The sequence below is a fragment of the Neolamprologus brichardi genome, chromosome 9 (genome assembly GCF_056152115.1).
Source record: "Neolamprologus brichardi isolate AB-2024 chromosome 9, ASM5615211v1, whole genome shotgun sequence".
NCBI lineage: Eukaryota > Metazoa > Chordata > Actinopteri > Cichliformes > Cichlidae > Neolamprologus > Neolamprologus brichardi.
This window is the reverse complement of record NC_142112.1, coordinates 39,764,179-39,866,718: the sequence shown is the minus strand read 5'-3', so window position 1 is coordinate 39,866,718 and position 102,540 is coordinate 39,764,179. Positions and strand designations below refer to the sequence as shown.

The 102,540-nt window shown below is 46.4% G+C and overlaps 4 protein-coding genes across 4 annotated transcripts in view; 2 read left to right on the top strand and 2 right to left on the bottom strand.

Moving 5' to 3' along the window:
- Positions 1–4,917: 4,917 nt before the first annotated feature.
- dnah5l (dynein, axonemal, heavy chain 5 like) lies at positions 4,918–55,029 on the top strand. Its single transcript, XM_087845538.1, has 90 exons — positions 4,918–5,118; positions 5,186–5,260; positions 5,429–5,461; positions 6,815–6,886; positions 7,012–7,113; positions 7,812–7,998; positions 8,214–8,379; positions 8,984–9,077; positions 9,162–9,260; positions 9,877–10,058; positions 10,193–10,312; positions 10,392–10,497; positions 10,751–10,846; positions 12,337–12,432; positions 12,513–12,686; positions 12,865–12,954; positions 13,042–13,197; positions 13,447–13,586; positions 13,875–14,026; positions 14,132–14,339; positions 18,872–19,088; positions 19,278–19,370; positions 19,465–19,568; positions 19,928–20,024; positions 20,126–20,206; positions 21,523–21,777; positions 22,223–22,372; positions 22,450–22,568; positions 22,690–22,826; positions 22,898–23,060; positions 23,184–23,295; positions 24,038–24,166; positions 24,612–24,811; positions 24,983–25,136; positions 25,217–25,327; positions 25,420–25,575; positions 28,065–28,193; positions 28,293–28,508; positions 29,197–29,343; positions 29,431–29,603; positions 29,676–29,746; positions 29,976–30,083; positions 30,497–30,684; positions 30,910–31,104; positions 31,258–31,392; positions 31,539–31,596; positions 31,696–31,827; positions 32,423–32,640; positions 32,725–32,859; positions 33,004–33,180; positions 33,822–33,932; positions 34,031–34,165; positions 34,790–34,891; positions 34,983–35,150; positions 35,231–35,437; positions 35,620–35,712; positions 35,996–36,232; positions 36,967–37,032; positions 37,182–37,322; positions 38,129–38,260; positions 39,364–39,462; positions 39,567–39,721; positions 40,541–40,662; positions 40,942–41,171; positions 41,300–41,458; positions 41,539–41,695; positions 41,795–41,952; positions 42,307–42,429; positions 43,310–43,411; positions 43,481–43,594; positions 45,006–45,173; positions 45,277–45,381; positions 45,864–45,977; positions 46,052–46,228; positions 46,947–47,129; positions 47,429–47,599; positions 48,938–49,189; positions 49,281–49,407; positions 49,487–49,758; positions 49,829–49,993; positions 50,294–50,511; positions 50,651–50,706; positions 50,804–50,925; positions 51,043–51,193; positions 52,635–52,834; positions 52,917–53,105; positions 53,699–53,831; positions 53,907–54,115; positions 54,191–54,412; positions 54,694–55,029. The coding sequence occupies exons 1-90, from the start codon at positions 4,918–4,920 to the stop codon at positions 54,925–54,927; spliced, it is 13,188 nt and encodes a 4,395-aa protein (XP_087701664.1). The 3' UTR covers positions 54,928–55,029.
- Positions 55,030–56,754: 1,725 nt separating this feature from the next.
- On the bottom strand, positions 56,755–61,998 carry cavin4b (caveolae associated protein 4b). The gene is made up of 2 exons (XM_006809274.3): positions 61,320–61,998; positions 56,755–57,848 (listed from the first exon to the last, which is right to left on the bottom strand). Exons 1-2 carry the CDS (start codon positions 61,680–61,682, stop codon positions 57,273–57,275), a joined length of 939 nt encoding a protein of 312 aa, XP_006809337.1. The 5' UTR covers positions 61,683–61,998; the 3' UTR covers positions 56,755–57,272.
- A 4,322-nt stretch (positions 61,999–66,320) lies between these two features.
- LOC102792651 (tomoregulin-1-like) lies at positions 66,321–82,275 on the bottom strand. Its single transcript, XM_006809275.2, has 10 exons — positions 81,588–82,275; positions 77,292–77,401; positions 75,373–75,502; positions 73,501–73,527; positions 73,321–73,411; positions 73,092–73,240; positions 70,905–70,952; positions 70,683–70,803; positions 70,168–70,329; positions 66,321–68,868 (listed from the first exon to the last, which is right to left on the bottom strand). The coding sequence occupies exons 1-10, from the start codon at positions 81,712–81,714 to the stop codon at positions 68,784–68,786; spliced, it is 1,050 nt and encodes a 349-aa protein (XP_006809338.2). The 5' UTR covers positions 81,715–82,275; the 3' UTR covers positions 66,321–68,783.
- Positions 82,276–95,048: 12,773 nt separating this feature from the next.
- LOC102792948 (melanoma receptor tyrosine-protein kinase-like) overlaps positions 95,049–102,540 on the top strand; it is a 37,146-nt gene continuing 29,654 nt past the window's right edge. The window contains exon 1 of the mRNA XM_006809276.3: positions 95,049–95,255. Within this exon, the coding sequence (XP_006809339.1) occupies positions 95,174–95,255 (82 nt within the window). The 5' untranslated portion in view covers positions 95,049–95,173. The remainder of the gene's footprint in view (positions 95,256–102,540) is intronic.

Here is a 102,540-nt window from a genome sequence, read left to right as displayed (position 1 = left end):
ACAAATCCAGAGATTGTGACTCTGATGGTCAAAGACCAAGAGGGGACAGAAACCTGGAAATCATCTGTTTACCTGCAGGTAAGGTTGCTGCCAGAAGCCAGAGCAGAAATGACCCTGCAAACATCTGGTTCTTTCATAAAAGTTCAACTGAAATCATACTTAAGTATCTGTTCATCTGCAGGTCAGCGTCCTGTTACATGTCTGTTATCTATCTTTGTTCCTTCAGCACCAAGAACAGAAACCTTAATGAGGAGTGTCCCAGCTGAGGCCCGAGTCCCAGCAGCTGAGAGGCTGCTCACAGTTCGCTCACAGTTTATTGAAAGAGTGTCTGAACCTGTTTTAAACCAACATCTGGATAAACTCCTGCAGCAGCGTGTTATCAATGATCAGGAGATGAATCAGTCAGATCACAGCAGAGCAGATAAAGCACGAGACGTGATGGACACGAGGAAGTGAAGCCAGCTCACTGCTGATCGCTGCTCTCTGTGAGGAGGATCGATGCCTTTCCACAGAGCTGAACCTGAATGAAGACAGACTTGGAAAGAGTCTGTGGAGCTGTGACCATGAATGTCAAAGACCACTGACGGTGTCATTGTGATCTTCATGTGACGTGTTTTTAAACTGCACTTTAGTTCTGAAAGTGCCTCTCGTTAAAACTGGACTCTGATTAGATGCTGAGCAGGACATTGGATGGACTGAAGCAGGGTCTGGGACCTCAGTAATTATTAGTGCACAAACCAGCAAATACGTGAAGCTCCATTAATGCTGAACCACATCTACAGGTTGAAGAGCAACACCTCAGGTTATCTGGGACCAGCGTCAGTTTCCACCAATATAACTGAAGCTGTTTTTACCTGTAATGCTGGAATAACCTATTGAATCACATGATCAGTGTTTACAATCTGTTTACTGAGGTTTAAACTCTCCTCTGTGCTTCTGCTTTGAGCAGCACGTTGTGCTTCTGCCTGTTTAAATAAAGTTTTGCTGCCTGCTTTCTTATGCTGGAGTTTGAATTCAGAGATCAGGAACTTAGAAAACTGATAACTGATGGACAGCAGGGCAATAAGGGGAAGTGGAGACAGCTGGGAGAACAAGACACAGGTGAACTAAATCACAGCAAACAAGACGAGGGAAACAAAAGCAAAGCACGAGGACGACAACTCGTCAAAATAAAACAGGAAATGTGAAAACTGAAACAGACACATGAACAAAGTCAATACAAGAGACTTGACCCGAGAGGGAGAAACACTGAGAGAGGAATAAACTCTAAAGTAGCAGCGAACCAGGAACAAACCAAATATACATGAAACCGTCTAAAACCTGGATTCAAAGAGATTCTTTAAATAAACACGAGAAAGTCAGGACACATCGAGGCAGCTGAGTTTTATATTGTTTTGTCTTATTGTGGCCCCTTTTCCTTATACATATATACACATACATTCATATATATATATACTGTGTATTTTTATGCCTTTTTGAATCTTCGACATCATTGGAAATGATTTCAGTGGCTGAAATAAATGAATTAACACCCACAGTGGAGGCAGCTTTGTTGTGTGTTTGGTTACAGAGTCACTAAGAAACACACACAATCCCCCGGCCTGGGTTACCATGGAGACAGTCAAACTTTGATTCACTTCCTGTTTCCACTGTTAGTCTGACTTCACTGGTTGGTCCCAGAGTATCAGAGACTCGTCCTCAGACAGACGCACACAGGTGAGTCAGCACAGGTATTATAACCCTGCTGGTTTCTGATCTGATGAAACATCGTCTCATTATTATCACTGAGTCTTGTTTTTATTTGGGAGCTTTATTAACACCACATTTATCTGCATTTTATCTGTGGTCTTATGATAGATGATGGCAGCACAGTTTCACAGAAAGATGATACCATCAGTCAAATGTAAGAAAAAAGGAAATTATTGAAATGTTTATATTAAACATTAAAAAAGAGAAAAAGCTTTGTGTAAAATCTCTTCTTATTTAAAAACTAGCAGTTTTCACTGGTAGCAGGTGAGAAACACGTGGCTGTGTGAATAAAGGAGTTCAGCACATGTGCATCAGAGCACACAGCAGGGGTAACCTGGACATCTGTGAAGGTTATTAATGCACAACTATAGCTGCAGGTTTAAGAGCAGCGCATGCTGCAGTCAGAACTGTTACCCAATGAAAAGATCTGCAGCTTCATGAAGCAGCTGGAAGATCAAACAGTCCAACATTTACAAAGTGCTGTTAGAGGTCCAGCTGAAGCAGTACAGATGTGCTCCTGTCCCACATTCAGTCCAAATGAATGAGCTTTCAAAATGAGATTACTGAGAATATTTGAATTGTGACTCAGATGGCAGATCCAGGCTCTCAGCCTCCAGCTGAAACTTCCAGTCCTCCCCCAGCCAGAAGCTCTGATGCTGGGCTGACCGACTTTGATCCTTCCCTGGATCCAGAAGTCCAGGAGGGAGAAGGAGAACAGGACCTCCTTCCTGATCTGGAGAGGCCTGAGGGAAAGAAAGATGGAGCAGACAGAGCTTTGAACAAACCTCCTGAGCTTCACCTCCACAAAGGTGCAGACACTGATGCACAGATTCACATGTGACACCTGCAGCGTCCAGCTTGTGCCGCTGACATTATCTCCACTGTGATACAAGCCTCATTCACTCGCTCACACACGTTCATACAATCACCTTTTCCTCACAGTCACACACATGAATGTAATGAGGGGAACTCGGGTTCACTGTCATTCCTCAGGATCCTTTGATATGCAGACTGGAGGCTCTGTGGATGAAACACCGACTGTCTGAAGCACTCTGAAGTGTTCATGATGGACTTCATCCTGATTAACACTACAATACTTGTTACAGGCCTTTTATATGGAATAATATTCTTTTCCATTAAAGCTCTGAACATTCTCACTCTTTCTGGACCAGGTGTGACAGGTGAAGGACACCGGCCAATAGGAGGACAGAACCTGAGAGCCATTAGTCACATGACTTCAGCTGCTGCTGCCTCACCAACCACTGGCCCCTCGGTGAGTCTAGAGTTCCAGCAGTGACCACAGGAAGTGCACACGTGTGATCTAAAGCTACATGTGGGCCTGTGACGATCAGTCACTGTGGTAGACGGGTTTGTGCATCCCTGTGATGCTGGGAGTGTCCAGGACAGTCGCTCCTGATCGGGTCTCTCATGGAAAGCTGGTCCCAGGAATTCCTGGAAAATTCCTCCACAAAAGAGAACTGGGAACATAAGTGCAGAGTGACAGAGGTGCTCAGCAACCCTGCTGTTATATGGGAATATAACCAGAATAGTCGGCAACCACTTGAGTTAAGTTAGCCAAAGAGACTCAGACTGACTTCATCATGTTTCAACGTGTCTGCATTGATAAATTCCAGTTATTCACCAATCAGAGAATAATTCCAGTCATTCAGAGACAGATTGTGATTGTTTGGAGGATGTAATCGTTTCCTTCAGGGAGCGTGTTGGACGCTCAGTGTCCGGGTGATTAGCTGGCTGATTCAACTACTTAGAATCAGTTTGTGAATATGAAGAAAATCAGTGCAGTCACTGGACAAACTCTGATTCTTCCTAGTTTCACTCTTGTTTCAGTCCAGTGTGACTGAGGTGGTAAAAAATGATCTGACTTTTAGCCACACAGCTGTCTGCTAGAGAAAAAGCCTTTGTGCACAACTTTCTTAAAGGCAAACGGCACCATGTTCACTGCAGCTGCAGCAAACACAGCAAAGAGTGAAAGTTGGACTGAGAATGTTGTGACTGTTTCATGAGAAAGAGCAGGAAAACAACCATCACACACCCAGACACAGTGCTGGGATTAGAATTAGACTTTAGAGCAAATGTAGGACAAAAGCTTTAATATGAAAGAGGAAAACCCAACAACAGCCAGAGCATGAAGCTCAAAACTGTACCAACCACCAAGAAAGCTGACAGGCCTGTGACACGTCAGAGACGCCGTTCAAATCATAAAGAAGTTGGTTTATTGACAACATGTAAAAAACCAAAAGAGTCAACGTTCAGTTTAGAGCGAGTCGACCAATCAGGCACAGCAGCAGCTCTAGAATAAGCAACAGTTTTATGTATTACAAACAACCTTTCATATACACACATACATATGGCTCATATGCTGTTTAAAAAGGGCTCAAAGACCCAACAGATTACACAAAGTACAAAAATACTTTCATTCAGACAACAGTCAGCTGTGCACGAGACAGAGACTACAGTTAGTAACATGGACTCACTTGTTTCAGACACGACACAAAGTAACACAAAGCCACAAAGAGCAGAAACATCAAAAAGGAGGCAGAGCAGCAGCAACTCTCCATGAGCTGTGAGGCTAACAGCCACCCACACTTCCTGTGATGCACAATGAAAACAACATTAACCTGAAGGATGATAACAACAGAAAGAAGTCTAAGCTAATGTTACACAGCGCTCACACAGCGCTGACTGTACAGGCCTCACACAGCTACGACCTGCATCCACAACACCTGATTCTACTGAACACAAACAAGTTAATGATATCTGAGCAATCCAGGGAAGGCTTCCAGGAACGTGAGGATCCACAGACAGCTCTACAACAGCATCAGGCAGCAACAATGTTACTGATCACTGACTCTTTCATCCTTTTATACTCAATCAAAAAGTGCTGTGTTCACATTTGTTTCTGCTGAAATCCAGCGACTGAAAATGTTTTAAAGTTTGAATAAACTGACTGAACTTCTCACGAGTCCAACCGTGAGGAACACTTCCCCCCATGACGCATCACAGGAGAACGTCTCAGTGGAGGGGGGGCAGTAGCTCAGTTTAGGCAGTCGCACTCAGAATCGATGCCTCCAGTCAGGGTCAAACGTGGTCCTCAGAAACCTGCAGATGTTTGGCTCTCGCTGGTCTCTGCGTCTGTAGACTGAGCTGATGTTTCTCCAGGTGTCTGGTAAAAGGACGACGCTGCTGTCCAATGAGGCGAGGAGAGAAGTAGCCAAACAGGCGAGAGCCGTGAAGGAGGAACGGCGGGCAGCTCTGGATGCCCGACATAAATACCTGATGAGCAGGCTGGCAGACGCCGGCAGCCTGGAGGAGGCGGCGGTGGAAGACGCCATGGTCTCTGATGACAGAGTAAGTTCAGAGACGTGATCCTTCCTCAGAGTTGAACCTTTGAGTCATTAATGTCTGATTCTTCCAGTTCAGTCTGATCCATGAATTCTTTGCTGCAAATGGATCCAAGAAGCTGATTTTCTTCTATCAGGATGTCAAACAGGTAACTTTGATCACATTTCAATGACGGACACATGAAGGTCTAACCGCTCTTCATAATCTGCTGTTTGTTGCACTTTGTATTCATATCTTTTAATATCTGCCTTTCTCCCAGAGTCTGTCCTCCCGTCAGTCTTCCTTTGTGGACGCATCAAACTCAGCTGTGGCTCAGAGGAAACTCTTCCTCACTACGGGGAACTCTGAGGTTGGCTTCAGCTTTTTATGCTTAGTTCATGTGAGAATCACAGAAAAATGCTGATATGAGTGGAAGGTTCTGCTGGGAAATTGGCAAAGAGCAGATTATTGAACAGCGAGGCAGACAGTTCGTTTCAGTGATGCCAGTTTATTAGAAACGAGGACTGTGGGGCTGCTGGAAGTCAGGACGGCCGTTCTCTGGATAAACCTGACAGCTGAGGTGGAGAGCAGGATTTATCCACAGACGGCTTCTTCCAAGCAAATGTCCTGAACACACCTGAGCTGAGTGTTACACAGAAACGTGTCTTAAAGCACGAGCCTGGATCAGACTCGAGGACTCAGAGCTGTGTGACGTCACATTGATCCACCTCTCGGGGTTTTTGTGTTCTGATGTATCTGATTTCTCTTTAAGCTCCAAACAATCCCGAGCCTACGATTCATCATTGTCCTGTTCAGAGACGATGAGCCTGAGCGTGTTTGTGTTTCCATGGATCAAACTGTGCTGCTTTGTTTGGTTAACGAGGTGATTAAAGTCTTTGAGCAAACACTGGATGACTGACAGCTGCAGGCTGAACATCAGGAGGTCGAGAGGCCGAAGTCTGAGGAGCTCAAAGCTCCACAAACACTTATTCACAGAAAAAAGGACTACAAACATGGAGGAGCAGCAACATGAGCTAAAGGCTACATGCTAATAACATTTCCCCTGGATGTGGTTTGAACAGGATCATGAATGATGAAGGATTTAAAGTCAGTTCCAGCCTGAGTCGGTGCCGTGTTGGCAGCTCTGATATGCAGAAACGTTCAAACATGGGACAGGAATAAAAACACTCCTGTGACGTCAGAGTTTATGAATGATGACAAACTGTTGCTTGTTTTTAGAAACTTTGTTGATGCTTCAAATGATCAGGAAATAAAAGCTGAATAGATCCACTTCAAAGCCCCCTGAGCTCCAGCTGTTGTGCCAAAAAGTGATGGTCTGTCTGCGGGAGCACAGCTGCTTAAAGCTGCAGCGCCCAGATTACTTACAGCTACTTCCTGCAGCTGATATAAGCTGCTGGAAGCTGAACACAGCTTCAACCGTCTGTTTTTTGAAACATAGTAACGCACCACATTTTCTTGTTAGTAACTGTAACAGCGTTGTAACGATAGGAGTAGTAATTAGATTACTCGTTACTGAAAAAAGTAGCGGCGTTACTCCCATCACTGGTAACGAGCAGCCTGCAGAGCTCTCCAACCACCCCGTCTTTAAAGCCCATGAAAGGTTTTCCTTTGCATGGTGAACTTTGGTGACAGAGTGCAGAGGAAGTGCTCTGTCTGCGTCACGTTAAAGGAACCTGAACTCCATCACGTTCTGTGTTTCCAGCCTTTACTGGGGAAATGTCTGTTCTTCCTGAGAACCACTGAGAAGGCCATAACCACCGCTAACGTGCAGCAGGTCAGTAACTGGTCTGGGTCACCTCCTCACCTGCAACTTTAACAAACTGCACAGACCTCATTGGTTGACTGTGACGTGGATGCAGCCAATCATTCTGATCTTCTGGTGCAACCTGATGTTTCCAGGAAGTGAACTTTGGCGTGTTGGACTGCAGCGGCGGCGGCGTCCTGAACGGTCTGGAAACTCTGCTGACTCACATCATGTTACCTGCTCTCAGGTCGCAGCAGGTAAAACACCTCCATCCATTCAGGCTTTCACTGAGCACAAGAAGGGAGATGTTTTAAGCTTCCAGTGATCACATGACGCCATATATGAAGACTTTGTTGATGGTGGGAAGGATGAACTCTCTTTAAACAGGAAGAGACTGAAAGCAAAGAAAGGGGCAGGGAGGGGCAGCCATGAGGGGTCAATCCTGTGAAGAGAAGCCAGTGTAGGAGAAATCTGCTGTTTCTAGTCCCTGTCAGGACTCTTGCTGCAGCATTTTGGATTAACTGAAGGCTTTTTAGGGAGTTTTTAGGACTTCCTGATAATAATGAATTACAGTCGTCCAGCCTGGAAGTAATAAATGCATGAACTAGTTTTTCAGCGTCACTCTGAGACAGGATATTTCTAACTTTAGAGATGTTGCACAAATGGAAGAAAGCAGTCTTACATATGTGTTTAATATGTGCGTTGAAGGACATGTCCTGGTCAAACATGACTCCAAGGTTCCTCACAGTGTTACTGGAGGCCACACCTTGGGCTTATCTGTACCTGCTGGTTTCTCTTTGTGGGGCTTGACTGTAGCTGTTACATAATGATCCATGAAAAGTCTGATTTGTGTGCAGTGCTCCTCCTGATGCTGTTGGCTGTGAATAAGGTAAAAAGTGAAACAGGAAACACATTAACCTTTGTTGTTATTGCTGACCTTTGACCCTGTGCCCAGTCGTGGGGCTCTGTGCAGGACGGCGCCTCGTGTCCACACGTCCGGTCCTTCCTGTCCTCGGTGGATCAGTTCGTCAGTAATCTGAGCTCAGCCCGACTGAACATGGAGAGAAAGTTCCAGCTGCAGCACGTGGAGCTTCCTGACGCCATCAGCCAGCTGAGCAGCCCTGCAGACTACAGAGCAGCAGGTATGAAGCTCAAGCTGTTCACATCTCACACAAACAATAAGACTGTTGGAAATACAGGAAACATCGTTTAAAGCTTTAAAAATCGACTCTCAGCTAAATCAAACCAGTTTATCTGTGGAAGCTGAAGGAAGCATCTGACCTGAGACGATGGCTTCTTTGAAACAATGAGTCCGTGTTCACGTGTGTTTAGAGGAACTCGTGTGTTTCGCTCTCAGCCAATAACAGTGAGCTGGTGGAGCGCCTGGAGGAGGCGTTGACCCTGTGGACCAATCAAATCAAGCAGGTGCTGACGGAGAGCGAGCAGATGAGGAAAGAGGCCGACGACGTCGGGCCATCGGCCGAGCTGGAGCACTGGAAGAGCCGCACGGTGACCTTCAACAGGTAGACGCGTCCTCTCAGCTGGATCTCCTGTAGCGTCAGCATTTACAGGTTTCACTTTAAACTCAGTTTATCAAACATGATCTGACGTCTGTGGACAGAAGCTCCTCAGACCTGCAACAGTTTAGTCTCCACTCTGAGACTTCAGGACAAAACCACTTTTACACAATATAACTTTCTGTTCTTTCTCTTTCTGCTCTTTGAAGTTGAAATGTTCCAAAATATTCACGTGTTTGTTTGTTTGTTTAATAGTTTTTAACCCTTTCATGCATGAATTATGACGACATCAATCAGGATTCTTTCTTTAGTGTTTTTATTCATCTTTAGGGATGAAAAAAGATTTTTGAACTTCATTTTTTCAAACATGTATTTTTCCATCTTGGTTTGAAGAAATATTTTGTGCACTTACACTGGCTGACCAGTAGGTGGCAGGTATGGAGCGACACATCAGAGTCCAATGTAGAGTTTATGTGCAAGTACGACATCAACACTGACACGAATACAAGCAAACAGCCTTTGAACAGCTGTAACTGTGTGTGTTTGTGTGTGTGTGTGTGTGTGTGTGTGTGTGTGTTTGTGTGTGTGTGTGTGTGTGTGTGTGTGTCAGTCTGCTGGAGGAAGTGAAGGGCTCTCAGGTGAAGAGGACTGTGGGGGTCCTGCAGGTGGCTCAGTCTCGGTGCCTGCGTGCCTGGAGAGATCTGGTCAGCAGTTTATTTCCTGTTCAGTTCACAGCTGTTGTCTCGACGACGCTGACGTCATCACTGATCGATTTATTGATTTATCAGGACAGAGACATCACTGTGGTGGCCAACGAGGCAAAGGACAACGTCAAGTATCTTTACACCCTCAACAAGTTCTTTGGATCTGTGGAAAAATCCACTCCTGTGAGAAAAACACTCTTCATGTCTTTCTGTATAAAAGCGTCTGTTTGAGTCCGTCATGATTGTGAGGAACAGAAAACAGTGAAGACATCGTCACACATCACAGAGAGGCTGTAGTCACACATCACAGCTGAGACAAAGGCCTGTCTGTAACTTAAGAAGAAGAAAGAATTAAAAACTAAAGACTTCTTTTCTTTTCTCAGTTTCAGACTTTTAAAAAAGTTTAAAAAGATCAAAGAGACAAACAGGTTTGATCAGGACAGAGATCACAGCTCAGTCTGAGATGTTCCAGCTCTGATTTATCAGTATTTCTCTCATTGATCTTTTGGTGCTGATGAGTCGGGTGTTTCACCTCCACCAGCTTCTTTTTTAATGGTTTTTATTATTTCTTCTTTTGCATCGGGTCTGATGACAAACCGTTTTCTTGTTACTGGATCAGATTTGGTGGATACAGGATTCTCCAGCTCAGCCTGAATGTGCATTTATTTGATGTCTACATGTCAGTAATGAGGCTGCTGTCTGCTCCTGCTGTGTCAGCAGCTTTGTTTCTCACACTGAAGCTCGTATCAGTCACCGGACAAACCGTCTCTCATCCTCCGTCTTCTTCCCGGCCCCACAGACCAGGATGCTGGAGCACATTCCCAGTCTGATGAACGGCATCAAGATGATCCACGTGGTGTCCCAGTACTACAACACCTCAGAGAGGATGAGCTCACTGCTGCTCAAGGTCACCAACCAGATGATCAGCACCTGCAGGAGCTACCTGCTGCAGGGCGTGAGGCGTGTCTGGGAGCACAGCAGGTACCGCAGCACACCTGAAACTGACATTAGACTGAAACTTCAGATCGTCACAGAGTTTAGACTCAGACTAACAAATGGACTGTGTGTGTGTGTGTGTGTGTGTGTGTGTGTGTGTGTGTGTGTGTGTGTGTCAGGCCGGTGCTGCTGCAGAGAATCTCTGACTGCTGTAATCTGAATGCGGCGTATCAGCGAAGCTTCCACAGCGTCAGAGACAAACTGAGAGAAAACCCTGAGAACAGACAGTTTGACTTCAGGTGATCAGGAACTGACTCTGAGTCAGAGCGTGTCAGCAGCGTCACGCTAACCTTTACACACGTGTGTGCGTGTTTTCAGTGAGAACTACATCTTCGGGAAGTTTGACTCTTTCTGCCACCGTCTGGAGAAGATGGCCGACATGGCGTCCACGCTGGAGAGCCTGGCTGCTCTGCAGAGCATGAAGGTGGATGATTGTCAGATTAGAAACAAGTGACTCCATCAGATATTCATCAATGCACAATAATAATTATAATGAGACATTTATAATATAAAAATGGTTGAATTAAAGTCAGTGCAAAGCTACAGCGATGAATGGACATTTGTAATGATTTTGTATAAATGTATTTCCTCCTTTTATTATTTATTAATGGTGTCAAAAGTCTATTTTGCAGTTCTTCCATTTCAGTGTGACAGAAATGAGCTCAGGTGTGTTTCAGGTGGAGGGCGTGGAGAAGATCTGTGTTCGCTACCAGACCATCGTCTCCACAACTGAGTCCAAGACCTGTGACGTCCTGGATCAGCGCAAACTGGAGGTGATTTCAAATCTATATTCTTGAAACACATTAATCACTTTTATTATATACGGGACAAAATCACAGAAACGGAGAAAAATGGAAGAAAAGGACGAGGAACTGTGACGCTGCGGTGCAGACTGTGGAGTTGTAGGAATGAGAGGAGCCAAAATGACTTCATGAGTGACAGTGGATTCATTTAAAGTCAGTGGAGAAAACACAGTTACATCCCAGCACTGTGACTTCTGTGGCAATTCCTCCTGAAGCCCACACGATGTCTGTGATCAGGTGAAAACACAACCCCAACAAACTCCTGCTCCCAACCGTGGCTCCGTGAAAAACACTCTGCTGAACCCTGGTGACACAAAAACACAGTTCAGAGGTCATCCCAGCGAGCGAGGTATCATCACAATAATTATTATTAGGATGAGTTAGACTGAAGGATCCCACTGGAACTCAGCCACACTCTTAAACACGGCTCTCCCGACGAGCGTACTCTGCTGCAGATGGCGAGCGTCAGGTGTGGATGCCTCCGGCGCAGGAACGCTTCTGAGGCCGCTCAGGTAAAACATCCCGGAGCACACACACAGATAAACACGAACAGACGGGTGGAAAACAGCGAAAACCACAAAAACACCTGAGTCCTGCTTCCCCAGACCCAGGCCCTGACAGGAACAGGACTTCATTGGTTTTACAGGGACAACTTTTATCAGATATGATTGTGAAGCTTCTCTCACAGTGAGGCTGAATGAGCCAATAACAGCTAATAACACAGTAACAGGTACGTTTCATGTCTTTATTGGACTCTGAGTAATCACACTCTGACCTCACAGAGCAGCTGGATGAACAAAGAGAACTTTTACTAACTGCCTTTGAACACAACAGCCTCCATCAGAGGTCAGAACAGTCGTTTCCCTCCTGGTCTCCTAACACGAGCACCGTTCTTATCAGCTATTTATCAGACTGTAGTCACGCAGTCACACATGTTATCCAGCATGTCTTCACTGTAGTGTCTCTGTGCACCAGTATGCACGCTCACAAACATCTGGCACACACCCTTACACACTCACATGTGGACATTATAACACTGCTCATAGAGACATAGCTGAACCAAAGCTCACACAGAGAGGAAACCAGTGTACAGGTTTAACCATGAAGGTTATTGATGGATGTCACCGACTCAAAGCTGAACTGAACAGTCCTGAAAGTCAGAAGTTCCTCCGTTTGTGGACAGATGCTCTTACTGTGGAGCGATGAACAAGTCTTTGAAATGCTTTCAGGGCTTTCTACCAGTCTGATCTTCCTGAAACGCTCGACTTCATTTGCTTTAAGAGAAGTCGGTGTGTTCAGAAACACAACAACAGTGTGTGTTTAGTTCAGACAGCGTGTGTTTCTGTCTAATGATGTCGTGAATGATAATCAGAAATAACTCGGTGGTTGCTTCAGCTTACCTCGCTCTTCCAGCTGTTACGAGTTGTGGTTCAGTCCTGAGGAAGCTCTGTGTGTCTCAGTTTGACAGAGACTATGCAGACTTCCAGCTCCAGGTTCAGAGTGTGTTCCAGTGTCTTCGGTCTCTGCTGGACGACTGGTTCAGCCGGCCTGTCTCTGTGAGTTCACACAATCAGAACTGAAAGCGACTTCTTATCGTATCAAACACACAGAACTGAAACAATGTGTCTGGATTCAGACGCAGAGATTGCTGGAGCTGTTGGCCATGTTTGAGTCGGGTCCGCTGGCTCGCTTGGACCTGAGGCAGTACTACCTGCTGCTGCTGCAGCGCTACAGCCGAGATCTGGAGCTGCTGAGGAAGACCTACCAGAAACACAAGGACCGGCCGCCCATCGGACGCAACCTGCCGCCGGTACTTACACCTGCTCACCCCGTGCTCACAAACACCAGCAGGAAATTCACTACTTTAAATCCGAGTGTCAAACTCCAGTCCTCGAGGATGCTTCTATTGTGCTTCTATTGTGCTTCTATTGAGAAAAACAGATGATTTATTTACCGATAAAGCTTTTGTCATGCTCTCTCTCTCTCAGGTGTCAGGCAGGGTCCTTTGGAGCCGGCAGCTCTTCAGGAAGGTTGAAGCTCCGATGTTGATCCTGAAGAAGAAGCTTGACTTCCTGAAGGTGCACACTCTGACTTTACCCCATCAGTCACATGATCTCTGTGATGAGCGCGTCCTCGGTGACGCCGCCTGTCTGTGTCTGTCTCAGGGACCAGAGATGACAAAAGTCATCCGGAGCTACAACCAGCTGGCTATGGTGTTTCTGCAGTACGAGGTGCTGCACCTGCAGGGGTGGAGTCAGGCTGCAGAGAGCGCGCCACGCTGCCTGAGCGCCACCCTGCTGGTCCGACATGAAGACAGCAAGGTTTGTGACGACTGAATGAAAGCAGCTTTTAAAGGTTGTGTGTGGGTTTAACTTTTTAATCATCTTTTTCAGATTTGAACAAATCGTTTTTACACATTTCAGTCATGTGACCGACAGTCCAGAGCCGACTGCTTTTGTTTCTGCAGACAGTGAACTAACACACTCCACTTTCCTTTGGATCCTGGATCCTTAAATTTGTTGTTAGATTTGAGATTTTATTGAACATTTGAAAGAGCCTCTTTGTTTCAGGAGGTCTCGGTGAACTTGGACCCTGTGGTGCTGGAGGTGCTGCAGGAAGCTCGGTGGATGACCAAACTGGGCGTGAACATGCCAAAGGTCATCCAGAAGATGACCTCCAGGGAATCAGAGCTCAGAGATTTGTACAGCCGGTGAGAGCAGCTGTTCACTCCAGCTGTAGGCGCGTCAGCAGCTCATTCTGTGATGTTCTCACTCAAATCCATCACATGAATGTCTTTTCTTTGGTTTGTAGTTTTTGTTGTTACTTCACTCTGTGCTGGATAGAAAAGCTCACAGAAACAAGGCACTTGTTCTTGATTAAACAACATCATGATTTATTTTCTCTGCGACGTTACTCTTCTCGTCTCAGACTCTTGTCTTCATCTCTTCTTCACTTTGGTAAACTTGTGTTTTCTTTGATGGTGCTGACTCTGGTCCAGACTGCTGGAGATGCTCCAGGACTACAGCTCTGTGGTGGGCAGGGTCCCGCCTCTCCTACTCCCCCTCATGCAGCCCTTCATTGGCCGTGTGGAGGAAGCTCTCTCCCCTGGGCTCACCTCACTGTCCTGGACTTCTCTCAACACTGAGCGGTGTAAGGACGGACAGCTTCCTGTCTCATTGTTGTTGTGCTAATATACAAAGAAAGGACATCAGATTTATAAGCATTCGATAATGATTCCCTTCCACTCTGTGTCAGTCCTGCAGAATGTGTATGTGGCTCTCAAAGACCTGGACCTGGTGGCCAAAATGGCAACAGACCTGTTGGACTGTCGCATCGGCCGGCTGCTTGGGGCCATGTCGTCCTGCCGTCTGCTGGCCCTTCCTGAAGACTCGTCTGTGTCAGCGCAGGACCTCCTGCTACAGACAGGAAGCTTGGTCCAAGCTGCTGCTGTCACCCTGAGCTGGTAACACTAACAGTAACACTGACAGCAACACTAACAGTAACACTGACAGTAACACTGACAGCAACACTAACAGTAACAGTAACAGTAACACTGACAGCAACACTGACAGTAACACTGACAGTAACACTGACAGCAACACTAACAGTAACACTGAAAGCAACACTAACAGTAACAGTAACACTGAAAGCAACACTAACAGTAACAGTAACACTGAAAGCAACACTAACAGTAACACTCACAGCAACACTAACAGTAACACTGACAGCAACACTAACAGTAACACTAACAGTAACACTGACAGTAACACTGACAGCAACACTAACAGTAACAGTAACAGTAACACTGACAGCAACACTGACAGTAACACTGACAGCAACACTAACAGTAACAGTAACTAACAGTAACAATCACAGCAACACTAACAGTAACACTGACAGCAACACTAACAGTAACACTGACATTAACACTGACAGTAACACTGACATTAACACTGACAGTAACACTGACAGTAACACTGACAGCAACACTAACAGTAACAGTAACACTGACATTAACACTGACAGTAACACTAACAGCAACACTAACAGTAACACTAACAGTAACAGTAACAGTAACACTGAAAGCAACACTAACAGTAACAGTAACACTGAAAGCAACACTAACAGCAACACTGACAGTAACACTGACAGTAACACTGACAGCAACACTAACAGTAACACTGACATTAACACTGACAGTAACACTGACATTAACACTGACAGTAACACTGACAGTAACACTGAAAGCAACACTAACAGTAACAGTAACACTGAAAGCAACACTAACAGTAACACTAACAGCAACACTAACAGTATCACTAACAGTAACACTGAAAGCAACACTAACAGTAACAGTAACACTGAAAGCAACACTAACAGCAACACTAACAGTAACACTAACACTAACAGTAACACTGACAGCAACACTAACAGTAACACTGACAGCAACACTAACAGTAACACTGACAGCAACACTGACAGTAACACTGATATTAACACTGACAGTAACACTGACAGCAACACTGACAGTAACACTGACAGCAACACTAACAGCAACACTAACAGTAACACTAACAGCAACACTAACAGTAACACTAACACTAACAGTAACACTCACAGCAACACTAACAGTAACACTGACAGCAACACTGACAGTAACACTGACATTAACACTGACAGTAACACTGACAGCAACACTGACAGCAACAGTAACAGTAACAGTAACACTGACAGCAACACTGACAGCAACACTGACAGTAACACTAACAGTAACACTGACAGTAACACTGACAGCAACACTAACAGTAACACTAACAGTAACACTGACAGTAACACTGACAGCAACACTAACAGTAACAGTAACAGTAACACTGACAGCAACACTGACAGTAACACTGACAGTAACACTGACAGCAACACTGACAGTAACACTAACAGTAACACTGACAGTAACACTGACAGCAACACTAACAGTAACACTGACAGTAACACTGACAGTAACACTGACAGCAACACTAACAGTAACACTAACAGTAACACTGACAGTAACACTGACAGCAACACTAACAGTAACAGTAACAGTAACACTCACAGCAACACTAACAGTAACACTGACAGCAACACTAACAGTAACACTGACAGCAACACTGACAGTAACACTGACATTAACACTGACAGTAACACTGACAGTAACACTGACAGCAACACTAACAGTAACACTGACATTAACACTGACAGCAACACTAACAGTAACAGTAACACTGAAAGCAACACTAACAGTAACACTAACAGCAACACTAACAGTAACACTAACAGTAACAGTAACAGTAACACTGAAAGCAACACTAACAGTAACAGTAACACTGAAAGCAACACTAACAGCAACACTAACAGCAACACTAACAGTAACACTAACAGTAACACTAACAGCAACACTAACAGTAACACTGACATTAACACTGACAGTAACACTGACATTAACACTGACAGTAACACTGACATTAACACTGACAGTAACACTGACAGCAACACTAACAGTAACAGTAACTAACAGTAACAATCACAGCAACACTAACAGTAACACTGACAGCAACACTAACAGTAACACTGACATTAACACTGACAGTAACACTGACATTAACACTGACAGTAACACTGACAGTAACACTGACAGCAACACTAACAGTAACAGTAACACTGACATTAACACTGACAGTAACACTAACAGCAACACTAACAGTAACACTAACAGTAACAGTAACAGTAACACTGAAAGCAACACTAACAGTAACAGTAACACTGAAAGCAACACTAACAGCAACACTGACAGTAACACTGACAGTAACACTGACAGCAACACTAACAGTAACACTGACATTAACACTGACAGTAACACTGACATTAACACTGACAGTAACACTGACAGTAACACTGAAAGCAACACTAACAGTAACAGTAACACTGAAAGCAACACTAACAGTAACACTAACAGCAACACTAACAGTATCACTAACAGTAACACTGAAAGCAACACTAACAGTAACAGTAACACTGAAAGCAACACTAACAGCAACACTAACAGTAACACTAACACTAACAGTAACACTGACAGCAACACTAACAGTAACACTGACAGCAACACTAACAGTAACACTGACAGCAACACTGACAGTAACACTGATATTAACACTGACAGTAACACTGACAGCAACACTGACAGTAACACTGACAGTAACACTGACAGCAACACTAACAGCAACACTAACAGTAACACTAACAGCAACACTAACAGTAACACTAACACTAACAGTAACACTCACAGCAACACTAACAGTAACACTGACAGCAACACTGACAGTAACACTGACATTAACACTGACAGTAACACTGACAGCAACACTGACAGCAACAGTAACAGTAACAGTAACACTGACAGCAACACTGACAGCAACACTGACAGTAACACTAACAGTAACACTGACAGTAACACTGACAGCAACACTGACAGCAACACTGACAGTAACAGTGACAGTAACACTGACAGCAACACTGACAGTAACACTGACAGCAACACTGATAGTCACACTGACAGTAACACTGACAGCAACACTAACAGTAACACTGACAGCAACACTGACAGCAACACTGACAGTAACACTAACAGTAACACTGACAGCAACACTGACAGTAGCACTGACAGCAACACTAACAGTAACACTGACAGTAACACTGACACGTGAAAGGCTGCATTTATATAACATGAGTCACAGTTCTACAGCTGTGTCGAGCCGCTCACCCACTGCTGTAAATATCCAGCTGTTAGACTGTGACACAGAAAAATAAAGAACTTGGTGACGATAAAGTCAGAGGAAAGACTCACACAAACAAATGAAAGCAACAAGCAGAAGTTCAGCTGTAGAAAAACCCATATTTACATATATTAATCATCAGGTTCAGCAGCAGATGTGAGATCACAAGAAAAGTGAATATGACAATATTCAGACACAAAACTGTGACTTCTGTGATGTTTGTGATGGTTTCTCTTTACTGACATGAGGTTAGTGCATCACACAGATACCTGCATATTACTGCTCAGTAGCCAATATTGGAGCTCAGCCTTGATGGACGGTGTGTTGCCACAGCAACCTGACAGCAGTCTTATTGTTGGTCAGATGTCACTAAAAATGCTCCAAAAGGCTCCAACAGTACAGACATGGTCCAGAGGTCCAGTTCAGGGACTCCAAAGAGGCCACGCCCCTTATGATGTCAACTTTAAACCTTAAGGATCTTTAGACGCCAAACAGTTTGTATCAGGCTGTAAACATGTTTAACATGGGAGTCTATGGGGACTGAGTCAGTGCTGCCTCTGCTGGACGTTAGAGGAACTGCAGATTTGGTCCTGCTGGTCTGTGTGTGTCCATCACACTGTGTCTGTGTGTGTCCATCACACTGTGTCTGTGTGTGTCCATCACACTGTGTCTGTGTGCAGGCAGAGTCAGCAGGTGGAGAGATACGTGTACGAACTGATCGAGGAGCTGAAGAGGAAGATGAAGACTGTGGAGACTGTTAATCTCCAGGTCACACACGCACACGCACACACACACACGCACACACACACACACACACACACACGCACGCACACACACACACACACACACACACACACACACGCACACACACACACACACACACACACACTCATTCATCTCTGCTCGTCGTCCTCAGGGGTCTTTTAAGTGTCTCCATCCAGACTCCAAACATCAGACTCGCTGTCTGTCATGTCTCCCTTGTCGTTTCTACAACCTGATTGGTCAGCTCTGTTACCGCAGCACTGAAGCTCTGGTCAAAGGTCAGCCTCCCTTTCTACCACGTCTCCTTGTGTCCTGTTTCTTCCTTCCTGCCATCGTACTCTTCTTCTTCTGTCCTCCTTCTGTTCAGTCTGAACTTCCAGAGAAACACATTTGCTCTGTTTTAACCAACAAATCCTCTTACAAGCCGCCTGAGCTTGGACTGTTTCCTCTCAGCCACCAGATCCTGCCTGGAGGCCCTGAGGAGGAGACTTCATGTCTCCAAACAACAGCCACACTTTTCCTCCTCCTTGGTGTCTTCCTCCAGCGGTGCCCAGCCAGCTCCTCCTCCACCTCTCCTCACAACCTCCATCCAGCTTGCAATCCCCAACATGGTCCTCAGACCCAGTCTGGATGACATTCAGGTATTTGTGTCCAGAGGAGCAGATTTGACCCTCAGTAACATTTTGGAAGTTCTCATGTGTCGGCAGGTCCACCGTCTGGTTTCACAGCAGGACGTCACACAGGACTGGCCTTGTAGTTAATGTCATGTTCATGCACCTGCCAGTCACTGCTGTCAGTTACCCAGCCTGTGTGTCCTTCTCACGTCTCAGTCTGTGGTGAATAAGCTGGTGGGCGTCGTGCTGTCTGTGACCAAAGACGTCCCTCTGTGGACTTACTCTCACCTGCAGTACCAACAGCAGCAGGTACGCTCATCTGACTCATCCTGTTTTAAAATCACCTGATAGCAGGCGGCCAATCGCACTCCAGCGTCATCCCACCCCTCTTTCTGTTTCTCAGGCGGAGCAGGCGGCGAGTCGTAGTGGAGGAGAGGACGTGGCAGTGAAGCCAGTGGTGCTGCGAGCGCTGGACAGACAGCTGGCTGAACACAAAGACATCAGCAGGTCAGTAAAACAGCAGAGACACGACAGGATGTTTGTGTGGCTGAGACGCTGTGGACACGCAGAGATGCACAATCACAGCTGCAGCTGACGTCCTTTGACTGAAACACACAGAGTGGGTCCTGTGGAGAAAAGTTCTGCGGTCCCTGCACAAAATCTCAAAGTGACAAATTGAGATGGTGCACAGAGGCTGAGCGGTTAGTGCTGCTGCACCACTGTAGGAGGGTCCTGGGCTTGAACCTGGACAGTGTTAGAGTGTCTGTGTCCTCAGTGCTGTCTGATCAGTTTCACATGTTCATCACGTGATCACATGACAGTCAGCCCATCAGTGCATGTTCTGATGATGATGATGTTTGGAGCAGGTTGGTGATGCAGCTCAGCTCCATCGTGTCACACCTGAAAGCTCAGGCTGCTGAAACCCTGAATGAACTCGGCCACTTCTCCACCCTGTGGAACCAGGTGTGTGTGTGTGTGTGTGTGTGTGTGTGTGTTTGTGTGTGTGTGTTTGTTCAGGTTGGTCTTAGTGTTGTTGAGCTGCACTAACAGCTGGCTGTGTTTAGGACCCAGAGGAGCAGGTGCAGGCCTTCCTGCAGTCCGACCCCTCCCTGACGGAGTTCAGCGCTCAGATCTGCTTCTACTCTGTGAGTCTACTTCCTGTTACAGACACACCACTGAACATTGCCGTGCATTTACAGCTTATGATGTTTTTACCTGAGTTATTAGTAAACAAAAAAAATCAAACAAGGAAACAAAAGAAAAGTGTTTGCAGTGCAGCAGTAGTACTTTTATAATAACAAATGTAAATGTATCACTGGTTCAGCCGTCTGGGGTCATTAAAGGGCAGCTGGAGGAAAAAACATTCAGAAATTAAAGTCATAAATGTTCAAAATAAAATCGTTTTCACTTTTTAAAATGTTTCTATTACCAAGAAAAATGTAATTTATCGTGTAATGCATTGTTTCCTCAATAAACATTGGACAGTCCTGCAGTTGCAGTTCAGTGGTAGTGCAGCAGGGGGCGCTGGTTAGTTTAGTTTCCAAAGAGCCATCATTGCTAATTAGGGCTGGGTATCGTCAGTGATTTCTAGAATCGATTCGATTCAATTCGATTTGAATCGGGGAAATTTAGCCTCAGACAGTCAGAAATGTTATAAGTCAGATCATGCATCAGTACATTTCCATATTTTTATATCTATAAAAAGGAAGCTGACACTTGCGAGACTTTATCAAAGTGTGAACATCGCAGCAGAGGCCTTTGTGTCAAAGTAACTGAGAATAAAACCTAGAAAAACATGAAGGAGATTTTCCTGATCTGGGATTTTATAAAAATATTCTGCAGTCGATCAAAAATGAAAGAAACCATGAATCAACACATGAACGTTACCTGATGCTGCTGAAGTGAAGCAGAGCAGAGTTACAGAGGTTTGATTACAGACACAGCTGAGCGTTTGCAATTTTGCATCATTTTAAAAAGTTTAAATTTGTTAAGTATTGAGGGCGTGAACACAAAGCTCGACCCGCCGAAACACAAGAATCAGCGAGCTGTCGGCTTTCAGCCCCGACCGCGTCCGTGCCGTCGGTGAGAAAGTCACATCTCACTGATTCTGATGCGTCGGCGGGTCGAGCTTTGTGTTTACGTCTCTGTGCAGAATCCGTGTTCCTGCTCTTAGTTACTGTTTTAGCTGTTTGGTGGTTGTTGAAATTTTGTGAGGTTTAACCTGAGATTCTGGCGTTTCGGGCAAAATAAATGTAAATGAAAAAATCGATTCAGGATTTTAATGAATCGAAATCACGTTATCCAAGCCAGAATCGATTTTAATCGATAAATCGATTATCAAAACCAACCACTATTGCTAACGTGTCAGAGCTGAAAGAAAATGACCCTCACGTCCTTTAGAGCAGCTGATTTTGACCATACGTGTAGTGGATTTACCCATGATGCCTTGCTGTGCCTGCAGAGGCTGGAGGAGCAGATTTCGGAGCTCCCTGCGTTTTACACAGCGGGTTCGATCCTGTTGGACACCGACCAGCTGAAGCGTTCGCTCACTCACGAGTGTCGCTCCTGGAAACGAGCTTTCGGCGCCGCTCTGAACCGCAAAGCGTCCGCCGACATGAACGACATCCTGTCGTTCGTGGACGCGCTCACGAAGCGTCTGCAGCGTCCAATCTCAGACCTGGATGATGTCAGAGCAGCCATGGCTGCACTCAGAGAGGTGAGCCAGCATCTGATTGGCTGTGCGTTACGTCTGCACTTCCTCTTTTTCTTTCAATTCTTCTTTCAGCCCAATAATCGAAAAATGATCCAGTTTTTCTTTTAGATTCTGATTAATTTATTTGTTCATAAACGTACAGCTGCTCATGTCTGGCACTGCCAAAACAAATATATAAAAATGAAATTCGCCAATTGAATAAATATATTTTTCTTTAATTGCACTAAAATACTATAAAATCTATTTTATGCATCAATTATTTCATAAAATTAAAATTTCAGTCTTTCTTTAATTTTGGCACTTTCGGGCCTCCGTACTTTCTTCACATTCAGTCATGTTTTCTTTCTTCAGCTGTTTTTTCTCTCAGTCCTTCATGTAACGACCCACAGAGTAGAATTCATTCATGAGCCCCTCCCCTCACTCATTCCTCTCCTGCTCACTGTTGGAGGTTCGGGAGGCGGAGTTTAGCATCGACGCCACCATCGGGCCGCTGGAGGAATCCTTCGCCCTGCTCAACAGACACGAGCTGCTCTACGGTGACGGGAACGGTGAACGCGTGGACGGCCTGATGTACGCCTGGAAAAACCTCACTGACCTGGTGAGTCAGAGGGAGGGGCGTCACGTGACAGGTGCAGGGATGCAGGTGTGTGTTATGTGTGTGTGTTGTGGCTTCAGGTGGTGCAGACCCAGAACACGCTGGTGCAGATTCAGGCGAGCATGAAGACAGACCTGCTGTCTGCAGTGCAGAGCCTCCAGAGCCAGGCTCAGAGCTTCTGCACCGACTACAACCAAAGGTACGCACACCTCAGAGAGGCACCTGCTCCAGGTGGGCGGGGCCATCCAAATATCCATACTATCAGCCCGCCCTGAACCTGGGCGACATACTGATAATATCATTGATTATGATAAATGCAGGGGCCCGGGGGTGGAGGGCGTGGCCCCGGCTGAAGCCAGCGAGCGGCTGCAGAGTTTTCAGGCCGAGTTCGATCAGCTGTGGAGGAAGTACACCACCTGCTCAGGTGGAGAGGAGCTGTTCGGGCTGCCTGTGAACGGTACTGAGCGACTCGCCCGCCCACTTCCTGTTTGTCTGCCTCCTTCCTCACCGGCCATCTCCTCCCCGCAGAGTATCCGGAGCTGCAGAGGATCCGGAGGGAGCTCTCCCTGCTGTCCAAACTCTACAGTCTGTACGGCTCGGTCACCGACAGCGTCGCCGGCTACTACGACATCCTGTGGGCCGACCTCAACATCGAGAAGATCAGCGCGGAGCTGCAGGACTTCCAGAACAGGTGCAGCTCATTAAGGCTTCAAAAAAATCTGAGATTAGGAAACAAATGAATCTTGTTTATTGGCATTGATTGTTGAATATGTCGTTCACACACAGAGATGAAGTTTTGAAGTCTTTGTTTCAGGATCAGGAAGCTCCCAAAGGCCCTGAAGGAGTGGCAGGCCTTCAGAGATCTGAAGAAAACCATCGAGGACTTCACAGAGACGTGTCCTCTGCTCTACATGATGGCCAACAAGGTGCCAGAAACATTTCACTGTGAAGCACAAATACCAGCAACGTCCATCTGCAGGCATTTACACAGCAGCACACAGGCGTGAGAGGAGCTGGGGTGGAGTCCAGTTTCAGGGTGGTGCGCTGATAAGAGGAGCAGCTGTGGGCAGGATGGATGTGTGAAAGGAAATCAGCTGTGCTGGGAGCTTGATTGAAGTTACTTATGCACTAAATTCACTCACATTACAATGATTTGATGTTGATGCAGCCGACTGCAGAGCAGCTACACAGAAATGTTAGAACGTGGCGTGGAATTACACAAACGTTTGAGTAATAAAATACTTTTTAAAGGAAGGAAAAACAGGAAATGAAGAAACTGCACCAACGTTTGTGCAACAGCTTCATTGGTGGACTGATGGATTTTGGCTGTGGCCTTCAGCGGGGGTGTGGTGTCACGTCCTGCAGCTACCACAGTGGAAAGACAACAGACGCCGTGACATCGGCCACGGGCAGCAGTGAGGCTACATGTGCACATAAGGCTAGTTAGAGAGACGGAGGACAGACGGGTGGCACAGGTGTAGACGGGCAGGAGAAAAGGAAGCAGAAGGACAGAAGACTATCAAAATAAAACAGGAAGTGACAGGGCCAGAGACAACTAACACAGAGACCGAGATTTCACAATAAGATACAGGGTACACAACAAATGTGAAATATTTACATGTATGTTGAAAGTACATAATAATAATGTGTAATAACTGTGTGGCTCAGGCGATGCTGCACAGACACTGGACTCGTCTCAGCGATGTGACCGCTCACAGCTTCCAGGTGGACTCTGACAGTTTCTGCCTGAGAAACATTATAGAGGCTCCACTGCTGAAACACAGAGAGGACATCGAGGTCTGAAAACACTGCACATGGAAACTGACCACTAAACACACACACACAAACGCAAACACACACACACACACACACACACACACACACACACACACACACACACACACACAGACACACACACACACGCACACACACACACACACACGCACACACAGAAATCTGAAATGTGCAAAGTTAGAAATTAACCTGGAAATGCAGCACGTGGGAAAGGTGCAGGGATGCAGGTGTAAGCCATTCTTACCTGAGTCCATAAAACCCTAAAATACTGAATCAGTCCTAAAACTACAGATTACGATTACAGGTGAAAAATATTTCTGAAACTTTCATCTGAGCTGATTTTTTAAGAAAATGTATAAAATGCAAAGAAGAAAGAAAAACTGTTTTAATCCTGAGAGTTTATTAAAGCTGCTTTAATGTGAGAACGTGTTTTATCCGTGTGAACCAGGACGTTTGCATCAGCGCGGTGAAGGAGCGCGACATCGAGGCCAAGCTGAAGGACGTGGTGGCCGAGTGGAGCAGCCACACGCTCAGCTTCGCCACCTTCAGGAGCAGAGGAGAACTGCTGCTGAAAGGAGCCGAGACCGCAGAGAAAATCTCCATGATGGAGGACAGCCTGATGGTGCTGACGTCCCTGCTGAGCAACAGGTGAGGAGACGAGGGCAGAGGAGGTGAGGAGAGGAGGAAGGAAGGAAAGCAAAGACGTCTCAGAGTCAGAAAGCAAGAAAAACAGGAAACAGGAAAGACAACAGGCAGGAAAGAAAAGTAGGAATGCTGTTTGTGCATGCAGGGTTACACCTGTGGCTCTTTGCTCCGCAGGTACAACGCTCCGTTCAAGCCCTCCATCCAGCTGTGGGTTCAGAAACTCTCCAACACCTCAGAGATCATCGAGAAGTGGCTGTCGGTTCAAAACCTCTGGATCTACCTTGAAGCAGTGTTTGTGGGTGGAGACATCGCCAAGCAGCTGCCTCAGGTAGGAGCAAACACTAAGACTTTAATTTGATCTTTTTTCTTTCATATTGAAGTCTGAAGTCTGAGTTTTAATCCCTGCAGGAGGCCAAACGTTTCCAGAACATCGACAAGTCGTGGCTGAGGATCATGCAGCGAGCGCACGAGGTTCCCAACGTGGTGCAGTGCTGCGTGGGAGACGAGATGCTCAGCCAGGTGCGGCCCGAGTGCTTCTGAGCAACACTCTGCCATGAGGGTAAAATACGAATGCTTGATTCACATCAGCTCCATCTGTCCTCCTCCTGCAGCTGCTCCCTCACCTGCTGGAGCAGTTGGAGCTCTGTCAGAAGTCTCTGTCCGGTTACCTGGAGAAGAAACGGTTGGTGTTCCCTCGTTTTTTCTTCGTGTCTGACCCCGCCCTGCTGGAGATTCTGGGCCAAGCCTCTGACTCACACACTATACAGGTGACACACTTTACAGGTGACACACTTTACAGGTGACACACTATACAGGTGACACACTTTACAGGTGACACACTTTACAGGTGACACACTTTACAGGTGACACACTATAATTCAATTCAATTCAATTCAATTTTATTTATATAGCGCCAAATCACAACAAAAGTCGCCTCAAGGCGCTTCATAGATACAGAGAAAAGCCCAACAATCATATGACCCCCTATGAGCAAGCACTTTCGCGACAGTGGGAAGGAAAAACTCCCTTTTAACAGGAAGAAACCTCCGGCAGACCCAGGCTCAGGGAGGGGCGGCCATCTGCTGTGATTGGTTGGGGTGAGAGAAGGAAGACAGGATAAAGACATGCTGTGGAAGAGAGACAGAGATTAATAACAGATATGATTCAATACAGAGAGGTCTATTAACACATAGTGAGTGAGAAAGGTGACTGGAAAGGAAAAACTCAATGCATCATGGGAATCCCCCAGCAGCCTACATCTATTGCAGCATAACTAAGGGAGGATTCAGGGTCACCTGGTCCAGCCCTAACTATATGCTTTAGCAAAAAGGAAAGTTTTAAGCCTAATCTTAAAAGTAGAGATAGTGTCTGTCTCCCGAATCCAAACTGGAAGCTGGTTCCACAGAAGAGGGGCCTGAAAACTGAAGGCTCTGCCTCCCATTCTACTTTTAAATACTCTAGGAACAACAAGTAGGCCTGCAGAGTGGGAGCGAAGTGCTCTAATAGGGTGATATGGTGCTACAAGGTCATTAAGATAAGATGGGGCCTGATTATTTAAGACCTTGTATGTGAGGAGCAGGATTTTGAATTCAATTCTGGATTTAACAGGAAGCCAATGAAGGGAAGCCAAAACAGGAGAAATATGCTCTCTCTTTCTAGTCCCTGTCAGGACTCTTGCTGCAGCATTTTGGATTAACTGAAGGCTTTTCAGTGAGTTTTTTGGACATCCTGATAATAATGAATTACAGTCGTCCAGCCTGGAAGTAATAAATGCATGAACTAGTTTTTCAGCGTCACTCTGAGACAGGATATTTCTAATTTTAGAGATGTTGTGCAAATGGAAGAACGCAGTCTTACATATTTGTTTAATATGTGCGTTGAAGGACATATCCTGGTCAAAAATGAGATGAGATGAGAGATGAGATAGCCTTTATTTGTCAGTTGCAGGTCTTTTGCCCACAACCGAGATGACAGACCTTGCCGACCGTACATACAATACACAAACATCACATTGGGGAGACAGGTCAGGCTAGGTAGCGAGGAAAAAAACATCGAAATGTGTAACACAGAAGGATAATACAGGAATGCACAGATATCAACACACCATAGCACAATAAACACAGACAAGCAACATGGGAAAGAGTTCCAGTGTGTACATCTGTCACACTCCAAGGTTCCTCACAGTGTTACTGGAGGCCAAGGTAATGCCATCCAGAGTAAGAATCTGGTTAGATACCATATTTCTAAGCTTTTCAGCGCCGAGTACAATGACCTCAGTTTTATCTGAGTTAAGAAGCAGAAAGTTAGTGGCCATCCAAGTCTTTATGTCTTTAAGACATTCCTGCAGTTTAACTAATTGGTGTGTGTTATCTGGCTTCATGGACAGATAGAGCTGGGTGTCATCTGCATAGCAGTGAAAATGTATGCTATGTCTTCTAATGATGCTGCCTACGGGAAGCATGTATAATGTAAACAGAATTGGTCCTAGCACTGAACCCTGTGGAACTCCATAATTAACCTCAGTGTGTGAAGAGGACTCTCCATTTACATGCACAAATTGGAGTCTATTAGATAGATATGATACAAACCACTGCAGTGCAATACCTGTAATACCTACAGCATGTTCTAATCGCTCTAATAGGATATTATGGTCAACAGTATCAAATGCTGCACTAAGGTCAAGAAGGACAAGCACAGAGATGAGTCCACTGTCAGAGGCCATAAGAAGATCATTTGTAACCTTCACTAAAGCTGTTTCTGTGCTGTGATGAACTCTGAAACCTGACTGAAACTCTTCAAATAAACCATTCCTCTGCAGATGATCTGTTAGCTGTTTGACAACTACTCTTTCAAGGATTTTTGATATGAAAGGAAGGTTGGAGATTGGCCTATAATTAGCTAAGACTGCTGGGTCTAGAGATGGCTTTTTGAGTAAAGGTTTAACTGCAGCCACCTTGAAGGCCTGTGGTACATAGCCGATTATTAGAGATAGGTTGATCATATATAAGATCGAAGAATTAATCAATGGCAGGACTTCTTTGAGCAGTTTTGTAGTATATGTACTATACAGGTGACACACTTTACAGGTGACACACTTTACAGGTGACACACTTTACAGGTGACACAGCAGCTCACAGGTTTCAGACCTGATGGGTTTGTATTTGCTGTCTGATGCTTCAGCTTCGCTCCTGCTGCTGAGTTTCTGCTTTCCTCTGATCATGACATTGAATCTGCTTCCTCGCTCTGTGTCTGTCAGGCTCATCTGCTCAGTCTGTTCGATAACGTTAACAGAGTTGTTTTCAATGAGAAAATCTACGACCAGATGATCAGTTTCCAGTCCCAAGAAGGAGAAACTGTGGAGCTGAGGCAGCCAGTGCTGGCACAGGTAATCTCACCTCCACATGGAGACCTCCCAGTAAGTTCCCCGTTACTTTTCCCTTAAACTGAATCCTTTTATCAATCAGCATCTCACTTCCACTTGCAGGGGAATGTGGAGGTGTGGTTAGGAGAGCTGCTAGCTGGGGTGAGGGGAACCCTTCATGCTATCATCCGTCAGGCTTACCTGGCCATCAGTGACTCCGCCTTTAAGCTGCTGGAGTTCCAGTCGGCGTTCCCGGCTCAGATTGGCCTGCTGGGAATCCAGATGATCTGGACGAGAGACGCAGAAGAAGCACTCGTACTCAGCAAGTCTGACAAGAAGGTGCTTTTATGCCTCAATTTGAGCCAAACGTGACCATATTTATGTAAGAGGGTGGAGATCTAAAGTTATCCAGTAATGCTGCATCACTTTGACTGTGTCTGCTACGTCGTAATCTACAGTAACGTCCAACACAAACCACAGAATCACCCTCACTGAAGCTATTGTTGGACAGTCAATTAACATCACAGCAGCCACATTATCGGTCAGATAATTGCTCTGAATATGCTTCCTACAGACTCTCAGTTAAAACTCAACTTTACAGCAGAAAGAAACAGTCAGTAATTACGGTTTGAATTTATGCAGAATTAAGAGATCGGCTCTTTTAGTAACAAGTCGATGCCGTTTCTTTGTGTTCATCGTCTTCTCTCTTCCACTTTTCAGGTAAGTGCGTTTTGTTTTTTTGTGTTTCAGTCAGAATCCAGTTAACATAACCAAACCCCGTAGCTGGGTAACCAAACCAACCCTCCAAGTTGGTTGGTACAAAAAGAAAAGAGAAACTGTGGTTTGGGTCAAAAGGCTAAACTCAAGCCCGTGTGGGACACAAGAGTCTTGAGGCAACTTTTGTTGTGATTTGGAGCTCTCTAAATAAAATAAGATAGAATTAAGGCTATGGTGATTATTTACAGGGTGTTATCATGTTATTCTTCTCTCCTGACCCCCCCCCCCCCCCCCCCTTATTGGTTGTCAGATCATGCAAACGACCAATCAGAAGTTCCTGAACCTCCTCAATGAGCTCATCGACATGACGACTCGAGAGCTGAGCAGGAACGAGAGGACCAAATATGAGACGCTGATCACCATCCACGTCCACCAGAGAGACATTTTCGATGATCTGGTGAACAAAAGAGCAAACATATGAACAAACATCTAAATACTGTTTGATAGTCTGTCAGAGTGGGTCATGTGACTTTGTGTTTGTCAGGTGAGGATGAACGTGCGGTCGGCTTCAGACTTCGAATGGCAGAAACAGTCGAGGTTTTACTTCCTGGAGGAGACGGACAGATGTGTCATCCAGATCACAGATGTGGAGTTCAGCTACTGTAATGAATACCTGGGCTGCACAGACAGGCTGGTCATCACCCCGCTGACAGACAGGTACACACACTCCAGCCTCACTGACTGACGCCTGTGGACTGACTGATTCACAAACACTGAACATCTGTCCAGGTGTTACATCACTCTGTCCCAGGCTCTGGGGATGAGTATGGGCGGAGCTCCGGCCGGACCAGCAGGAACCGGTAATGTGTGTGTGTGTGTGTGTGTGTGTGTGTGTGTGTGTGTGTGTGTGTGAAATGAAGCTGAACTCTTGCATGCTGCTGTGATTGTGTGTGTGTGTGTGTGTGTGTGTCTGTGTGCGTGTGTGTGTGTGTGTGTGTGTGTGTGTGTGTGTGTGTGTGTGCGTGTGTGAAATGAAGCTGAACTCTTGCATGCTGCTGTGGTTGTGTGTGTGTGTGTGTTTGTTTGCAGGTAAAACAGAGACCACTAAAGACATGGGTCGCTGTCTGGGGAAGTATGTGGTGGTCTTTAACTGTTCGGACCAGATGGACTACAGAGGACTGGGACGCATCTACAAAGGTGTGTGAGTGTGTGGATGGTGGACACTGGAAATATTGTCCTGCTGTTGTCTTATCAACCCACTGAGTAGAAGAGAGGTTAGTCAACCACGAGGCCCGGCCTGCTCTGACAGGACAGGGCTCTGCAGAGGTTCACTACCTAACATGGACCCACAGCTGTTGTTTGTGGAAACCTGGAACAAATGTTCATTAGCTGTTCTTGAATACAGAGCCATGCCAGAGCTGCAGATCCTCATGAAGACATGTTTCTCCTGAGTCAGAGACAAAAGTGTGGAAGTCAGTGGAGGCCAGTCGGCCACTCTTCTATGATACATAACTCTGTATGATACATAAGTCACAGCATCTTCTTAACATGTAGTAAACGTGATCGTTCTATCAAAATGCTGATCTGAAAGTGCAGTGCTGTGTCTGCAGGTCTGGCTCAGTCTGGAGCCTGGGGCTGCTTCGATGAGTTTAACCGCATCGAGCTGCCGGTGCTTTCTGTCGCCGCCCAGCAGATCTACATCGTGCTGCAGTGTAAGAAGAACAAGAAGAAGCAGTTCGTCTTCACCGACGGAGATGTGGTCGACATGGATCCCGAGTTCGGCATCTTCCTCACCATGGTACCTCTGATCTTATGAACACTCTGGTGTTAGTATAAGTCAACGATAGATCATCAGAGTCACTCTGCATATGAATCAATGCACTGTTCACTATTCAGTGATCTTTAGGTGAGCAGTTGTGGATACATGAAGGCAGCTCAGTAACTACAGTGAGCCACAGTTCCAGCACTGAGCGTGCTGATGTTCCTCCGCTCAGAAACTTCTAGTAACTTCTCTGTTTTCCAGAATCCCGGTTACGCCGGCCGTCAGGAGCTGCCTGAAAACCTGAAGATTCAGTTCCGCACAGTAGCCATGATGGTCCCGGACCGAGCCATCATCATGAGGGTTAAATTGGCCAGTGCTGGTTTCCGTGACAACCAGGTCCTAAGCAGGAAGTTCTACACCCTCTACAAACTGTGTGAGGAGCAGCTGTCCAAACAGGTGGGTGATCCTGCAGCTGTAACCACCACACATCCTGTCCTTCTTGGTGTTAGATGATGGATTTTCTCATTTCTCCGTTGCCTTTCTTTGTAAAGTGTTATTCATGCATTTAGTTATATTATTATTTATGGCTTCTCTGGTCTTTCTTACCAGGTCCATTATGATTTCGGTCTGAGGAACATTTTGTCGGTTTTGAGGACGTTGGGAGCTGTGAAGCGATCGAACCCGTCAGAACCAGAGAAGACCGTGGTGATGAGGGTCCTGAGGGACATGAACCTCTCCAAACTGGTGTGTGTTAGTAATAAATGCAGAAATTAGACTTTATGTTTAAAGTTTTCATTTCATTATTATCAGACTGTTAGAGTTGCCCACTAGGGGGAGCCCTTGTCATTGCCACAGTCAGCCATCCTGATTGCTTGTGTGACTTTCTGCAGGTGGACGAGGACGAGCCTCTGTTTATGAGTCTGATCAATGACCTGTTTCCTGGCATTGGTACGTTTCTTTCACATCACACTGAAACACACTAGCAGAGGCTCCATGAGTACACGACGGCTCTCATACTGTGTGCTTTTCTTTCATCCCCCTCTGCAGTTCTGGATAAAGCCGGTTATCCAGACTTGGAGTCGGCCATCTTTAATCAGGCTCAGCAGGCCGGTCTGATCCCTCACCCGCCCTGGATCCTCAAACTGGTCCAGCTCTATGAGACGCAGAGAGTCCGACATGGTGACGATCCCGACAGACAGACACAATTATCTGGACGCAGTGACACATTAATTAGTCTTTCTCGTCTCGCCACTCAGCTTCATTTACAGTTCCAGTGTAAATTAGTGGAAAGCAGGCTCAACATGAGTTTCTATGGTCATTAAACACATAAACTGCACGTTTAGGCTCATCAGTCTCATGTGATTACAAAGTGCTGCAAAGGTTTGCTAACTTTCTCCTCAACATGAGGTTTAAACAGTTTTCAGTGCAGGTTATTCTTCTACATGTACACAGAGTTTCACAACATTATGGCTTCATTAACGCTGTTAAACACAACACCAACACAATCTGTCTTTGGCTGCTGTCACAACAACATAACCCACACTTACTGTGGATATAGTAACAGGATATTACACACTTAGAAACCAACAGATTATTAAAAACATAAATGTCATATAATATAATTTGGTATATAAAGTTTAAAAAGCTTCTGGTGCACAAATCTTTATTTTATATACAGCCAGTGTTCAATAATGCTGAGGTCACAGACACACTGATGGCAATGCTAAAGAGTCTTCAGCACAGATGGGAGTCGAGCTGTCCTGTGCTCGTGCAGGTATGATGACGCTGGGTCCGAGCGGTGCTGGGAAGACGGCGTGCGTCCACACGCTGATGAAGGCCATGTCTGAGTGCGGCTCGCCCCACCGAGAGATGAGGATGAACCCCAAAGCCATCACAGCCTCGCAGATGTTCGGCACGCTGGACGTGACCACCAACGACTGGACGGACGGCATTTTCTCCACACTGTGGAGGAAAACTCTGAAAGGCAAAAAGGTTGATGGAAGCTCAACATGTTCCCTACATTCATGATGCTCCAGTGCAGATGTATATGTACGTGTGTGTGTGTGTGCGTGTCAGGGGGAATACATCTGGATTGTGCTGGATGGTCCGGTGGATGCCATCTGGATCGAGAACCTGAACTCCGTTTTAGACGACAACAAAACTCTGACGCTGGCGAATGGCGATCGAATCCCCATGGCTCCCTGCTGCAAGGTCAAAGCAAAACAAACAAAGCTCACCTCACTTCAGCCAGACAGTCACTGTGGTGCAGTTTGACATAATCCACAAACATCATGATCAGAAAGCGGAGATGCATCGAGGTCAAGTCAGGCCATATATTTTATATTCTTCCCTCAGATTGTCTTTGAGCCCCACAACATCGACAACGCCTCCCCAGCCACCGTGTCCAGGAACGGGATGGTGTTCATGAGCTCGTCAGTGCTCAGCTGGAGGCCCGTCCTGCAGGCCTGGTTACAGAAACTAGCAGAGCAGCAGGCCAGCGCTCTGAAACACTGCTTCGACTGCTGCTACCAGGTGAGAGCCGCCGGGACACAATTAGACTTATTTATCATTTTAATATTGATAAGATGTTACCACCTGGTCAAACATACACAACAAAGGAGCAGCAGAGCAGTGAACCATAAAATAACCTCATCTGAACCCAGCAAACAAGGATCAAAGCTTCTTAATTCAATTCTCTTTAGTTTTATTTATGTAGCACCAATTCACAACAACTATCACCTCCAAGCACTTTGTGTTGTCGGCCACAGACTCTCCAATATTACACAAAAGAAGGAGAAACGAGGAGAAGCAAGTGCACTGTGACTCAAACTGGTCCCAGCACAGCACCCTGATGAACTCCATAATTAATCATAGTGAACGTAGTGAGACATGAACACTGCTATAGACACCAAACATGTTTTCTTACCCGCTGTGAACACGTTTATTTCTGCTGTAACGTTGGACATGTTACCCCATCCACCTCTGGTGGATGTTAGAGGAACTGCAGTTTTTAGCACTTGACCATTAAAGTCTGTTCAGTTTGGTGTTTATCGCTTGTTTCCAGCACCCATGTAGCCAAACATCAGTTACCGATGACGTTGTAAGCAGAGATTAGAAATGCATCAACCTTAAAGGTAAAGAAATCATCAGACAGCAGGAAAGCTAAAGGGTAGTTTTGTATTCTTCTGTTTCAGGACTTGTTGGACTTTGTCTTCACTGCTGTGTCCCCTAAGATGCAGGTGCTGGAGTGTATGTACATCAAACAGACTATTGACCTGCTGCAGGTAGGACACAGCAGTAAAACACCAGAAAAACTAGAATCTGAGTCTTCAAAGTTCTTGTTGCCCTTTTGTTTGGTTATTTTCCATATTTTTGTTTTCAGGGTTTGCTCCCAGCAGCGCAGGACAAACAGGGTGGCCATGATCATGTGGGACGCATGTTTGTCTTTGCGGTCATGTGGTCTCTGGGTGCACTGCTGGAGCTGGATGACAGAGCCAAGATGGAGGCCTTCCTGAAGGTGTGTGAAAGTTTTCTTTGACTCCATACCAAACCTCGTTTTCAAATCAAATGAACCCGTAGAGTGAATATTTACAGTCTACAGAGGCGGGATTACTCACCTTTACCCGCCCCCACCCTTAAGAAGAGGGCTAGGATTAAGGCTGTGACCTACCCACGGTCCTGGTCAGATTCTCGTACCACTTTTCCAACACACTGACGTCTGCTCCTAATCTAGAACACTTTCACCATTTTATGCTAAAAGAAAAAAAGTTTGCAGTACTTTGTGTACAACCTTGGACCCAGTGACACCAGTGCCATTTGAAGAGCCTGTCACATTAGAAAGAAAATGATCCCCAGTTCACAGACTGATGATCAGCACCCACTTTATTAAGTTTAGACACCAAATCAATCAAACTTTGACTGGTTCCAAGCAAAAAGGTAAAAGACGTCTAACAAAGGGTCCCTCATCTGGAAATGAGTCAGTCCAGCTCTGTTATCACAATCCTGAACACCACGGCCTCCACGGCTGGAGCAAACGAGTCACATGGGACTTTAAAAAAAGGTTTTTAAAGGATATATCTGGTTGGAAATGGATGTAAATATTCCATTTGAGTTGAAAGATGTTTTTGTTTTTGTCTCAAAGGCCCACAGCTCATCTCTGGACCTGCCACCCACTCAGGACAACCAAACCATCTTTGAGTTCACCGTCAGCGAGCAGGGACACTGGGAACACTGGTCCAACAAGGTGAGAGGACTCTATGTTTCTCTTGAGTGTTAACCACAGAGAATGAAGTCAGCATGCTGCATGCATGTCCTGTGTTTATGGTTCTGATCAGGTCCCAGAGTATGTCTACCCCAAAGACCACGTCCCTGACTACTCGTCCATCCTGGTTCCCAACGTAGACAACGTGAGGACGGACTTCCTGATGCAGACCATCATGAAGCAGAGGAAGGCCGTGCTGCTGATCGGAGAGCAAGGAACAGCCAAGACCGTCATGATTAAAGTAAGAGTGCGCTCAGTCGTTCACCAGCACAGGCTAGCACAGGCTACAGCATGCAGCTTGCTCTCTGGCTCCCCCTGTAGGGCTACACTGGAAAGCTCGACCCAGAGCTCCACCTCAGTAAGACGGTGAACTTCTCTTCGGCCACGCTGCCCGGCATGTTCCAGAGGACGCTCGAGAGCTACATCGACAAACGCATGGGCACCACCTACGGGCCGCCGGCCGGACGCAGGATGACCGTCTTCATAGACGACATCAACATGCCCGTAATCAACGAATGGGGTGACCAGGTGGGCTTCAGGCTCTCTGTGATTGGTCAAACTTTTGCTAGCTTACCTCTTTGTTTCTCACAGAATAACCTCCACATCACAAATAACCAATCAGCTCAGTTTTCCCCCCACCCTGTTCTCTTTAATATGCATGTAACCAATCAGATTATTGTATCTCTGACCCGCCCCCACATCTCACTCAGATAACCAATGAGATTGTGCGTCAGCTGATGGAGCAGGGAGGTTTCTACAGCCTGGATCGTCCAGGAGAGTTCATCACTGTGGTGGATGTTCAGGTGAAGTTTGGCTGTGGTTGGAGCGCTGTGGCACATTCTGGATGTTTCCATGATGACAGACTGATGAAGGTTACTGTGAGCAAAGGCAGGAGGAGGCTACAGATATACTGGAGTATTACAGCTGTACCTAATGAAGTGGAGGGAAAGATATGAAGTGAACACAAACCTGTTGGTTTGAGGGATTCCTTCAAAAGTTTTAAATCACAAACAGAGAGATCATGATGATGATGATGTTAGATCATCTGCTCTGTGACTGACTGATGTGTGTAATGATGTTTACCAGCTGGTGGCAGCCATGATTCACCCCGGCGGCGGTCGGAACGACATCCCTCAGCGTCTGAAGCGCCAGTTCTCCATCTTTAACTGCACGCTGCCCTCCAACTCCTCCATCGATAAGATCTTTGGCACTGTGGCTCAGGGCTACTTCTGCCCAGAGAGAGGCTTCCCCGGCCCGGTGTGCCAGCTCGCCGCAGCCCTCGTCCCCACCACCAGGCGGGTGTGGCAGGCCGTGAAGGCGAAGGTTTGTTTTTTAAATAAGATCAAATCAGACCTTCAGAATAAAAGAAGGCTAAAATGTATTTAATTCTTTATAAACAGTCATTAAAAAATAATATTTAAAGCAGCTGATGATCACTGAAAGATCCCCTCTGAGCTTTTTTCAGCACCAGAAACTCCGTAGGGAACAAGAGCAGGTCCAGGGGGTCTGTACACTGGAAACAAAAGCGTTAACACAAGAAGCTGAGAGCGGGAACTAGACTGTAGTGTCCAAGCCGGGATTTCACTGACACAGGTCAAGCAACGATCCAGCGAAGAGCAGTCTGGCTGCTTCCCTTTAGTAGAGGCCAGTTAATGAGACGCAGGTGTTGATCATCTCCCAGGTATGTAGGCCAAAGGCGGAGCCCACAATGAGCTACGCCCAGGCGACAGAGGGAGAGAAAAAGAACACAAAGCAGAACTTCTCAGGCAGATCAGCCGTGACAGGAAACAACACAGACGCAGCCTCGACGAGGGGAGACAGAGCAGCTATGGACACAGAAACCATAGACAGAGAACTCTAACAAAGAAACCAAAAGACCAGAAATGATCAATAATATCAAAGTTCAATAATAATGTCAAACTGAAAACTCTGGCTCCAGGCACCCGAACAAATTTGACATTTTGATGAGTTTTGCTGTAATTGTAACTTTGCTTGACTTGATTTTGTTTGCATTCAGTCTGTGGATGTTTCTCAGATGTGATCTTCTCTCTCCTCAGATGTTACCGTCTCCTGCAAAGTTTCACTACATCTTCAACCTGCGTGACCTCAGCAGAATCTGGCAGGTAGAAAAAAAATCACACGTAGTTTTATTTCTTCTTCTTTTAATCCTGAATAAACGTTTTGTCCTTTTTCCTGAGACTTTCTCACTCGTACATTTATCCTGAAGCAACTCTCTGACCCGGCGATGTGAACGAGTCGCTGTGTGTTTCAGGGGATCCTCACGGTGAAGTCAGAGGTGTGTCAGAGCTCTGAGCTCCTCTCCGCTCTCTTCCATCACGAGTGCTGCAGAGCGATCGCCGATCGATTCGTCGACAGCGGCGACAGACGAGCATTCGGCAGCATCGTGGAGGCGGTGTGTGCGCTCTGACATCAGCACTGTGACCCTCAGTCACAGCTTACAGAACATAAAGAACATGATGTGCTGCTTGTTTTGGAAAAGACTGAGTTTCCTTTTTACACTAAATAACTCAATAAATGTTAATAATACTGAAAACTAAGAGAAGGGATTTCTGGGAGATATAGTTGATCCATTTTTAGGAAATTTGCTCGTCAAATAAAAGATTCCAAACTGGCAGCTTCATTAACCCTGGACGTGACAATAAATGATCAAACTCTCAAATATTTCGTTCTTTTACAGATGATTTGCTACCAGAGGAGCTTTGCATGAGTCACAGTTCAGAATAATCTTTATTTCTCTGATATCAGGCTTTTGTTCAGGAATAAAATCAGCAGCTATATGAACGTCATCGTTACATCTTTGGTCCACTTCTGCTCGTGTTGCGTCTGTGTTTCCTGCCTGTGCGTCTTTGTCACCCTTTGTGTTCTGTGTTTGTCTCTTTTTGTGTGTCTGCTTTTACTTCCTGTCGTTGTGTTTTTCCCGCCCTGATTGTTTCCACCTGACTCTGTGTTCAGTCATGTGTTTTACTTCCTGCTTCTGTCTTCTTGGTTTGATCACGTCTAAATGTCTTTCTGTGTAAAACTGAATTTTCAGTGCGAAATAGAAACATTGTTATCCAGTAAACGTCTCTGGAATCAGAGCCGACAGATTAAAGATGATACAGGAACTTATCTCATGAGACAACAACTTTTTATTTAAAGTGCGGCATAAACAGCAGTGAGTAAATCTTCTGTACTGTATCTAACGCTCATCTCCCTCAGGTCACAGTGGAGGATCATGGGAGAGCTCTGACTGAGCATGCTCAGTGGAACAGCTGCTTTGTGGACTTCCTGCGTGAAGCCCCGGAGGCGACGGGAGATGAACCTGAAGACGCTGAGTTGGAGGCTCCGAAGGTCTCAGAATCTGATTTATTTTAATATTTTTATTAAAGTGAATTTTTTTATTTAGTCGTGAGTTAAATAAAGTCCAGCAAAAATGAAACGAGACTAAAGCTGTGTCCCAAAACGACGGCTGCATCCTCCAGAGGCCGCGCTCGAAGGCCGATTACATCACAGCCAGGCGGCGAAGGCTGTCCCAATTCGTCGACTCCTTCAAATGCAGCTGAGAAATGCGTCCTTCACTGAAGGATGGGTCGGGTGTGTCCTTCGTGGCACACCATATCCCAGAATTCATAGCGCGGCCCAGCCAAACTCCAGTTTCCAACAATGGTGGCCGCTAAGTTTTAATATTACTCTTATTAATCTTTCTGGGTCACAAAATAAACTTTTAACATATTTTCAGGCGAGAAAGTAGCTGTGTAAACATAAATTACAAATATCTGCTTGGTTTATTAAGACATCGCATATTTGCAAAAGTGTGCCGACGTTTTCGGAGACGTCTGTTACCCACCCGCTCGATAGCAAGCCGGGGGGTTCAAAGGTCACTCGAGCCGGCGAGAGCAGCGGACTCCCGGCTTCATCGTTTTCAGACCCCCGCTCGTTCGCTACTCTGGTTAAACATGATATAAGTCACTCGGATAACTTAAAAATGTAATTGTTTGGCTTTTTTCGGTGTTTTATTTGTTCCGGAGTAAATCGGTTTGGCTGAGATCAAAGTTATTAGATTGAATAAAACTTTATTAATCCATCGAGTGGGTTCCTCCGGGATTTTCACACAGCTGAATAAACGTCAAACAGAAAACTGATTAAACAGAAGTGTGAGACGGTCGAGAGTTTACTCCAGTGTCCTGTTATATTTTAGATAGCAACGAGCAGACGGACGAGTTTATTAAACTCCACCGAGACAGCGGTGACGCAAATCAGAAGGCTAGACTGTCACATTTCACAGCCTCGCACTTCCGGCCTTCTCGGTCTTCGAGGGACCCGGCCCACGTAGACCGCGAAGGCCGGGTCCTCCGAAGGATGCGGCCGACGTTTTGGGACAAAGCTAAAGTCTTCAGGTTCCTCAGTGTTGGATAGTTTTCTGATGGTTGTGTGGACACTGATATGATTGACAGGTGTACGAGCCAATCCCATCGCTGGACCTTCTGGCAGAGCGGCTGTCAGCTTTTCAGCAGCAGTACAACGAAGCGGTGAGAGGCGGAGCCATGGATCTGGTCTTCTTCAAGGTGATGATGACTCCTGTCACACTCTTCGCCTTCACACATGACCTTAGTTCATATCAGCTGATGGTGACCCTCTGTGTGTGGTCCAACGACAGGACGCGATGATCCACCTGATGAGGATCTCACGCATCCTGAGGACGCCACAAGGAAACGCCCTGCTGGTCGGGGTGGGAGGGTCGGGGAAGCAGAGCCTGACGAGGCTCGCGTCGTTCATCGCAGGATACCAAACCTTCCAGATCACACTGAGCAGGTGTGTGCTTCCTGTGATTCATCGTGACCAACGGAAAATAAACACAAATAAGTCCAGTGTGAAAAACAAACTCACAGGGCAGAAGTGTAAACAGGTGGTGGGACACAGTCTCAGTGACCCACCACTCGTCCAATCAGCACTTTTCCAATCAGCACTCGTCCAATCACCACTCGTCCAATCACCACTCGTCCAATCATCAGTGTCCCTCATCCACAAGATATTCACACTCCTCCCTTTCAGGCAGAACTCCTCACAAACCCGCAGAAGAAAGTCTGTAAATGAAGTTCTGTGATAAACTATTTTATTTATATAGCAGCAAATTAAACAACAGCTGCCTCACTGTGTTTATACTGTAAGATAAAGACTCTACAATAACACCACCAATCAGACGACACCCTGTGAACAAGCACTTGGTGACAGTGGGAAGGAAAAACTCCCTTTTAACAGGAAGAAAAGAAGCAGAACCAGGCTCAGGGAGGGGCGGGGCCATCTGCCACCACCTGTTGGGGGTGACGGAGGAAGACGTTCATTTACTTTTCGAACATTCTGCCCCCAACAAATATTTAACATAATAAAAAGGAATTTTCTTCCTGCTGAAAGGAAGTTTTTCCTTCATAGGGGATCGTCTGAGTGTTGGGGCTTCTCTGTATTACTTACAGTATAAGAGTGTGTGTGTGTGTGTGTGTGTGTGTGTGTGTGTGTGTGTGTGTGTGTGTGTGTGTGTGTGTGTGTGTGTGTGTGTGTGCGTGTGTGTGTGTGTGTGTGTGTGTGTGTGTGTGTGTGTGTGTGTGTGTGTGTGTGTGTGTGTGTGTGCTGCAGGTCGTACAGCAGCAGTAACCTGCTGGAGGATCTGAAGTCTCTGTATCGGATCGCCGGTCAGCGCGGGAAAGGCGTCACCTTCCTGTTCAGCGACAATGACATCAAAGAAGAAGCCTTCCTGGGTGCCAACGATCAGCTGACAGCTTTGATGATTCACAGATGATGAAACTCGCTCACGTCTTTAGTTTGCACCACAGCAGAACAAACATCAGCTCAAACTTTATCTGTTCATGTGAATCATGTGAAATATCAGGAAGTCTGAATGTAAAAGGAGGAAAACAGATTTTTTACACTGTTTGTTTGTCCTGCTGATGGAAGCTGATGGAAGCAAAGGTCAGAGGTCAGGAGGTCATGGGGTCAGGGCCCATCTTGTTTTCTGACTCCCGTCTCCTCTCCTGCAGAATACATGAACAACGTCCTGGCGAGCGGTGAAGTTTCCAACCTGTTTGCTCGAGACGAGCTGGATGACATCACTCAGGACCTGATTCCCGTGATGAAGCGCCAGCATCCTCGCCGCCCGCCGACGCCCGAGAACCTCTACGACTTTTTCCTGTCCCGCGTGCGGAGCAACCTCCACGTGGTCCTCTGTTTCTCGCCTGTCGGGGAGAAGTTCCGCTCTCGTGCCTTAAAGGTGCGGCGAGGACTCAGGTTCACTGGTCACATGACCCTGATGATGATGCAAGCTGGTGGAGCCAAAGGCTCCGTCCTCCTAAGGATTACTGTTTCTCATCAGTGACCTTTGACCTCTGCCCTGAACAGTTCCCAGGTCTGATTTCCGGCTGCACAGTCGACTGGTTCCAGCGTTGGCCTCAGGACGCCCTCATCGCTGTATCGCATCACTTCCTGTCTCAGTACCAGGACCTCCGCTGCTCAGAGGACGTCAAGCAAAGCGTTGTGGTTACCATGGGAACCTTCCAGGTAGCCCTCCCACAATAATCTGGTAGCTTATAATTACCAGCGTGTTGAGCGGACTGATCACATGACCGAGATGTTCACAGGACCTGGTGGCAGAGAAGTGTGGCGAGTACTTCGAGCGTTTCCGCCGCCAGACGTTTGTGACGCCAAAGTCCTACCTGTCCTTCATCGACAGCTACAAGCTGGTCTACACGGAGAAGATCGCTCACGTCGGCACGCTGGCCGAGCGCATGCAGACAGGTGAGCATGGTTTGATGGGAGGGGCTAAACCGTCCTGTACTTCCTGTCTCAGGTGGAGAGGCGAGCTGATGCTGCGCATGCTTGTGATGCTTCCTGCAGGTCTGTGTAAACTGATGGAGGCGGAGCAGTCGGTGTCTCAGCTCTCTGAGGAGCTGCTGGTGAAGGAGAAGGAGCTCGCCGTCGCCTCCCAGAGGGCAGACCAGGTCCTGCAGGAGGTCACGGCCAAAGCTCAGGCTGCGGAAAAGGTGAAAAAACATGTTTCCTGTTAGCGAGCGAGACCGCAGGTCAACAGCGACGAGTCTGAAAGGTTTATTAGTCTGTTATGAAACACAAAGCTAACGTGAAGGAGCCTCAGACGCTGTTTGTCATCATGTTACTGAACAGAAGTGCAGAGCGAACGATGAACATGTGAGACGTTGAGTGATGGTCACAGATGTCTGACTCTGGGGTAAACCTCTGACGTCCTCAGTTTGAGCTGCACAGTCTTCATTGGCATTTTTCTTTTAATCACATGTAAACCGGGAGCTTTACAAGTGGGCGGAGTCAGCTAGCTGTGGATCACACAAACGCACGTTTAATGCCCCGCTCTGTGGTTACAGGTGAAGCAGCAGGTGCAGAAGGTGAAGGATAAAGCTCAGCTCATCGTGGACGAGATCGAAGCCGATAAAATGGCAGCAGAGTCCAAACTGGAGGCTGCGAAACCGGCTCTGCAGGCTGCTGAGGCTGCCCTACAGGTTACACTCAGTCCTCCATTGTATTTACATGTCCTCCATAGAGCGCTCAGGTCAGAGCGACGTAAGCGTCATCAGCAGATGGCGAGCGGCCGTGTGTCCGTCTGTTTGCTGTGACCACGTGGACTCGTCCACTGAGTCTTTACATGACTTTACACGAGCTTCAGGTGGGCGACAACAGAAGAGTCAAAGCTTCACTGGCTTCAATTTGACTCAAACTAAAGTAAAAACTGAAATAAAAGAAGAAGACGATCACAGAGAAACAATCTTGGCTGAAACGTCCGTGTGTGCTCACGGGTTTGAGTCCGTGTTCACTCATGTGCACACTCAGAGTGTCTGCATGACAGTAACTAGAGCTGGTCCTGTGACACCTGCTCACAGTTACATCTGTGTTACAATAATAATACAAAGAATAAAAAACAGCTGAAACTGTCCGTCCATGTTCTGCTGCTTCTCAGCAGCCACCTCCAAACCAGAGCAGCACCTGCATCCCTCAGGTGATGGAGCAGGCCGCCTCCGTCCACATGTTGAACGATGCTTAATGATAGAGTGTGTGATGGTGTCAGTGAGACTGGTCACCAGTGTCAGCTTCAATGGTGCAGTGTGTACTGGGTGGTAGTCCCACGGTGGAGGGCCCAGTGGACCGCTCTGAAACGAAGCTGCTCAAATCTGAACTGTAAAGTAAAAGCATGTGAACCTCAGAGATCATCAAAGCTGCTGCAGACAAACAACAAGCGTTAAACGACCTGCCTGCATGTTTCTGCGACACGCTGTCCTCCTGTGATCGGAGTGAAGCTCAGACTCACATGTTGTCGCTGTGTGCTGTTTGCTCGTCATCATCATGTGTCACGTGTTCAGCCTCAGAGTTTGTCTCTGTGTGCAGACCATCAAACCAGCAGACATCTCCACGGTGAGGAAGCTGCAGAAGCCTCCTCATCTCATCATGAGGATCATGGACGCCGTGCTGCTGCTGTTCCAGAGAAAGGTCACGGTCGGAGCCTGAAACGTTCCCTCAGAGTCACGACACACTTTATAAATCTGTCATCTTTCTCAGGTCGACGCCGTGACCTCTGACCCCGAACGACCTTGTCCCAGACCGTCGTGGGCCGAGGCGATGAAGCTGATGCAGAACTCGTCCTTCCTCAGCACCCTGCTCAACTTCAGCAAGGTCACACACACACACACACAGACACACACACACACACACACACACACATAGACACAGACACACACAGACACACACAGACACACACACACACACACACACACAGACACACACACAGACACACACACACACACAGACACACACACAGACACGCACACAGACACACACACACACACACACACACAGACACACACACACACACAGACACACACACAGACACGCACACAGACACGCACACAGACACACACACACACACACACACACAGACACACACACACACACAGACACACACACAGACACGCACACAGACACACACACACACACACACACACAGACACACACACACACACGCACACAGACACACACACATACACACGCAGACACACACACACAGACACACACACAGACACACACGCACACACACACACACACAGACATACACAAACACACACATACACACACACACACACAGACACACACACACACACGCACACAGACACACACACATACACACGCAGACACACACACACAGACACACACACACACACACACGCAGACACAGACATCTGTGTCTGCGTGTGTGTGTGTGTGTATATGACACACACACACACACAGACACACACACAGACACACACAGACACACAGAGGCACACACACACAGACACACACACAGACACACAGACACACACACAGACACACACAGACACACAGAGGCACACACACAGACCCACACAGACACGCACAGACACACACACAGACACACACACAGACACACACACAGACACACAGAGGCACACACACACAGACACACAGACACACGCACACACACACACACACAGACACGCACACACACAGACCCACACAGACACACACAGACACACACACAGACACACACACACCTACACAGACGCACACACACAGACACACACACTCACACACACACACACACAGACACACACACACACACACACACACATACACTCATGTGTGTGTGTGTGTGTGTGTGTCTGTGTGTGTGTGTGTGTGTGAGTGTGTGTGTCTGTGTGTGTCTGTGTGTCAGGGGGAAACTCCCCTCTCATGTTCTCATCACCTGCTGTCTCTCTCCGTGTGTCACATACCTGCTAAGCTGTGGATCTCTGAGGCCGGCGCTCCGCCTGGAGAACCTCGGAGCATCAGCTGATCCATCCGTCTGCTGTCTGTCATTATAAAGTCCTGCTTTATGTTCATGTTTATATTATCATAAGATTCTGTTTACTTTGACATCATCGTGATAAAACATAAAGACAGGAAATGCAGCAAGAAGCCAAACAGACATCCCGCTGCAGTAAAACGATTCTAAGTTCGTAGATCTGCACTGAGAGCAGATTTCATGAACGCATGAACTGAGGTGATGTTTGACGTCTCGGTGCTGCAGGACTCCATCACAGAGGAGGTGGTGGAGCTGCTCGCTCCTTACCTCCACATGGACGACTACAACATGGAGACGGCCAAGAGGATCTGTGGGAACGTGGCGGGGCTCTGCTCCTGGACTCAGGCCATGGTCGACTTCTTCAGCATCAACAAGGAGGTTCTTCCTCTGAAGGTGAACGCAGAGCTGTCAGTATCCATGAGAGCAGGAGCCAGCCTGACACAGGCGCTCATTATAGTGTGTGTGTGTGTGTGTGTGTGTGTGTGTGTGTGCGCAGGCTAACCTGGCCATGCAGGAGGCCCGTCTGCTGGTGGCTCAGGCTGAACTCACTAAGGCTCAGGAACAGCTGGATGCTAAACAGCTGGAGCTGGACGCGGTGCAGGTAAAGCGTGTTTGTGTTACCGCTCTCAGACTGTCGTCTTAAAGACTGAACTGAAGTCAGTCAAATCTCTAATCATGAGGCAGTTTCCTGTTTCACTGTCACTGCAGGTTTTCGACTCTCTTCAGTTTTATTTGGGTTCAAAGTCTTGTAGAGTTTCTGTGCACAGCAGCATTTCAGCCTTGCTCTGTTTTGGTGGTTAAACAGCAGCCGTAACAGGAAATGATGGAAAATACAAACTTCATGGTCACTGGTTTGTTGTTTTTATGGTTTATTGAGTATTGAACCTTCTGAGAATCGTGACCATCTGTAGTTCAGCAGGTTGCTATCAGTTAAATCTGTCTTTGTGAAACTCGCTCAGTTGTTTGGACACTTTAGTTTTTCGTCTCCACTCATTTGGTACTCTCTCTTCTTTTTGCACTGATAACATTTTAATCGATTATTATGTTTAAAGTTTGGTAAATGTGTCTGATCTGAACCTTCAGGCGCTTTACGACGCTGCCATGAAGGAGAAGCAGGACCTGGAGGATGACGCCCAGGCCTGCCGCCGGAAGATGGCCAACGCTCGCGCTCTGATCGACGGCCTGGGAGGAGAAAAGGTCAGCTTCTACCTTCCATCCATCTAACGGTTCATTGGTTCCTTCATCTCACACCTCGTCTTGTTGTGCCTCAGGTCCGTTGGACCGACAGCAGCGTGGGGTTTCAGACTCAGATCAAACACCTGGTGGGGGACGTCCTTCTGGCCACAGGCTTCCTGTCCTACGCCGGCCCCTTTAACCAGGAGTACCGCAGCCTGCTGCTGATGCTGTGGAGGAAAGAGATGGAGGAGAAGCTCCTCCCCTTCAGTCCCGTAAGATGTCACGGCTGAATGTTTATACAGAGAATCCACAGACAGTAGGGGTGTGTCCCAGGGACACAGATACCTGCAGCTCAGACAAAGCAGCCATATTATTGGTCAGATGATGAAACGCATCACAGCCGCCTTGTTTCTGTTGGTTCTTAAACACGAGGAACCAAACCCTGCTGAACGAGCTCGTTCTGACCTGCTGATGATGTAACTCCGTTTCTCCTGCAGGAGCTGAACGTGATTGGTCTGCTGGTGGACAACGCCACAGTGAGCGAGTGGAACCTGCAGGGTTTACCCAGCGACGACCTGTCCATCCAGAACGGCATCGTGGTGACGAAGGCGTCCCGCTACCCGCTGCTGATAGACCCCCAGGGCCAGGGCAAGACCTGGATCCAGAACAGAGAGCGAGACCAGCAGCTGCAGGTGAGAGCGTCAGCGCGTGACTCAAAGTCCGAGCGCTTCGCTGACTGTTCGTGATTTTCTTCTTCTGTGGCTCAGGTGACGTCTTTGAACCACAAATACTTCCGTTCCCACCTGGAGGACAGCCTGTCTCTTGGGCGCCCCCTGCTGCTGGAGGACGTTGGTGAGGAACTGGACCCCGTCCTGGACAACATACTGGACAAAAACTACATCAAGTCTGGCTCCACTTACAAGGTAAAACAGCTGATCTGGCTAAACGAGGAAGAAGACACAGTAACGGATGTTTCTCCTCCTCCTGCAGGTGAAGGTTGGAGACAAGGAGGTGGATGTAATGAAGGGCTTCACGCTCTACATCACCACCAAGATGGCCAACCCAGCATACAGCCCTGAGGTCAGCGCCAGGACGGCCGTGGTGGACTTCACCGTCACTCAGAGAGGCCTGGAGGACCAGCTGCTGGGACGGGTCATCCTGCTGGAGAAGCAGGTCACTCCACCCGCCAGTTATCCAATCAGTGACGTAGTTAATGAGTTAGCTAGTTACATTTCCTACGATATGTTTGAAGGCCATTGTAGCGCTCGGCACGTCCGCATTAAGATGTTTTACACCACACACTGATGCTGTCTGCTTTATGTTGGTGGGAACGTCTGAACCCACGTGTCCGCCCAACATCTCAGCGGAGGCCAAACAGGCCACGAACAAAGATAACGTTTCTGTGCACTGAACTGAAGGTGGATTAAATATGTCTGCCCTCATTTTGAAATGATTCCCGTGTTCTGATGAAGGAGATGGAGGCAGAGCGAGTGAAGCTCCTGGAGGAGGTGACGTCCAACAAGAGGAAGATGCAGGAGCTGGAGGACAGCCTGCTGTTCAGGCTCACCAGCACACAGGGCTCGCTGGTGGAGGACCAGTCTCTGATCGAGGTGCTGAGCGTCACCAAGATCACCGCTCAGGAGGTACCAGCTGCTCCTTCACTGCGTCTCCTTATTGTCTGATGCATGTTTGTAATGTTCATCGAGGAAAACATTTAAAAATCATCAGCTGCACTCTATTAACATCCAAGAATAAAAGTCTGCAGCTGGAATGTGAAGAATAAATCCGCTGTAAGGTTTACAAAATGGGAGGGGGGGGGGGGGGGGGGGGCGCAGTATGAATAAAAAAAAAAAGAACTCTTGGACACTGCTAGCATCATTGACAGGTTTTTGATGGGGCTCCCACACAAACGCAAAGCAGGAGATGAAGCATCGCTGAATATGTTTCCAAACCAACTTCATTCTAAGCCAAAGACTAGAAAATATGATGAAGCAAATCTGCCCTTTGGCTTCACCTGCACAAGTGCAGAGGTAGGTCTCCCTGCAGGATTGGTTTTCCTGCGTCAGGAGCAGCTCTGGGCTGTTCAAATCACGGACAAACAGGATCCCAAATTCTTGATTTTTAGTTCACAAACACTTCTTGTAATGACTAACTACTCCTGACATGTTGGAGATGTTTGCTCTTTATACAGTAAAGTTACAGTGGGATACAAATAACATCAGACTGATCCTGCCACGATTTGTTCCCCCGGTTCAAATCACAGACAAACAGGATCCCACAGCTGTTTATGTTTTTAAACACATTTTGCACAGAGAGGCATTTTTTGAAAAATGTATTGATATCAATGTTGAATATTATTACACAGGAAAAAAACAACTACACGTAAAATAATCACAGCGTGACGCCTCTGCCTTTGTAAATGGAGGGACAGTAACTGCGTGTAAATATTAAAGATAGTCAGATTAACAGTATTTTGTTTCTATCTGCCATTCTGCAGTGTATCTCATGTAAACAATAACGTGGCGCACAGCGTGACGTGAAAAAAAGCACATACTTTTGACACTGCATGACAAACTCTGTATTCCTCGTCCACACATAAACGCAAAAACTGCGTTTTCGAAAATCTCCATCCTGACAGGATTTTTTAAAAATCTCAGTTTTCGGTGATTCGAAACGCCGTTTACGTGTGGACTAAAGCCCCAAACACATAGAAACAGCTGCATTTTCAAAATTACCCGTGTAAGTGTGGCGTAAAAGAGTTAGTACTTATATTATTGTTACCTGTAATTTATTGCAGTTTACTGTTATTTGTTTAATTATTTACTGAATGTTTGTGGTGTGAAATAAACTGCGATGGAGTTTGAAAACAAAATATGTGTGTGTGGTTGGAGGATGTGTTTGGGGGTGGTGGTAAAAAAAGTTTGGGAGCCGCTGAGCTAAAGGAACCTGTATGAAAGTCAGCGAGTCCTTTTATCTTCCAGGTAAGTGAGAAGCTGACGGTTGCCGCGGAGACAGAGGTGAAGATTAACCAGGCCAGGGAGGAGTACCGGCCAGTGGCCACCAGGGGGAGCATCCTCTACTTCCTGATTGTGGAGATGTCGCTGGTGAATGTCATGTACCAGACGTCGCTGCGGCAGTTCCTCGGGCTCTTTGATTCGTCCATGCAGAACTCGGCCAGGTCGCAGGTCACCTCCAAACGCATTAGCAACATCATCAGCTTCCTCACCTACCAGGTGCTCCTCATCAGCGCACACCTCAGGGCTGTCCTTTCTTTCCTGTAACGTGCACTTGAGTGGAGGTTCAGGATGTTTGTCTGTCCCTCAGGTGTACCGTTACACAGCCAGAGGTCTGTACGAGGAACACAAGCTGCTCTTCACTCTGCTGTTGGCTCTAAAGATCGACCTGCAGGCCCGAATCATCTCGCACGTGGAGGTGCTCACCTTCATCAAAGGTTACCTTCTCCTCCTCCTTTCTTCTCCTGCATCCTCCAGAGTCCTTTGAGAGTGAAAGTTGTTTCTCTCTCGGTGTAGGCGGAGCCTCTCTGGACCTGAACTCTGTAGAATCGAAGCCACGGCGCTGGATCCTGGACCAGACCTGGCTGAACCTGGTGCAGCTGTCCAGCCTGCCTGCGTTCTTCCAGATTCTGAACCAGGTGAACCAGAACGAGCGCGCCTGGAAAGCGTGGTTCGACCATCCAGCGCCAGAAGACGCCCCGCTGCCCGATGGCTACGAGGAGAAGCTCGACACCTTCCGGAAGCTTCTTCTCATCCGGAGCTGGTGCCCCGACCGGACCATCGCTCAGGTCTGACTGCTGATTTTATCTGACAGAGCAGACTGTGGTTAATGTGGAGGCTAACAGCTGATGGTTGCAGGCGCGGCGCTACATCTCAGAGTCTCTGGGCCAACAGTACGCCGAAGGCTCGGTCCTGGACTTGGACACCATGTTGGCAGAGAGCAACAACCGAACGCCGATGGTGTGTCTGCTGTCGATGGGCTCCGACCCGACTGAGAACATCGAGAGATTAGCCAAGAATAAGGTGAGGGCGAGTGAGTGAAAGGGCGGAGGTGAACGATGATGTAATAAAAAGGAAAAACATCGGAAACCGAAATAATTAATACATAAGTACGAATAATATAGTCATAAATCCTATTTAAGCAAATGATCGGATATTTACTTTAAACCTAAAAGGTGCAGCTGACCGGGGTACACAAGAAAATACAGAAATAATTTATGTGTATTTATAGAAAAATAGCTGAAAGTACAGGAGCAAAAGCAAATTAAGGAAAAATATTGATTTATTTTGTTAAAGCCTAGATTTGATTTTTTTTTGCTGCAGGGGGCGCCGTGCCATCCCATCTCCATGGGTCAGGGCCAAGAGGTTCACGCTCGCAGGCTATTGGCCAACAGCATGCTGGATGGCGGCTGGCTCCTCCTCCAGAACTGCCACCTGGGACTGGACTTCCTGGATGAGCTGCTGGAGACGGTCACATCAGCGGTGCCAGAGAGCGTGCACAAAGATTTCCGAGTGTGGCTGACGACCGACGTGCACCCCAGGTAACAATGACGAGGTCTGACGTCCTGCTTTAAGTCCTGGCGGCCCCTCTGCAGGTTTACTTTACGGCACATTTAGTCTCAGCTTAAACCTGCAGCTGTGTCTGCAGTGCTGCTTGACTGTGTTTGTGTTTGTGAGCAGGTTCCCCATCACCTTCCTTCAGTCCTCCATCAAGTTCACCAATGAACCTCCTCTTGGTAGGAGACGTGATCCTGATGAACTCGTGAATTTTTATTGATCCTCCGCTCTCCGCTTTCACTTTCCCACTTATTTTATTTTATCTGTCGGCATCAGGCATGAAAGCCGGTCTGAAGAGGACTTTTAATGGTGTCACTCAGGACCAGCTAGAGATCAGCAACCTGCCTCAGTGGAAGCCTCTGCTGTACGCCGTGGCCTTCCTCCACACCACCGTGCAGGTATCTGCCAACACCCACACGATCAGATTCATAAATCCACCGTTTCTTTGTGGAAAACAGCTCCTGTAAGATCATTCTGATGTTATCATTTCTCCTTCTTCTTCTTTATCCCATCAGGAGCGTCGTAAGTTCGGTCCGCTCGGCTGGAACATCCCCTACGAGTTCAACCAGGCAGATTTTACCTCCAGCATCCAGTTTGTGCAGAACCACCTGGACAACCTGGACGTGAAGAGAGGCGTGAACTGGAGCTGTCTGCGCTACATGCTTGGTCAGTCTCTTTAAACCTGCTCTGCTCTTTCCACCGCTAACGTTTCATTGCACTGTCACTTGGTGTTCGCTCTCTCTGTGGTAGAGTATCACTTCCTGTTCCTGCTCAAACACAGTGGTGTTTTGAGTAGCTTATCTCCTTAGCAATTTAATTAAAAACTGTTAGATACATTCTTTTTTCATAGTATAATCTTCACGTGCTTCATCCGAAGCACACTTTCTGTGTCCTCACTACCTAATTTATAGCCAAAGTATTCACTCACTGTTTCTGTACTGTTTCGCTAGCTTAGCTTAGCTCGTAGCCGACTCGCCAGCAGCATGGCCTCTTCACCTGTCCCTCCTGCATTTTCCTGCTCATTGTGTCAGTAGTTTAGTTACTCCTCGGCCTCCTTAAGCGGTAATGATTCTTGTAACAAATGTAGCATATTTGCAGCTCTGGAGGCCAGGATTACTGAATTGGAGACTCGGCCTCCCGCTCTTCATTCACCCGCAGCTAGCCAGGCAAGAGGGCGGCTAGGTGACGGTGATGAGGAAGCATAGTCTTAAACAGAAGCAAACCTTCGATGTGGGCTTTAAAGATAATTGGCAAACCTTCTGGAGGAAACCTGGTCTTGTTAGGAGAGACGGCATCCATCCCACTTTGGATGGAGCAGCTCTCATTTCTAGAAATATGGACAAATTTATTAAACCCCCCAAAATTTGACTATCCAGAGTTGGGACCAGGAAGCAGAGTTGCAGTCTTACACGCCTCTCTGCAGCTTCTCTCCTCCTGCTACCCCCCAAAAACCCATCTCCATAGAGACTGTGTCAGCTCCCAAAAAGACAAAAAACAAACTAAAAACCAGCAACAAACAACTTAAAAATAAACAATTACAAAGAAAGAACAATACAGTATCCACATCTGAACCAAAGAGTAAAACAGTGAAATGTGGATTATTAAATATGAGGTCTCTCTCCTCCAAGTCTCTGTTAGTACATGACTTAATGATTGATCAACAAATTGATTTACTCTGCTTTACAGAAACCTGGTTGCAGCAGGATGATTATGTTAGTTTAAATGAATCAACACCCCCGAGTCATTCTAACTACCAGAAACAGCGAAGCACAGGCCGAGGAGGAGGTGTGGCAGCAATTTTTCACACCAGCCTATTAATCAACCAAAGACCCAGACAGACTTAATTCATTTGAAAGCCTGATGCTTAGTCTTGTCTACCCCAGCTGTGAAACTCAGAAACCAGTCTTACTTTTTATCATCTATCGTCCACCTGGGCCTTACACAGAGTTTGTCTGATTTCTCAGTCTCAGACTCAGACTACATGCTCGGTCAGTCTCTTTAAACCTGCTCTGTTCTTTCCACTGTAACGTTTCATCCATCAGATTATGAGAGAAACCTCCAGGTCTCCAGAAATCTTCCTGACTCTTTCTTCACGTCTGCTCTCCAGGTGAAGTCCAGTATGGCGGTCGGGTGACGGATGACTTGGACAAACGGCTCCTCAATACGTTCACACGTGTCTGGTTCAGTGAGAGCACCTTCAGTGAAGCTTTCTGCTTCTTTAAGGGCTACAGCATCCCTGCCAAGGCCAAGAGCATCCAGGAGGTCCTGCAGCACATTGAGGGGCTGCCGCTGGTCGACTCACCGGAGGTCCGAGCACGCTCAGAGACGGGACGCGTCCACACTGAGGCAGTACTAGCCCAGTCACATGTCACATTTCTCCTGTTTACAGGTGTTTGGACTCCACCCCAACGCTGACATCACCTACCAGACCAACCTGGCGAATGACACGCTCAGCACCATAATCAACATCCAACCGAAGGACACCGGAGGCGGGGCCGGGGAGACCAGGGAGGCCAGCGTGCAGAGACTAGCCAATGAGATGCTGGAGAAGCTGCCACCTGACTACATCCCACATGAGGTGTTTGTTTAGCACCGAACGGCCGACCCAAAACTCGACGAAGAACACAATCCCACCAATCAGCCGCCAGCTAGCTTAGCTTAGCATGAATACTGGAAACAGCTGAGCTGCTGTGTAAGCAACAAGCTGCCAAGTTAAAAACAAAAATGTGCTCATGTTCAAAGCAGCTTTGTTAGGATCAAGAAACACACGCAACTCAAACAAACAGTGTGCTAATACACGAGTGTCAGAGATGCAGGTGAGCAGATTTGGGTACGTTTGGACCGAGCCAGGGTAGCTTTTTCCTGTTTCTAATGTTTATGCTAAGCTAATATTATTGAACTTTGATAGGAAGTGAAAAAGAATGCAGAGATAAATATGACAATAAAGCACAGTGTGGTTGTACTCTAGAGCCCGGCTGCTAACCCCGACCGTCGCCCAGTGAATGATGGAAACGAGTGAATAGATTTCAGACAGCAGATTTGTCAGCATCTGATTCTTTTAGATGAATTCAGACTTTAAATCATCAGCAGAATCTGGCATCTCTGAACCATCAAACACGAACACGTTCATGAGTCCTCTGGAGAAACATGACGTCTCTGTGTGTTTTGAAGGTCAAAGGTCAACTCCAGAAGATGGGTCCTCTTCAGCCAATGAACATCTTCCTCCGACAGGAGTTGGACCGAATGCAGCGTGTCATCAGCAGCGTACGGAGCACGCTCACTGACCTCAGACTGGCCATCGATGGTCAGTCTCACACACACACACACACACACACACCTTCACTGAGGCTCGATCTGACTCGTGTTCCCGCCGTTGCAGGGACCATCATCATGTCTGAAGACCTGCGCGACGCCCTCGACAGCATGTTCGATGCTCGGATCCCGCGCCTGTGGCTGAGGCTCAGCTGGCCGTCAGCCACGCTCGGCTTCTGGTTCAGCGAGCTGCTGGAGAGGAACCAGCAGCTCCGCGCGTGGATCAGCGCCGGCCGGCCCAACCAGTTCTGGCTCACCGGCTTCTTCAACCCGCAGGTTGATTTGTTGTTCCGGAAATCTGGAGGTTTGGAATTCTTCAGTTTTCTTTCCGAATGTTTTTTGTTTCTTTAGGGTTTCCTGACCGCCATGCGCCAGGAGACGACACGCTCCAACCTGTCCAAGGGCTGGGCCTTGGACACGGTCACCCTTAGCAACGATGTCACCAAGATGATGAGGGAGGACGTCTCAGCTCCGCCCCCTGAAGATGTGGGTGGAGTCTATATCTATGGCCTCTTTCTGGATGGAGCGGGATGGGACAGACGTGGCGCCAAACTTGCTGAGGCTCCGCCCAAAGTTAGTATTTTTAAAATCAGTGTTTTTTTTACTTAAATTAAAATAATAAACTGAAGCTTTAAAAAACTTCAGCGTTCAAAAGTCCAACGTTTTACTGTTTCTGCATTTTTTTATAAATTAACATAAAAATATTTTAAGAGTTTTTAAAAGATTAATCTAATGAAAAATTATGAATTTTAAATTGATTTAGAAACTAAATCTAAACTAAAATTTAGGAACTAAATGAAATCAAAGTGTTTTTGTTTTTGCTCAGTAATAATAAGTTTGTCTCGGCCCCTCAGGTCCTCTTCACCCCCCTCCCTGTGGTCCACGTCTTCGCTGTCAGCTCAGCCAACATGGCCGACAGTAAGCGTCCCCCTGGCGGCGGGGGGGCGGTCAGCCTGTACTCGTGTCCCGTCTACAAGAAGCCTCGACGCACCGACCTGAACTACATCTTCTCCCTGCAGATGAGGAGCGTGCAGCCGCCCGAGCACTGGACGCTGCGAGGCGCCGCGCTGCTCTGCGACTGCAAGTGATCCAAACGTTGTTGTTCCACAGACACGGACAGACACTCACCGTGGGGCTCTGCTGCGTCTCACTCAGATCTCCCCACAGTTTCAATTTGAGCTTTTTTATTCTGAAGTTCCGAGATTTTCCATTTTTCTTCAGCACCAAACGTGTTTGTAGGTTTTTAGTCTGTTAAATTTATGAAAATCAAAATGTTTCCACCTCTTCTCTCTGCAAGTCTCTAATACTACTACTACTACTACTACTACTAATAATAATAATAATAATACTAATAATAATAGAAACATTAATGATCGTGTATGTGACCTCACACAGTAAAGCTGATGTGAGGATCATCACAGTTTTGGTGGTTGTATGAACTTAATGCATAAAATAATAATTTGTTTTAAAAAACTTTCCATCTGTCATTTCCTGAGTGTTTCAAAATAAAAGTCCTCTCTTTCATGTTTTGGATGTGAGGCTGTTCCTGTGATGCCTTCAAATCTGTTTCAGTCTGCAGTTTTTTACACTTCCGACCCAAAGTGACTCAAACATTTACTTAAAAGAGGTTTCTGTTCATCTGGGTTTTCCTGCTCAGCAGCGCTAAACAGGCAAAAGCAGAAACACACAGAAAGAAAACAGGAAAATATGTGTTTCTGTGAACAACGCAGCAGCAAAATGAAAGACCAGGATTTATTTTTTAATGATTGACAAAAACATTAAATGATCATGTTTATTTTCACATAAATGTTCCATCGGTCCTTCTTTTAGAAGAAGTTTAGAAATTAAAAATACTAATAACACACCAGGAAAAAGCCGACAGCACAAGTCCTGAAAGGCTTAAAGAGAAAATAAACGCACAAAGAATGAAACAAAAAGGCACAAAACCTCAAAACAAGAGTGAATTAAATCTGACCGACACACAAAGATGCTAAAAGCCCCAAACATGAACCTGTGAGGTCATTAATGCCTGTGTGTGTGTGTGTGTGTGTGTGTGTGTGTGTGTGTGTGCATGTTTACATGTCTTTGTGGGGACCAAAATGCCCGTCCCCACAAGTTTGAAGACATTTTTGAGACTCAGGATGTGGTTTTAGTGTCAGGGACAGTCGGGTCAGGGTTAGGCATTCAGTCTTAATGGTTAGAGTAAAAGGCTGAGGAGAGCATGATGTCAAATAGATGTCCCCACAAGGATATGAAAACACAACCGTGTGTGTGTTACTGTGAATTTGTGAGACAAGTGAAGATTTCAGAATCAGTGAGAAATGTTTCACTTCCTGTTGGTGAAGAAGAGCAGACTCCTCTTCAGCCACAGAAATGAAGAATCATTGATGAGTCCAGATGAACAAAAACAAGTGTTTACTGCTCCACGCTGCACGAATCTGAGTCAAAATCACTCAGACGCGCCCACATAGGCATTCCACTAAAACCATGTGACCACCTTTGAACCTGTCGTGAGTATAATTTTAGAATTTTCACTTTATTTTGAAAGAACACATTTGCAGGAAGTGCGGCTGCTGCAGAAACTCTTCACTTTTCACTGGCTTTAATGTTGAAGGTTTCTCCAGATGTGGAACATTCATGCTAAACATTCAACATCTGACGAGCGTCTCTGTGTAAAACACTGACAAACTCAAACTTTATACGGTAACTGACAGATTTATTCCTCCATTTTCAGGCTTTTCACAATGAACTTGGATTAGTTTGATGCTTTTAAACACGTTGGTGAATAAAACCAGCCAAGAGGCTGATTCCTGCAGAGGAGGAGGCAGAGTGGAGGAATCTGCAGGTTCTGTCTCTAACACACAACCAGAGCTTCAATCATAACGAGCACATAATAAAACCATGATCCCGTTACTAACACTGATGCTTTTACACTTTAGGACCCTCGAGACCTCTGCTGCTCAGCCGTCCTGATCGCTGCCTCCACTTTAACCAGTGCCAGAGGCTGTAACCTCCGATCATTTCACCTGCACCGACAGCAAAACTCTTCTCCACAACCAAACGTGCCATAAACCATCACAGCTTCATCATCAGCTCAGTCTCAGCAACATGCAGACGACCGAGCAGCAGAAACTCTGCAGGGAACGTCTGACGTCTGTTCTTCAGTTTTCCCAGCTCACTGTTTATTGAACATGAGACAGAAAAATAACTTCACTCAGGATTTGATGGTAAATGTCCGGAAGCACACTTGCTCTCAGGAGCCGGGTTTGATGTTCAGTCTGATTGGATCTGTTCTCTGCTCGCTTCCTTCAAGTGTTCAACACAAAATAATCTTTATTTTACTTTTTAATGAATCATTTATTCTTGTACAGCTACCCAAAAACCTTCCTCTCAGTGTGTCTCAGAAGTCCAAAGAAAGGGCGCAGCTCTGGTTTTAGGACAGCTGCTTCATGTCGTACATCGGCACCTCAGATCCCTCCGCTCTGCCCTCGTCTTCAGCCGGCCTGGCGGCGTGAGGGCTGGACTTGCGGCCCTTGGGAGGAGGGACGGGCAGAGCTCCTTCCGTGACGCCCTCGGCTCCCTCCTGGCCCTCTGCCACAGTCCTCTCCTTCTTCAGGTTGAGCTTGGCTGGGACACTCTTGGTGATGGTGTCCTTCAGCTTCTCTCCCGACTGCTTCAGCCTTTCGCCAGACTGGCGGATCTTCTCGCGCCTCTCGGCCGTCACGATGCGCTCGCCGAGTTTGTTCACCTTGGTGCCCAGGTTCTCGCGGGTCTTGCTCATGTTCTCCTTGGAGAAGGTGGCTTTGAAGCTCTCGATGCGCGTCAGCCCCGTCTTCTTTATGCGGCTGGCTGCTGAGGAGTCGGCCTCCTCCACCACCATGTACTCCTCGTCCGACTCTGGAGGGAGCTCGAACTTGTCGGGCTCCACCTCGGCACTGGCCCGGGCCCCGCTGCTGCTGGGCTCCTCTGGCTCGTTTCCCGGGGCGACGGATTTCACCTCCTGGTCACCCTGAGAAACAGAGAGAGAGAGCAAAGAACAAGCTTGAAAACAAACCGATTCAATGGTCCATTTTTTCAGCAGTGATGTCAGATGTAATTGTGTCTTTGTATGAAGTGTGTCATGCAGACTTGTGCTGGGCCGTGATCCTGCATCCAGAAATAACCTGCAGCACCTGTTTCTGCAGCTCAGCGCGCGCCTGCAGGAAGCTAATATCAGCTAGCAGCGCAGAGCAACACGGGATCGCTTTCAGCTCCAGGCTGCGTCACGCCGTGCATCTGTCTGTAACTCTGAGATCAGGTTACGCAGAAAAACAGAGAGTGAAGCTACAGCTCCACAGTCCCACTCATTCATACTGGGAGCTGCCCAGTAAACCTGCAGTCTGACCCCACAGCCTAGCAAACACCAGCAGCAGGTGTGCTGCTTAAACCAGCCTCCAGTTCAATCAACTCAATGAAAACAGTCCAGATGAGACTGTTTATAATGTTGATCTGCAGTGAATTAGATGTGCTGTGAGCATCATGTGCAGCAGTTTGGACACCAGAGCGGAAAAGAGCCGATCAGGAAATCCGAGCCGCCATCCTGTCGTCTCAGGAAGTTGAAGTTCATACTTTGACGATGGGATCCATAAACGTTGGGCTCAAGTTACTTTGAAATGTTGGCGTTCACTGAATGCAGATCACATGGAAATGAATCTAATCAGCAACATGATCCATGAAACATGGACAATCTGGTTACTTATGGATGGTTTGAAAACAAACATCAAAGCTGAACTGATGTTACAAAATGTTCAGATTCTGAAAACCATTTTTATATTCAGCTTTTACATTTGGTCGACTTTAATCAGTTACACTGTTATTGCCGTCACACTGTTTATTCCTCATCAGTCTGTTTGATGCTGTAAAAAATGTTTTTCACGACATTTTTTAATGTTTCTGTTCCCAATCTGCTCAGACATCTTTGAGTTATTTGTCTGAATAATCCTGCAGTTAAACCCAAATGAACCTGTTACTTAACTTGTAGTTAGCATGCTAACAGAAGCATCACAGATGTGACACCTGATATGTTTGAGCTGACATTTCCACAGCTCTGATGAACACAGCACACTCAGAGCTGAGCTTCACAGCAGGAAGCAGCTAATGAACGGTAAAAAATCAGCCTCTAAATCGCTCTGATCATCCTGCTGTCATCAGGTTCATCTGTACACAAACCGACTGTGAGGCTGTTTGATGCTGAACGCACAGCAGTGACTGTGTGCATCTTTCTGAGGTCATCTTTCCTGAGCTGAGACCAGGACTGAAACCCGAGCTGGATGGACTCGTCCAACAGCAAACAGTTTAACCATTTGACTCATTCTTTGTGGTTTAAAAAAAGGAAACTCGGGGACTGCAGGAGCGATGGCCAAATATGGAGGGTCGAAGGCTATGAGCCCATCTGACCTCCTGACATGGGTTGTGTGCTGAGTCCCCACAGCTTTTGCTTCTACTGGGAGGATTTCCTCCATCAGTCTAACTGGGAGCAGCTAATGAAATGATTCATAGCCAGAGAGAGAGTGAGGGAGGGCAGTCAACTATATTAGGAGATGGAGGAGCTGCAGACTCAGAATAACCTGGTTTGTCAGCAGTCAGCTGGCTCAGTCACTTACAGTACAGCAGCTCTGTGAGCTCAACATGCTTCATCTTCTTCTTACTGCTGTGGAAAAGAAGCAGTGGGGAGGTGTTTCCTAAAGAGGCCTTGGTGGATGTGACTGCCTGCTGTGTAAAAGTCACAGCTCTACATGAGAGAAAACTGCACAGTCACAGTGTCGTTTATTTAGTCAGAGTGTGATCGTCACTCATTAAGTCTCTGAGAGCTTCAGGATGAGCACAACCACCAAACATCAGCGTTCGTCTAAGAACCGAGAACGTAGCGTCACATCAACTCGTCATCTCGAGTTGATGTGAAAATTCACAAAACGTAAACAAACATGGAAGTCTTTCCTATTTCTGCTTCCATCCCACACGGCGTGATGTTTGCATTTCTGTGTGGCCTCACTGACGGGCAACCTGACGCAGTAACAGAACCACGCCCTGCAGTCACCGCACTAGCTTACATGCTAACTTGAATGCTGAATTCACTGCGTCACTTAAAGTGAATGTTTTAATGTTTAACAAGTGCTTAAATGAGCTGATTCTTCACACAGTGAACTAAAAGCAATGCTCTTTGATGAAATTAGGTTTCTTTGTGTAACGAAGCATCAGTGTCTCTTTATTGCATAAAATTTACAAATGTGTGTTTGCATCTTTGAGCGTTGCTGGTTTAACAGCTCATCTTTGTGTAAAAATTCTCAGTTATAAAAAGATAAATAATAATCTTTTTATAACTGTTAATAATAATAATGATAATCTGAAATCAATAATACGTGAGCTGCACACAAGTCTGAAATCAGTCCTCTTTTACTTTAGTTTTCTAAAGTACATGGCTCGCTGTGAGCTTCAGGTCTGTGCGGTAACCTTTCAGCACACTGAAGCTTATCCAGGGCTAAAATAACCGCGTCACTGTCATGCTGCCAGCTGCTAACTGTGAAGGCCAAAGAAGTAAAATGAATCCCGGTGTGCTCGTTGCTATTTCAAACCTCAGAGGTTGAGACTGAGACTTTCATCGGCTGGTGTGAATCTTAAAAGAACGTGAATCAACAGTGACATAAAAACAAAACGAGGTGGTCACAAACATGTTCTCAAAGAACACAACAGGCATGTTAAAGTCCAGTAAAGATCACAACTGCAGCTCACTTTGAGTTTAACATCAGTGACCACCACCCATCAACAGTTTGTGTACTTCATAAAAACATCCTCGGACTTTTCTTGGAATTAAAGTTTGCCTTCCAGACCTGGAGGCAAGCGAATGCCTATTTTAGACATAAACCAGCTGGATCCAGCTTTACAGTCATCATTCGTCAAACACCAGCTGGCCTTATTAACTTGTACAGTCCAAAAGTTCAGTTTGTCCCCTGATGAAACCGGCTGCCAGGATTACTATGGTCTAAATAAATAATGATGCAGAGGCTCAAACCCCACAGAACCCCAAAGTGAGCCAATCCATTACTCTGGCTTCTTAATAAAGAAATAAAATAAAGTCTCTTTCTAAGATTTAGGATTTTTTGTGCTGATAAAACAATGCTAACTGCACTGGTGCTGTATGGTAGGAGCATTTCACCAGGCCACCTTTAGACACAGAGGCTAATCCAGTCCCCCGGGCTGGTAGCTCCAAATTATATCTTTATTATTGGAATTGGTTTTGCTGGTGTTGACTGTTGACAACTGCTGATTTTGTTTGGGTTTGTCATTTCAGATCTACTGAATCAACCATCCACTGATCTTCAAACAAGAAGAACTACGTCAGTAATAATTGGATGTCCAGAAGGACTGTCTCCAACATTCCTTGATCCATGAAGCATATTAAGAACAAGAACTTTCTGATACAGAGAACGCGTGAGAGTCTTACCTGATAAATGACCACCCTGAACTTGTTCTTGGCGAGGAGGTCACCCTGAGTGGCCTCCACCTTCTTGACCCTGATGTTCTGGTTCTCCACACGCACCCTGACATCCTTGATGTGCCGGCTGACCTTCCGTGTTTTCTCCAGCAGCCGGTCGACGGTAGAGCTGGTGTTGGCGTGCTCGTTGGTCAGTTTGACAACATCGGCCTGGATGGTTTTGACCGTGCTCTCCAGCTCAAGCTGACGCTCCTCCATGCGCTGCTGTGTGACCTGGACGCTGTCCATGAGGCCCGCCACGCGTTCCAGCAACGCCATGATGCTACCCGCATCATCTCCGCCACCAGTCGTCATCCCCGGTTTATCGGTCATTCTTGCTGCTTGGTTTGCTGGTAATATTCTCGTTGCTCGGTCGATCGACTGTTTGTGTCCAGTGATCCAGAGATAAAAGGAACAAAGTAATGAGGAAGAGGAGGATGACTTGGACAGGCAAACTCCAGTAAAATGTACTCCAGTTAAGAGTGAAATTTGAAAGATGTGAAGAACAAAGATATGAATTTAAGGATGACTGTCGAAACACTGGGAATATCCAAAGGAAGACCTCAGAAAGGAAAATTAAAGAAAGCAGGAGGACCAGATCACCCCTCTACGACTGGAGGGTGACCCTGAAACTGTTCAGATCAACTCATAGACTCCACCCTACTGGGAGAGAAAGGCAGGGGGTGGGGGTGATCGGAGTCAAGAGGAGGGACGGAGGGAGGCTAAAAAGAGATGAGCTAAAATGCAGTGGGAGCGTTAAAGGGGAAGGTGGATCGGAGCTAAAATCCTCTTTAGTCAGTATCATAGCTGCAGTTTAAATGCACCCAGACTGAAAGACGTTACAGAGCAGTGAGGATCACGTTGATCTGACTTGGTCAGTCATGTTGAGGCCCTGAGGAACACCGAACTAGCCAAAACCTTCCATCAATCAGAGGATTTTTAAGTGGAAATGGATATTACGGGAATGCATGTGTTAATGAGCGAGAGAGATAAAGAGTGACATGGATCCCAGCTTCTCTCTGTGTTCTCGGCTGCTAAAAATACAGCGAGGGTAAAGTGACTCCCTGTGCTTCTTTGGGACGTGAGCATATTAAAAGGAATGGAAACCCCCTCCCATCTATTTCTCCACATCCATCTATCCCCCATCACCTTTTCACTTCTTCTGTCTTAATCCCTCCCTCCAGGTTTAGACGTTTTTGGCACCCCAGGCCTCCAAATGAGCATTCATGATGCTAACACTCGCCTTCACTGCCATCTTTGTTCTTGACTTGAGCCGGGTAGTCCAAGGCTGTGTCCCAATTCAGGGTCTGCACGCTTGAAGTACGCATTTTAAGTGTGATTAAGTCACCGCCACGCGACGACGGCGGTCCCAATCCGAAGTGTACTTCAAATGCATACTCCAAATGCGCCATCGATTTCCCCAAATATCAAGCGTGGTCCGGTGCACGCTTCGTGGTCCCATATATCCCACAATTTATAGCGCGGCGGTGGATGAGGATAATTTTGCCGCAAAATACGGCAGAAGGGAGCGGCTGAAGAGTGAACTGTCAAAAGTAAGTACTGAATATGACGTCACTTATTTATGTGCGAATGTTTAATAACGAAGAACATTAAAACATTGCTGTTGGCCACATGTCGGCAAAGTTATGTGACATTAGTGATGTTTGTACTTTCAGCATTGTGTGTAACGTTTCTCGCGGTTAGTATCATAGTTGCTAGGCAACCTGAACAGCGCGACGAAGGCTAGACCGTCCCATTTCACAAGCCTCTCACTTCCGCACTTCTCGTACGCACCGTATGTAGTACGCTTACTTCAATCGTGCAGACCCTGAATTGGGACACAGCCCAAGTTTGGATAAGGAAGTGGAGCAAGAGATGGGAGGAGCAAGCAGTCAACATCACGTTGTGATAGGCTGAGTTAACTTTCAGTCAAAGTGAACACATTTTAAAATCATGTCAAGTTCTGCTAGCTCACATGCTAATTTTCAAACGCCAGATTTTAGTAGGAGCATAAAGAAGTGTTCAGTGGGAACGCAGAGGCACGATCGAACTGTGACAGGAGGCAGAAACACTTAGTATTGTTGTTTTATAACACTTAATACTTCTTGATAGGTTCAGTTACACTCGTCTGGGTGCCGGAGTTTCTGCTTTACTGTATTAAACTCTTACAAAGCTAAAGTTTGAACTGGCCCAACAGAACCACAGATATATTCTTTTTCATTCATGTTATAATCTGATGTCACCCACTGAGTTGTAGCTGGCACCTACAGTTAGCACATAGCATGTAGCCTTTGCCAGTTAGCTAATTTATCACAATATTTGCAAAACCATGACCTGTGCTTAATGGTCCAGCTTGCCCACTAAACCCATAAGTTAGCAGTAACATACTGGTCTTCCTAGAAGTTCAGCTTGAGTCTTCCAGGTACAGACATATACTCGGTTGACAGTCTGACAACTGCGGCTAATTACTGCGATGATAGTGAATAAAAAGACGATCCTAGAGAGGTCGAGCGGGGAATTCCTGATAAAATGACAAAGGGAAGAAGGAAGAGGAAACACTTATGGAAATGTTTGGACATTTACTTTAGGAAAAATGGGAAATAAATGCAGTGATTTATTGCAAACATGCAAGCATACATGGAAAAATAGTATCTAAGGCAAAAACAGAGTTTGTAGTAATTCTACCTTGATGCTTAAAAGTCAGTATTCTTTATGAACACCTTTATTCTTCAGCTCAGTCTGAACTCTGTCATCTCTGTAAGTTACCACTTCAGTCATGCTGGCGTCCGGCTCTGGGGAGGCCGATCCATGACTGACAGAGTTCCTCTGTCTGTTTCTATCCAGATGTGCTTTCACTGCACTGGCAGTGTGTTTGGATCAGTATCATGCTGAAACATGAAGCTGCTGATAATCAGATGTCTCCAGATGTTCCTGAATGGTGGCTCAGATTCTGATGTAACTTTTCATAATTTATCAGTTTATCAAAGCTCTCCAACACCTCTGACTGACCTGCAGCTGAAGGCCTCGCACTTCTTCTTCTGTACAGTTTTCTCAGAGTAGGATACACTGCACGCCATATGCCAAGTTTCCAGCCAACAGCTCTTTGGGAGTCACCTTGTTGGTACAAAAATACTATTTTATGTCTATTATGTCTATTTTATATACTATTCTATTTTATGTCCATTTAAAAATGAAAAACAAAACAAATGTTTTGTTTGTGACCTGCTTTTGAGCTTAAAGATACAAAACTCGGCTCTTTGGTTAGTCATCTGTTATGTTAGCACACAACACTGGTTCATTTCTTGAATTAGAAGTCTTCTTCTGCCTGAAAGATTCATAGGTCAGATGTAGTGGTTCAACAAACCCAAAAGCCCTTCCTCTGAAAACGTGGAGTTTAAAGAAATTAGGCGTGGTTCACGACTTCTGCACAGAAGCACACATGGTGGTAGTAACTTGTAAAGCTGTAAAGGCTAACGCAGGTTTAACAGAAACATGCTGCCATCAAGACGACGTCTGTTTCATGGCATTTTGTTCTGTAAGGTTCAGCAGGATGAAGTAAAACCACATAATCATTGGTGGTCTGAGCTGTCTGATTTTCTGTTAACATCTGTGAACATACAAAGATCGGAAACATAATCCAGCTCCTGCTTTTGAACCCTTTCCAATCGTAGCCCGACCTCACCAAAAAAGAAAGAAGAGCGTTCAAAGCTCTGACATGCAACCCATCATTACTCTAACCTTCCAGAAGAAAACAGAGAATGAGGGGAGGTGGGCCAGAATCAGGTGAAGACAGAAGGGGACTCCCCGCTGTCTGAAAGCCCTCCACCAGCTGCTGCCTATAATTATCCTGCCATCACTGCTATATTTAACCGCACCTCCCTGCAGAAGACACGAAGGCTTCATCAGCCACAGGGCGCGCTTGGTTTTCACCTCTGAAAGGTGTCAAAATTTAATGTGAAGTAAAAACACTTGAGATGAGATAGGAAGGAGTTCGAAACCTGCCACCGGCCCAGCTCGAGGTTCAGGCTGGAGCAGATGTGCAGCTTGGAACCTCTGAAAATGGTACGAGGACCGGAAAAATGGGGAAAAACTGGCCAATGTTCAAAGACCCTGGAAGGCCTTCGGAAACCTGAAGAACTGTTGTTCTGTCCAGCTCCTTCTTAGCACGGGTCATAAATAAGCTGAAGCCCTGACGAGAGGGAAACCGTTCATACAGCAGGAAGCGCTGTGTTCTGGAGCCTCGCTGGTCAGGCTACACGATAATCGACGGGTCCAACATGGCGGACTTTCAGCTCGCTGAGGTGCTCCACCTGAAGCGTCACTGACTGTTACAGCTGCGGATGAAGCGGACTCGTAGGGGTCTCTGCTGCATCCATGTGGCCGGCTGAGATCTAGGATGTGGAATCAGCTTCAGTTTTATATGTCAGATTCAAAGCATCCTCCCTGTGCTGTCCACGTGTTCAGCTTCTTCACTCGGCAGCACGTCTTCAGACGCTCGTTTAGACTTTATTCATGCTGTCACACTGTCATACCCATATTTATATGTAATCTTTAAATAGTTCAAAGATTATAGTTAAAACACTCTGAGGCATTTTTAGACTAAAACTCAGTGGCCTTGTCACGGACTGGAATCTGCTGAAGCATAGTTTGAATGCACTTTTAATAACATCATGGATGTGACTGTGTTTAATGAGCACTGTGTTTGAGGCCTTTGACCATCAGAAACTATTTTCAGGATTTATTTCCATCAAATATTCAGATTGTTGTGATGACGAGCGAGTGAGAAACTGACAGATTATTGACCCGTCACCACTGCCCCCTGCTGGGCATTAGGAAAGACTGCAGCCAGTGCATTCATACCTCCAGGTGTTTAAACATGGATCAGTATCGGCTGTGAAAACAGGTCCAGATGGTTGTGTGAAGCTTTATTAAGAGGCCGGCTCAGAAAACAGACACATGAAGACGCAGAGGTTCAAACATCATAATTTAATGCTAATTCAGCTACAGCACAGTCTAAACAACAACTTCACGGTTCATGCAGGATCAACATCTACAGCAACATCTGGCCCGTTCCCAAGCGCCACCAAGACCGTGGCGGTTCACCTCAGGGCAGCGGTGCGCGAGGCGAACCCGAGCACAGCTTATCGGCCTACTCCTTCTAACACAACAAAACAACCAACACGGACACGTGGTACCATCGTTACGACTCAGAATGAAGATAAAAAGCTTGACGAGGTCCTTTAAATTATCGCCAGCCAAACACACAAACATTGGAATCCATTTCCGGAATGGCGTCATCTGAAAATTAGGCAATAAAATAATTAGCATAGCAACCTGTACATGTCGGCTTGTACCTCATTATTATTTTTAAGCAGTAGAAAAAACAGCATTTTGGTTTTCAGGTGGATCTCATTGTAACAAATACAAAAAGTGTTTAAAGAAAGTTTCTCTAAGGAGACGTGACGTTTGACCCTGTGAGACGTAGCACAAAGTTAAAAACAAAAAACACGCCTGAGATACGAGTCGGCTCATATCTGAGGGGCACGGGGCTCCGCTGGTCCCTGATAATCCTGTAGTCCCGCTGCACAGCGCCCCCTGGACAGTTAAGGCGGTACAACACATGCGTGACAAAGTAAACAAAGAAAAACAAGAGAAGTTGGCCAAACGTGAGCAGCAGTGCATCATGGGAATTCTCAACATGGCAACGTCCACAACACGCGTTTGGTGCTCATTAAACCTTCAAAGTGGGTTTCTTCTGCTCCTTTCCAGCTCCACCTGTTTGTCATTACACCGCCAGCGTAGCTTTGCATGATTCACAGTTCAAAATCATCCTCATTTATCTGATTCTGCCCTTCATGCAGAGCCTCGCTGCCTCCAGCTGAAATCAGCTGCTTTCCCTTCAAGGCCTCCTTCTTGTTTCTTTTTCCGAATGGCCAAAGTCAGGAAACCTGCTGAGGGGCAGTACGAGCAGAACAGCTCCTCTTCATCACATCGGTCGCTTTCACAGAGAAGATTTAAAAGGATAGAAACACACACAGAAGCTGACTGAGAACCATATTTCCAGATAAACGCTGATATGAAGCTGATAAGAAAATAACATTTTTAGGGAAGATTCACAGTTTTGACTGAATGTTAAAAGCTGCTTTGGTCTAATTAACCGAGCAGTCTGAGTGAAAACCGCCACACCCGAGTCCTGTTAGTCTGTCTCCCAGTTCCCCCATTTTAGTCCAACATGTTGTCATGACGATATGATGCCAAATATCTGGATTATTAAAGCGTCCTTCACAGACAGCAGAAAACATGGACGCAGCTTCCTGCTCAGAAAAATGAATAAACCTGGATTCTATCTAAAGGCCACCAGATGGCGACAGCTGCTGCTGACCTTTGACCTCTCCTGCTCGGTCACTGATTTCGGCCACACTAAATAAAAATGAACTGACTGTTTTGTAAATCTCATTTACGCCACATTTCTAAAAGGAGGATTATATGTGGAAGGAAACTGCATGCTCATTGGCTGGCATCAATCACAAGTCATTAGCCAATGAGCATGCAGTTCATAGTAGCTACGTCCATGTTTTACAGCTTTAGTGAACAAATTCAGCCAATCACAGAACAAAGATTTAACAAAAGATTAATTCGCAGTGAAGTGGTCATGTGACAGCTTCAGTCACATGACCACTTCACTTCAGAACAGTTCTTCCAGCCGCGGCTTCAGCTGCTCCTCATCACTTCAGGACATTTCGAGTGTGTAGTTTCAGTCCGAGTGGTCACAGCAGCTGGAAATCACGTGACCAGAAGCTCTTCTCCCATTAGTACCGACTCCGATCGCCTCGTTTTCTGGGTTCCACCTCATGTGCGTTGGGTCGAATCTCCCGTCAGGTCATTAATATGTGGCACGAACGCCACAAAGGTGGACATGTTTCAGCAGAGATGAACCCACAGATCAGCACGTGCGTGTACACCAGAGCCAATCAGGATGAGGGTCGCTGTGGGCGGGAGGAAGACGGACGAGAACCGCAGCTGTAGCAGGAATGAGCTCTAACGTGGTCGAAAAACTAAAAAGGAGGCGCTCCTGCTGTGCGTCTCACCGGGCGAAAACTGAGACAATCGTCACTGTTTGCGGCGTGGACGTCCGGAGCGCCGATACAATCAGAGAAATAAAGTTTCCACAGTGTTTCAGAGTCTGAGAGGACGCCAGCAGCACGGCCGCGTCTCCACAAACTGAAAACCACCTGCAGACGGGAAGCCAAAGAAATGAAAGGTGGAAAATAAGGCCCCTCAGTAACGTCGGGTTATTCCAAAAAACGAGGGGAAATAAGAAGAGGCACCAAAAAGTCGAGATATCAAAAATGCAGTCTGTGGTACGAAAGGTCGGACTGTCGAATTTTATAAAAAACAAGATGGAAAATTAAAAACATCAAAAAGAAAGAGACGCTACATCATCCGGGACGACGTTCCTGACGGGAAGTGCCCGAGATGCTGCTTCTGCCTCCGACCACGCTTTGTCTTGTTGCACCTCCTGTAGGACACAACAGGAAGTGCAGGTCAACATCAACATTAAACTCAGCTTTTATCAGTAAATGTAACAATGATCAGCTTCACGTCCCCCTGTAACTCTGAGGGGTCGGACGGCGACGCCGAGAAGAAAGAACTAATCAAGCTGATCGGGAATATTTTCATTTCCCAGCTAAGTTAGATCATGTGATCATCTTTAACAGCCAATAGGAGTGTTTCTCTAACAGCAGTGACCCTGCAGATTCCTCTGTCACCTTTTCTCTTTGTGTACAATGACAATAAAGCGCTGTTCTATTCTATTCTATTCTATTAGATGTGGGATAAACTCCAGGCTTTCAGAGGTCCAGTTATTGAATGTTAGAAGTTTTTTATTGGAAAATGTCTGCCTCACTTTAAGTGAAATCACGTCAGCACTGTTGTTCTGTGCTGATAACGTTTTTTACAGCGTGAGGTAAAGCGATGACGCGGCTGAGCACGTGGAGGCATCACAGGCAGCCTGCTGATGTTTCACCATCACTCACCACCAAAGGAGAAAAAGGCCCGGTGCTGGTTTCAGCAGGAGCGTATCAGGACTGCACGTCTGGGCTGCACTTTGAACCTGACAGACTTGAACCACGTCTGCTGGAGGAGCCAATTTGTATAAAATACCGGATCTGTTTCTCAGACGTGCCAGTTTGTTTTTCTTCACAGCTCGGCTGGTGGTGACACTCTGCTCATTAATGGTTTTATGGTGCTTTGCTTCATGACTGAGTGCTTCTGGGGTGTAAATGGACTGATTCTTATATAGCGCTTTTCTACTCTCCCGGAGTACTCAAAGCGCTCTATACAACATGCCACATTCACCCAGTCACACCCATTCTCACAAGCACTTTATCTATACTTAGTGCTATTCTAACTACATTCACACACATTCATACTCCGATGGACGCATCGGAGAGCAACTTGGGGTTAGTATCTTGCCAAGGATACTTGGCATGCAGACTGGAGGAGCCTGGGATCGAACCTCCAACCTTCCGATCAGTAGGTGACCTGCTCTACCTCCTGAGCTACAGCCACCCCTGTGTGAGCGCCCCCTGCTGGAGGGCTGAAAGCCATGATTCACCGCCTGACACACACACCTCCAAACTTTCCTCTGCGGTGATTTCACACATTCTGGAAACACTCGTGTTTCAGAAACCACAAAAATCATCGTTTACTGATTTAATGGCTCATTACTCACTCGGTGTGTAGCGAGGACCCTGATGTGATCCGTCTTTAGGACTGTTACTGAGCCTGAAAGGTGTGTGTGTCTGTGTGTGTGTACCTGGTGAAGCACATGACCACGGCCACGATGACAGCAATCTGAACAGCTCCGATGATGGCGGCGATGAGGACGTAGTGCAGCTTCTGCCCGCTGGGCACCACGTACAGGATGTTGAAGTCCAGCAGCTGCTCACACTGCTGCCCCCCGTACGCATCCTCACACCTGTGAACAAAGATCAAGATTTTCGTGTTGACAGAAAAACTTTAAATCTTTAAAAACACAAAAATCAGCCGAGTTTCAGACTTTTGTTTCTGAAAGCTGTTGCAGCTCAACGATCAACGATCAGCTCTGAGGATCCAACACTTAAACCTTGAGCTCAGTTTCTCGTTTTAAACTTCATGAGAGAATTTTTCGTTTCTTTTTTCAGAGATCTGAAGATTTTTGTTAGTTGTTCATTTGTCGGATCCACTTTTAACATCGCAGCTCTTCTTTCAGTTTAAACATGAATGAACACTCGGTGTGAATAACACACGCACACACCTGGGCAGGTGCACGAGGACAGGGGCGGGGCTTACCTGCAGGTGGGCAGGTTCTGTCTCATCTCACAGATACCGTGTTCGCAGAACTGGGAGTAGTCCTCTGGACAGGGGGCGGGGCTGTCCTCAAACCCCTCCCCCTCACCAGGCTTGGGGACAGCTGGAAGGAGAGAAGAAGAAATCTGTGCTTTAGGATTGGTGTTGCTGTGAGACAGGAGCGGGCACAGTTGGGGGCGGGGCTTGGCTGGGGGTGGGGCTTACCGTAGATTTCTGGCTTGGTTTTGATGCTGTCGTCTTTCCTGTTTTTATCTGAAACCACAGAAGAAGAAAGAGATGATGAGACCAGAGAAAGCGTCTAAAGCGCCATCATCAGCACCACCAGGACAGGAGGTCGAATGAAGTGAAGCCTAGCACGAGATAAAGAAGGATTATTTTAAGCTGTGAATCATGCAAAGCTGCTCTAGCAGAGCTGCAGCTCTCCATCTATAACAGCACATATGTGAGGAGAGATCTGCACGTCTCCGTGACTTCGAGCCTCAGACAGTAAAATGTTGAAAGCTATAGTTTGATAATCTGTGCAGGCTGAGTGTTCATGTTCATGTGCTGCTTTCATGGGATTAGAATCAGATTACAGCTCGTTTCTGTTCAGACGGCCCATTCTTGTCTGAACGATGGTGAAATATTTATAAAAGGTGAGTTTCAGCACACGAATGAGATGAAGAGTCAACGTCCTCGATCACATTTAGTCCCCGAGTCAAACCCGACAGCGTCAGATTACAGAGATCAATGAGGCGTTACAGCGAGTGTGCGCACGCGTCCGGCTCACAGTGACTGATGAGAGCGAGCAGCGAGGAGAGAGGCTTAAATACAGGTCAGTGACTCACACACACACTCACACACACACACACACTGGTTTCCATATCTTAGTGAGGGCCTCTTATTAACATAATGCTGACCCTCAGCCTGACCCTCACCCATCTGTAACCCCGACACTAAAACCATATGATGAGCCTCAAAAACAAACTCATCGGGCGTTTTGTCCCCATAAGGACTGTTGGTAGCGTTCTAATTTCTGGTCCCCACAAAGATATATAAACGTGTACTGATTCACTCACACACTTTTCTGGCCTCGGGGTGAAGCTCCATCAGCGCTGCAGAGACATTTGCTCGTCTCATTGGTTCTGAACCGTTCACAGCGTTCATATTTAAAAAGCTACACAAAGATTACGCTCGTGGTTAAATGTGTATCTGATGTGTTTTTAAGTTGCCCCATGCAGTGTCTTTACTGAACAGCATCGATCACACGGGAGCTTTTATTCCTCAGCACTCGTGTTTCAATTCAGACTTTAAATTTTTTTCGATCGTAACATTTGAAACTGTGACGCTGGGTTTTTGGAGGATTCTGAGATCTGCTGGTTAAACTCATAAAAACACACCTGTTAATCACTTTTATTAAAATGAACATCTGAATTATTTACTTAGAATCCAAAAATTCATTAAGAGTCATAATAACTGGAACGCCGGCTTCTAGAGTCGGCGTGTCAGATGTTTTTAACCCGGAACAACTCAGCTTATTTCAAACTCGAGCCGAGAAAACAGAAGGAAGTCCGAGTCAAAGAAGGAGAAGAAGAATCAGTGAAGAAAGAAGACAAAGAAAAAAAGGAAGATGAAGCAAGTGAACATTTAACAGGAGGGAAAGAAGAGAAACAAGAAAAAAAACAAGGAAGAAGATAAGGAGCAAAAAAAACAAAAGGTGAATAAAAAATAAGAAGAAAAAATAGAAAAGAGGAAGAAAATTAGAAGTGAAGAAGAAATAATCTGTAAAGGAGAAGAAAGTAAAAAATCTGAAGAAAGAAGAGGAGGAAAGGAGGAGAGAGAAGAAAAGAAGGCAAAAAGGGAAGAAAATGAAGAAGATGATAAAGGACGAAGAAGAAACAAAGTTAAAATAACAAATAAAGATGTAAATAAAGAAAAGGCGAAGAAGTGAAGAATAGAATAAAACTGTACATATACAAAGAAAAAGAAGGACAGATGGAAATGAGAGAAGAGGAGGAGGAAGAGGAGGGGGAGCAAGAGGAGCATGAGGAGGAGGACAAAGAAGAGAAAATGTGGAGCAGGAGGTCGTGGCATTAAAATGAGACCAGCTGTTTGTTCAGCCAGCCGCGATAATCAGTGTGTGTGTGTGTGTGTGTGTGTGTGTGTGAGTGTGTGTGTGTGAGTGTGTGTGTGTGTGTGTGTGTGTGTGTGAGAGTGTGTGTGTGTGTGTGTGTGTGTGTGAGAGTGTGTGTGTTGATTCAAAATAAATGAACTGAGACGTTTTCCTCCTCCTCTTCCTCCCTTAGCTCCACCCCCTCCTCCATATTTCCTCCTCTCTCTCTCCTGCTGTGAGTAGATGATGATGATGATGATGGATGAAGGATGAAGGAATGTTTGCTGTGATGCTGTTACCATGGCAGCGTCCGACGTGCTTGATGTCGATCTTGAGCTGTTTGAGGCAGGACACCTCCCGGACGTGGCACGGCGTGTCGTAGGTGACGCCGTCGCTGCCGCACACCGGGTTGTCGTTGTGGCCGTTGCACACGATGTTACACATGCAGCTGGATACACACACACACACACGCTCGTTCAGACTCACTCCTAACACTGAGTGTGTGTGTCTGTGTGTGTGTGTGCTCACATCATATCCTCAGAGTCTTCATCACACTCGGCTCCAAACTTGCAGTTCCCACATTTGGACGTCTTTTTCCCGCGGCCGGAGCCTTCGTCGTCTGCAGACACACAAACGCCGCTCAGCTCGTCTGCTTCAACTCAGACACGTAAAAATACTCAGAAACAAACCAAACATGAAGCTGTTTACCTCCATCTCCAGATCCTGATCCAGCATCTGAGACACACACACACACGCACACACACACACACGTTCTGAGGTTAGTGTCACTGGCTACAGGAAGTTAACTTTAACCTGCTGCAGAGGTGGATGTTCATATAAACATATCATAACAGGCTCTGTGTGTGTGAGGAGCATTGAGTAGCTTTGCATGATTAACAGTTCAAAACAATCCTTCTTTATGAAGACGAGCATCACACAGATAGCTGCCAATCAGTGCTCAGTAACATCCGATTAAAATCCTTGAATTTCACCAAACCTGGAGCTCCGCCTTCCTGGATGCTCTGTTACTACGGTAACCTCACAGCAGCCATATTATTGGTCACATGATGTTATTAAAAGTGCTCTAAAGGGCTCCAACAGCACAAACACGGTCAAGGTGTGTCACCATGCATCTGTCAGTCAAAGAGGCCACGCCCCTAAGAAAGCTAACATTAAGCCTTTAAACATTTTAACATGGAAGTCTATTGGGGCTGACCCACTGCTGCCTCTGCTGGACGTTAGAGTAACTTCAGCTTTTGCTGGTGGCTGTTTTCATTCTCTAGCTGTGTCCCAGTTCAGCAACCGCACACTTCGTAGTGCACATTTGTAGACCGATTACGTCACAGCGACACGACGAAGGGTGTCCCAATTCGAAGTGTACTCCAAATGCGGTCGACAAATGTCGCATTTCATTCCAACAAATTTGAAGTCTGGATCTGGTGTAGACTTCGTGGCCCCACATATCCCACAATTCATAGCGCGGCGGTGGGTGTGGATAATTTTTTTTGGAAAAAAACGGCGGACGGCTGAAGCGGGGCGGCCGTTATTACACTCTTAAATCCTACTACTTATTCCTGCGTCTTTTGGGATCTTACAAAGCTTCAAACGACGCGTCGACTATTAAATCAGTCGTCGACGATTGTAATGGTGGCAGCCCTACTGAAAGTCAGTGATGCTGCTCGGTTTGCAGTCCTGAATATCACGGCACAAGCAGGATTCACTGCACTGTTAATGTTAGCTCTGTTATATTGCTGCCTCTGCTCGGTGGTGTCGAGCCAAACGGACTTTAACGTGTGTTTGAACGAGCTGACGGTTCACTCGTTAAGCTGAAAGAAAGATGCTTTAATCACAGCAGTCACACATGTGTCCACTGTACCATCTGGGAACTCTTCTTGTTTAGCACTCGTAATAACACAAACACTAAATCCTCCTGTTTGTAGCAGTGTGTACACCTGAGACTGTCACCTGTGTGTCTGTCCTGCACTCTCTCTCTGTTTCTTTCTCTCTGATTGTGGAATAAAAGTATGAACATGTGTTTATAAGTTACACTTGTGTTTGAATCCTGCAGCTTATCACACATTTGATTTCCATGTGTGACGACTGCAAGTGTCCAGAGTGAGGACAGACTGAGGGACCCACTGCTGCACATCATCTGTGAGGCTTTGCACCCCTGATGATCCACCAGGAGAAACTCAGCAGTGTGTGAGGAAGAGGAGGAGGAAGAGCCAGCAGCAGCTGACAGATGGAGAGAATAGACAGACTGTTCCCTGTTTGTGAAGGACTGCTAGGAAAGTTTAACATCACTAACTGTCTGTCCTGAATCAGTCTTATTAGGTAATGTTCAAATAATGTTATCATCCAGTGTTGTCAGTGTGGGAGAAAGTACTCAGGGCCTTCAGGTTACACACTATGAAAGGCAGCAACAAGTCTAATGTTTTTTATCAGGTTACAGGACTTTGATTTAGACTCTGGTTACCTGCGTCTGTCCACCTGTTCACACATTAATCACAGCGAGCGTCTGAAACCTGAAGTGTGCTTATTATAAGAAGCAGTGAAAGGGTAAAGATGAGGGTGAGTTACCGTGGTAACAGGGTCCCTCTGACACGATGTTGATGGCTCTTTGTTTCTTGCACGCCGCTCTCCTCAGGAAACACTCGTTCTGGTACGTGTCTCCGTTGGAGCCGCACACGGGGACGTACTTCTTATTGCACTGAAACACAAAGTAACTTTAAACGCAGCCGATCACAGCACAGCACACACAGGACTCTGAGGGAGCCTGAAGGTAACACCTCAGTCATGATGCAGGCAGGCTCGCTGCTGATTGGTCAGTGCGCTCCGGTCTAACCAAATTCAAAAAGCTGTGCACAATGCCAAAGATAGCACAGTTAGCATTAGAGCTGTTAGCTGAAACGTGTCTGCAGCGTGGGCTTAAAAAAGAAGCGTGAGGTACAGAAACTACAGCAGATGAGCAGCATCTGAAATGCTTTTAGGAAACAGGGGCAGCGACACAGCACCAGCAGCCATGTTGGCTCCATTTTCAGCCCAACTTCACGTTTACTCAGAATCTCGTCAGCTGAGACCACTGAGCTCATTCTGTAATGTGCACCCTGCTGTGCAGCTCACAATGATCACGTTTCAGAAGCTTTGATAACATCAGCAGCTGTAACACACACACGTAAAAAAGGTGTGATTGGTTTCATTCAGCAAGCATTTACAGTTTTTTCTGATTGCTTAAGCACATTTTTTGTAACTATTGGCTATTTTTGCAAAACTCTACACACAAATAAGAAAACCTGTCACCCAATTATCAAAACATTGTAGTTCTCTTGCAAAAGCGAACACAGCTAGATTAACTCTTCACACCTTCGTAAAAATGGTGTTTTCGTATCAAACAGTACACACAAGCCATCATCTACTAAGCACACAATGCGCCAACTGCACACTGATGGTATGAATAAAAAACACATCTGGCTTTTGCTTTCTCTGTGCACAAGGTAGGCTATGTCAGTTAACTGCAAGTACTATTATTCACACACATCAAAACAAACATAAGTGTTTATTTCCAAGTATAGGATTATTTGCAATCGCCATGTTGACTATATGGGTTTCTTGTTCTGCAGTGAACATGCGTCCTCTGCCCCCAGCATCTGGTCGTCTAGCAATTCTGTAAAGTAACAATTTCAGTATTTTTACATCTATGGTATTGTTGTGCTACAAATCTTAGTGCAAAGTGACTGTACTAACTGATTCTCATTTCAAAATGTCCTTATGATGCTACAGAGTAGTGGCTCGGGTTAGGCTGAACCCGTTGGCCAGCTTCCCTCAGGGTCATTCCACGGTTGATTACATGCTCCACTATTGTAGCTCTGATGTCATCAGCAATTCTATTTCTTACTCTTCTTACCCTTCCTCTCCCCCCTCCTCGTCCTCCTCTCCCCCCTTCTCATCCTCCTCCTGCTCCTCCTTGTCCTTGTCGTCCTCTTCATCCTACTTCTTCACCTCCACGTCCTCTTCCTCGGCCTCCTCTACTTCTCACTCTTCCTGCTCCCTCCATTGTACTCCACACACAGAGCTTACCTGTATTATAGTGCTTAGGCTGATTGCAAAGTGAACTAATTATCTAAAAAAGTTTTCACAAGTGAAAGTGTGCCAGACAGTTGGCAAAATAGTGTTAATGATAGCCATACATGTGTATAATTTTGCTAGGAGTGTGTTGGAAATTTGGTAATTCAGTGTAAGCAGTGAGTTGTGCCTACAGTTTTGCAAAGTGTGTGTTACAAAATTGCAAACTGAGTGCAAAGCAGTGTTTGTGCTTTTAGATTTGCAAACTCAGTGAGTGGTTTTGCTATAAGTATTAATAGTTTTAGGAATTGTGCTACAAGAATCACAGTTAGGGTTTAAGCATTCAGAAAAAACTGTAATAACACTGTGGAGACTACGCCTGAGTACTGCAGCCTGTAGGGGGCGCCAAGGTGTAGAAGTGTGTGTGTGTAACTCACGTGGAACTGACAGACACACTTGATGTCGGCGCCGTTCTCGCGGCAGGTTCCTCCAAAGCGACACGTCCCGGTGTCACACACGCGCAGGTCGCTTTTCTTCTCTGACAAATCTGGAAAAACAAAGCGGATCATTCTCACATCACAGTTATCGTCCTGAGAGCAGCGACTTCAACTAAACAAACGGCATGTGCGTGTTTGTGAGCGCACACTGTAAACTGCGCACACAGCTGTAAAGTTTTAAACATGTTAGATTAAAGGTATCAGCAGGAAAACACAAAGTCAGCAGGATCCCTCTGAGGAGCACCCCCCCCCCCGTACCCCCAACCACCACCAACCACCACCAGCTGTGGAGATATTTCAGTTTGTGGCTAAAACACACACACACACACACACAGAGTGGGAAACTCTGACAAAACAATACAGCTCCACTGACAAACACACACTATTATCCAGGGTAGTAATTTCCTGATGGCAGCTGATTGGTCGGCAGCCCGCAGGCTGGCCAATTAGAGCTTGTAATTACAGAGGCCGTGACCTCAGCTCCTCTGTAATTAGTAAATACCACAGTGTGCTGAGCCAGCCACATCAACCTGCTGACACACACACACAATAACAAAAACAGTGTGTTCTCCCAGGATGCGCTGTGTGTGTGTGTGTGTGTGTGTGTGTGTGTGTGTGTGTGTGTGTGTGTGTGTGTGTTGTTAAAATGACTGTCTGAGAGCCAGAGTTACGTTGTAGTAACCTCTGCAGTCTCTCTGAGTTCAGCTCCATCATAGTTTACTGGTTTTTCTTCCTTTACTGGTCTCACGCTGAGTGGAGCCACGTCATTGGTCCACTCTTTAAGACGTGATCTCAGAACGAGCGTGCGCTAACAGGAACTAGCAGTCAGATCTGGGTCCTGCCCGAAGCCTCGGCCTCAGCGTCTTCAACGCTGCCATCTTGGTGATTTTCAAACGGGACTTGAAGAGGGCGGAGCTGACTGTGGAAACAATGATCTCATTGGCTAACAACATGCCAATGAGTGCAGCATCTATAATCTGCCATCCATGGAGCTGCCACAGGCACAGACAGGTACACGTGTTAATGAACGGGCGTGACATCGTTTTATCTTCTGGCAGCAGATTGGTCCCTGAGACTGAAGCCAGGCTCCTTCATCAGGTGATCAAACAGTCAAACACACACACGCACACGCACACGCGCATCAGTTGCATCATCAAGTGTCGGCAGCTTGTTTATGGAGTCAGCGTCTGCAGGGACCAGTCGGGAGGCTCTGCGGGAGTCACAGCGGGTAACCCCGCCCCCAGGGACGACAACCTGCACGCAGGTGTTAGTGGAAGGAGAGTGTGAGGAGAAACTGGAAACAAAGCTGTGAGTGTGCAGACGCCTGCAGACATGTGCTCAGTGTTTCCTCTTTCCTGTTAGATTCTATAACAGAATGAAACAATAGTGCCGTTATAAATAAAGAAAAATTGAATGAATTACAAAACACTCATTTTATTTCTATTAGATCTGAAAACGTTGTGTAACAACCTGAAGCGACAAACAGACGCGTTGGCCTAAAGAAAGAAATTTAAGAACAGCTGTGAGATGGAATCACCAAAGTAAACTGGACCTGGGCTTGTTGCAGGGATGCAAGTAGGGATAAAACCGCAGGATGAATGATGCAATGTTTTGATTTTGCTGCCACTCGTACCCACAATGCAATGCGCGCATGTGGTCTGTCGATCTCTATTAACACTAACTTCAAATCAGCTGTTAGCTTAAAGTCACCACATGCAGCTGCGGCGATGATGGTGTTTGGTTGTGCGTTTGTATGCCGTGTTGTGTTTGCTGCATCTTTAACGTGCTGTTGTGCAGCTGCTAACTCGGTCAGGTCCCTGTTGTACGAGCTTTGATGTCAGAGACTAAAGTGAGCATCAATCATTCATAAAGTCACGTTCGTAAGGAAAGACCATCAGACCTCTGTGAGGAACAGCTGAGGGCGGGGGGGGGGGGGGGGGACTCGAGCCTCCAGGTGAGCTTCAGTTTGTGCTTCAGCTCGTAAACAGGAACCATTAAAGAGCTGACTTCCACAGAGGTGCAGGTTGGTGTTAGGACGCCTCCTCCTCATCACAGAGTTTGTCCTGAGCGAGTGAGACGCAGCGCTGCAGGAGCTGAACACAGACCAACCCTCCGCCTGTCGCTGGCTTCATCATCTCCACACCAACAGCAGTAAAACACACCTCACTTACTTCAAAGGAAACACTCTCCTTTAACTCTGAGGTGAAGCCGGCGTCTCCAGGACAACCGCTAAAGGTCGACCTGTGGCCTGATCCCGGGTTAAACCGCCCTCCGTCCCCGCCTCACTGCTCTCGTTAACTTCCTGCTGTCAGAGCGAGTCAGGAGCTCATAAAAGACGAGCTGAGGCGGGGTGGTGCGCCGTGCCGGGAGAACATCAGTGACGGAGCTCAGGTTAAAAAAAACCTTCAGAGCTTCTAAAAGTAGAACTCAAAGATTTTTGATTCTTTAGATCCTAAAAAAGTTCAGAGACTTATTTCAGCTCCAGGTTTCTACTTTTAGAGGAGAAAAGTTCAAAATGAGTTCATGTCTGCACACAAACACCAGCTCACATGTTTTAGATCGGAGGAACACACAGGGACTATTTTCAGCGGCGGATTAACCCACTATATCTGCTCTAACGAGTATTTGGAGCAGCAGGAGTGGAAGAGACGGAGAATGAAGTCTACTCATGTCTGACCACCCGTCCATCATCATCCACCCTCAGCTTATCTGAAGTCACGGTGGCACAGCTGGACAGCAGAGCCTCGAAGTCTCAGCAGGTTCTGGATCGACCCGGGGGTCTCCTCCTAGTCTGGGTGCCCAGAACACCTCCTAAAGGAGGCACTCAGGAGGCGTTGTATTCAGATCAACATAAACTAGAAGTTCCCTCCAGATGTGCGAGCTGCTCCTCCTCCTCCAGGTGAGGGCTCGCCTCAGTATATAACCTGCTGCCGCTGCACCAAACCACCGCTCCACCTGCTGCTGCACCGTTTTCCAGCTGTTACATTGTAGCTGTAGCCAGCTGTTACATTGTAGCTGTAGCCAGCTGTTACATTGTTGCTGTAGCCAGCTGTTACATTGTTGCTGTAGCCAGCTGTTACATTGTTGCTGTAGCCAGCTGTTACATTGTAGCTGTAGCCAGCTGTTACAGCAACACTTCCTCTGCATCTCATGAATGAACTGATGACTCGTTTGCCCTCAAATGTCAAACACACAAAAGCAGCGATGTTTTCCCACTGAGTGAAGGATCTGCACTGTAACACACACAGAACTGAAATGTGTGTGAAAAACACCCTGAAACTTCCACAGCACTCCACTCCATCCTCACTTCCTGTGAAGCGTTTTACGAGCCACAGCTCGTTATCGTTCATCAGGAGATGAATCAGGTTTCTCCAGCTGTTCTTACACAGCCCCTCACTTTAGTTTTATTTGAGCCAGAAAAAAAACAGCCAATCCCAAACTGACTCACTGTTACAGCCAATCAACACGCCCGATAAAGATTTCAGCTCTGATTTTTCGGCACTGTGAGGAGGCGGCAGCAGGCTGGGAAACTCTGGCTCCTGCATCACGTTGACATGAACCTCCTACACCTCCTGACAGCACTGCAAACATCCAGGTGTTCAGCAGGTCTGACCACGGTCCATCCACCTCACGACTCCAGGACCGGACCTGCCTCAGTCTCGCCTTCGCTGAGCTGTGGAGTCCACCACAGCAACGGCGTTTGTCTCTTCAGCTAAATGATCCAATCATAACACCTGTGTGAGGCGTTAATGTTTACATTTGCATTATTAGGGGCGTGGCCACGCTGACAGGTGTGCGCACAACAGCCTCTGTCAGCGTCAGCTGGTGATGGCTGATAAACCAGAGTTCACAAACCAACCACGGTGGTTTGACCATCTTCTATTTACAGTCTGTGGCCTACCCGCTGTCTGGAGGCCAGATTCAGCTGAGAAACGGAGCAGCTCCATCACTGAGCCTCGCCCTGCTCCACCCTGTAATTAACCCTGAAATAGAAGCTGGTTAAAGTGAGGAGTGGTCACACACACACACACACACACACACACACACACACACACAGGAGAGCAACATGGCTGCAGCTTCAGCAGGTGAAACATCTGTTCAGCATCCTCCCGCCCTCAGGTGTACTACAGGTACTGACACACCGACGGAAACACAGATACGAGAAAGGTCACACTGCTCCGACCTCTGACCCTCCACAGAGCCCCTCGAGTGTAAGCAGGCTGTGGGCGAGCTCACCTGGGCAGTCTTCGGCCCTCCCGGGGCCGCAGTCCACACCGCTGCGGTGGAACGAGCTCCGGACGGCGGGGAGAACCAGCAGCACCAGCAGGCAGCAGAAGCAGAAGACCCGGAGCTCTGGAGCCATGATGGAGGACGGAGGGGGGATAACGGGGGAGGCTGGTGTGCGCGCAGGGAGGTGGATGAACACAAAGAGACACAAACTGGAGTAAAAGAATCTGTCGTGTTTTTCTGGGTCCTCCTTCACTAAGTCCTCACAGCACAAATCCACGCAGCGGGTTCTGATCCACGCACAGCTCACAGATTCCGTCCATGTGCTCCTCACCTCGGCTCTCAGAAATACGGAGCAGGGCTGCAGCTCGATCCCGGGATAACAAAGCCGAGCAGGGCCTGGGGCTTCACAGCCGACCCCCACACCGCCTCCACCCCTACAGCCCGGACTCTGCCTCCATCCCCCAGCCCCGCTGCCTCGCACTCAAACCGGCGGGGAGAGCCGCGGACACACGAATCCAGGTAGAAGTGCCAGCGGCCTCTGAGCAGCATCCAGGCCGGCGCGCGGAGAGGGTGGAGCGTGGACGGATGAGGGTGGTTCGGCGGCTCGATCGGTCGCGACTTTTTTTGTCCTCCTGGTCTTTCTCCACGGAATCACACATTAACAAAGGCCTGCGTCACGTGACCTGCAGGAGACCACTCCCACTCACTCCCTCTCACACACACACACACACACACACAGAGGTATCCCTGCATGCTTTGCAGCTGACCTAATCTCACCGACGATAATAATAATAATAATAATAATAATAATAATAATAATAATAATAACTGCGTCACAGCCGCTTTATGACTGAGTGGAAGTGTCTTCATGTCCGCAGATACCCCCCTCCCACCCCCACCATAAATCACAGCATTGAGCGCGTTCACACGCTGACCTGATGGTGGCGCTGCGCATTATAGGGGAGATCAACCCACAGCAGCAGCTTCCTCAGGTGCGTGAGGGCAGAGATTGCTCGGTAGGTGGAGTCTTTTCCCCACGATCGGGGGTTCAAATCCACCGAACGGTTCCTCTGAGGGGCCCTTGAGCTAGAGGTACGGTCTGTATACAGAATCAGGTGAGCACAGGGGTGTCCAACATATGGCCCAGGGGCCAGAATCGGCTCAGCAGACGCACTTTTACCTGTATTTGTATCAACTTTACAGCTCGTCCTACTGATGAAGACGCCCACAGGCTTTCATAGTAAAAGTAACAGAAGTTCCTTCTTTTTAACGTGTCCACAGTGAAACAAATAAACAAATAAACAAATGTTCATTCACCAAAACATTCTCTCTAAAGTGTTTCTGTGATTTTACATGTTTGTTTTTTAGAGCAGTGCTGATGCAGTGACACACACAGCTGAGCTGCCCTCCTTCCACTGGGACTGAACCTGAACTAGTTTCCACTGACAGAAAGGGTCCAGATGAGAGTTACAGGGCTAAAAAACACATGTGTTCTTTGCTACAGACTGGGAGCTTTGATTAAAAACTTGTGGTTCCTGTTCCTGTAAATGTTTGAAGGATCAGAGCTTCAGCCTGTGACTGAAGCTTAGAGAGAAACTTACAGCAGCTGAATGATCTTCTTCAGAGGTAACGATGCTGGAAAAGTGGATGAACAGAACCACCTCTGTGTCCTCTCAGGTTCCCTAACTCTGAATATTGACTGCAGGGCTCATGATCATGGTGTAACCTTCACAACAGCAGGGGGCGCTGCCGCCTGCAGGAACGAGACAGACCTGCTCCTTCAGACATAAATAATGATCCTGTTTAAAACTACAGAGGATCAAACCGAAGGCTTTACTTTGACTGAGGCTGTAAGTGAGTGAAGTCAAAGTTTATTTATAAAGCACATTTAAGAGACTAGTGCAGATCAAAGTGCTTCACAATAAAACCGCAGTGCAGAACAAAGAACTAATTCTACTTAAAACTGCATTTACATGGTGTAGTGCAGGACAAATGAAGCATCGTTTTAAAGAGGAAACAACGTCTGTGAGAACAAAGTCACATTTTCACTTTTTTGTTTATTTAACATGTGACTTAAAATCTTATCATTATTTATTATGAACATTTTTGGCTAAGACTGATGTAAAAACTCTAAAAATAGTAATAAGTAAGTAATAATAACTCCTATTATCAGCAGTAGCAGTGTGACAGATCCACTGGTGTACACAGCTTCAGTGTGTCATTGTGGATGGTGGAGGACTGTGGGCTCAGCCTGTTAGACTGAATGAAGTGTTTCTACTGTTTCTACTGTTTCTATCTGTCTCTCTCTCACAGCGCTCAGTGGCTGCACATCTGCAGATGTTCTGCTGTTGCCGGGCTCTTGCTCAGAGCCAGCAGCCCTGCACGGCCTCGCTTTGTGGGCAGTTTGTCTTATTGTGCGTGATGAGGAACACGCAGGTCTTTAGAAATGATTCGTGCAGCACCATAAATCTTCTTCTGAGGTGTGAAAGTTGTGATCAGTGCAGCTTCACACCAGCCGAACCTTCCTGACAAGAGCAGACTGGAGCTAACCCACGGGACTCTGCAGGGCTTAAAACGGGGCGTCATCTCCAGAGACACCTTGTGTTCAGAGCCTGTGCTGAGAAAACGCTGGAACATCAGTAAAGTGAGCGAGCAGCACTGACCTGAGACGCTCCTCAGTCAGCAGGCTGCGAGTGTGAACGTTCGACGGAGGCTCGCAGACACACACGGCTGATCTTCAGCTCATTAACATGACAAAGTGCAGCTTTTCTCTGAGTGTGAGCTCGGCGTTTAGCCCGAGGACACATGCTTTCACACGCTGTACAGAGTACATTTAATCCTCCTCCTCAGGTCGGCGTGTTTTCTCTAAGCCATCTGGGCTCATTAGTTTACCCTCCCCGCTCCTCCTCCATTCCCAGCCTCCTCGCCGCTTCCTGTGTTTCCCTTCCTCCTCCTATTCCTCCTTCCCTTCCTCCCTTAGTGATTTGAAGTTAAACTCTTTTTGAAGAGAAACTAACAGAGTGATGCTGTGCCCTTTGACCCTGTGTAAGCATTCATTCATCATATAATTATTTCATCCTTCACACATGAACATGTACCGAAACAAGCAAAGGTAACGCTGGGGTGACCACAGAGTGCCACTCCTGAAACTGAGGCTACACAGACTCACAAAACTGGACAAGAGAAGGCGGAAAAAGCTCTCAGCTTAGTGTGGATCCATCCTGCCAGGATCAGTGTCCACGCCGCTGCTGGTGTGATGCTGTGGGAAGATTTTCTGAGCACACTTTGGGCTTCATCATCGTTGAACTCCACAGCTTACCTCCGTGTTACTGCTGCAGGATAACACTGAGGCAGTTCACTCCACAGTCACAGGTCTCAGTCCAACAGCAGCTGAACGGGAGATTCATGGATGCTGTGTGATGATGTCATCCTGTCAACATGGAGCAAAAGCGCCGAGAAATGTTTCCAGCACCAGTACCAGCAAAGCGTACCTAATAAAGTGGCTGTGAGTGTATACAGATATTCATGGTGGCCAGAAGTGAAAACACAAACCCTGAATGACTGAAGGAGTCGCGGGAGGCACACTTTGATTACATCACTGATGTGGACGGGTCACACCTGTAGATAAAAGATGGAGTTTTACAGCCTCAGCGTTTCGTCTGCAGGAGAGAAAAGAAGCTGGAGTATCAGTTAATGCTAGCTCGGTTATCTGCACAGATACACAGAATATAATCAGTGCTCAGAACGTCCAATCAGAATCCTCAAATGTACTCTAGGATTTTCTGTTATTGACCACAGACAAGGTCATAGGACACGCCCCTAATCATGAATGTAGAGTTTATGGATCAGGCTGTGACCATCTGGGAGAGCTGACTGACCTCACAGCCTGTGATTCTGTGTTATTCTGATATTCAGTTACAGATGTGCGGCAGGACGGTTCAGTTGGCTGCAGATGTTTTAATTATCTGATCAAACTGGGTTTAACTTTGGTTCCCAGTAACCTGCTGACGGTTTAGCTGCAGTCAGATCAGTCAAAGCTTTCTGGTAAACAGTTCTTATAAAATGAATGCTTGAATGCTTAATGTGACAGCCTCCTGCTTTTACCTCGCCGCCCTCCCTCGTCCATTATTTTCCGCTGAAAGCTCTCAGTCGATTAACCTGATTGCACCTGCAAACAGAGGCCGCGGCAAAAAGGAAAAAACTCGTCATCTTTAATCATGTTTGAACCGCCCGAGAGCAGCGAGCAGCCAAACAAGCGAGGCAGCCGGGATTCAAGGAAAAAGGGGGAGGGGCCTTCGTTACAGCACATATGTGTAGATATACATCAGCGGTGAGGGGACCAGGACACACCTGTGCAGGTGGTGTATATACATGTATATATTTCAGAGCTGTGGAGGCGTCTGCAGTCAGCGAGGGTGTAGTTCCAGGAGTTCTGGTGTAGCAGTAACATGTTCAGTAGTTTCCCTGCAGATCCACACACCCTTGTGTTGTTTTTGTGTGTTGTGTGATTTCTTTTGTGAGTTTATTCTTTCCCCTCTATTTAATCCACGCTGAGAGTGAGCCAGTACAGGCCCATGGGTGGGGTGCTGCCCCGGGCTGGACTCTGTTGTTGTTTGGGTCCCTGGGCTGTGCATGGACCTGTTGCTGTGACCGGATGTTGTGTTGCTCATCAATACCTGATGAATATGAAACAAAGATCTGTTTCTTCACCTTCACTGAACATGGACTCTGTTATTTGCAAGCACCCCGTCGTGGGTCTTATTATGTCCACATGCAGACTCAGTTTCTTTACAGCAGAAAGCTGTCAAACTCATATTTGAGAAACTTTCGTCCACAATGTTTTCTTACAGGCTAACATATCACAGATTTCACGAGCAGATCAAATATTATTGGAAGAAGCTCTTTAGTTACATACCATATGCATCATGAAAGGTTATCGTGGCAGCTCAAATCCTCTCTCTGCTGTTTGAAGGATGTTTCACTGTCTTTGAATGATGAACTGCTGTCAGCTAATGTAACAGCTTACAATAGAAGACTGCACGCAATCAGACACCCCACCAAAAGAAATTATCACAGTACTTGACTCACTACAGGATATTACTGTGTTTTGCCAATGCAGAAGTATTGCATGTGCTGCAGTTTATTACATGTTGTCAGCATGTCCAGCGCTGGGCTCGGCTAACGCCGTCTCAGGATGGCGCTGTATGAGATGAGCCTTCTTGCTTTTTATTTGTTTAAAAATAAAATATGGATATTTGGTGTCACCGTGTCAGTCATCCCAACACAAATAGAGCTGGTTCAGTAAAGGACTAGATCCCTGATAATGCATTGCTTTAAATGTAGAGACTCTTGAGGAAAGGCAGCCCAGAAACTTTGCCAGCAGCTCAGGTCCTCTCAGCAGTGTTAGCTAATTCTCTTGTAGCCTGTCGTTGCGCCTGTCCTCTGATCCCGATCTCTCTAAGCAGTTTTGCTGTTGTACTGGCAACAAACCCCACTTCCACCACGTTGATCTTCCAGCCTCTGTCCTCTGCCTCAGCTGCCAAGTTGGCATAACGCAGCTTCTTACGCTCAAATGCTTCCACAATTGCTTCCTCCCATGGTACCGTCAGCTCAATGACGTATGCAAGTTTTTGGGAGTTAGACCAAAGGACGAGGTCTGGTCGCAGAGTTGTTGTTACGATCTCTGTGGGAAAAATTAGCCTCTGATCCAAGTCTGCTTGCACCTTTCTTTTGCACTCAGCTTTCTCGACTAGACACCTGAGAACCTGGTTGTGTCTCCATGTGTATCTGCCCTGAGTAAGGCTGGTCCTACAACCAACCAAGATGTGCTTGAGAGTGGCTGGGACTGTACACAGGGGGCAGGATGGGTCCTTTCCAAACCACAGCTGCAGATTTATTGGGGAAGGCAGCACATCGTATGTCGCTTGGATGACTAAACTTAGTCTATTAGCCTCCATTCCCCAGATTTCACTCCATGAGTTTGCTCTTTTTCAGCACTCTCCCAAATCACCCAGCGACCCTGTTTGGCCAGCGCCACGGCTCTGGCATGTCTGGCAGTTTCCTCCTGTCGTCGCACCTCCTCCACCACGTTCGGTTACAGATGCCTGTTGCCACCGAGGTGTCACTGCGCCAAGACCAAACCCTCCTCCGCCCTGTTGGACATGACCCACCACGTCACAATGCTGAAGAGCAGATTTGGCCTGTAGCACAGATGTGGCCGGGGTCCATTTCCTCCCCATTGCTAGGGTGGGAGCAGCGCCTCTCACTATGGGGTCCCGTGAGTCCGTGAGTGACATCTCAAACCTCAGTTTTGCACATTTTAACTCCTTTACCAGGCTAGGGATAGGCAATGACAGTATCCCGTCGCTGTAGAGGCAGCAAAACAAAGGCTGGAAGTCCACTCACTAACTCATTCTTCACCTGCAGCTCTGTCAGTCCTGCAGGTTTATCTCATCTGAATCCTGACTGCTCGTAGCAGCCGAGGCTGAGCTCAGTGCTGACAGAGTGTGGCAGAGCCGACAGCCGTTTGGACAACGCACCCAGGTTTCATGTGTAAGTGTTGTGACCTGTTTGAGAAGGCATGTTGAGACGCTAACGGTCACCCTAACAGATAAGGACGAGATCTGGAAACACAAGCTGCCTCTTTGTGTGTATAGCTGTTGAGTGTGTCTGTCTTTGTGTCCTTATATGGATTTAACTGCTTTAAATGCCAGTGTCGTCCGGACCGTCAGACCTTGTGAGGACTCAGCTCGATCCGAATGAGCAACAGTGTTGTTCTTGGTCAGATTATTAGGGCTGGCTTGTGTGTGTGTGTGTGTGTGTATGTGTGCATGTTTGTGTGTGTGTGTGTGTGTGCATGTTTGTGTGTGTGTGTGTGTGTATGTGTGCATGTTTGTGTGTGTGTGTGCATGTTTGTGTGTGTGTGCATGTTTGTGTGTGTGTGTGTGTGTGTGTGCATGTTTGTGAGTGTGTGTGCATGTTTGTGTTTGTGTGTGTGTGTGTGTGTGTGTGTGTGTGTGTGTGTGTGTTTGTGCAATGAGGCATGAACGTTGGAGCTGCAGTGATTAAGCAAAGCTAACAGCTATTCTGAAAATCCATTTCTATGCTGTGAGTTTGAATTTAAAGATATTTGCTTTCAAACTAAGACTTTGTTCTTTTGACTGCTGCTCGTGTGTGTCTGCAAAGTATAAATGAGATTTTACATCTATTTACCGTTTCACAGAGGTACTCCCCAAAAATACCACCAAATTTATTTGTATTTTTTTTAAGATTTAGAAGTAGTTAGATTGATTTTTTAAATTTGTCCGCAGATGAAAACACCTCGCAGGAGAAGAAAACCTGCCACTAGTGAAACCCCAGCAAATTCCAGCTGTGACCCACATGTCACGATCCTGGGTCTCTGTTTAGTCTAGTTATGTTTCTTGTCTTCTTTTTCATGTTGTCAAGTTTGTGTTATCATGTCTACATCATTCCATGCTGTTTCCTGTTTTATTTTGAAACTCTCTGTCCTATTTCAGTGTGCTTCCTTTGTCTCATTATGTCAGATTAGCCTCAGCTGTTTCCCATGTGTTTCCACTTCCCCTGATCAGCTCCCGTGGGTATTTAGTCTGTGTGTTTTCTTTCATTCGTCATGTCGGCATTTCCAGGTTTGTTCAGGTTCACGTCTGGGTTCTTCATCTTGGTTTTTAGTTCTCCGACCACCGTTTTGATGGCGGAGGTGATGTACTACCATGGATATTAGCTTCAGTTAGCCCTGAAGTCACCACCCGGCGCAACAGGTGTAGAGGTGCGCACAGGTGTTTAATTCGAGTGCCACTGCAGTCAGCTGTTGAGTGCACCAACCAAATGGCATCGATCAGGTTTGCCCTGCTCAACACTCGCTCAATCACAAACAAATCGTTTATTTTAAACAATCTTTTTATGAAGGAATCTCTCAACTTCATGTGTTTAACTGAGACGTGGCAACAAAACATGGATTATATACATCTGAAGGAAATTTGTCCGACTGGCTGCTCTGTCATCGGAACTGATTCTGATACTTGGTCCTCTTTTACTCCTGTTACATTACGAGACATCAGAGGCCTGCTTTGTCATATAAAACAGACTTCAAGCCCCCTTGATGTCCTTCCCTCGTCACTTTTCACTAGTGTGTTTGATTCCATTGGCCCCTGTGTTGTGGAAATGATAAATACTTCTCTTCATACTGGCTCAGTCCCCAGCTTCTTTAAACAAGCTGTTGTTGAGCCAATATTAAAGAAACCTCAGCTGGATCCATCTCTTCCTAACAGTTATAGGCAATATCCAAATTGCCTTTTATATCAAAGATTTTAGAAAAACTAGTAGTAGAACAACTTAACTATTTCCTGGATAAAAATGCTGTTATGGACTCTTTCCAGTCTGGTTTTAGTAAATTGCATTCCACTGAAATGGCCTTACTTACAGTATCCAGTGATATCTTGATGGCAGCAGACTCTGGAGAGCACACAGTGCCAGTCCTGTTGGATCTCAGCTCTGCCTTTGACACTGTAGATTACAGCATCATGATAAACAGACTCAAGAACTTGTTTGGGATTACTGCTGTTGTTTTAAAATGTCATATTTGTGTGAAACATCTTTTACTGTTTGCATGAATCATGTGATGTCAGACTTAACAGTTTTACCGTGTGGGGTACCTCAGGGATCTGTCCTGGGTCCAATTCTCTTTCTACTTTATGTATTCCCCCCAGGCCAAATTATTAAGCGCTATAAAAATATCTCCGATCATCTCTATGCTGATGACATCCAACTGTACTGTTCCTTCAGGATTTCTGAGTTTTATAAATTGTCTAATTTAAGTGATTGCCTGACAGAAATCAACTAATGGTTGAATGACATTTTCCTCCAACTAAACTCTGATAAATCAGAAACTCTGATTATTGCTCCAGCATATCAGCTTCTTAGACCGTTCTGTAAAATCGAGCCTCAGAAACCTCGGTGCCATGTTTGACAGCTCGATGTCGCTCGAGCAGCTGGTCCGAAACTGTTTTTATCATCTAAGGAATATTTCTAAACTAATGGTGTCAAAGCCTGAACTTGAGATGATTATTCATGCTTTTATTTCCTCTCGTTTAGACTACTGTAACTTTTTACTTGTTTTAACAAATCAGCCTTAAATCGTCTTCAGATGGTGCAGAAAGCTGCAGTACGACTCTTAACAGGCTCCAAGAGAAGATTTCATATCACTCCAGTCTTGGCCTCCCTTCACTGGTTGCCTGTAGGTTTTAGGTTTCATTTTAAAATTTTAGTTCTAACCTTTAGGGCCCTACATGGCCAAGCTCCCCAATATTTGTATATATATTGTTTTATTGTTTTATATTTCCATTTCTTGTGTTGTAAAGCACTTTTTTTTATCTGTGAAAAGTGCTATATAAATACATTTTACTTACTTACTTACTTCTCCTAGTTTGGGTCAATGTTCTGTTTTGCATCAGTTGTCTCGCCTTTTGTTTGCACCTTGTTTATCATCCTTATTAAATGGATCACTTTTTGTTATCTCAAATTACGTTCCATGTTCCATTTTGTCTGCACTTGGGTTCATACGTCCCACAATCGGCTACTCAGCCACACCGTGACACCACATCTGGGTAGTTTCTGCCTGGCAGCTCGCCGTCAGCTTTTATTAGACGCAAAAGAGCATGAAAATCCATTAAAGTGTTGATTTTTCTGCAGATGCTTTGTTGGCAAAAAGTGAGCGACCACGTTTTAGGCAAACAGAAAAATCCACACGAAGCAGAGACGAGTTATTAATTATGAATCCAGCAAATGTTGCACTGTGAGCGAAGTCGCTGACCCCGTTAGCATGAACGCACATGTTAAACAGCACTGGTCTTAAATCAGGTCACAGAGTCACACAACTTCACAGCCTGCTTTCATTTCATGAAGTGATTAGAAAGAAAAACAACTGTACAGAAAATATGACAGTTTTTGATGTAGAAATCTGTCGTGTCAGTAATCCTCCAGAGGAGACCGTCTACACAAATGACTTTTCATGTCTCAGGTGAATCTGGCACATGTCTGAAAATGAACTTACAGTCATTGTGCTAGTTTCAGGTGATCGGTGTTCTGAAAAGCACTCTACCTGTCAAGCTGTCCTACTAGTTGTTACTGCGCATGCGCACAACTCAAAACGCCCATGTTTTCAGTGTTAACAGTACACGTCTATTATTGGATCCTACCTTGATCTCGTGCGTGCGGAAAAGGGTTAATATTACATGTTTTACTAACATGCATTTTGTTTTTTTGTGCAAAAATACTCCAATTTGGAGTCTCAATTGAAGTCGTATTTCAAGTCTTGATTTAGTACTTCTAAACTTCTGTAAACTGGCATACGGCGTAAACCATATCCTACCTAAATAAATACAAGCAGGGAGCATGTTTTGATAGCTGATGTGGCCATCAGAACGTCCCACGTCCTATGTACGATGGAGGCATAAACCAAGTAAGGTAGTATATTCTGATAAGGTAGCACGGATTGATAGACATGACTATAAATTTCACTACAGTAGGATGTTTTGACAAAGTAGGATGTTTCGTCAGAACGCCGGCAATGTGACTAAATATGGTGCCACCATCTTTACACCACAAAGCCCAATCATTTCTGGAAATCCAACTCAAACAACACCGAGCTCAACATTTAGAACAACTTCTGAACTATGTAATGAACGGGTTTCATCAACCTCACCAAACTGGGTTCCCAAATGCTACAAGAAGAAGGCCGAAGTTTGAAGTGGCCTCTACAGTGTTTAACTCTTTCATCATCAGTAAACAGCATTTTCATGAAACTGCAGAGTCCAGAATTTTGTTGTTCAGGTCTAAAAGTGTGAAAAGCAGCAGTGTGAACATAAATAATGCAAATGCACATGAATGTTGTCAAGTGTGAGTCCACAGAGCTGCACACTGTAAGCTCTGAAGGAATTTAAGATTACAGCTGAGGGACAAGTTTCGGTTGTTTGCTGACCAAACCCAACAATGCATTTCTCATCATTAAACTTAAATGGTAAATGGCCTGTATTTGTATAGTGCTTTACTAGTCCCTAAGGACCCCAAAGCGCTTTACACATCCAGTTATTCACACATTCACACACTGGTGATGGCAGCTACATTGTAGCCACAGCCACCCTGGGGCGCACTGACAGAGGCGAGGCTGCCGGACACTGGCGCCACCGGGCCCTCTGACCACCACCAGTAGGCAACGGGTGAAGTGTCTTGCCCAAGGACACAACGACTGAGACTGTCCGAGCCGGGGCTCGAACCGGCAACCTTCCGATTACAAGGCGAACTCCCAACTGTTGAGCCACGATCGCCCCAACACGATGAAAACACTCAGAATCTCCTCTGTGTCACATCTTTATCCTTTAAGCCTCTGGATGATGGAAACAAGCAGAGAATGGAGAGAACAGCAGAAATATCAGCAGCTGTATCAGCTGTGATATTTCACAGCAGTGAAATATCCGTCCATGAGCCCAAATGGGAAGCTGCTCAGAACATGTACATCTGTGTGATTCAGCTATTGGCTTTTTGTTTTTCTCATGTATTTCAGCTCTGATGATGGGTTGGTGACAGTTACACCCCAAAACTTTGTAGAAGTTCTTTGTGCTGAATGTGAATCATATTAAAATATTTCATGTGACTGTGAATTAGTGAAGAGGGAGGGATTTGAGTGCTAGTTAATAAGCACTTAAAAGCATAGAAGACAGTGAATGAGGCGTGTTGTATGGAGCGCTTTGAGTACTCCTGGAGTAGAAAAGCACTAAGAATCAGTCCATTTGCCGTGGATGGATGGTACTCTGTGCTTTTTTCTTAGTGTCTGATTAAAAACTGTGTGCAGGTGTTTGTTGTTTCTTAATCGTTTCAGGCTGATCAAGTGATGTTATCTGGATCCGTGTCATCGCTGTTGTTTCTGTGGTTGTGTAAGACATCAGCTGTATTAATCCAGCAGCACGCATGAGTGCTCTTTTGTTTTCAGTTTGTTTGTGTCTGCATGTCATGTTTTTTTCCTCTGCAAAGGGAGCAGCAGGTCTGACGGGTCTGATTTTAACAATCATTGTTTAAATCCCTGCGCTGGAATCAATGGAAAGTTTAATGTAAAGGTCAAAAAAACATCACGTGTTGATGGACCGCATCCCTGGTGGTGCAAACCCCACAAAAACAATTAAAGTCAGAAATAATTATCAATGCATTCATTGTTTATCCAGTTCACGGTCACAGGAGCTGGAGCCTGTTCCGGCTGGGTAAGGGCCCACTGTGGGTCGGTCAGCAGGTAGTCACAGTGCTAACCAGTGAGAGTGACAGACATTTGCACTCAAGTCCAGCTGAGAAGGCTGGAGAGAGCCACATGGGCACAGGACAACACGGAAACTCAGCCAGGGTTCGAACCAGGAACCTGCAGCCTGTGAGGCCACAGTGCTGAGCGACCCACCTGCATTTGTTCCGTGTTCTCTGAAGAGACGCTACATAATTCAACATGAGTCTAAAGTTACCAGATTTTAGTTTTACCTAAACTGCCAGAGACGCAGAGAGGATCATGAAACCAGCTCAGCTCATCTGTGGCTCAGTTTCACCTGCTCGTCTCAAACATCCACACGCCGCGCTGCTCGTGGCCACCAGGGGGACCCAAAGAGGAAAAAATACACTTTATTGTGAGTCTAAATCAGAGTCATAATGAGAACTGTTTGAGTTTCGGGTCCCTCCTGTTTGTGTGTTTGCAAAGAAAAGATGCAAAATACTGTGAAAATGTTTGGAGATGTTCGTACACCTGCGGGATAAAACAGGCAAAACACAGAAGCAGGAAAACTCAACGAGCGTGAGCTGTCACGTTTTAGAAATAAGAAGTCTGAGCTCAACAGATTTACCGGAGCATCTGCCACAAGACAAGGAAACACGAGTATTTTAGAAAAAGAATCAATTACAGCTAAAAGTTGTATTTTTGTGTAAGACACAAATAACAAACTGAAAAGATGTTTTTACTCTGAGAAACAAGAAATGAACCAGGAACAAAAGTCAACAGATTTTCTGTCCAGGATCAAAGTAAATCAGTGAGATTCGGAGTTTTAATAACAATAATATCAGAATGTTTGAATAAAGATGTGAGTCCGTGTCAGAGTCACGGACACCGGCTGCGACCCCTCTGTCACTCTTTTTCTTCACCGTGTTCAGTCATCAGTGGATAAAGCCCACTGTGCGTGTTGTTCCACATTTCCACAATTTCCCGTTAATAAAGTGGGAAGTTGGTGTCTTATTATCTTCGCATTTCCGCTGATTTTACTTCAGTTTTACAGCTTAATGAAAGTCGATCCTTTGTGTCCCTGTGCGCACGGACACGCGTGTTTGGGTGTCACGTCAATAAAGCTAAATGGATTTGAAAAGGAGGTGTGGAGGGAGGTGGAGGAGGTGTGGGTGGAGGAGGTGTGGACTTCCCCGCTCCGAGCTCGGAGCCTCATTCAGCTGCAGGACGCGCTGGAGCTCAGTCTCTGCTGTACCTGCTGCTCATGAAGGAGTCCGTCCACGCACTTCACGCACACTCCGAGTACCCGAGTTAGGATCGAACCGCGGATATGAAGCTTCTCTGCGGCGGAGGAGCGGCGCTGCTGCTGCTGCTGCTCGGCCGCTGCTGCTGCACCACTCCCGACAGGAGAGGTAGGAACCGGGGACGGAGCTCCGGGGGAGGGTTAAAAAGTTGGTGTGTCCCCGCTGAGGGCACCCGCTGCGGCTCAGCTGCTGCTCGGGCGTCACACATGTGATCTGGGGTCTCAGCTCGTGTGAAAGTACAGAAACTGGAGCAAAGTGGTTTCAGAGTCAGAGTGAGACAGCCTGCAGAAAAGATCATTACAGCTGATTCAGGATCAGAAAGTCAGGGGCATATTCCACAGAGGAAAACACGCGTGTTCGAACATCAGAGTCACGACACGGTGTCAAAGGTTAAACCTTCAAAGTTACTGTACATGTTGAGGAAGTGACTTTTTCCTCCGTGATATCAAATGAATGTAACATCAGGGTGATTCCGCCGATCGGATCACTCACAGGAGGAAGTAGAGACTCTAAATTGGAGTTAACTGGAATTAACAGGTCAGACTGCTCTGCGGGTTCAGACACAGCCGAGGAGGCTCAGCTTCCCCAGGAGGCGCTTCAGCCACTCACAGGAGGCCCGCGGGCAGATTACATCTCACAGACGGGTCGGAGGGATGAGACCCGGGAGAGGGAGGGGGATACAGAAATGAAAGAAGTGTGAGAGGAATGTTTGCACCGAAACCGGCTGAGCGTCGAGGACGGATCGCAGGTTTAACACACCTGTAATAAACAGTAAAGAGTCAGAGGCGGTGTGAGCCAGAGATGGAGCCATGTGTGAGAAAGTTTGTGGAAGCTCCGTTTGAAGACGTTTAAACTCACACTGACGCTTGTCGCCAATTAAACCTTCATTTCCTCTCGTGTTTGCTTTGCATCTGAGCCAAAGCTCCCACAGAGAACACGTGTCTGCCAAACAACACAGGAACAGCAGAGTGCAGTTCATCTGTAAAATCCTAATAATGATGAGACACGTGACATGTGAGAGGCTGACGTGTTTTAAATGATAATCAGGCTTTAAGTGAAAGGTGGGAAATGTTGCAGCGTGAGGATGTCAGCTCCACAGCTGGAGCCGTGAACGCTGCATTTATGTAATACCTGCGTTTCTGTTTGGATTTGGAGCAGTGATCAGTGACTCACAGTGCACACAAGCATCAGGCTGAATGAAAGTTTGCAGAAAGGTGGAGCAAAGAAGAAGCCCATGTGAGTTTCATTAAAACTGTCAGACAAAGCATTGACTCTGGTGGAGGGCGCCCACTCTGCTCTCTGCTGTGGGTCTAACAGGCTTTCATTCACATATAGCTCATGTTTGCTGCTCATCTGCAAGCTGCTTTGCAACCCACCTCCACCCAGCTCCTTTTGTCACTGACACTGATGCCTGCTCTGCTCTGTGACGGTGTTCTCCTACGCCGAGTCGTAACTGGTGGTCTTTACTGAAATCAGTGATTGTGTCACATGCTCGGCCACAACAAGAGGGGCGGAGCTTTAATCAACCATTGTGTGATTGTTGTTGTTGTAATTTGAGTGAAACACCCGAGGTTTACAGCAACACAAGCACATTATTCTGCACAGACACAAACGTACACAACAGCAGATCATAAAGAGAACATTACAGTTCCACCTCTGATGATCTCAGCTCCTTGTGTAATGTGCATTCTCCTCGTATTGTAGTACTTTGAGTACATGTTGTACTCGCATGTAGTTTTCTCCTTCTTTTCTCGCTCAATGATCTCCATCAGAAACCTGTAGGAGCTCGTTTCTCTGACTGATCGGTGATTGATGGCTTCGGCCTGCGTCCACGCTGTGAGGGTTAAACTGTCTCTGCTCCTCCCACGTTCTCCATGAGACAGACGTCCCACAGGGAACGATAACCTCATCAGAGAGGAGGACGAGAATGAGTTCACATGCTGGGTGGAGTGGGTCAGTGTGGGGTCTGATTAGATGAGTGTGGGGAGGCTCGTGGTGGTTTAGTTCTTATTACTGAGCCATAAACACACGAGTCTGTATGTCTTGGTTGTGACGTGACGTGTGCAGGACGAGTCCACAGTGTCTCAGTGAGCAGACAAGCTGCTGTGACGTACGGCAGCAGGTGGTCAGAGAACAGGATGTGACTGAGGTCCTTCAGCATCCTTTGGGCTCTGCTGTTGACCTGCAGCACTGAGTGTGTGAAATAGTGAATGCAGGTTGTACAGCCTGGAAAAGCACTGTGGGTTTATCACATCCCACACCACATGTGCTGTGGGAACTACCGAGGCGATAATGCAACTTAATCGAAGAGAAGAACTCCCCACTCACAGCTCAGAGTGGAAAGAGCACACGAGGCTCAGCATCATAAATAACATGCAAGTTAGATTTTAGAGAAGACACAGCAGATCTTCTTCCTCTTTCTGCTCCTTTCAGAAGTCCTCCTCCTGCCCTCCTCTGCCACACCAGCCTCTGCATGTCCTCCTGCATCCATCAACGTGCTGGAAGTTTTTAAACCCAGTTTGGAAAAACATGTTGAGAGGTCTTGGGTACAGATCCCAGAGATAAGGCAGGATGTGATGTCAGTTATTAGTTTATTAACAAGAGGAGGAAACCCTGAGCAGGAAGGGGAGGGGCTTCACATTAGAAATAAATACATTTTAAAAATACGACGTTTCTTTGAACGCATCATAAACTACAGCAGCAGGCAGGATGTAAACAGGAAGAAGCGTTAGAAAAAACTTTATCCAGGATTAAATCCAGCCTGTAAAACCTATCGATCATTGTCATTGATCTCATGTTTGTCAGAAGGTGAGTCCTTACCTGTGTGCCACAGATCCCATCAGTGTTTCCTCAGGAAGTTTAACCTGCTCCTCAGGAAGAACAGGAAATGACACGGCTGACAAATGAATGTTGTGTTTTTGAGAATTTCTCAGGTTAACCTTTTATTTTGACAGTTTCTGGTTGGATTGCATTATGGGAAATTTCAGGGTAATCAGGCTGCTCTGCTGAGATTAGAGTTTCATCTGTGTTATCTGTGATTGTGTGTGTGTGTGTGTGTGTGTGTGTAATAAGTGAAAACAGCTGACTGTGTTCCATCTTTGTTTCAAACACAATGTGATTAGCAGGATTTGAGTAAGTCTGAGTGTATTTGTGTGACTGTCATTGTTGAGAATGGGCTGTTGTTTCACTGCTCAGGCTGACAGAGTGCCTGCAGGCCAAGACTGAGGGTTAAATTCTCTCATGTCATTAAACCAAAGATGGCGACCAAACAAGTCAACCCAGTCTCATGGCAGTTGGTGAGATAATCACAACCTCATCTTGTTTTGCCAGAAAACTATTTGTATTTTGATTCACGTTCTGCAACATTATTTGTTGTCTCTGAACACAACAGTTCATCAGTGCAGCCTCACATGTGCTCGTTGAACAGCAAAAAGCTGTGTGTGTGTTTCAGACGCACACTGTGTGTTTCAGAGTTGGTATTCACTTTAACCCTTTAAAACCGGTCGGAGCGGGCACGCTCTGATTTGCGTAAGTATTTTTAAATCCCGGTAGCTCTGCAACCACGTGAGCTAGCGCAATAATTTTTTTTGCATATGAAACCGGAGGAGTTGTACTTACATCTTATGCCATCAGCTTGTCCTCGGTCACAGTTTCCTTCCACATATAACTTTGCAAAAACTGCATAAAAAGCACTTGCAGCAACAAAAACATAATATTCCAGAAACACGCTTTGCTGATCCGATCAGCTGTTTGTAACACTTCCTACATCCATCAGTGTGAACTATCACATGTCCGCCATGACCTGCCCGAAACCTGAAGTGACGTCATTTTCGCGGAAATGTAGTTTTTTACCATTAAGGCCTCATGAGCCTATACTGGTGTTTTTAAAAGTTATGTTTGACTTTATGACTTTCTGTGTGGTTTCTGGGATGCTTAGGACTCATATTGCACTGCTGGAAATAGTTTATTTTGATGCATATGCTGCTTTTTTGCAAATTTGCACTATAATATTTATTTTAGTTTTTCCTGCAGTATATAAAAATTGGTGTATTTCAAAAATAAAACTATGAAGACACTCAAAATAAATTTCCTGTGGTGGGAAACTATTTTGTGCAACTTTTTTGTATTTACAGTTTTGAGGGATAAGCCTCTTAAATTTCTCTAACTAGAAATAAATGTTAAAAAAACAAAAACGATTTTCAGTTTTTTTGTAGTTTATTGCACTTTTGTGCAATTTATGTAGTTACTATGCACTTAATGCAGACATATTATTAAAATTTGGGCTATGATGGTTGTATTGATGTATAGCAACTTGAAATGCTCCCAAAAATGGCTCCACAGCATGTAAACATATAATATAAGCTCTGGTGGACTTGGTTCTATGGTCGGTCTTAAAGGGTTAAATATAAAAGCAGGTACAAATGTGTCACTTTGTCATGACGATGTGCTAGTTGGGTTGAGAAAAATGGCTGCCATGTTTTCTTTCCATCTTTGTTTTCCTGGTTGCCATGGTGACGCTCTCTTTACTAGAAACACACCTCAGGAAATTTGTCCTGTGAAATGCAGCTCTTACATATTCATGACCTCAAGCACGAAAAGAAAAGAAAGGTTGTGTTTGATTATTTCATGGACTGTATCGGCACGAACCAGCGAAGAAGTAATCTGTTACATATTACAAGTTACTTCCCTTAAAAGTAATGGAGTAGATGACTTAATTACTTGCCAGAGAAAGTAACTGGCTGCATTAATTTCATGTTACTGTGTAAATGAGCTGATTGCACTGTCACATAATTACCAGTTAGCAAACTAAAGTCTCACACTGACCCAGTCTGTCACACACAAACACAAACACACACAAACACAAACACACACACACACACACACACACACACACACACACACACACACACACACACGTCCTCTCAGTTTTTACGTTTGAACACAAAAACAATCAGATTTCTACACTGAGCTGTTCGGAGACTTGTGTGTCTCTCTGATGACACCAGCTGCTCTGATTGGCTGCTCTCTCTGCTGATTGTGCGCTGGGAGAGAGCAGCTGCTCGCTTTCTGTGTTTCTGATCCAGCTTCAGCTGCAGTAAATCATCAAACACTGATTGTTGTGGCTGCACAGAGCGTGTGTGTGTGTGTGTGTGTGTGTGTGTGTGTGTGTGTGTGTGAGAGTTCCCATTGAGTTTGACTTTTTGGAAAGACCTTGGCTGTGTGTGTGTGTCCGCCTTTGTGTGTGTGTGTAAGTGAAACTCGACTCCAATAATAAAGAAGACGTTGGAGCCTGGCGGTAACCATGGTAATGCCGTTAACATACCCAGCCGAGCTGCATTGACTAAAAAAATACGACAACAATCGGCCCGACTGAAAAACACCCCAAAAACTGAGCCGAGGTCAGCGGTGAAACTCCCAAAGTCCTGCCTCGATTCAAGAGTTTTGATTGGCTGCTGGTTTAGGAGGGGCCGGACACGCTGAGCTTTTCCTCGTGAATCAAAGCGAACCACACACTGATGATTGAGCTTTTGTGTGCGTGCGTGAGGACGTCTGATGCGATGGTACCTGAACGTGTCAGCGTCGCGTCAGAGCGGCGGTGCTCTCCACCCGCACATCCTTCTTCTTCTCCTCCAGATCATGGTCACTGGTGTCTATCCCAGCTGGCGTAGGGTAAGAGGCGGGGTGCACGTTGGACAGGCTTCCAGCCTCTCACAGGGCTACACACACAGACACACAACCGTCCACACTCACATCACGTGTTTGGACTGTGGGAGGAAGCCAGAGTATAGAGAGGCCTGCGTACTGAGAGGCGATGGTGCCACCACCACCCTAATGCTGTGTGGTCAGTTAAATTACTTTAAGTTACTGTAACGACTCCACACTGTCACCACTGAACCCCAACAATCACTGACTCCCTGTGAGCAGCGACAGCAGGAAGAAGCCACCAGCAGAGTGAGGTGAACTTTAGTACACATGTCACACTGATGCAGGTGTGTGTGTGTGTGTGTGTGTGTGTGTGTGTGTGTGTGTGTGTAGATGAACGTGATGATGCTTTGTTTTGGGTTTCTGCGTCTTTGTGGTCGTTTTCACCACATGTAAACACTCAGGTGTTTCCACAGGTGTGTGAACCTGTGTTTAGCTGGTTGAGTGAGTCGCAGCTGTTTTTGGCTTGTGTCAGTTTCACTGAGGTTCACACAGATATCAGCTCTCACGCTGAAATGTCATTTTCACCAGCGCTGAGTCACTGATGGGACTCGCTCCAGACTGCTGGGAGCTGCAGGTGGGAACGAGAACTTGAATCGCGTTGGCGAGTTAAGTCCTCGTTGCTGTTGTAATGAATGAGAGACGCTGTGTGTGGTAGGCTTCCCGGCGGCGGCGGCTAACGCCCGTCAAGAGCAGCCTGTGGGATTTTCAGAGCAGGAATGTGAAAAATGTCAATAATGGAGCTGAGAAAGTGCTCGCCGGATTATACAGGCCACTCGTGTACCTGCGTGCCCACACGCCATCACACAAACCCCACTCGGTGCTTTAGAGGCCTGCTGTCTCTGTTGGTCGGGCTCTGAAGGTTGGAGCTGACACGCAGCCCTCATCGGGTTTCACACCTGCAGCCTGCAGGTATCTGCATGGACGATAAACAGCTGATGATTGTCACAAACTGCATGTAATGACACGGCAGCAGGAACGAGCCTCCCCTCAAAGGTCTCTGGACTCCACCTTAGAGACTGGGTGAGGGGCCCAGAGGAGCCGCTGCTCTTCTACACTGAGACAGGTACCTGACTCACCTGGAGGCTCCTAGTTGAGACGTATGTCCTCCTGGAAGGAGCTGCAGGGCAGACTCAGGACATTGGGAGAGTTTCAGTGTCTCAGCTGGCAGAAATGCGTCTTTGTCCCCGTGGCTGGAAGAGGAGGTGACTGAGACTTTGCTGAAGCATCACTCAGTGAAATCATTTAGAACGGTTTCCTGACATACAGTCAGGTCCATGAGGTTTTGCACAGTGACACAGTTTAGGACGTCCTTCAGCATCCGAGTCTGTTTGGAGCCTGTATCGACCCTTTCAGGAAAGTTGGATGGGATCAAATCCAGATCCTTCTTGTGGCTCAGGGAACAACGAGGGAGCAGGCCTCACCTGTCCAGCTGGTTCTGAGCCTGTGAAAGTGTGAGGCTCTGCACAGCTGTGCAGTGTTTTTATTAAACCCCTTGAGTTAAAGCTGACAGTCAGCACTTCAGTCACATTTTGATTGACTGATTTAAAACCCACTGTGGTGCATGCACTTTTAGGTGAAACTCTCAGGTTACTCTGTGCCAACCCCAAAGAGAGGTTATCTGTGTGGCTGCAGCCGCGTACCAAAGGTCGGAGCACATGCTGGCTGTCAGAGACGGAAAACCCTTCTG

Coding starts and splice junctions, on each gene's coding strand:
- dnah5l (XM_087845538.1), top strand. CDS start 4,918: ATGTTTCTCCAGGTGTCTGGTAAAAGGACGACGCTGCTGTCCAATGAG. Junction 6,887..7,011: donor CCACCGCTAACGTGCAGCAG/GTCAGTAACTGG, acceptor TGATGTTTCCAG/GAAGTGAACTTTGGCGTGTT. Junction 53,106..53,698: donor CTGACTACATCCCACATGAG/GTGTTTGTTTAG, acceptor TGTGTTTTGAAG/GTCAAAGGTCAACTCCAGAA.
- cavin4b (XM_006809274.3), bottom strand. CDS start 61,682: ATGACCGATAAACCGGGGATGACGACTGGTGGCGGAGATGATGCGGGT. Junction 57,849..61,319: donor TCAGGGTGGTCATTTATCAG/GTAAGACTCTCA, acceptor TCTGTTTCTCAG/GGTGACCAGGAGGTGAAATC.
- LOC102792651 (XM_006809275.2), bottom strand. CDS start 81,714: ATGGCTCCAGAGCTCCGGGTCTTCTGCTTCTGCTGCCTGCTGGTGCTG. Junction 77,402..81,587: donor GAGGGCCGAAGACTGCCCAG/GTGAGCTCGCCC, acceptor TTGTTTTTCCAG/ATTTGTCAGAGAAGAAAAGC. Junction 68,869..70,167: donor GTGGTCATGTGCTTCACCAG/GTACACACACAC, acceptor TGTGTCCTACAG/GAGGTGCAACAAGACAAAGC.